The sequence below is a fragment of the Trachypithecus francoisi genome, unplaced genomic scaffold (genome assembly GCF_009764315.1).
Source record: "Trachypithecus francoisi isolate TF-2019V2 unplaced genomic scaffold, Tfra_2.0 Lachesis_group0, whole genome shotgun sequence".
Lineage (NCBI taxonomy): Eukaryota > Metazoa > Chordata > Mammalia > Primates > Cercopithecidae > Trachypithecus > Trachypithecus francoisi.
Genome location: NW_022681453.1, coordinates 93,898,676 through 94,042,854, shown reverse-complemented (window position 1 = coordinate 94,042,854; position 144,179 = coordinate 93,898,676).

Below are 144,179 nucleotides of genomic sequence, written 5' to 3'. Positions count from 1 at the left end.
ATAGGCTTCTGCAGATGTACCATCAGCCACTGTCATTTTGTTTGTTAAAAGTAGCTGGTGCGGTGGCTCACGCCTGTAATCCCAGCACTTTGGGAGGCCGAGGCGGGTGGATCACGAGGTCAGGAGATCGAGACCATCCTAACTAACACAGTGAAACCCCATCTCTACTAAAAATACAAAAAATTAGCCAGACGTGGTGGTGGGCGCCTGTAGTACCAGCTACTAGGGAGGCTGAGGCAGGAGAATGGCGTGAACCTGGGAGGTGTAGGTTGCAGTGAGCCGAGATTGTACCACTGCACTCCAGCTTGGGTGACAGAGCGAGACTCCATCTAAAAAAAAAAAAAGTTGGATAGATAGAAATGAACTCATTTTTTTTTTTTCCTCAGAGGCGAGTTCAAATTTCTGCTTCTTAGATTACTTCCCTGTAGAACAGATGTCAATTATAAACTTTTTTTTTCATTGGCCACTCTCAAAATTCAAATGTTAAACTGGTAGTGGGAACTTGAAAATTTCCAGGTATAAAAGTCCAAGTGCTTTTTCAACTGAGTCAAGGAGACCATAGAAAATGCAAATTGAAAAAAGGTTATAAATGTATGAAGCAAATCAAAAAACTTCCAAAGTTGTTAGGAGAATCTTGGGAAAGCTAATATTTGCCATCTATAAGCACTAAACTTGCAAAGATATTTTTAAAAAATTAAATAACTACCAGAAGGAAGAAGAAATAAAGATAAAATAAGTGTATCCCGCTTGGTTTCCATGATTAATTTTAAAATATTAATACTAATTTCGTGTTAGAAAAAGTATTGTCCATTTATTGAAAACCTATTATAAATTCTGGCAATTTAACCACAATTTTAAAGAGAATAAAAGGCAGATACAAAAGTCATCTTTTATTTTTTTTATTTTTATTTTTTTTTAGGTTCTTGCAAGCAATGTACAAAGGATTTGAAGAAGAGCTCTAATACATAAAACTATCAGAAATGCAGCTAGCATTATTTTCTCATAAAGTATACAAAGGTTAATGGCCAGCACAGTAAATTTAAACTCAATATGCATGTAGTCCTACTAGTAATATGCACCTTTCCCTTTTGATTTTTGATGAGATATTCTGCAAGGCTTTCAAAAAGCTAAGAAAACAATGTAAATAAAGCAGTATCAGTTTATAGATAGCATTAATGTAACAAAATGCAAGTTCAGCTTCTCACTGTTTGCAATGTTGAATAACAAGGATGAGGCTAGGTAGAAAGAAACTGACTTTATTTTCTAAAGCTAGTAATGGGGAAGTGGTTTAGGCTCTTTTCTTAATGGAACCACCTCAAATATGGGGCAGAAAGCAAAGGTTTAAAAAGGGAAGCTTGGCCTTAGGGGTACGCCTGGGGGATGAGGTGGTGCAAGTCTACATGACTTGTTCCTGTGAATAACTTGTGTTACTGCTACATCTGATGAATGGGCTGGCACCATCACAGGCACAACTGGGCTGTAAATTAATCACAGTCTTGACGTGTTCTGATGGTGGGGTAGCATTTCACAGACACCTGGATGGTTTCAAGACTCCATCTCTGGAAATTCTAAGAAAACATAGATAGTGCAAGGGGTGTCTGGTGAAAAACCGCAAAGATCATACTCACTTCCCTAAGGGATGAAGTAAGCAGTGAGCACACATGGAAAGCAGGAAAAGAAGGGAAATGGAAAAACCATTTTTAGGAAGAGAGGTACTCAGTCACATTAGTACCGTTTGACATTTTTGTTTAAATTTTGTTTTAATTGAGCTATAAGCTTTTAATGAAAAAACAGAAAAATATAAACAGAGTTTTTACCAGATATGTGTATACTTCTACAATAACCATAAGCAATAGATTCTAAGATAGTTGCATGGAATACAAAAAAAAATCTCAATTTTTAAAAAATAAACGTACAGGCTAGAAAACAAATATACACTTCTATGGGTACATTCTAAAAAATTCTTCTTTGCATTGTTAGTAGTACAAATGAAGTCACCTAAAAAACCACAAAATTCCACATAATTATTGCCAAGTATTATAACTAAAAATCTCAAAATACTTTTAATTTAAAATTATCTATGCTTTAATTGGGCATGTTCATATACTCAATATTTAGATAAAAGTGAAACCAGTATAATAAAATTATTTTCTGGTTAACACCTTTCATTACATGGTTCAACTATTACATGGTTACCCTTTCATTAACAATTGTCCCTTTCTTACAATATTAGCTTACAATTGTTTCACTGAAGTATATTTTGTGGAAACATTTGCACCTAATAAGAAACAAAATATCAACTATAAAATAAGGTTTCACTCATAAATTTCTTTCTTAGGAATAGACTTTAGTTAAAAAAATTGTATTTTTATTTATAATTTTAGAAGCATAATGTCATATGCCTTGCAATGTAAGGCAAGAATAAGTCTGTAAAAAATATAATCACTTAAAACAGTAATTAAAGTGACTCATATTTGTGAATAATTATGTATATAATAAGATTCACACCTACTTATTGAACATCATGTCTTTTTTTGGGCATAAGTTAGTTTTCTAAAGACTTCTGGTCTCCCACTGACAAAGGTGTAGAGGAAAGGCTAGCTTTTATATACAATAGAAACTATTCACCATGATCTGAAATGAGGATGAAAGAAGAAAGGGCAGAACTTTTTGGTTTTGCCTCAGATTTAATCCTCTATTAGTTTTTCTTTTCTTTTTTATTATTTTTTAAGTGTTATTATAAGTGTGATTAGATACTCAGACTGGTTCAGAAAAGCAATTTTAAATTAGTGTACAGTTGAAATAAAGTATGTCCACAAACCATGTTCTCAATCATTTTAGTATAATATACTAAATCAAATATCTGTAGGGAGGATGTCAGCAGGATCTAGTTAGTGTTGCAGCTCTTTCACTCACGTAGTTCAGGAAGTTCCGAACTCTTGTTCCACACCCAAGAAGAATGAGGTACATGGGCACTGGAGAGTGAATAAGGCAGAGTAAAATTTATTGAGTTACAAAAAAGCTTTTGGCAGTGAGAGGGGACCCAAAAGGGGGTTTCCAGTCACAAGACTGAGTTCAGGGGTTTTTATGCGCTTGGAATGGGGAAGTGCGTGCTGATTGGTTTGTGGGTGGATTTGGAAAATGTCCCATTCAGAAAGAGGCAAGATGGTGTATAGAGCTAATCAGTGGAGGGTAGGTATATGTAAAATAGGTGAAAGTAAAGGACCAATCAGGAGAATGCAAGGCAAATGGGAATAGGAGTTCTCACTCTGGTCCGTGGATTTTATCTGGAGCTGGTAACTTGGTTGTCCTTGGCTTGAAGGTTGAGTTTCACCATGAATCCATCCTTGTCTTCCCAGGAATTTGCCTGCCTCCTTTATCACTAGCTCATCTCATTTTACATCTATTAAATAATTTGTTTATATTTCAAAATTATAATCTTCCAATAAGAACTGTCCTATAGAAACATTTGAAGCTAGCTAGATAGCGATCAATATATTTTGTACTTTTAATAAGTTATATCTTTTATTCAGTATTTTTCATCACTCGTTGCATTTTTCAGACCCCATATAATGTGTCATGCACTCTACAAAGTGGGAACCAAGCAGTGTGATGAGCAGGCAAAACTTACTGTGCCGCAGTCACAGAAAAATTATAGTTAATGGGAGATATCCTGGGGCAGAGAACATGGAAATTCTTTGCACTTGTAGATAGAGAATATTACATATAGATACATGGAGAAATGGCAGGTCAATGTATACAAACATGGGACGTGGAAAGAATTCAGTATAGCTAACTCACCAGTTGCAGGTGGGATCACAATTGACAATAAACGAAGAAAGGGGAAAGAGTCCGGGAAATAAAGATCTGAAAATTAAGTTGAGGTGTTTGAGCATATGTGGAAAATAATGGGTGGAGTGGAGGGAGGTGGCTCTGGAAGGAAACATAGGTGAGATTTCACGTATGGCTTTAGAGGTCACGTTAAAGGTTTTGGTTAGTATCTGAAGACCAAAGCTAAGCAAGGAATATTTTCAGTGCAGTAGTGCAGGAAGGAGATCAGCTGCATTCTAAGAGATAATCTACCTACCATGGAGAGAATGACAAAAAGGAAAGCTAGACTAGAGTTTGCAATAGTAGTTCAAGTGAGAAATAATAGTTTAGAACAAGAAGGTGGCTACTGAGATAGAAAAGTATTTTAAAATTTGAAATATATTTAAGAGGGAGAAAATATAGTATATAGGGGAAGTGTGGCTGTCTGTAGGAGAGGAGTCAAATGGTAACTCATAGACTTCTGGATTGAACAACCAAATGGATAGTGACACACAGTTTGGAGATAGACTAATTGATAAGAAGAACAGAGTGAGTTTGAGTTCAAAACTCAGCAATTTAACATGTTGAGTTGTAGGGTGTGACAAAGATGAATTTTATCTGAGCCCTGTGCTCTTAGAAAACAGCGACAGTTAAGAAACCTACCCACAGTCTTGTTCCTGGACCAAACTGAAGGTTGAGATGCTTGTTCTCACAGTCCAATAATGAGATGTAGACAAACTGGAAAAGAAGAGAATTTATTTTTGTAACCGGGTACAGGGAGAAGGCCAGGAATAATTCACGAGACCAACTCCAAATTACAAAGCTTTTCAGTGCCTATCTACCTTCTGTGCTATATATCTATATATCTGTTAGTGTTCATTCATCTAAAGACACAAGTGACTGGTTCCCTCTAATATATAACTAAGGTCTGGGTCCTGGACACCTTCCTCCGGAACCTCCTTAAATTTGCTTATTCTAGATAGTTCCTGGTTCTGGAGGTGATTACCTTTATCTTGTCTCCAGCTGAGGTGGACAGTGTGAAGTGTTTCTTCTGACCTCCAATAAAACTTGTTTAATCCTAAACGGGTCCTGTTAAGAATTCCTTCATTATCTTGTCATGCTTCATGCTTCAAGGCCCAGTAAAGGCCTAGGCAAGACTCCTGGTGGGCTTTTGTGACATTCCAGCCTTTGTATAGGGACACTGGCTCTTTCCGTCTTTAATATTTAACCTAACCACTCAATCACTGCTGAAACCATTGTCATAGAGGCCTGCCTGTTCAGCTGTTTGTGAGACTTGGCCTGCCATAGTTTGTGTTTCAGAAAAGGGCTTACTGCAAGCAACCACTCTTCACTGTGTGATTTAGAAGACATATAGCTGCTCTGTTAATAAATCTTGACAGGGAGACTTTCCAAATTTCCCCTCCTTGCCTCATAAGTGAGTTGAACTGTTTTGTCTCCACTAATCAATTAGAACCAAATGCTTGTTAATCAAAGTTTGATTAGATTTTCCTTCTTCTTCCAAAGCCCTAAACTTTGGCTCTTAACTTAAGCCAGCACACAATTCCTCTTTTTTTTTTTTTTAATTTTTTTTATTATACTTTAAGTTCTAGGGTACATGTGCATAACGTGCAGGTTTGTTACATATGTATACTTGTGCCATGTTGGTGTGCTGCACCCATCAACTCGTCAGCATCCATCAATTCGTCATTTATATCGGGTATAACTCCCAATGCAATCCCTCCCCCCTCCCCCCTCGCCATGATAGGCTGTGATGTGTGATGTTCCCCTTCCCGAGTCCAAGTGATCTCATTGTTCAGTTCCCACCTATGAGTAAGAACATGCGGTGTTTGGTTTTCTGTTCTTGTGATAGTTTGCTAAGAATGATGGTTTCCAGCTGCATCCATGTCCCTACAAAGGACGCAAACTCATCCTTTTTTATGGCTGCATAATATTCCATGGTGTATATGTGGTTAATTCCTCTTTAATGACCCCTGCTGAGAATAGGCTGGGCCTCAGGTAAAAGCATTCATATCTACTGTCCCATCATGCCCCTTTACTCATCCCACTCCTCCATCCAGGGTTCTTTCTAGCCTTATTTACTCCTCACTGTAAAAGAAAAGTCTTTCTCTGCCTAACCAATAAGATGTTTGCAGATCTCATTGGTTGCTTGTTCTCCCTATTGTTATAGCTCGCTACATCTTTTTCTTTCATCATTTCCCTTCCCCCTTTCTCTCATATTCTCCTTCCCCATTTTTTAGTGATAAATAAATGTTAGGAGGTACAACTACAACACACTGAAGGATCAAGTACAACTCCTTGAAGAAAATTAGTACAGATAAGTATTATAGGCACTAGAGTAGCATGTTCAAAGAGGACACCCTGCCCTTGCGGGGGAGAATTGTAAACAGCTCCATGTGACACGAACATCAGGTGACAGTGGGAAAAATAAGACTGAAGAAGAAAACAGGCGAGATTATCTGTATGTCAATCTATATCGACATCTATGCCTTTATCTATATGTCGTCTATATTTGTGTCTATATCTCTAAATAACTATGAATATCAGGCTAAATGTTTAGATATTATCTCAAATGTGATCATTGTTAGAGTATTTTTAGCAGATAAATAATGTAATAAAATTTATGTCCTTTAAAAAAGGATACTCCTTTTAAAAGGTCACTCAGGATCAGCTAGTAATACATTTTTAAGGATGAGAGATTGCAAACAACAAGGCTATATGTTACCAAGAACAGCAGTGATTAATCTTGCGCTAAGATCATAAGTGACAGGCCATATCAAAAAGGATGGATAAAATTTAAGACATAGAAAGTCATGTTTTGTACTCTAATTTATATGGTTGGAAAATAATTTTATAATATATATATAACATATGTATATACATACACACACACACTGTTCATGCATAATACGTAGTAAAGCAATTTTCTAACGTGATTAAAAAATATGTTTTTCTGTGCCCCTGACTTGAAATTTAAGAGAGTATGATTTTGTGATATGTGTGTGTGTGTGTGTGTGTGTGTGTGTGTGTGTGTGTTCTCTTTTCCACGGTAATCCTTAGCCCAAGAAATTAATTCTGTCTATTTGCTTTTACAAAGCATTTTTCAAACACCTTTACTTTTTACAAAAGTTGATTATAATATTGAGGATAAAAGCCTGTAAAATGTATTATCTTTTTCAAAAGCAGTTTTAAAATTATTAAACTATAGTAGATTTCATGTAAATAGCAGGTTTAATATCAATGGTGGAAAATTTACCAGTATTAAAAGAATACATAACACATATATTAGAAAGTAATGCACATAATTGCCTTTATTTTTAAATAATCAGTTTCAGATTATACTTTTTGCTACAATTGCATATTGTGATTAATATATAATCATTGGATATATATCAAACATTTTGTTCTGGACATATTTTTTAATTTACCTAACAACTACAATAGAGTTTTTAAACTTCACTGCAATCAGAATAGGGTTTTACATTTATTTAGGTAGGCTGTTTATTTTTAATGATTTCAATAATGTAATTATTATTATTTTATTTATTTATTTTATTTTATTTTATTTTTGAGACAGAGTCTCGCTCTCTCACCCAGGCTGGAGTGTAGTGGCATTATCTGGACTCACTACAAGCTCCACCTCCCGAGTTCTCGCCATTTTCCTGCCTCAGCCTCTGGAGTAGCTGGGACTACAGGCACCCGGCTAATTTTTTTGTATTTTTAGCAGAGACAGGGTTTCACTGTGTTAGCCAGGATGGTCTCGATCTCCTGACCTCGGGATCCACCCACCTTGGCTTTCCAAAGTGCTGGGATTACAGGCGTGAGTCACATGTAATTATTAATTGGAATGTGTTGCAGTCTCAGAAACTATGTTTTTGTTCCTTACGGAAAATAAGGCTTACAACTGACTTCCATCAATTGCTATCTTACTTTCATACTATGTGTCAGCCTCTGTGTTTACTTGGTGTTCAGCTAAGTGTTAAATGGAATCAATTAAATAGAAGTTTCAACTACAAAGTTGATAAGTTTTATTGTTGAAATGTGCATTGCATAAATATTTATATATCTTTTTGCATTACACAGATTATGAACATACTTGGATCATTTCAACAACTAAATAACAGGCTTATTTGATCATGAGGGAAATTCAGCTTAAATACGACCTTCAAAAGAGCTATCTGGTAGATGCTCATGTATGGAATTTTGATAAATTGATATTATTGGTCAGCACAGCAATTTGGTGTTTATTTTTTCTTTTGTTTAATTAATTTATTATTTACAAGTTAATAAACTTATCTTCCCAACATCCTATTTTGAAAGAAAGTTTGACTTAAAATTTAATTACTCATATAAAAAGTTAATCAGTACCTACTTTTGGAAATAATGCCCAAAGCTATAGGAAATACAAAGAAACACAAATGGGTTGGGGCAAAAATGAGTTTATGAATAGCAGCACTATCATGTGGAATATAAGTTACACATATATTTCTTATTTCAAAGAGGAAGGCGTCATATTTTTGCTAGCTGTGTTGTTGTGAGGGGAATCCTGATGCATAGATGATGAAAGTAATTGGGATTTCCCTTGTGTCTATGACGAGGGATAGGTTTTTGATAGGTTAAAAAGATGACATAGTGAATAGCAAAGACATTGTGAGCAAAAGCACAAGTAAACATGTACAAGTTATGAAAAAACAATACTTCATTTTGGTTGTACAAAATTAATCACACTTTAGTGTGGTTATTGATATGGATGAAAAAATATTTTATAAGTTTCAGGATACAAAAATGAATGTTCAGGCTAGGCACTGTGGCTCACGTCTGTAATACCAGCACTTTGGGAGGTCAAGGCTAGTGGATTACCTGAGGTCAGGAGTTCGGGACCAGCCTAGCCAACATGGTGAAACCCCATCTTTACTAAAAATACCAAAATTAGCTGGGCATAGTGGTGAGCACCTATAGTACCAGCTACTCAGTAGGCTGAGGCAGGAGAATTGCTTGAATCCGGGAGGTGGAGGTTGCAATGAGCCAAGATTGGGTCACTGCACTCTCTCCTGGGCGACAAGAGCGAGACTCCATCATTAAAAAAAAAAAAAAAAAAAATCAATGTTCAAAAACTAGTAGTATTTCTATCCTTTCAAGCTGAGAGTCAAATCAAGAATTCAATCCCATTTACAATAGCCACACAAAAAATTAAAATACCAAGGAATACATCTAACCAAGAACGTGAAACATCTCCACAAGAACTACAAAACAATGCTGAAAGAAATCACAGATGACACAACCACATGCAAAAACATTCCATGCTCAGAGATTAGAAGAATCTATATCATTAAAATGGCCATACTGCCCAAAGTGATCTACACATTCAACGCTATTGCTATCAAACTACCAATGCCATTTTTTTTATAACTAGAAAAAACTATTCCAAATTTCACATGGAATCAAAAGGAGCCAAAATAGCCAAAACAAGCCTAAGCAAAAAGGATAAAATTTCATATAGAATTAAAAAGAGCCAAAACCCTAAGCAAAAAAGAATAAAGCCCTAGGCATCACATTAACCAACATCAAACTATACTATGATGTTACAGTAACTGAAACGGCACAGTACTGATACGATAACAGGCACATACACCAATGGAGCAGAATAGAGAGCCTAGTAATAAAACTGCACACCTATGGACATCTGATCTTCAACAAAGTCAACAAAACTAAGCAATGGGGAAGGGACTCCCTGTTCAATAAAAAGTGCTGGGACAGCTGGCTAGCCATATGCAGAAGAAACTGGACCCCTACCTTTCACTATATACAAAAATTACCTTGATATAGATTAAATATTTAAATGTGCAACCTCAAACTATAAGAATCTTAGACATAAACCTAGGAATGTCATTCTAGACATCAGCCTTGGGAAATAATTTATGACTTAGTTCTCAAAAGCAATTGCAACAAACCCAAAAATAGACAAGTAATATCTAATAAAACTAAGGAGCTTCTGTACAGCAAAAGAAACTGACAACAGAATAATCAGATAACTTACAAAATGGGTTAAAATATTTACAAACTGCTCTTTCAGCAAAGATCTAATATCCACAGTCTATAAGGAACTTAAACAATTGGACATGCAAAAAACAAAAACCCATTAAAATTGGGCAACAGACATCAACTGACACTTCTCAAAAGAGGACATACGAGTGACCAACAAACGTGAAAAAATGCTCTCCATCACTAATCATGAGAACAATGCAAATTTCAACCACAATAAAATACCATCTCACACCAGTCAGAATGGCTGTTATTAAAAAGTCAAAAACAACAGATGATGCAGAGACTGCAGAGAAAAAGGAATGCTTACATTCCCACACTGTTGGTGTGAATGTAAATTAGTTCAGCCCTGTGGAAAACACTATGAACATTACTCAAAGAACTTAAGATGAAACTACTACTCGACCCAGTAATCCCATTACCAGGTATGTATAAAACAAAATGTTCTACTAAAAATACATGTGCACTCATATGTGCATTGTGGCACTATTCACAGTAGTAAAGACATGGAATCAACCTGGATACTCATCAATGGTGGATTGAATAAATGTATGTATATTATGTATATAATATATATTATATATTTATATTTTATATTATATATAATATATATTATATATTTATATTTTATATTATATATATATGTATTATATATTTATATTTTATATATATATAATATATAATTATGTATTTTACATATATAAATACATTACATTTAAATATATTATATGTAATTCATATAAATGTAAATCATATATATTATGTATTATATTATAGCATTATAACATATAAATATAATATATTGTATATGTTTGTATAACACATTATATTTGTATTATATGTGTTTATATAATATATATTAAATTATATTATATAATTATATTATATATTATTTATAAAATATTAAATATTAAATATATAATATATGCTTTTATATATATGTAATGTAATACTACCCAACCATAAAAAAGAAACAAAAACGTGTTCTTTACAGCCTTTGCGATAACACAGATGCAGTTGGAGGCCATCATCCTAAGCAAATGAATGCAGGAACAGAAATCCAAATACAACATGTTCTCACTTAAAGTTGGGAACCAAATATTGGTACTCATGGACCTAAAGATGGCAACAGCTGACACTGGGACTGCTAGGGGGAGAAGAGAGTGCAGCAAGGTTTGAAAAACTCACTATTGGATACTATGCTCACTATCTGGGTGACAGGATCAATAGCACCCCAAACCTCACCCTCACACAATCTACTCAGTTAATTGTGTACATGTACACTCAAATCTAAAATAAAAGCTAGAATTATTTTTTAAACTATTTTATAATAAAATAGACAATAACTTGATTGACAGAGAAATGCAAATGTTATTTATTAGACTGTGGAGGGTAGATGGTGGGAAGTAGAAGGAGAAGGAGGAGGAGGAAGAGGAGGAAAAAGGGAAAAAGAAATAGAAGGAAGAGAAAGAGTATGGTGTACTTGTAAAGTTTAATCTGTTAGCAGTTAGAGGTTTTGATGAGAGATGAAGCGGGCTGATTGGAAGGCTATAGTAATGCCACAGAGTCCAGGTAACAAAGAGCATATAGTGATAGTGTAAAAGAAATGGTGGGTAAGATTCAAGCATATGGTACCAAAGGAACCTCATTTTTTAAAGTCATAAACTAATATTTTTTAGCACATCTTAGGTCCCAAGACATTGAGATTAGAACCAAAGGGCAAAGCATTTTTTTTTCCTCCCAAATAGATGATTAGCTAAACCCGCAAAAAAGACTTTTTGCTAAGATTGGACGGTAACTTTAGCAAATGTTGGGCAAAGAAAACTGAGAAGACAAAGGTTATTGTGAGACTCTGAAACTAAATATCTAAACTACCATTATTAGGAAAAGAATGGTAAGTAGGAAAAGCATATTTGGCCAGAAATAGTGACTTTTGCTTTAGACAAGTTGGTTTGCATATTTGGACTAGCTTTTAAAATTTCAATCTAGAATTTTAAAGAAAGTTGGAAAAAGGAATGACTTCTCTACTTGATCTTATCCTGAAATATTGAGGCCACTGAGGCCTTTTAGTCAATTTCCTTGTCTAGCTGTCTATACTGTGTGGATTACTTCTCTCATTTCTACATAACTTGGTGTTTAAGATCTGTTTATTATTTCTGTCATCTTCTGAACTCCTATGAGTATAATATCTGGTTACATCTATTTAGTAACTGCTATCCATCAGCTATCTGCTTTTTTACATAATTTATATAATCTTGGTACTTCTACAATCTCCCAAATTCCTTTATGTGTTTTATTTATAATTAGGTAGCAATATAAATTTTATTTTATCATGTTTTCCAGAGTACAAAAGAATAAGCTGCCACCACGGCCTTACCTAACAAACTGTCTAAGTTGGTGTGCTTTTAATAGGCCTCTCTCTCCCAGATAATGCCAACAGACACACTTCTCTATGATTATTGTTAATTATGCACATAATATAAGGATTACTGTGAGTAGGAGAACTCTAAATAACAGTAACTATTTGATGAAACAGTTTTTTCATGCTTACCTCTAGCACAAATCAAAGTACCATTCAAATATAAAAATTAAAGCAAAGATACTTGTTCTTAAGCTGGAAGAGCTTTCTTCATTTAAAAAATAATGTAAGTTAGGAAAATATTTTTTGCTTATGAAAACCTAAACAATCATTACTAATATGTAATGTTTTAAAATATTTTAAAGAAAATGAGATTATATTAAATTTTTATAATGCTTTATGGCCCCACTCCCTATTGCATGAAGAGACTGTGAAGTACTTTTCAAAAGCTCAAATAACCTTGATTTTAGAGAATCATCGAGTGTCATAACTGTCTCATTAGGCAAACTATTCACTCACTGGTTGATTGTCATTGCTTTAGGGAGATAGAAATTATTCTTTGTCTCTTTTGATTGCAATGTTCAATATAATTATCCTAAATTGAGAAACAAGTTAAAAAAAAAAGAAAAAAAAGAAGATGATGTAATTATCTCTGATGTTTCCTTTCCAAGTATAACAGTAAAGATACCTCTACGAATAATCTAACTTTAACTTTGCCTGGCTGATAAATGTGGAATCTAGACGGGAGATTATGAAAAACTCTGTTGTTTTTGACAAATAGCAGTGAATGGTTTGGATGCGTGTGACTTAACTAGAGGAAGAATGTATCTAGGTTTCTATATAATATGAATATTTTTTTTTGCTTTGTGTTTTTAAATCATTACATTCTAGAGAGAATGTAAGTAATCTCATTTATTAGATTCCATTCCACTTATCATATTTGAGCCAAATTTAATATATGTCAAAACTGGTAGTTCTGAAAAAAGTCAGTTTCAACATCTTCAAAATGTGATGCTCTGTTAGGTGCATATGCTTAAGGATTATATCATTTTGCAAACTGGGTTATGTAATACTTCTCTTTTTACCTGATAATTTTTCTTCTTCTTAAATTCACTTTGAAATTAATACAGCTACTCTAGCTTTCTGTTAAGTAGTGTTGACATACTCCATCCTTTCCTCTGAACTATTTGAGTCTTTATATTTAAAATTAGTTTCTGATAGAAAACATATAGTTGATATATATATATATATATATATAGTTTCTGGTTAAAAACATCTTTTTAAAATTTAGTTTAACAATCTCTGTATTTTAAGTGGTGTATTTAGACTATTCACATGTATAATGATTATTTATATAACTGAATTTATATCTGCTATACTTTCAATTGTCTCCTATTTGTTGGACTTGTTCTTTGTTTCTTTTTAAGCTCACTTTTTCTGCCGTTTCTTATTTGAGGATTTTATGTAATTTCATCTATCTATCTATCTATCTATCTTTTAGTAGTTGTCTATAGTTTACAATATTTATTTTTAAATAATCTTAGGCAACCCATAAATAACACTGTACCATTCATGTATAGTGCAAAAACCTTACAGTGAGAAATAAAATAAAGTTCTAAGCCCATCAAACCACACAACTGACTGAAACAGAACCTCTCTTGGCCAGCAGGACCCCAGAGAAATCTTAAAGACTGAGTTCCTGGCAATGACAGGATAAAAAGTTGGACATGCTTCATTATGTTCATTACTTATTAACCTTTAACCAGAATTCTTTCCTAAAGAGTAAGCAGAAACCAGCTCTGGAAAACAACAACAACAAAAAAATGAATGCCTCATTTCTTTATTACCTTTAGGCAATCATCTGAGGTTGCGACTAGACTCCCTCTCTGCAGTTCCAGTGTGATGGCTCATTAGTTTCACAGTGCGTTCCTTGCTATTAATAAAAACTGAGCATCACCTTGAGACTAGTTTTGACCAACTCAAAGAGGAAGATTTGCAGTGAGAGTTTATGTGTCCTGTGCTTCATCTTTGATATAGGAGGGCTGAAACTCCACCCTAAGATCATGCTATAGCTGCAGTTTGTTGACCATGTGACCCATAAAGAGGCATGAAACTCAAGTTGTGCATGTGCATGTCTCTTCTTTCATAAATATTCATGACTTCTCTCAGAGCTTATTAAATGCATATATTTGGCCATCCCACTCAGCATAAAATCCTGTTTTCTCTTTCCTGCAGTGGAAGTGCTTGCTCTGGACTTCTACTAGAGGCTACACTTCCCAGCTTGCAGAGTGGCTAGCTTGCAGGGTACAATTCTTTAAGAGAAATAAAGCTCTCCTTTCCAATTCTATAAACTTTGTGATTCCTCAATTGACAAAAGCATTCCCAAATATTCCCTCCTACTCCTTATTACATTGTTATTATTCATTTTACTTGTCCATATACTATAATCCAAATCTAACACATTTTTACTATTATTTCTCCTTCATTTTGAAGGATAATTTTCCTGTATGAAGCTCTCAAGGTTGACATTTTTCCTTTCAATACTTTAAATGTTTCACTCCATTCTATTTTGTTTGCACAGTTTCTGATAAGAAGTTGGCTATGATTCTTATTTTTGTTCTTCTATAGGTAATATGTTTCATCCTATCTGACTTTTTCAAGATTTTTATCTTTGTCTTATGTGTTCTAAAGGTCAAATATGATATGTCTAGGTATGATTTTTTAAAATGTATTCTGCTGAGGGTTTTCTAAGCTTCCTGGATCTGTGGTTTTGTGCCTGTCAATTTTTGAAAGTTCGTGACCATCGTTACTTTCTTTCATCGTATGAAATTTCACTTGTTCATGTGTTAATCATTTTATAGCATCCCAGGGTTCTTAGATGCTCTTGCTGACTTATTTTTCTCTTTGCATTTAAGTTTCAGAAGTTTCTATTGACTTTTCTTTAGGTTGTTTCTTCTGTCACTAGTGTAAAATCTACTGATGAGCCCATCAAAGCCAAAGAAAGCCAAAGTCAAACAAAGCCATTCTTTTTTTTTTTTTTTTTTTTTTTTTTGAGATGGAGTCTCGCTCTGTCGCCCAGGCTGGAATACAGTGGCACGATCTCAGCTCACTGCAAGCTCCGCTTCCTGGGTTCATGCCATTCTCCTGCCTCAGCCTCCCAAGCAGCTGGTACTACAGGCACCCGCCACCACGCCAGGCTAACTTTTTTGTATCTTTAGTAGACGGGGTTTCACTGTGTTAGCCAGGATGGTCTCCAACTCCTGACCTTGTGATCTGCCCACCTCAGCCTCTCAAAGTGCTGGGATTAGAGGCGTCAGCCACTGCGCCCGGCCAAAGCCATTCTTAATATCGTTTACAATTTTTTTTTTAATTTCTGAGATTACTTTTTAAATTCATTCTTAGAATTTTTATCCCTTTTCTTACACTATCCACCTGTTCTTTTGTATTTTCTGCTTTTTTTCTGATAGAGCCCTTAAAATAATGATAATAGTGATTTGAAATTCCCTGTTTTACGATTTCAAAAATTACATCATACCTGATTTTGGCTTTGATAATTACTTTGTCTCTTTAGGCTGTGTTTTCACTTCTGTTTTGACGTGGTTTGCAATATTTTGTTGAAAACTGGACACATTGTAGTGGGTGATAGAAACCAAGGTATGTCGATCACTAGTAGGAAGATTTATGTTAGTCAGACCAGGAATTGGACTGTGTTGCATATTTTCTGTAACTTATAAGCGTGAGACATTTTAAATTTCCCTAGTATCTTTGTTTTGTCTTCAGTCTTGACTTTGGGCTTTGCTTAAGACTTCTCAGAGAGAGTCTGCGTCTTGCAGCTATTTAGGTTGCAACCCTCTATTACACTAGAGCTCTGTTGGTGTGGTGGTACATTGCAGGGACGGGGAAATTCTATAATATTATAATTAAATCTGTCTTTTAATGGACCTCTTCTTTGGGGCTTTCTTTCACAAGTGTGTCTTCAAAGGTAGTGCTCTCCCCCTGCCAACTCCTTATTCCTTTCACAGGGTGCTGTGTCCCCAGTCTATTTCCTTAAAATTCAGACCGCCATGGACTGTTTTTATTTCTTTCCTCACCCCTGTAGGTTAGACAGTAAGACTGGAAGAGCTTGTAGTGGGTAAATGGCCTTATGGCAAAGTGCCTCTGCCTGGATGTTAAGACTGTGTTATGGAGGAGACTCAAGATGTGTTTCACAGTAATTGCTCTTCCTGTCCACCTGTCAGAACCATGAGGGGGCATTTATCAGATATTGTTTATGAGAACCAGTGGAGATTCCTGGAGTTAAACCCATGAAAGTATGAACCTGCTGCCAACATTACCTCTCCAGGAGTTTCTAGCTCTTACATGAGCCCACACTCTGCCCCAGTCATTCATCAAAATTATCATTTAAGTGTTTTTACCAGTTTATGTCTCCAACAACTTCTGCTCCAGGAAGCACGTTTAGAATGTGTCTGTCTGGGTTCACTTCACTCCAGATCCTAGGGTGGTGGTTTGTCTTGTGCCCTCAGTTCTCTGGTAGGTTCAAGAAAATTCTTTGAACTTCACATTTTATTTTTGTAAGGATGAGAATGATAAATTTCAAGTTCATTTCATGTTAGAACTGAAACTGGAAATATGTCATGCTTCCTGCAACTCTAGAGATTTTATATATGACATGTATATGAGCCAATTAACCTATAAAAAAGGATAACAGTCTCTTGAAAACTAACCAATATAAAAACAAAGAAAGTGATGAAGAACAACCTAGTTACGTGTGTTATTTATATAGAAAAAAAGTTTAGGAGCACTTGCTGTGTGATATCAACTTTATTCTGGACAATATATTTGATAATTTTATAACTAAGAGAAAGCATGAAATACTTATGCACATGGAATCTATAGTGATATATATTCCAAAGCTTTCCTTTATTATTTACATGATTTCAAGTTAAATTTGTTTTCCCACTTTACAGTTTTTGTTGTTTCACTCGATATTAAAAATTTAGTACCTGCAGAAAAGGTACAATATTTTGATGTGTGCAAATTTGTAAAAAGTGTTTATCACTGAATTACCATTTTTCAATTTTCTAAAATAAGTGTGCATTTTACATTTTTCATAACCACATAATTACATATTTAAAGTACATTTAAAATTGATGTTATAAACTATGCCAACTTTTTTGATATTTCTCATGTGTAGCCAAGCTAATGCTGGTGGTTTCATCTTCCAAACTTTACCCCCACTTACTTAACTGACATACAAATAGCACTTTTATAACAACAAATTCTTTTGGTACCCTCTATTGCAGATTATGATAACTTTCGGTATGGCTACTGCCATTGAAATGAAAATATAAGAGGAAATTCTGAAACTTTTTAGGGAAAGAATTATAATCATTTTCTTTGTACATCACAATTAATAGTGAAAATTAAAGGTGGGCTTTGTCTAAGATCCTACTTATGAATAATGGAAGTAATGATTATCAGCATAATTTTTTTAACATCTTAAAATGTTTTAGACATTATTCAAATCATGGTAGAAGTAACATTACCTCATTATGTCTCTACTATCTTGTTTTGAGTAAAGGTACATTTATAAACCCCATTTTGCATATGAGGAAATTGACACACAGGAAGACACATAGCTAGTGGTAGGCATCAGGTATAGAAAATACGTCTTGAGATTTTGCTCTATTAACCACTCTACTACACCACCTCTGGTGAGCACCAACAGGAAAAAAAAATGGGCAATACGTTATACCCACCTTTGAGAAGGGACTAAATTTGAAACTTTTAGATGTGAACATGGTAGAGTATGGAGTAAGGAAAACATAAATTCTAAAGAGTTAATTTTAGGAGACAAATAGAGTTTTGGAATCACAAAAACTGAAAATTATTCTTCTCTAAAGTCTTTGTGACAAACAAGATGTGAAAGATACAGAATTGAAGTGTTTTAGCTATCTAGTGCTGAATCATAAAGAATAACAAACTTAGTAGCTTGGACAAAGACAGCTCATTATTTTTCACAATTCTGAGGACTAACTTGGTTTCTCTACTTCATATATTATTGACTTGGGAGTAGCAGTGTCTGAATGGTCCAAAATGGACTGGCGTGCCATTTCTGACTGGCAGTTAGTGCTGGTTATCATCTGGGAGGTCAGGGAGCAATATTAGCCTGAGAGGCTTGTTTTTGTCTCCGCTTGGCCTTTCCAGGTGGCTTGGGATTTTTCCATTTTTGGCATGGTTTCTCATTTCAATGGCTAGGTTAAAAACAACCTCACACTGGCTTAAAACAACAGTCTTGGTAGTTGGCTTACAATTCTAAAATTTAGATAAAGACTAGTGGGAGAAATTCATCTTTGTTCCAGGTTGAACCTCCTAGGATTGTTAATTTGGAACTGGAGGATCCACTTCAAAAGAGCCTTACTCAGAAGTCTAGCAAATTAGCGCTATCACCTGGGGCTGAAACAAGAGCCTCAGTTCTCCTTCAAGGAGCCTCTCCATGTGGTGAGTTTGAACTTGGACATGCAGAACAGTGTTTCTGGGTAGTCGCCTATTTACACGGCAACTGACTTCCCCCGTCTTCAAAAGCAAAACTGCAAGACATCCTTCAAGTCTTTGACAAAATGTGTGTTCAATGTCCTTGTTCAATTGTGTTGGATTATCTTCTTATTTATGAGGAATAAATGTGTTTCACACAGATTAGTTTTCAAATCAATGTTTTAACAATATTCTTCCCAGTCTCTGGCTTGTGATTTATTGTCTTTTTCATTTTTTTTTTTTTCAATATTCTTGAATTATAATTAACATAATAAACTGCATAATTTAAATTGACATATGAATACACCTGTGAAATCATCATCACAATCAAGAATATGAACATATTCATCCCTTGTCCACTTTCTTCATCATGTCATTCCTGTGCTTCCCCTCCCAAGGCAATCACTGATCTTTCTCTGTCCCTATAGTTTCTGTTGCTTTTTCATGATCATGTTTTTTCTTTTTACTAATATGTTCAAATAAATTACTTTTTTAATTGCTAAATTAACCTTGCATTCCTGAGAAAAACACCACTGGGTCATGTTGTATTATATCTTCTTTTTTTAAATATGTTGCTGGATTTGAATTTTTAATGTTTAAAAAAAGTTCACACATATTCTTGAAGAACATACTGCATAGCATTTTCCTTTTATTTGCCTGTTTAAAATATTGAGGTAATTCAGCCTTTTAAGAAGTGTTCCCATCTCTTCTAATTTCTGAAAGAGTTTATGCAGAATTATTTTATATCTTCCACCAATGTTTAGTGGAATTTAGTATTAAAGGCTTCTGGGTGAAGAATTTACTTTGTGGGGATATGATTAGCTATGGGTATTTCAAATTGTGCATTTAGCTGAAGCTTTTGGAAAAACTTGAATAAAATAATTTATAATATTCTCTTATTATCATTTTAATATCTGTTGATTTTAAAGTGATAAATCTCCCTTATTTCTGATATTAGTAATTTATATATTTTTTCTAATCAATATGGATAGATCAATTTCATTATTCTTTAAAAATTGGAATATGAGTTTATCAATGTATGTGCTATTTCTAAATATTTTATTGATTACTAATATGATTACTAATATTTATTACTTTCATCTTTTTGTTTATTTAGAAGTTTAGTTCTTTTTTGTTCTTATGGTAGAAAATTTGAATATTAATTTGAAAACTTTTTTGTTTTGCAATATTAGCCTTAAATGTTTTGCCTTTTCCACTCAGCACTCATTAGGTGAATAAACAATATTCCCTATAGCTATAGAGTGGAATGCCACCCAGCATCCTCTCATATACAAAGAAAGAACAAATTGCTGATACACGCAGAAGTCCATCAGTCTCAAAAATCGTCATGGTAGGTAACTGGTAGAAATCAGACTTAAACGATTTCATGATTGAATTTATAGAAAATATCCCAAAGGTATGAAATTATAGAAAAAAAAAAAACAGATCTATGTTTAACTGGGATCAGGGTTGAAAGTGAAGAGGATTAGTTTTTGAGTTCTTTTTGTATACTCCTTTATGTATACTCCTTTATGCTACCATAAACACTCAAATACATATAATCATTCAAGTGCAAATAGAAATATTTATATTATATTATATAAATATTATATTTATATAATTATATTTATATATAAATATAATTATATTTATATATATTTAACTATATTTATATATAAAATATTATATTTATATAAGGCTATTATATACTAGGATGAACGTCTAAATACCAGAGTGTTTGTAGATACATTTTTACTTTAGAGTAGAAGCCTAGAAATGTAACTTGGGTCATATGTTAAGGATGTATTTAACTTTAGGAAAAACTCTCAAACTGTTTTCAATTTAACAGCACTATTTTACTTTCCCGTTGGTAATGCATCGAGTCTACATTGAAAACCCTATCCTTGTTTGTCTTTTCAAATAAAGCTATTTTATTGAGTGTGTACTGATATGCCAAGGTGGATTTAACTTGCAGTTTTCTAATAACAAATGACAGTTACATATTTTATGTGCTTATTAGTCACTTCTTCTGTGAAATTATTTTCAAATATTTCTGCTCTTTTTATTGGGCTGCTGACTTTCTTCTTAGAAATCCGTTAAGGGACTCTTTTTAGTACTGGATAAGATGCCTTTCTCAATGATAAATGATTTGCAAATGTATCTTCTAACATACGGCTTTCTCTTTCGTTTTCTTTATGGTGTCTCGTAAGGAAGATTGTAGTAGTGATGAAGCCCAGTTTACCAGTATTTACTTTTATAATTTTTGAATTCTTGTTCTAATAAACTCTTATATACCCAAAAGTACCAAAAACTTCTTATGTTTTCTTTTTTTTTAATTTTTTTTTTTAATTTTTTTGAGATGAAGTCTCACTCTACCACCCAGGCTGCTAGAGTGCAGTGGTGTGATCTCGGCTCACTGCAAACTCTGTCTCCCTACTTCAAGTGATTCTCCTGCCTCAGCCTCCCAAGGAGCTGGGATTACAGGCACGCACTACCACCCCCAGCTGCTTTTTGTATTTTTAGTAGAGATGGGGTTTCACCATGTTGGCCAGACTGGTCTGGAAGTCCTGACCCCAGGTGATCCTCCTGCCTTGGCCTCCCAAAGTGCTGGGATTAAAGATGTGAGCCACTGCGCCCAGCCTTCCTATGATTTATTCTAAAAGTTCTGCAATGTTTTACATTATCTATAGATTTGTTATCTAGATGTAAAATGTGCGGATAGTTGAAGAAAAGTCAAGGTAGATTTTTTTAAAATAAATATTCTTTAATTTTACCACTATTTCTGGAGAAACAATATCCTTTAGCAATGGTATTACTTCGTTACAAAATTTTTACCATTAAGTGTGGGTTTATCTCTAGATTCTCAATTCTGTTCTATTGCTTTACCAATGTCTATCTTTATGCAATTAAAATAATATCTTGGTTTCTATAAATTTTTGATAACTCTTAAAGTAGATAAAGTTAATCTTCCTACTATGTTATTTCTAAAACTGTCTTGGGTATTTCCCATTTTTCAAGTTCATATACATTTTACAACTACCTTTTCAAAGTCTACACCAAAAAAAAAAAACCTCCTAAGATTTTTATTGGAATTACACCGGATCTGCAAATGAATGTAAATGAAAATGCCATGATAATGATTTTTCTTCTCCAGTCCTTGTGCATGATATCTCTATATATTTCAGCTTTCTTTAATTTGTCAGCAATGTTTTATAGTTCTCAGTGATTACATTTTGAAAAAAATAAACATTTTGGCCGGGCGCGGTGGCTCAAGCCTGTAATCCCAGCACTTTGGGAGGCCGAGACGGGCGGATCACGAGGTCAGGAGATCGAGACCATCCTGGCTAATACGGTGAAACCCCATCTCTACTAAAAAAATACAAAAAACTAGCCGGGCGAGGTGGCAGGCGCCTGTAGTCCCAGCTACTCCGGAGGCTGAGGCAGGAGAATGGCGTGAACCGGGAGGCGGAGCTTGCAGTGAGCTGAGATCTGGCCACTGCACTCCAGCCTGGGTGGCAGAGCGAGACTCTGTCTCAAAAAAAAAAAAAAAAAAAAAAAAAAAAAAAGAAAAAAATAAACATTTTTAGATTCATCACAAATCGTTTTTAAATTGTTTGACATTATTGTTGATTATTTTTTTCAAGTTGCCTTTTTGGATTATGTAGTGTTAGTAGAAAGGAATGGTTTTGATTTTTTATATTGTTATTGTATTCTTAAAACTTTGCTAAATTCACTTATGTTTATTGGTAGCTACTTTTCAAGATTATGAAAGAGTTATCAGTGGTCAAAGATACAATAATTTGAACAACAAAATAGGTCAATTAGTATTGAATTATAACTCAAAGTACACAATAAACATTCATAAGTGCATAGTAACATAGCAAATGATTGAATACATTTTTTAAATGAAGGAAATTTGACAGGCTGCCAGAGAAAATATGCAGATGGCAAATAAGTATACAAAAAGATGCTTAATGTTATGTCATTAGAACATTGTAAATTAAAACAGATACTACTACACAGCTATTAAAATGGTTAAAATCAAAAACTTTAAAAGCACCAAATGCTGATGATGTGGAGCAACTAGAGCTTTCACCTGTTGCTGGAAGAAATACGAAGTGATACAGTTACTTTAGAAGAAAGTTCAGCAGTTTCTTACAAGGCTAAACATAGGCTTACAATATGATACAGCAATTATGCTCTTTGATATTTACTCAAAGGAGTTGAAAATTTATATCCACCCAAAAACCTGCATGCACAAGTTTTAGCAGCTTGATTCATAATTGGCAAAAAAGGAAGCAAACAAGGTGTCTTTCAATAGATGAATAGATCAATAAATGTGACATACCCATCCAATGGAGTATTATTCAGCTGTAAAAATGTACTTATCAAGCTATGAAAGAACATGGAGAAACTATAAATTCATATGACTAAAATGAAAGCAGCCAGTGTGAAAGCTATTGTGATTGTTAGTTTTACGTGTCAACATGACTCGGGCAAGAGGTGCCCGGATACTTGGATAACATTATTCTGGGAGTGCTTGGGAGGTGTTTCTAGATGAGATTAACATTTGATTTGGTAAAGTAGATTGCCCTCCTCATTGTAGGAGGACCTCATCCAAACTGTTTAAAGCCAAAATAGAATGAAAAGGCAAAGAGAAAATTATCTTTCTCTGCCTGACTGTCTTTGAGTGTGGACAATCGTTCTTCCGCTACTTTTAGACTCTGATTCGTGCTTGAACTAGAACTCACACTATTGGTTCTCCTGAGTTTTCAGCTTGTCAACTGCAGATCTTGGTACTTCTCAGCATATATAATTGCATGAGCTATTTTTTTAAAATAATCTCTATCTCTCTCTCGTGTGTGTGTGTGTGTGTGTGTATACATATATGCGTGTGTGTGTGTGTGTGTGTATATATATATATATATATAAATTGTTTTTTGTTTCTCTGGAGAACCCAGGCTAATAAGAGTCATCAGTGAACAACCAGTCCTGGATGTGTTATCAGGTGAGCTTTGGAGTTTAAGCAGAATGTTTAAAATTATTACTTAGTTAGATAGTTAGCCCACTCCCTTTTTGTGGTCAAAAGTCAAAACCAGACTTCCAGGGGCTTATATAAATAACTGAGCTTTCCAAGAATATGTAGATTTACCCTGCACATACTGTATGAGTCCATGTATAAAATTTCAAAAGTATGTTCGATTATACTATATATTATCTATGTACTCCACATGATGGATACATATGCGTGGTAAAAGTATAGGGAAAAACAATTAAATAATATACACAATATTCAGAATAGTTATTAGTTTTTCAAAGAAAGAAAGTGATTGGGATTTGGGGCAAGAACATGTGAGTTTGCCAAGATATAGGCTACAATTAATTTCTTAACCTGTGTGGTAGACACAGGTGTGTTTCTTTTATAATTTGTCAATACATTCTACAGATATTCTACAGACAGCCTAATGTTCTTGGACTTATTTTCCATGTTCTCTTCTAAGTGTTTTTTATATAACTCCTTACATCTATATAAAGACTGAAAGAAGTAGTTGCTTCTGTTACGCTCATGCTACCAGTGCAGAAGCTGCAGTGTAGTGAGGCTAAGTCAACTTCTTGGTATTACACCTCTACTAAGTGACTAAGGTTGTGTTCAAACCCATGTAATTTGGCTCCAGAGCCTCCACACCAAACTATTATATTATGTATAATATAAAGAATGACTACAAAATAAAGAAGACTCAAATAAACAAATGCCTAGGTTTATATTAATGTTGGAATCTATTTAAGTGCTACAAATATACATACAAGGTTTGTAGCAGCGGACTAAGGACCTCAGGGGTTTCTTCACAAGACAGTATTTCATGCAGTTTCCAATGGTTTATCTGGAGATAGTTCGCAATATGTGATTGAAAGAAAAAAAAAAAAGCTGTTCTTAACTTTCTGTGAGGTAACAGTAAAATAGCAGTTTTCAGATATCAGCATTCTGTTAGTGCACATTACAAACAAGCACAAAAGAACAATGGAAGATAGTTTCTTTCATGATATGTAGGTCCTATTCATTTTACACAATTCTGCTTACCACAGGAAAGTGAGACATAGTTCTATTGTCTATGTGGATGGAAATTGCTGCTTTATGTTCAGACTTTGTGTCATACATATATATTTCTATATCCTGTAAATGTATATATGTGTATACACAAACACGTGTGAATATACATACAATATACATGTAAATGTATGAACATGCATTTTGTTTTGTTAGCTCAAAAATGCAACTAATTTATTTAATTTATTTAGATAAAATGCTATTTCTTATTATTTTTTAGTGGTAGAAAGGCAGTAGGTCAGAGTAGAAAAAGAAAAATGTAGATGTGGCAAGTTAGTCTCTAGAATCAGAGAGAGTTTTTAAAATGCCAACATGTTTTGTGTTATCTTGAGTAACTCGTCTAAATTATCTACCATTTTTATCTCATGTGTAAAATAAACATTTAACTATTTTAGTGGTGGTGTAAGAATTAAAATACACAATAGACGTCTATTACCTAACAGTTTCTCTTTAACCTTCAATATAAGTTAATTCCATTCCCTGTATACTGATTCTACTGAATCCCTTTTCCTGAAAATATTTAAATGCTCTCGTATATATTTTTCTTTGCTCTGAATAACTTAAAACGTTCTAAATGATAATCACTTCCTATTATGCCACCTAGTATGTCAATGAAAATGATTAAATCCCAAGAAGGAAGCCATCTTCAGTTTGGAATTTCTATGGACTGATAACTTCTGAGTTTGTCTCACTAAATAGTGTACTTCACCTTTATAAAATGAAGTAGGTATTATATTTTACAGAATTTTATGGACAGAGTTTATAACTAATCCAATTAGATTAAAAAATACATATATAAACATTTCAAAAAACAATAAAATACCAGTGAGTCTAAATAATAAGCATTTTATATGTCAAACAAATAAGAAAAATAAAATTATAATTAATAATGTAGTAAACAGTATATTTTATCCATAAATATGTGATGGGTGTGGGGTACCCACGTATTTAGGAACAAAGGTGTTTCAATGTATCACTTGGAAAAACACATTTGCCACTCAACTCTAACACATGCTGAGGGAGGGAAAAATCATGTAGAGGATTTTTTTAGTTTCACTTATATTTGAGAACTTGATTGCAAGTAAATTTTACAGAAGGATAACTGCTAAAAACAACTGTGGAAAACTACCATGGGTTGTCATGTTTGGAGATGATTGTCATATCACTTAAGTCTTACAAGCTGTTTTTTTTACACATTTTATTAAGAGTGCTGGAGGAAGAAAAGGTATCATACCACTTCATCTGTAACTTCACCCATTTTTTATGATATTAACTTACACTGACAGGAAAAGTTTAGATTTATATATAAGTATACATATTTTGTCTGTTAATCAGTGCAATGATGACGACAACTTTGGAGCCACATAGCAGGGTTTTCTTTTTTAATTTGTATTTAAATGGCAATTTAAGTCATAGTTGATTTGTCTTGAACTAAAAGTATTGAGCTAAGCAATATAGTCACAAAAATACATGGACTGCTACATAAAACATTTTGTTTTGCCCACATGAATAATAATTTAATAACAAAAAGTCATTAGTTCTCACAAAGTACCCTTTACATAAAGCAACAGCCTGAAATATTTTGTTTAGTTAAATCAGGTTATAAATTGATATGGTCTAAAATTATCTCACTATAATTTACCATCTGGACAAAAATTCAAACTTCATCTGTAAGATCAGAAAGCAATTGGTACTTTTTATACACCACTTGTTAATGGAAAGGGGCATGCAGACAGCAATATCCCTACATTATAGGTATTCATTAGAGACAGTCGTACGAAAAAGGAGAAGTGCCTCTGGAAGAGATCTATTTTATAAATCCTAGCAAACAACTTATTTTAAAATGGTAAAATGGCATAAAAAATTTGGACTAATTCAATTATTTGAAATTATGCAAGACATAAAGCAGTAACATTAAGATTAAATTTTTCTCTAGTATTTCTAATGAGCACTTTTAAACTATTGGCATGCACAATGGGAAGCGCTTTATATGGCTGTATTCAGTCTTCATGACAACCGTAAGTGTTAAACGTTATAAATCGTAATTTACAAATAAAGAAGCATAGCCAAGAAAAAAAAAAGAAAAACAGAAGTCAGTAATGTTAAGGGAATTAATTACATTCTTGCTAACAGTAAGTGCATATGCACTATTCAAAGCTGTAACTGCTGAATTGCAAGAGCCTTGCTGACACATTTCATCTAGACGACCTGTTGGAGCAGTAGTGAAAGTAGAGGTGAGAGTACACCACAGAAGATTTCCTCAAGCTTCTTCAGGGTACGCAGAGTCCAAGTCACTCATTGTATGGTTGAATTCATCCCATTGATTGCCAGGGGGTAAAGGCTTATTTTGCACTTTTTTAATGTATAAAATTGTCATCACCACGTGATTAAAATATAAATTCCAAATTCCTACATAAACAATAGATATCAAAGCCCTTAAAGCTCTATCAACCAGCTTCCCTCACTTTTCCAGGATCCTACTGCACAAATTAATCCTAGGAATAAAGTGGAACAAGCTTCCCATTAACTTTCTCCATGTAAAATACTGCAGGATTTGTAATCTTAGGCTACACAATAAATGGTTTTTCAGGGTTTCTGTAACAGCACACCATGATAACTAAATTAGGTTGATCTCATTTTGAGGACTAATTTAAAACCAAATTCCTGCAAAAGCTGTTAATTATTCAAAATTATTGGCAGTTGTACTGAAGAGCATTTTTGTGGACATAATATTTGTGGATACAAGTCGCTCATAAGTTTTGATTCAACCATAATAATCAGTCTATGACAATATTGATTGATGCTAGGACTTTTCATATAAAAGAAAATTGTACACAATTTTTTTGTAAAAGTCAAGGAATCATAAAGTCTTTAATTTTACATTAAAGATAACTAATTTAAAGCCACTCACAGATTATAATTGTCTGAGCCAAAAATGTACATTTAAATAATGAATTATTCTTTTCTTTTTATAGACATTATACCAAAATTGAGACAATATATAAGGCATATTATACATATTAAATATAAAACTTACTAAAGATATTAAATTATTCCTTAATATACAATAATGCCTTGATATAATATATGAAATAGTGCATCATTTTACCTGGATATTGCTGTGGTTGAATCAATAATATCCGTTTAGAAAACACAATGATGAAAAAATCCTCTGGGCAACACAGGTAGTGTCTTACTTTATTTTGCAGTAATCTCAATGCTCCTTTTCATCTAACATGGTTGATTAAAAGTTACAACCTCAAAAAAAGCCAGTGGAATGCTCACTGGAATTTTCAGCTTCACAGCACTAGTCAATTAGCTATGTGTTGATCACTGTTTGAAAGCAAGTTGAAATGTGTCCTGGCAAATCATTGAACAAATGTTCCAAATGACTAAAGCATTCATCCTTTCCAAACTAGACTATGCAATCCTTTTATACTGAGGTTCGTATCAAGCGCTTAGCCTCTAGAAAATCACGTAAGCTCTCCTTGAAATGCCCTAAAATATAATTTTTATAAACGAAAGATCATAGACACTCAAGAGGAAAAGGCATGTTACATTATAATTAAAAAGGAATTTCAAATGCACAGAAAGAACCTTGATGAACTCATTAGTTGTAAAAGTTGAGAGAAAGTGCCATGCCTCTTAACTGTCGTAGTATAGGGTAAATATAAATTTTGCATGTGTTTTATTAAAAAGAAAAAGAGACATTCATGTTCTCCTTCCTGTCATGACCTAAATTTATAACTGAAAAAGCTGAACAGACATCTGATACACCCAATTTTTCTTGGCTTTCACTTTTCATGGTGTTTTTGCTTCTTTGCCATTTCACTTACCTCTAGTTTATTTTACTTGTTAATGGAGAGCACTGTGTTGTCGAGCTATTTTATTCACAGATAAGTGCCTCAAAAATGTGACTTCAACAAAGAAGTGAATCAAAATAAGTGCCACAATTTATAGTGCTTAAGTTAAAACTTCTTAGGATATAAACTTGTTTGCATTCTCATTGAGAATGATCGAGACTTTCCCCCCACTGCAATAAAGAAAGAGAAAACCTCAGGGAAAAAAATGAAAGGAAAGAGATCTAGCAAGACCCATATATTTTCTGATTTCTTTTGGGAATGGAAATAAAAGTGAAATGTTAAGCTTATCTCTGACCATGGGAACAGTTCAACCTTTCACAAGAAACATTTCCCAAGACCAGTAATTTCTTTCTAGTATTTATTAACTAATGGATACAGTATTAAAGATAGAGAAGTAAAATGAGAGTGAAATATATTTAAACTAGCTGACACTGTATATAACAATTAATTTTGACCATATTCTTCCTTTCTTCCTTAGAACTATTTGGTGGCATCTTTACAAAAACAGTCATGAGGCCAGATTTTTGAGCAGGCAAAACATGTTCTAAAAATCTGCGGAAGCCATTTCAAATATCCTCTCTTCTCAGTGTACGTGCGTGTCTTCTAACTAGAAATAATTTTTATTCTACAGATTGAAATTTTGATTTCTGTTAATATTCAGATATCTTTAGTGTGGTATACCATTAGGTTTTTATAATTAACTACGTACTTTAGAATAGTTTTGGATTTATAGAACGTTGACTATCACGATCATCTAGAGAATTTTCATATACCCCACATTAGCAAGGCTTATTTGCCACAATTAATGAACCAATGTTGATATAGGACAATTTGTTAAAGTTTATACTTTATTCAGATTTCTTCCATTTTCTCCAAAGAAGTTTAGTCTTTTCTGCCTTATCGATTTATTGAATAATTTATGTATATCAGTACAAATTCACTTTATTTATGTTATATTTTGTGTTTTAATTCAATACTACTTTTTATTATTTTTACTTAAGTTGTTTTAGCTTTGACCATTGGGAGCCCTTTCAGTTGGTCTCTGTGTCCCTTTGACAAATTCTCATTATTCTTGTGTTTTTGTTTAGCTTATTTGTTTTTAGCACTTTTCTACTTTCTGATTCTAAAAGATGATTCCGATTATCTTGCGTATTTTGGACATGCATATCCATGTTCCAGCAGGTAGTTAACCTCAGTATGAAATATGAGAATTAGTTCAAAATTAATTACATTATATATAGATAAGATACTTAAGAACCTTGGTGTACCTTAATTAAGAAAGCATATATAGGCCGGGCGCGGTGGCTCAAGCCTGTAATCCCAGCACTTTGGGAGGCCGAGACGGGCGGATCACGAGGTCAGGAGATCGAGACCATCCTGGCTAACACGGTGAAACCCCGTCTCTACTAAAAAATACAAAAAAATTAGCCGGGCGAGGTGGCGAGCGCCTGTAGTCCCAGCTACTCGGGAGGCTGAGGCAGGAGAATGGCGTGAACCCGGGAGGCGGAGCTTGCAGTGAGCTGAGATCTGGCCACAGCACTCCAGCCTGGGCGGCAGAGCGAGGCTCCGTCTCAAAAAAAAAAGAAAGCATATATATATATATATATATACACACACACACACACACATACACACACACATATATATAGGATGAAATGTGTTAAAAATGGAAAATGACCTATATAAAATAATAACAACCCTGGGATGGGTTAAATTGTCTCTAGCAGAAAGATAGTCTTAAACCTCATACATGTGAATGTGACCTTATTTGGATATTTTTGGAGATGTAATCAAGTTAAGATGAAGTTGTACCGAATTAGGATGGCCTCTAATAATAGCTGGTGTCCTTATAAGAGGGAGAAGCACAATTATTGTATTAGTAAGGGTTTTTCAGAGAAACAGAAGAAACAGGTACACATAGAGAGAGAGATAAAGATACAGATGTCTAAGAGGGGATTTATGAAGGAAAGTGATTCATGCGATTCTGAAAGATGAAAAGTCCCAGGACAGGCTGTCTGCAAGCTGGAGGCCCAAGGTTGCTGGTAGTGCGTTTCAGCCCAAGTCTGAAAGCGTTAGAACCTGGGAAGCTGATGTAAAAACTCTCAGTCTCAGGACAGAGTATTGAAAATTTCAGGGGCTAGGGGACGCTGGTGCAAGTCCAAAGGCCAGAGGTCCTAGAGTTCTGATGTCCAAGGGAATGAGAAATAAGGTGCCCCAGCTCCAAGATAGAGAGAGAGAAAGGGTTCACCTTTTCTCTGACTTTTCTTTCTATCCAGGAACTCAGATGTTTGAATGGTGCCAGCCCATATTGAGGGGAATCTTCCACACTGAATCCACTGATTCATATGCCATTCTCCTCTGGAACCCCCTCAGACACATCCAGAAATAATGCTCTACCAATTCTCTAAGTATTCCTTAATTCAGTCAGGGTGACACTTAAAATTAACCATCACCGACACATAGACACACAGAGAAAAGGCAGCCTTGTGAAGATGGAGTAAGAGATTAGAGTTACGCTGCCACAAACCAAGGAATACCTGGGGCTATCGGAGTTGGGAGAGGCAAAGGAGAATCCACTCCTACAGACCTCATGGGAGGCTCTGCCAACACCTTAATTTCAGACTTTTGTCCTTTAGACTGGTAAGAGAATAAATTTCTGTGGGTTTAAGCCACTCAGTTTGTAGTAGATTGTTATGGCAGCCCTAAAAATTAATGGAATTATTATAAATAAAATTTAGTGCAAAATTCAAAATACTACATTTAGTATCTCGTGGATAAACATATATTAAAATGACCATAACATCTTCTACTAAAATACATTGTTAGAAAACATTTATTTGGTTTGTACTCAGTGCTAGATTCTCTTCCAGGCATTTTGCATGGATTATTTTATAGTCATTCTGTGAGATGCAACAGTTAATATTCCCATTTTTCAGATTTACAAACTAAAACATAACACAGTTAACTGGCTAACGTAGGTAATAAGTATCAGAGTCAGAATTTGAAATTTGATTCTGGGATACTTGACACCTCATCACTCTCCTCTCAACCCCATCACCTTTATGTCTGTACCCAGGTTTACTCCTTGTCTCTGTCTCAGCTCCCTCATCAATCACTGTATCCTCTCCCTCTCTCTGCCTTATTCTCTCTTTCTTTCATTGTCTGTTTATGTCTTATCTCTGTTTTCTTTTCCTGTAAAATGCTCAATTTTATGCTTTAAAGATAACACACCTCTAGTATTTAAATATCCGTGGATTATTCACATAAAATGTTCATATGAAGCCAAAATGAAGCCCTCAAAAAAATGACTGAGGTTTCATATGTTGCCTTATCTGACTGCAGTGCAAGAAAACAATACTAAAAATAACTTTTATACTTTTGAGGCTTTAAAAAATTGTTTGCTTGTACAAAATAGTCATAAAGGACTGGTGAAGAGTAATAAATCAAACAAAATTTCAGACTATTTAGAAAAATCTTCAAGTACTAAACATCAAAACCTACGATAAATGCCAAGGGATATTTTCAGAGATAAAATCAGAGCTTTAAATGCTTTTGTTATTAAGAAACACAAATCATAAGAATAACTTAACTATGTTCAGCTTAATAAACTTGTTAAGGATTGGAGGAAAAGCCATCGTTTATCAGTGAAACAGATTAGAAAGCAGATCACACAGTCGATATTTATTACTTTGATGGGGGTTTATTGTTGCGTGTGGAGCTGTACCACACAAAGGATGTTGCATTAACCTCAGCCTTACAAACTGGCAAGCTGTGGTACCATCCTTGGCCCAAACTTGTAACAGGAGAGAGTGGTAGCAAAGAAAAATCATGTCAGAAAGATTTGTGTGGGTAAGCTATCCACAGCTATCCAATAGTTTCTACCTGGAGGGAGCTGAGGAAATATGAAGCTCAGCCTCACTCTCTTCCTTCTATAAAATCAAAACAAAACAAACAAAAAAATGTTTATTTTCTTCTGGATCTCCTACCCGAGATGCTTAGTGGCCCAACCTAACCTAGAATGAAAAATATGGAACCCACTGATGCACCCATTACAAGTGAGCCACTGGGAGAGGCCGGTGCCAAAAGATGGGGAATGGATTTGGAGGGGAAAGTGAATTGCTAGATATAATTGAATGAACAATGTCTCTAAATTCTGACTGGTATATGGCTAGTGGTCCTTTTGGCAGAGTTTAAAGGGTAAAACTTCTGGTAATTTCAGTGTTCATTATACAGCCTTTCACTTAATCTCACTATTTTTGGTACATTCCTCTAGCTCACAGCAAGCTTGAGTCCTGAGTTCACTGTCTCTGTTTCACCGTTGCAATAAATGAAATGGGAAATATTCTGCAAGAGCCAGAGCTGGTAAATACCGTGTAGTGGAAGAAGATACAGAGTACTCCGATCCCACTTTTCTAGCCAGCCCCACAATTGCCTTTCGATGAAGAGGCTAATGGCTATGCTTTTCTGAGGTTCTGAGATACAATCAGTCTGTTTCTATGCTCTCTGGAATGGCTGGAATTTCACTTTGGATCGTTCCTCAAAACTTAAATGTTTTTATCAGCTTTCCACTTCCAAAATGTAGTTGATTATTTTAAATGGATTTTTACTTCTTTTGTAGTTTGAAATCCTTTATCTCTTTACCATAATTTAGTGCAGCTTCAGGAGGATGAATATAAAAACGTATGTTCACACTTGCATTTTTAATCTTAGAGTATGTTTTAAAAAATATAATATTGCTTTCAGCAATTGATGGGTACTAATTACAGAAAAGTAAAAGCTTAAGCACCTATTATAATTTATATAAAGTTATTATATTTTAGAGTTGAAATTGATAATATGATAGTGATACTTTGTGACTAATACCTTTTTATAAACTTTGTGAGGAAAGGATTAAAAGACAAGTGATACCATATCTATTCTTTTCAAGACATGAGCTGAAATATAGATGATATCCCTGAGTTGGATAGGAATTTAATGATCTGATTCTGGAAAAACACAGAGATAACATAATGGGAGAGGAGGAATTTAAGCTTTGGCAAAATGAAATGTAGCCTAGATAAAGATTATGCATCTTTAAGAATAAATGTGTTTAAAATGATAAATAGATTATAGAGACAATTAATCTGAACTTAAATTTCAGTTGAAATGCAGGTGAAGTAGGTTAATAGCAAGCTTCTTTGGAATACCTCTGAATAAGATTAATAACATACATTTTTAATTGAATGTATTATACTAAAAACATTTATTTTCTTCTGGATTTTTAAAATTGAGTTATTCTCCAAGGATTTCATTGTCACATAAATTGAACTAGTGTCTCAAACGATCTTGTGGTAACAAGTCATACGGAAATCTACTTGCTTACACAAGCCTTCTGCAACATCTTGTAATAATGTCCATAAATTAAATTTAAAGCAATATGAAATGTGAAAATTGTGTGACTATACATAAAAATAGACACCAAATACTTATAATAGTTTCATAAATATATTCTCTTTAATGCTGTGCTGTTACCATTTCTTTCTTCTCATAAGAGTAAATACTGCAATTTTAACTTTGTCAAACAGTTTTATAATGCTGTGATTGTTTTTGTCTTCCATTCACTCTTTGTCTTTGTGTGTTTGCTTTGAATCTGTGGAAATAAAAATGTTCCTGGTTTTGGTCACTGTGAAAAAGGCTACTGCCAAATACTGTAAGTCTCATTGCAGACGTGTTCCATATCTTTTTATTTAGGCTTGCTAAGTGCCGTAAACAATGATGTCGGTTACATGAGAAGTATTTGATGCATGCTGATAGTTCTTCCTAAGACTGACATGCCCTACATAAGTTTCTCTCAGCGTTTACCTCCCAGCACGACTGCTCTGTGTTAAGGGATTAGCCACTTTCTTACAAGAGTATTTTGAAATGTGTTGTATAACAAACCTGATATAAAGGATACTATAGCTGGAAACCTAATGTTATCCTGTGAACAGATTGATACAAATGTGTTTCTTTCTCTTATAATTCATGATGAGATAAATGTTGTTCTTCTGTGTTTTTATTTAGAAACCTCTGGAAGAATTGAGCTGGTTGACTATGCAAACACTTGTCAAGAGCCTATAAAATATGCAGCATAAAATTTTTCCTTTGTAGTCAAACCTGATTATTCCTCTTAAATACTGGTAACAGAATTTCACAGTTGTCAGAGAATATACCTTTTGTATTTTCATATTAAATATGTACTCCTATTATTTGCAATTATAGTTTAACACCTTTTTTAGGTAAAATTCTAATTTTTCTTAGTCTGTTAAAAATTTCCGATTCCAACACGAAGATAATAAAGAGTACTAATTTTATCCATATTAACTTGAAGGAAGTAATGTTTATTTTTGTATTTCTGTACTTAAGTAAATCACAAATCTAGTTTTCTGTAGTTGTAGAATTAATATAAAATAAAGTAACATAGTATTCAATAAGATGGGATTTTTCTTTATTAAAAAGAGGTCGGGATTACAAACTAATTATCTATGTAAACTTGAACAATTTATTTAACTTTTTGAAGATATTTGAAACTTATTTCTAAAATGAAAAATACCTATCTTGAGGAACTTTTGTAAATATTAAATGAGATATAATATGTAAAGCAATTAACAAAATTCTAGGCATGGTATGGGTATTTAAATAAATAGAAAGTATTAAGTTTTACAGTAATAACAGTTTTATAAATTTTCTATGTATTTCTGATGATTAATGGTTACTGTAATGTCTTTTCTGCTGTATATGCTAGGGAGTATTTCGGAGTACCAAATTTAAATATTAGTAAAACATGAAAATTTGATTTAGTAATAAGTAGACAAAGCAGAAAAATGCACTAAATCTCATTTCTTATGCAAATTAGGACAATAAAATATGTGTGCAAGAAATAAGGCTGAAGTATGTATATAAGCAGAATAAAATAAATTACTGCAAAATGTAAATTATCCAGACTTGTGTTTCCTTAGCTGGAAGATCTACAGGAAAGAACTTTAATCTTCCAGAAGGCTAAACTCATAAAAGACAATGTTAGACCTTTAGATTCAGAAAATAAAACTCTGTGTTCTGCCTTTAAAGAATTAATAAAGCAAAAGGGTAGTTATATAGTTGATTAATATGGTTAATGTGTTCAGCAAAAGTGTGCAATTACATGTTTAATTTAAATAATCCCTTCATTTAATGGATATCAAATCAAATACATAATTAACATTTTTAAATTTTCTTTTTCTATGTATAATGCCAGATAACATAATTAAGATTGTTATTTTTTTCACAATATACATTTTATATTAGTTACTTTGAAGGAATTTGGCAAAATTTCCATAGTACTTGTGGCTACAATTTTATAACATGTTGGTGATAAATACAAGTAAATCATATATTGAAAGATATAAATATGGTGAGCAAGGAAAAATTATCAGTATTATGGTTTTAAAGTGAGCAGTAGTATTCTTAGCATTGATCTTAGAGGACTTCCAATGTAGTCCATGCCCCCAGAGAATTTCAACAGTAATGTTTTCAGAATAATATATTTTTAGGCTGGAATATACATAGAAAAACTGTTTTGCAGATGATTTCATTGTGATTTCAACAATACATCTCACCCACCTAAACTGAAGCTTTAATTCTCCTTATGCAATGCTCTACAACACAGATTCTTCCTTACTAAATAAATATCATATTGTAAAACATTTCATTAACCTTTTTATTTTTAATTGTCTAATTAAAGTCTATGGATCCATACGGTTAATACCACCTGTAGTCAGCATTCTGAAAAGGTCAGTTTAAATTTACTTTTAAAAATCTCTACTAATCTGTTACAATTGCATTCATGATTTTCTAATAGAGTTTAATGTGCCCCAAGGGAACATTATCTAAGTACTGCTTCACAGTTGCAAAGGAAACTGAGAAATTGTAATTTTTAAATTTGTACATTTTGTGATTCTTTTCATTTCCTCTGATTCTAATCTTATAGCAAGTAGATTAATCTGCAACTGTGAAAACATTGAAGGGATATAATGTGGGAAAGAGATATAGACTTATATGTAATACTTTTTATTTGCCAAAAAAAAAAGTATTGTGTTTCTCATTTGGTCTTCGTTTTTATCAGTATCTGTCTGTGATACACATTTACAGATGATGCTGACAATTTGTGATATACATGGATCTGGGGTCGTCAGAATGGCACTGGAGTTTTCTTTCTGCCACTAGTAAATTTAATGTTAGAAAAAGCAAGCAGGCTTATCAGCTCAAACCTACACCTACTTTGTAGTGAAGCTAGGGCACATAAAGAAAACACTCTAAAAAATAGAAGGCAAGCAAAATTAAAAGATCGTACACATAAAAATAATTGAAAGGGATGTTAGGAAAACCAAAACTATGAAACAAATTAGAGGAAAATATGTGAGTAATCCATTAAGACCTTGAGATTGGCAAACAATGTTTAGAAAGAAAGCAAACAGTACTAACCGTACATTAAAAAATATTATACATTTGAATCCATGCAAATCACAAGGAGTAAACAAAAAACACATGAAGATACGCACGCGCACGCGCGCACACACACACACACACAAACACCCCTAAGAAATTTCAAGAAGTCCACTGCCAAGAAACAAAATGTTAGAGTACTAGGCATATACTGTGTTTCTCAAAACACTAGATGACCTCTCTCTTTTGTTGGAAAACTGAAACTATAAAATAGTGAATTACATGTAGCTCACTGTGTTAAATTAAATTAAATTTGCCCTAAGGCTGCCTCCATATCAAGTCCATATATTGTGCCCTGCAACCTAACTTAAACATATATTTCCATAAGAAATAGATGAGTTTCAGTCAATCACAGGCTACCAACTATTCAGACCATGTCCGTATAAAGGAAATGCTTCATCATACCATGGCTAAATAAGGCAAATGTCAACCTGTCAACAATCACGCTGCTTCTGTACATCACTTCTTTTTTCTGTCTATAAATACTGCCTATCCACACTGTTGGGTGGAGCTTTAAAAACCTGTCCTGGTTTGGAGTGTTGCCCAATTCATGAATCATTTCTTGAGCAAATAAACTCCGCTAAATTTAATCCATCTAAAGTTTTCCTTTTAACATGTATAACTATGAAGTAACTACGCAGTTTACAAATCTAAACTTTACTATCCATCTGACATTAGAAATAGCACTTATGTTTCTCTGTTTAATTACTTTATTTATTTATAAAATGGGCTAAGCAATCTATTGGCACTTTAAAACATTTTGAAGATTATATAAAATATTCAGTGTAAAAATAATTTAACTCCTGCACACAGGAAAAATGTGAAATTCGCTGTATTATTCTGTTCCTATATTGCTATAAAGACATACATGAGACGAGGTGCTTTGTGAAGAAAACAGGTTTAACTGACTCACAGTTCTGCAGGCTGTACAAGAGGCATGACTGGGGAGTCCTCAGGAAACTTAAAATCATTGTGGAAGGTGAAAAATAAGCAGGCATGATCTTCACATAGCAGAGCAGGAGAAAAGGAGAACAAAGGGGGGAAGTGCTACACACTTTCAAACAACCAGATCTTGTGAGAATTCACTATCATGAGAAAAGAAAGGGATAAATGAACCCCTATGCTCTAATCACTTCCCACCAGGTCCTTTCTTAGCATTGGGGATTATAATTCAACATGAGATTTGGCTGGGGACACAGAGCCAAACCATATAATCCTGCCTCTGGCCCCTCTCAAATTGCGTATCCTTCACACATTTTAAAACATAGTCATGCCTTCCTAGCAGTTCCCAAAATCTTAACTCATTCCAGCATTAACTCAAAAGTCCAATTTTAAAATCTCATTTGAAACAAGACAAGTCCCTTCTGCCTATGAGCCTGTAAAACTAAAAACAAGTCAGCTACTTCCAACACGCAAGGCGAGTACAGGCATTAGGAAAATGCTCCCATTCTGAAAGGGAGACATTGAACAAAACAAAGGCACTACAGGCCCCATGCAAGTCTGAAACACAACAGAGCAGTCATTAAATCTTAAAGCTCCAAAATAATCTCCTTTGACTCCATGTCTCACACCCAGACCACACTGACGCAAGAGGTGGGATCTCAAGGCCTTGGGTAGCTCTGCGGGTTACGGCCCCTTCAGCTGCTTTCACAGGCTAGTTCTGAGTGTCTGTGGATTTTCCAGGAGCAAGGTACAAGCTGTCAGTGAATCTATCTTTCTAGGGTCTGGAGGATGGTGGCTGCCTTCTTACAGCTCTACTAGGCAGTGCTCCAGTAGGGATTCTGTGTGGGGGTTCCAACCCCACATTTTCCCTTGGCACTGCCCTAGTAGAGTTGCTCCATGAGGCTCTACTCTTGAAGCAGACTTCCACCTGGATATCCAGGTATTTTCATACATCCTCAGAAATCTAGATGGAGGCTGTCAAGCCTCAACTCTTGCCCTCTGTGCACTCGCAGGCCCAACACCATGTGGAAGACACCAAGGCTTCTGAAGTCCCTCTGAATCAATTATGTGAGATATACCATGGCCCCTTTTAGGCATGGCTGGAGTGGCCTTAATGTAGGGCACCATGTCTCAAGGCTACACAGAACAGCAGGGCCCTGGGCCTAGCCCATGAAGCCATTTTTCCCTCCTAGGCCTCCAGATCTGTGATGGAAGTCACTGCCACAAAGTTCTCTAAAATGTCTTGGAGGGATTTTCCCCATTGTCTTCACTATTAACATTTGGCTTCTCTTTACTTATGCAAATGTCTGCAGCTCCTGGAATTCCTTCACAGAAAATAGGATTTTATTTTCTACCACCTAATCAGGCTGCAAATTTTCCAAACGTTTATGCTCTTCTTCCCTTTTAAATGTAAGTTTCAACTTCAGACCATCTCTTTGTGAATGCATATGAGCATACACTTTTAGAAGCCTCCAGGTCACTTCTGAATGCTTTGATGCTTACTAATTTCTTCTGACAGATACCCTAAATCATCTCTCTCCAGTTCAAAGTTCCACAGATCTCTAATGCAGGGACACAATGCTGCTTTAGTATGGCAAGAGTGACCTTTGTTTCAGTTCCCAATAAGTTCCTATCTCCATCTGAGACCTCCTCAGCTTGGACTTCACTTTCCATACCACTATCAGTATTTTGGCCAAAATCATTCAACACATCTCTAGGAAGTTCCAAACTTTCTCTCATCTTCCTGTCATCTTCTTAGCCCTACAAACTGAACCAACCTCTGCCCATTACCCAGTTCCAAAGTTGCTTCCACATTTTCAAGAATCTTTGTAGCAATGGCCCACTTCTCTGGTACCAATTTTCTGCATTAGTCCATTCTCACACTGCTATTAAAACACACCTGAGACTCTGTAATTTATGGAGAAAAGAAGTGTAATTGACTCACAGTTCTGCAGACTGTAAAAGAGGCATGACTGAGGAGTCCTCAGGAAACTGAAAATCACGATGGAAGACAAAAGGGAAGCAGGCAGAATCTTCACGTAGTGGAGTAGGAGAGAGAGCGAGAAAGAGTGAAAGGGAAAGTGTTACACCCTTTCAAACAACTAGATCCTGTGAAAACTCACTATCATGAGAATAGCGAGGGAGAAATCCACCCTTATAACCCAATCACCTCACACAAGGTCCCTCGTCAAACACTAAGGATAAAAATTCAACACGAAATGTGGTTGGGGACACCGAGCCAAACTGTATCATCTGTCTAAAGAAAAGTACTTTTGGGTTTGACTGGTTAAAACAAAAAACACAAAACTTAATCTTGTTATTTTCCCAAATCTCTTTATGATATATTTAAAGATACCTAATTCTAGGTTTGAAAATTAGTACATAAATTAGGAACATTAGAGCATAATGGCATATTTATTGTTTGTAGATGATTATTAGGCCAGTTTTTACATTTAAGAGAGGGAAAACACTGTACTGTACTTGAGTATTAGGACTTTTTTGACCAATATATTCATGTTTCTCTACCATTGAAATTGAAGAAAAACTTTTTTGGGGGGGGATATATTTTTAATTCATACACTCACAAAGGACTTGCACCCAGAATACATAAAGAACTCTTAAAATTCAGTAACAAGATGCCAAATATTCCAGTTTTTTAAATGGGCAAATAATTTGAATAGATTTCACCAAATATGAGATACTGGTGACAAATAAGCACATGAAAAGATGCTCAAACATTAATCATTAGGAAAATGCAAATTAAAACCACAACAAGACACCCCTGCACACCTATTAGAGTGACTTTTTTTTAAAGAAACTGACAATACTAAGTGCTGACAAGGATGCAAAGCAACTGGAATTCTCATATAATGCTGGTAAGTGGAAAACAGTATGGCACTTTGGAAAACAGTATGGCACTTTCTCTCTTTTTTAAATTATGTTATTTTATTAATAAATTGGGAACTTTATTTTGAGATAGGGTCATGCTCTGTTGCCCAGGCTGGAGTGCAGAGTCAAGATCATGCCTCACTGCAACCTCCACCTCTGAGACTCAGATAATCCTCCAACCTCAGCCTCCCAAGTAGCTGGGACTACAGGCCTGAGCCACCACACCTAGCTAATTTTTGTATTTTTTGTAGAGATGGGATATTGCCATGTTGTCCAAGCTGGTCTCAAACCCCTATACTCAAGCCTGCCTTGGCCTCCCAAAGTGCTGGAATTACAGGCATGAGCACCTGTACCCAACTGGTAGTTCGTTTCTTTCTTTCTTTCTTTCTTTCTTTCTTTCTTTCTTTCTTTCTTTTTCTTTCTTTCTTTCTCTCTTTTTCTTTCTTTTGTTCTTTCTTTCTTTCTTCTTTCTTTCTTTTTTCTTTCTTTCTTTCTTCTTTCTTTCTTTCTTTCTTTCTTCTTTCTTTCTCTCTCTCTCTTTCTTTTCTTTTCCTTCCTTCCTTTCCTTCTTTCTTTTTCTTTCTTTCTTTCTTTTTTTTTATTATACTTTAATTTTTGAGATGCATGAGCAGAATGTGCAGGTTTGTTACATAGGTACACACTTGCCATGATGGTTTGCTGCACCCATCAACCTGTCATCTACATTAGGTATTTCTCCTAATGCTATCCTTCCCCTAGCCCCCCACCCCATGACAGGTCCTGATGTGTGATGTTCCTGTCCCTGTGCCCATGTATTCTCATTGTTCAACTCCCACTTATGAAGGAGAACATGAGGTGTTTGGTTTTCTCTTCCTGTGTTAGTTTGCTGAGAATGATGGTTTCCAGCTTCATCCATGTCCCTGCAAAGGATGTAAACTCATCCTTTTTTGTGGCTGCATAGTATTCCATGGTGTCTATGTGCCACATTTTCTTTATCCAGTCTATCATTGATGGGTGTTTGGGTTTGTTCCAAGTCTTTGCTATTGTGAATAGTGCTGCAATAAACATACGTGTGCATGTGTCTTTACAGAAGAATGATTTATAGTCCTTTGGGTATATACCTAGTAATGAGATTGCTGGGTCAAATGATATTTCTAGTTCTACATACTTGAGGAATCGCCACACTGTCTTCCACAATGGTCGAACTAATTTACACTCTCACCAACAGTGTAAAAGTGTTCCTATTTCTCCACATCCTCTCCAGCATCTGTTGTTTCTTGACTTATTAATAATCACCATTCTAACTGGCATGAGATGTTATCTCATTATGGTTTTGATTTGCATTTCTCTGATAACCAGTGATGATGAGCTTTTATTCATATGTTTGTTGGCCACATAAATGTCTTCTTTTGAGAAGTGTCTGTTCATATCTTTTGCTCACTTTTGGATGGGGTTGTTTTTTTCTTGTAAATTTGTTTAACTTCCTTGTAGATTCTGGATATAAGCCCTTTGTCAGATGGATAGATTGCAAAATTTTTTCCCCATTGTGTAGGTTACCTGTTTGCTCTGATGATAGTTTCTTTTGCTGTGCAGAAGCTCTTTAGTTTAATTAGATCTCATTTTTCAATTTTGGCTTTTATTGCCATTGTTTTTAAAGGTAAGACCTAAAACCATAAAAAGCCTAGAAGAAAACCTAAGCAATACCATGCAGGACATAGCCATGGGAAAAAAATGTTTATATTGACGTGTAAGTCTTCATATGTTAAGTAGTTTTCGTTTTCTAAAAAATGGTATCCACTAACAAGGATATGTTTGTATTCATTAGTATGATGTATAGACTAAATAAAAGATTGAATGATTAATTGATGTATTGGTTGTGTTATATATATATATGTGTTTGTGTTATGTATAATGTATATGTTATATATTTTATATATATACACACACACATATTTCTTCATTTTTGAGACAGGGTCTCGATCTGTTACCTATGTTGAAGTGCAGTGGCTTGATCATGGCTCACTGTAGCCTCAACCGTGCAGGTTCAAGCCAGACTCCCACATTAGCCTCTAAGTAGCTGGGAATACAGGTGTAACCCACCATATCCAGCTATTTTTTGTATTTTTGTAAAGACAGGGTTTAGCCATGTTGCTCAGGCTGGTCTTGAACTTCTGGGTTCCAGTGGTCCACCCCCTTGGCCTCTCAAAGTGCTGGTATTATAGGTATGAACTATCACACCTGGCCTTGCAGTGTGTGCTTAACAAATACTTTGTCCCTGGCATTGTGTGTTCCACATATTGGGAATAAAGCAGCAATCACATTGTCAAAAACACCTGCTTATTCTAATAGAGGGTGAGATAGACAAAATAAATAAATAAAATATATGCTGTGACATATTTTAGTTTCCTCAATAAATAAGAGAAAACACCAGAAACAATAGTAATTATAATCCCTAATGGAGTCTTCAAAATAAATAAGGTGATATCAGAAAAACTCTAATTGCTAATGTGAAAACTATGGAAACCTGTAGAAGCTATGCAAATTCTGGTACAAATAAACCAGGTGAGAGGAACAATCATGAGTACCGATTTCCAATATGCTGCAAGTGTTGCATTGAACAATATGCCAAACTGATTATCTCAGTTCTAACTAAAACCCTGATTACAACAAGCCAAGGCACCAAAAATGCAAGCCCTTTGAAGACATGTCTTATTTTCAGAGGACTCATTATCATCATTTTCCATTTATATTCAGTTTTACTTGTTGTGAAGTGAACTGATTATGAGATTTTTGGGGGAAAAGAATGTAAAAATAAGATTACCCATTATTGCCAATTATGCCTTTACCTTTGACTTTCATGTACCAAATGTAGAGGTCCAGTTTCTTGGTTTTTGGTATACAATGTGCTTACTTTCATTGAATCTTATGTCTGATCTAAAAGTAACTAACATATGCCACCGCCATTTAGAAATGTTAAAACCAATGATAATATTTCCAATATTTTTATCTTCCCATGGATCTAGTCTTGTTTTATAACTGTGTGCTCTTTTCCTTAATGTCCCTGGTAAGTTTTAATTGAATGCTAAAAATTTTGTATACAAGATCACAGATCACACCTACACACACATTATCTATCTATCTATCTATCTATCTATCTATCTATCTATCTATCTGAAGTAAATGTGGGCTGAGTGTGCTGGCACATAACTATAATCCCAACAATTTGGGAGGCTGAGGCAGGCAGATGACTTGAGTTCAGGAGTTTGAGACCAGCCTGACCAACATGGTGAAACTCTGTCTCTACTAAAAACAGAAAAATTATCCGGGCGTGGTGGCAGGCACTTGTTATCCCATCTACTTGGGAGGCTGAGGCAGGAGAAGTGCTTGAACCCAGGAGGCAGAGGTTGCAGTGAGCCAAGATGGTGCCACTGCACTGAAACCTGGGTGGCAGAGCTAGACAACATCTCAAAGATAATTAAAAGAAAATTTAAATAAATAAATAAAATATATGTGTACAGACAAAAATGTGTCTATGTATATGTGTTTTATATGTGTGTCTCTGTGTGTGTGTGTGTGTGTGTGTGTGTGTGTGTGTCTATGTTTTCTTACCCTATCCACTGCTGTCAGGCAGCTGCAGTAGTAAGGAATACCTTCCATACATTCAGGAATGGAGATGACTTGAGACTAAGTGCCAGACTTTATAAAGCTTGTTCTGACTGAATGTCAGACTTCAGAAGGAAACCTGTGCTTTCAGCCTGATCTTAGAGTATATATCTTAAGGGGTCTCAGTTGAGCATCTGTGAAATTTACAAGAGTCCATCCTCTGCTTGACCATTTTTTTCTACCATACTACAAGAAGGGCAAATTCTCCTCTCAGGTTTTCTGTCACTTTCTGTTGTTCTCTCATCATTAACAGCTTAGTAATCAAAAATGCTTGGAAAGAAAACTAGTGCACAGAATTGGCCTTAAATCTCTGGACCTTCTACTTTCTAGAATCTTGATGCTTTAAGTCTTGACTACATCCAAGCTCAGCTTCCTTGCTTCTTGCCTTGTCTCAAATGAGACTTTGGACTTGGACTTTTTTGTTAATGCTGGAATTAGTTAAGACATTGGAGGGACTGTTGGAAAGGCATGACTGTGTTTTAAAATGTGGGGACATGAGATTTTGGAGGACCAGGAGTAGAATGATATGGTTTGGCTGCGTCCCCACCCAAATCTTATCTTGAATTATAGTTCCCATAATCCCCATGTGTCGTGGGAGGGACCTACTGGGGGGTAATTGAATCACAGGGGCTGTTACCTGCATGCTGTTCTTGTGATAGTAAGTTCTCACAAGATCTGATGGTTTTATTGGGGGCTTTTCTCCTTTTGCTTGACTCTTCTCTCTCCTGCTGCCATGTGAAGAATAATGTTTTTGCTGCCCCTTCTGCCATGACTGTAAGTTTCCTGAAGCCTCCCCAGTCATACAGAACTGTGAGTCAATTAAACCTCTTCTTTTTATAAATTACCCAATATCAGGCAATATTTAAAGCAGTGTGAGAACGAACTAATACAGATGCCTTCAAAAATATTTTCCTATTTTATTCAGCTCCAGTGGATACAGGGCTCTAGATTGTCCTGGAAGTGCCAAGCGTGGAAGTCTACAGTGTTTATGAATTAAACATAGTAGCCCCAAAATCATCTCATCAGAAGAATGAAATGATAGATTTTTCATAAAATGCCTAAGAATTCTAATAATATAGATGATAGGAAGATATCTGACAGGAAATATGTAGAAAGAAATGTGTAATTAATTTCTTCTCCCAAAAGGTTTTACTTTCATTCTTTAATGTCAGATCATATGAACAAGAATTTTAACACTAAGCAAAGGAAATTTCATTTTCATTTTCCATACACTATTACTATTAGACTTTTGAAAAAGTTTCACACCATCATAAATTAGCATTTTAGCTTCTTTCCTCCTGTGAACATAATTAGAAGACTTGAGTAGCCAGGATAGCTTAGAGCCATAAGAACTAATACAGAAAAGAACAAAGAACTAGGCCAACAATGGCATTCTCTCCATTTTACCTAGAATTGCTGGACAGGATGAACTCTTTATTTTATAATTGAGTTGTTCTTACTCTACACCAGTTTTATAACAATTTCTTTAAACAACTTAGCATAAATACATACAGATTTATGTTCTTAATTGTTTCATTTGAGTATATGATATTCCTCCCATTTTTGAAAGCTTGTTATTGCTAAAGTCTGGACATTCACAGAGTGAAAGAACATTATTGCAAATCATATATTTGATCAAGTACATTTATCTAAAAATACATATAAATTGTAAGTGAGTATCCACTTACAATTTAATAATAAAAAGGGAAACATCCAAATTAAAAACAGGTCAATAATCTTAACAGATGTTTCTTCAAAGAGATGTAAAATTGGCTCCTATGCATATTATAAGATGCTCAACTTGATTAACCGTCAGGTACTGCTAGTCAAAACCACAATGACATACCATTTGCAACCCCAAGAATGGCTGAAATTATAAAGATAAATAAGAATTTTTGGTGAGTGTATGGGGAAATTTGCACCCTTTTATGCTATTGGTAGGAACAGAAAATGGTGGAGCTTGTTGACAAACAGTCTGGCAATTCTCCAAAAAGTTAAACCTAGAGTTACCATATGACCCCAAATCTCCACTCCTAGATGTATACTGTAAGGAATCAAAAATACATATTCACATAAAAATCTATAAACAAGTGATCATAAATGCTTTATTTACAATAGTCGAAAGCAGAACCAATCCAAATATCCAAAACTGATAAAAGAGCAAATGAAATGTGTTATATGTATTAGTTTTCTATTGATGTTGTAAAAATACTACAATTCAGTAGACATCTGAAATAGGTGTCAAAGGACTATAATAACTGTACTATCAGAGCTGTGTTTCTTCTGGAGGCTTTAGGGGAATAGATGTACCTTTACTCTTTCCAGTTCCTAGAGATTGCTTTTATTCTTTGACTTGAGGTCTTATCCTGTATCTTCAGAAAAGTATTTGCATCACTCTGACCTCTGCTTCCTTTATCACATCTTGTTCCTGACTGTAACTCTTTCACCTTCTTATTCCATCTTTTATGATCCTTTCTTATTGCATTTGGCCCACCTGGATACTATAGGATAATGTCCCCTAGATCCTTAACTCAATCACATCTCAAAATTCTTAATCACATCTGCACAGTTATTTTTGCCATGTAAGTTCATCTAGTCACAAATTCTGGGATTAGGATATCAACATCCTTACATGGTAATTATTCTGCTTACCACACCATACAATAAGATATTATTCATCAATAAATGACTCAACCTAGATGAACTTTGGAAACATTATGCTAAGAAAAAGAAGCCAACCACTAAATATCACGTATTGTATAATTCAATCTGTATGTAATGTCCAGAGTAGACAAATCTACAAAACATATAACATAGCACCATGGTTACCCAAGACTGGATAGGAAGGGAGAATGACTACTAGTAAATAAGGGGTTATTGTAAGAGGGGATCATTAGGTGATAAAAATATTGGAAAATTGATTATGCTGATGGCTGCATAGCTCTGTGAACCTATTTAAAATAATTGAGTTGCATAATATACATAGGTAAATTGTATAGTGTGTGAGTTATACATCAATAGAACTGTTATGAAAAATAAAGAAATTAGAACGTATTTTGAATTGAATTAAAATAAAAACAGAACAAAAATTTGTGGAATGTACATAAAGATATGGATAAAGTAGTACTTATGGAGAAATTTATAACATTAAATTCTTATAAAAGAAGAACAATCTAAAACAAATAAACAGCTTCTGTTTTAAAAACCTGAGAAATAATTTCAAATTAAACAGAAAGTAATTACAATAAAGGAAATAACAAAGTTATATGAGTGGAAATTAATATAATAGGAAACATAAAAATAACAAAATAAAGTTGGTCCTTTGAAAATATCAGTATAATTGATAACACTCTTGTCTGACTCATTTAGATAAAAAAGAACATAAAATTTGCCAGTTTCAGGAATGACAGACGACGAGAAATCATCATATATTTTCCAAATGTAAGAGGATAATAAAGGGATATTTTGCAAAATTCTAAGTCAATATATTAGAAACATAGATGAAAAACGTATTCTTTAAAAGACACAATTTACCAAAGCTCACGCAAAGTTATTGACAACATGCCTACCTCTATATCTTTTAGAGATCTTGAAAATATAGTTTAAAAACGTTGATGAAAAAATAAAACCATCAAGGTTCAGATGGCTTCTTTGGTAAATTTTGCAAATAATTCAAAAGAAAATTATTTCAAAATTGTCCTAGAAAATCGTAAAAAGAATAATAATTTTGTAATTCTATGAAGCAATATTATCCTAATACAAAAACTAGACCTAAAAATGAGACGAAAATTTTTCTAGAGATTAATATCCCTTATGTCTAAACATGCAATAATTCTCAACATTACTTTAGCTAAAATTGAAGGTTAGTATAAAATTTATAATCAATCATGTAACTTACCATATTAATAAACTTAGGGTAAAATATACACAGTCATCATAATAGATGCAGAATAAACATTTTATAGAATTCAACAATAATTCCTGGCAAAAACTCTCAGCAAATTAATAATATAATAGAATTTCCCCATATATAAAAAGCTGTAGCTAGTATCACACTGAATCATGAAAGCATGAAAGCTAGATTGCTTTCTGTCTAAAATCAAGGTTAAGAGAGGAAGTTGAATCTGCATTATACTGAAGGCTCTTTCTAATGCAATAAGATAAGAAAAAAATCATTCAGTTTGGAAAGAAAGAAGTAAACATGTTTTTATTCAAAGAAAACATGATCCATTATGTAGAAAATCTAATGACTATGACAAAAATCTAATCAGCATGTTTAAGAAATTTACTGAATAAAAAATTGATTTATATATTTGTAATGAACAGTTAGAAATTATAATTCATAAATAATTCCTTTTATGCAATTTTTCATTGCACTAACCCTTAAAATAAGAAATACTTAGTGATACATTGCACAAAAAAATGTGCAAGCCCAATGCACTGTAAACAATAAAATGTTGCTATGAGAAATTAAAATCTAAATTAATGGAGTGCTTTAAAGCATTCATGGGTCAGCAGATTCTATATAGTCTATTTTCTTCTCAAATTGATCTATAGATTCAATAAAATTCCAATTCCAATCTATGCAGGTTTTTATAAAAATTGACACCAATTCCAGGGTATTTTTGTGCGTATGTAAATCCAAAGAATCTAAATTAGGTAAAACTTATTTGATAAAGGATAAAGTTAGAAGACTTAACACTACCTAATTTAAAAACTTATTCTAAAACTGCAGTAACCATGAAGGTGGAGAAATGGCATAAAAACAGACAGATAGAAAATGGAGCAGAACAGAGTCCAGGAATACATGAAACACATAGATACATGAAAACTAATTGTGACAAACATGCAAAAGAAGCTAAGTAGAGAAAGTATAAACTTTTCAACAAATGGAGCTGGAAAGATGGGATATCAGTTTGTAAAAAAGGAACTTTGATATATAGCTAACATATACACAAAAATTAACTCAAAATACGTCACAGACCTAATATAACACTTAAAACTACAAAACTTCTATAAGTAATTTGTGACCTTTGGTTTGACAAATATTTCTGAGGTATGACTGACAAGACGTGGTGTTGTGAGTGTGAAAGAAAAATTTAGAATTGACCAAGATCAGAACCTAAAAGAGAACCTAAAAAAAAAAAAAAAAAAATCACAGAGCATGAAAACAATTTGCAAGGCATATATCTAATATAGGATTTGTATCTGGAATTTGTAAAGATTGTCAAACAATTATTTTTAAGAAGGACAACAGCTTTGTGCAGATAATTTACCAAAGAACATATATTAATAGCAAGTATTTATATAAATCAATGCTCACCATAATAGTCATTAAGACAATTCAAATTGACACCATGATAAGACGGTACCATGTACTTATTGGAATGGCTAAATTGAGGTATTCTGACTATATCGACTGTTTGCAAGAATGTGGGGAATCTGAAATAATCATATATTGCTGGTAGGAATGCAAAATGATAGAATCACTTAGGAAAACATCTTGGTGATTTCTTAAAATGTTAAAACACATTTACTATTCAACCGAGCCATTTTCACTCCTACATATTATCACAAAAGAATTAAAAACATATATTCTTTTAAAAATGTGTATTAAAGTTCATAGGAGCTTTATCTATAAGAGCTGAAACTAGAAATGACCAAAATGTCCAGTAATAGATGTATAAATAAACTGTGACATATCCATACAATAGAATACCACTTATCAGTAAAAATACATACATTATTGATACATAGTACATGAACAAATTTTGAAATAAATATGCAATGTAAAAGAAGCTAGATGAAAAATAAATATTATGATGTCAGTTATATAAAATTCTAGAAAACAAAAATTAATCTACTGTGAGAGATGATGTTATGAACTGAATTGTGTCCCATCAAAATACATATGTCAAAGCCCTAAACTGTAATTTGTATGTACTAGGAAACAGTATCTTCATACAGGCAATTAAGGTTAAATGAAGTTGTAAGGATGAAGTCCTAATTCAATATAACTAGCGTCCTTATAAAAAGAGAGCATGACATCAGGAAGAGAGGACTCTTTCTGAAAAGGGAGAAACCAAACCTGCAAGCACCTTAATATTGGACTTCCAGCCCCAAGAATTGTGAGAAGTAAATTTCTGCTGTTTAAGCCACCCAATCTGGTATTTTGTTATGGCTGTACTAGAAAACTAATACAAATCATAAATAATATCACTAAACCCATACCTTCATCCTCTGTTGAATGGATAAATATACTGTGGAAAACACATGCAGTGGAAGACAGCACAACAGAAAAGAAAGATTAAATGGTTGCCACATGTAACAGCAGGTTAAATATCACAGATATAACGTTGAGTGAAATAAGTCAGACACAACTCCTAATTCCATTTACACAATTCAAGAACAGGCAAATTAACCTATGCTCTTGAAGTCAGGTCAGTGGATACTTTAGAAAGGACTAAAGCTACTTGGATAAGTTTCATTAGGCCGGGCTGGGCATGGTGGCTCATGCCTATAATCCCAACACTTTGAGAGGCCAGGACAAGCGGAGCACCTGAAGTTGGGTGTTCGAGAACAGCCTGACCAACATGGAGAAAACCCATCTCTACTAAAAATACAAAGTTAGCTGGACGTGGTGATGCATGCCTATAAGCCCAGCTACTCAGGAGGCTGAGGCAGGAGAATCGCTTGAACCCGGGAGGCAGACGTTGCAGTGAACCAAGATTGCACCATTGCGCTCCAGCCTGGGCAACAAAGACGGAAACTCTGTCCCCCGACAAAAAAAGTTTCATCAGGCCACATGGGGGCCTTCGGAGTTTCTGAGTGCTGATAACATAGTATTTCTTCATCTGGGTTTGAGTACCAGGCAGGACAATCCAAGGGGCAACGATGCTAAGCTTTCATCAGGCTTTCAGTTTATATTCAGAGTGGGGTCAATTGGCTCCTTCAGTGCCCATTTTTATTAAATAGAACTTTTTGCTGAAGCACGATATACATACTAAAAAGCATACAGATTAAAAGGGCTTAGTTCTAATACTTTTTTCTAAAGTACACACATCGGACATAAATGGGCTGGATAAGCCTTCTGTACCATGAAGAGTTTTCCAAAGACTTTGGAAATCCAACCATCTGAAGGAATATTTCTGAGAAAGGGAGAAATACCCTTGGCAGCTGCTGCCTTTCTTCTGATTGGATTATGGGATATTAAAGAGGAGAGCCTTCTATTATTTAGGAGAAAACCTTTTATCTCAGTTCCCGTTGAAATGCAAAACCTGAAGTGCTGAGAAAAGTTGTAAAGAATTTTGAAGAATTTCTTTACTCTTAAGGAGGACAACCAAAAAAAAAAGGGTCTTTGTCCCAAACAACAGAAAAAGAAAACATATCGTCAGAAAATATATGCATATATGTGCATATAGATACATATACACACATATATATGCATGTATACATGTGCATATATTATATATATATATGTATATGAAGTGGGTGGTAAAAGTATGCTTTTGTAAGCAAGTGTTCTGCTATGATTTTGTTACTTGTGTGCTCATGTGTATAAAGTAACAACATTGTAACCAGCACTATAAAACGTATTCTTTAATTATGGTAATGACCCTGACCTTCCAATAAATATCTAGGGTTTGCTTTTCCTACTGGAAAAGAAAGGCTTCGTGCCAGGCTTGCAGTTGCTCTGCTTCCTGGCTACCATGAGATATTCAAGGACTGCCAGCACTGAGGGTTCTGGAGAAACATGTCCTCCCAGAGTTACCAGGTGTAACCTTCAGCAAATGCTCTCTATTGTTACTCCCTTACTGGGTTCCAACAAGCAGTTAATCTAGGCCTTGGTGAAGGTATTATTTTTAATTCAAACTCCATAAAAATATGTGTCCAACTACACATAAACAGAGGCACTACCAAATATGGAACACTAAAGAGTTAGGAAAATGCCAAAATGAAGTTTTATTTTGAAAAAAAAAATAGCCTAGGAAACTATACTGCAAAGTCCATTTGCAAATGTAGAATAAACATTTCATTCGAATTTTATACATAATTCCAGTTCCACAGATGAATATGTGTATGTGTGTGGGGAAAAGAGAGGCGAGGGGAAGGAGACTGAAGGGTTGAGAGGTTGATTGCTGCTTTTTATTTCTTTTCACTTTTCAAATGCATAAAACTATTTTACTTTATTACTCTACTAGGAAAACCAATACATATACTTAATGAAAAATAACCAAACGTTAAAAGGCAAATTTGTCTGCAGAACTGCTTTTGTATACTCAACTCTTGGGATGTCAGAGTAAAAAGCAAAGTTTTATTCCATCTTTTCATGCCCTTTAAATTCCATTTTACTGTCTACTCATATGAATTTCTGGGAATCTGAAAAGTGTAGCTTCAATTGTATTAGATATCTTGTTAAATTATTCTCCCTGATCCCTTAGGATTATGTCTCATAAAATCACATAGAAAAAGAATGTTCATGAAATCCACATATATCACTAGTTTTTTTTTTTAAGTATGTATACATATATACTTCCTTATTGCTCATAAGGAATATATATATATAGTTATATATATATTGTTCATAAGGAATATATATATTTTTATATTCATAAGGAATATATATACTTTTAGGAGGTAGGCCTCATTCTTACAGTCATTTCATCAAAATGTAGCAGGCATCCTAGTTTTTATTACAGATCAGCTATTCAAATAAAGACATCTTAACCCTACCTTCTACCGTTTCTTTTCTCCCTCTTCATCCCTCCCATCCACTCTCCTTTCTTTTCTTCTTTTCTGATTTCCTGCCTTCCTTCTTTCCTTCCCTGCAAATGAATCCTATATCCCATTAAATATATAGCTTAGGTATTTTTGTCTGATATCTTCTTCTGTCTGTTACATTTTAAAACTACTTTCAAGAACTTACTTCAACATTCACAAGGATTAACTGTGTAATATGTTCATAAATTTAACTTTTCTTAAATTGCTATATAATGGAGTAATTACCTGAAGTCATCTTCATGTATTTATGCTAATCGTTTGTATCTCCCGTAGCATAACTGTTTCTCCTTTAACACGCACACCTTCGCAATGTATGTCATTGCCCACAAAGAATCAAGACAATTACTCGGGAGATTTAGGTTTAAAAGAACTCTTTCTTCCCGCTTTTTATTTTGTTTTGTTTTGTTTTGTTTTGTTTTGTTTTTTCTGAGACGGAGTCTTGTTCTGTCACCCAGGCTGGGGTGTAGTGGGCTATCTCAGCTCACTGCAACTTGCACCTCCCCATTCTTGCAACTTTTTAAAATGTTTTATTTAAAAGCGTTTTTCTTTTTTTGCCTGAACTCATCAGATACTTTCCATAATTCCCTTATATGTTTATCAATTTATATTCTTTAGGTTGTATTGGGAATCCCAAACTGAGCCAGTAGAAGCATAAACTGTAGTTTCATACATAGAAGGAAAGGGTCTGAAAGACTGCAAACATGATTGCCATTTTTGCAGTATCTCCATTTTTGCTTTGGGGACACTATTCCTAGTTTCAATAATTTACACGGGATAATGTTGACAAAGTAGTTTTGTCGGTTTCAATGAACTTGGCTTTACATTCAGAAAATCAACGATTTTCTTCTTAATGGTTGAGATTTGCTGATATCTCTGCTCATTACAAATGTTTTGTAAGACATTAAAATTTTTGATAAAATTTTATAATGTAAATTCCTTTGGGCTTTTCCACAGGAGGCCTACATGCTTACCACCAGTGCTGCCGTCATGTCTCCAGTGATTCCTGAGATGTTCCAGCATATTTTGTGAGTACTCAACACCAATAACAATGTGGGGGCGGGGCGTGGAAAACAGTCTCTGCCATCACTGTCTTTAAGGATGTAGGTCAAAGGTATGCTCAGGTGGTGTTGAGGAAAGCAGACATTGACCTCACCAAGAGGACAGGAGAATTCACTGAGGAAGCGGTGGAACATGTTGTCACCATTATGCAGTATCTACACTAGCATGGGATCCCAGACTGGTTTGTGAACAGACAGAGGATGTCAAAGGATGGAACATATACCCACATCCTGGCCACAGGTTTGGACAAGGAGCTGCACGAAGATCTGGAGCAACTAAAGAAGATTCCAGCCTGTAGAGGTCTGAGCCACTTCTGGGGCCTTCAGCTCCAACGCCAGCACAGTGAAACTACTGGCTGCTTAGTCATATCGTGGCTGTATTCAAGAATAAATAAGTCTGTAGGCTTTGTCTGCTCTAATAAATCACTCTGGTAGGAAAACTGCTATTTCAAATGTAATATGTTTTATCTTTCAAGGAAAGTGAAATCTTCCCATGAAAAAAATAAATCAAGTCAGCTGTATTGTAGCAGTTGGTTTGACTTCCATGCTGATTTGTATTATCTGATAGCAGATGAAATATATTTAATTCACTTGTTGACCTGATGCTATAAGTAGCCAAAGAAACAGTGGGCTAAATAACTTCAGAGACCTTCTGTATCAGTTGAATGATTTGTCTTTGTTGGTTCAATGCCCTGAAATTCTGGGCATTCTCTCAAACCAAGAATTTCAGGTGGTTATGATAATGTTGCCACCTCTTCACTATAATCACACTTAATTAGTTGCAGCAGGTGGTAGTAGCTGGCACAGTTGAACAGCTCTCCTCACTTCACCAACAATTGGCTATTTGTTCAGCAAATAAAAAGGACTCCGTATGAGAAATCAAGAGAAAAATGACTGTGCAGTAGCTGGGATTCTACCAATTCTTTTATTCTCTTGTTTCTTTTCCACTATAGAATTTGTCTCTTTTTTTTTTAACAGAGAAAATGGCGTGTTACCTTTTCCAGGGAAATAAATTATATGTATTCAGTAAGTATCCTTTAAAAGGTATGAACTGAATTTAGAGATCTGAAACAGAGTATTGTTGGAGGTTTTTTTGGCTAGCAAAAGTCATCTTTTTAAATGCCATTGTCAATGTTAATTTGCCCCGTTAAGCCATTCTACAAATCTATACGTGGTTCAAAATAACATGCTTCACACAATAAGTATGTAAAATTTAATTTGTTATTTAAAAAATTGAAAATAAATAAATAAATGCATGGGAAAAATAATTTTATATAAATTTTCAAAGAGAATGAGCCCTTGTTAGGTAACGTCATTTTCTAGCATAATGACCTGATATGGATTTCTTTAAAATTCCATTGATATACTTTATTGTATATCATGCTTGCACATGTACACAAACACACTAAAACTTACTAATAGTTTATATAAGTAGAGAGAATCAGGACTGATATTTTGAGTGTGAAATAAAGTTTCTTTCCATTAAAAAACAATGGCAATTTGTCTTTTAGTGTGTTATTATCTCAAAATGGTTATTTTTTTATCCTTTGTGTTTTTAAAATAATAATTATCTTTATTAATATAACAAGACATTTAATTATTAAGATAATTCCTTACTATATTTTTCTTTTGTTTCAATTGGTTTTTCAAGGAGCTTAAGCTTTGTTTTATCTCTTTGGATTTTCTTATATATATGTATTCTATAATTATCATTTTATAAAACACATATCTAGTTTAGGGAAATATAATATGTTTTTAATACCCAGCATGTTTAAATAAAAACATGGAAAAAATAACCTACTATGATGAGTGGTTTGAAGGTCATACGTTGGCATCTTACTTAGGCTAAAAGAAAACCTAATATTTGTACTGTTAACAAATAACAGTATCATGAAAAAAATTAATTAGTGCTTGAACCTGTGCATTGAGTTTGATGACTATTTTCTTCTGGAATTGCTCTAGCGGCAATTTTTCTTTATTCCTAGAACAATCAATGTTTTTCAGAAAAAAGTGCAGATAAAGAAAACATAATTCTTAATGTTTTAAGAAAGTAGAAAAATGATGTGACTTGTTTGTGCATCTCTGCATTCAAATGGGCTATTTTTGTAAACAACACATAATTTACTCGTATATAATACGTCAGAACCATTTGTGTTGTTAAAATGTGTGCTGATGCTACATATAAAATTTTTCCCTGGAGTAAGTTAAATTTATGCACTAACAGCAGAGTGGTACAGTTTAGATTTTGAATATTTAAATTAAATACTTTCAATCTTTCAAATTTTATAATGTAGTGGTTCACACATTAGAATGCATATAAGATGTATGTGAAAGTTCTGAAGAATAAAAATAAACTCCCACGCACCAACTTGAATACCAGAACATTAGCAATGCCCATGATTATCACATGTGTGACTTCCCAATTCTCCCTTTGTTATGTAGGGGTAACAAATGTCTTGAATTTTGTATTTATCACTGCCTTAATTTTAAAAGAATATATTTATCATTGTGCCAGATTATCTCTTTTCAACTCAGCATCAGCTTCACCCTCTTTTATATTTTGCCTGTCTCATAGGAGTGAAGCCTACAGCTGTATTTCTTTGACACAACTGCCAACAGCATTTTGGGTTAGATTTCCAAATTAAGAAGCGTGTGGCCGGGCGCGGTGGCTCAAGCCTGTAATCCCAGCACTTTGGGAGGCCGAGACGGGCGGATCACGAGGTCAGGAGATCGAGACCGTCCTGGCTAACATGGTGAAACCCCGTCTCTACTAAAAAATACAAAAAACTAGCCGGGCAAGGTGGCGGGCGCCTGTAGTCCCAGCTACTCGGGAGGCTGAGGCAGGAGAATGGCGTGAACCCGGGAGGCGGAGCTTGCAATGAGCTGAGATCCGGCCACTGCACTCCAGCCCGGGAGACAGAGCGAGACTCCGTCTCAAAAAAAAAAAAAAAAAAAAAAAAAAAAAAAAAAAAAAAGCGTGTAATACTTGGAAGGCAGAAGAGAAGGAAATACCATCAGCCTCCATAGAGAACAGAATGATTTTGATCAGCGTGTAGACATTTTGAAGCACATAATCTATTTGATGCTACTACTAGCCAATGAGATCACGAGGTTATTTTCTGATATTTCTGCATCATCCTGTCATCCTGATATTTAGAAGTCAGTACAATGTTCTCCTCTTTTGGCTTCCCCATTCTTCAGTGGATTCTGTAAGCCTTGAATTCCCTATTAATTACTATTTCTGCCTCCTGTGCATAGAAAAATATCTGTGTTCTTGTCTGAACCTCAAGAACAATGCATGCATGAATTCCCAAATATACTTGTTGCTGTTGTTGTTGTTGTTTTGAGCTTCAAAAAGGATATTAAATTCAAAATTGTCCTATGTGACTTGCTTTTTCACCAACACTGTATGCCTATTATTTATGTATGGTATTTTACATAGATGTGGACATTATTGTTTAGTGTTGCAAAATATCCCATTTTATGACTACAATACAATTTTTTAAATAATATTCTCTGCCCTTGGCTTACCCATCTTTCAAGGGATTCTGTAAACCTTTAATTCCCTATTATTTAATTGCGCTGATAAACATTTGGTTTGCTGTTATTTTTATTTTCCTTTTTTTCTTGTTTTGTTTTCTCTTTGGCATTTCGCGACAATAAGCAAGATGGCCAGGTGCATTCTTTAGAAAGTCTTTTTAATGTACATTTACAAGCGTTTTCCTACCTTATTGATAAAGTACTTTTACTTGGCAGGACTTCAGTTGAGTTCCTGAACCTTCTCCTAGGCCTCTCTGTGCACTTTCTTATAAATCCAGTTTTAGCAAAGAACCCAGCTCAATCAGTTTAGCACGAATCTACCACACTTCATATCTGATGACTTTCAATATCCAATCCAATTCTTCATCTGCCACTGCTTCATAGGTGATACTGGCTCACACTGGCATATATTCGGAAAGAATCTGTTAAGTCTGTTCATCTAGAATGCCTCTTACCTTTGCATCCAGTGACCTCCATCCTACTCTTTGGGTATGAATTTCTACTTGCTCATGCTATATTTGAAGTTCAGCCCAATCTCTATCCCCCCTGCAAGACCCCATTGCGGTGGTTCCTATGTTTACTGCAATAGCTTTGAATGAAATGCTTTAATACATACCATTGAATAATCTTTTATTTAATAGTGCATTCATTAAATATACAATTACTTAGGAGTATCTGCATTTTCTACTTTAAGCAATGGAGCTAAATTTTTTTTAGAATTGATTATACTAATTCCAATTGCAAGCGTATTAAAAATACCCATTTCTCGTGTATTTGCCTGGTTGTGGCATTGTGTAGATTTAGTGATGTGCCAATTTAATAGACTTAAATTGGTATCTTATTATTGTTTTGGTGTGTAACCTCCTAACTATTAATAAGATTAAATAATTTGCCTGTTTTAACTTCTTACTTATTTTATATTTTGTGAAATACTTGTTAAAATGACTGTCAAATTTTCCAGTTATGTTTTCATTACTTTTTGCAGTTTATTAAATTCTCAAGATATAATACCATTGAAATACATTTATTTCAAATGATTTTTCTCATTATGTGGTTTGTCTTTTCATTTTCTTTTTGATGTCCTTTGAAGAGAATTTTCACAGTTAGCTTTATGTGTCTTAAGCAAATCTTCTCTAACCCTGTGGTCATAAAGATACCCTTATTTTTATAAAAGCTTTAGATTTTGATTTTCACATTTGTTTGATGTATTCTGGACCTTCTCTTCTCCCCTCCCTGTCTTTTGACCTCTCTTTAGTGTATTCTACCTCTTTATCTCTCTATGGTGCATTATAGATAATGTGTGATTCTCTCATCAGCTGGTGTACTCTTATTTTAAACCCACCAATTACAATTGTACTTTTCTTGTCTACATTATTCATTTCTAAATGTATTATGTTGTTATTCAAATCATTCTTATTTTTAATGATCTATTATACTCCTTTAATTACATGTCTTCTTTTATTTTAACATATAGTACACATACTTATTTCATGTTATTAATTCAAACCTCAAATATATAAAATCCTTAATCTAAATATTCTCTGTATTTTTTTCCTACTCTCTTTCATAGTGGCTTGTTTTTCTGTCTATTTTGTTGAATCTTTTTTTTTTTTTTTGAGACGGAGTCTCACTGTCGCCCAGGCTGGAGTGCAGTGGCCGGATCTCAGCTCACTGCAAGCTCCGCCTCCCGGTTTCCTGCCATTCTCCTGCCTCAGCCTCCCGAGTAGCTGGGACTACAGGCGCCGCCACCACGCCCGGCTAGTTTTTTTTGTATTTTTTTAGTAGAGACGGGGTTTCACAGTGTTAGCCAGGATGGTCTCGATCTCCTGACCTCGTGATCCGCCCGTCTCGGCCTCCCAAAGTGCTGGGATTACAGGCTTGAGCCACCGCACCGGGCCTATTTTGTTGAATCTTATCTGTGAGCATTCTAACGGTCTAAACTGTGAAATCTTTACTCCAAATAGGTTTGAAACATATTTTAAATAGCACCCAAGTTGTCTTAATCGACTGAGACAACACTAGTTGTCTTCTGGGTTCTTGACTTAATATATGAAATTTAGATTTAGGTCTTCTCACTTGTGGGTTTTAACAAACACTGGTTAAAAATTGAATGTGGGGAGAAACTGGTTAACAGCTGGTCCAGCTGTCTTGCAACCACAAAGATGATATCTAAGGAATAGATCCTCTTTGAAACAGTAACTCAAGAAATTATTAAGAATTTGTGTATACTAAATCCAATATCATTAATAACCTGGCCAAGAGTTGTACATTAGACCAAACACCTATGTCTCCTGGAGAATCAGGGATGATGAACTGGTATTTACTGAGATGCACTGGAAAATGAGATCTAGTATCATACTGCAAAGGGGTTGCATGTCTGGCTAGATGCATACACCTGAGGTGACAGCTGAAGTCAACCCCAGTGCTAACTGCTTCTGAAGATGTTTCACAACTCAGCATCATATGTAGTGACCATGAAGTCAGTACAGAATAACTCCCAAAGCTAAGAGAACTTGGTGCTGGGTGAAACTGAATGCAGACTGTGAGACTGTTGTTAATGAAAATCATGGTCACTTCTGCTAATACAGGAGACTGGGCATCAGACATGCATGAGCTAACTTAAATGATAAAGAAACCTAATGAGATTATAACCTTTATTCATTGAAGTTTTGTATGAAGACATGAAAAACAAATAAACAAAAAAACACCCCAGAGATTAATTCCTTTGAGTGAAGTGCCAGAATATAGCAAGTTAGCATTTAAAAGAAGTTTCTTTATCACTTACCCAAAACTTATAATAATTATAATACAAGCTATTTTAGGATACCTATTCTTCTGTTGTGACAGGTAAAATAAAATGGTAAAAATAAACTGTAAAATATTTCACACACTTTGCCCTAAAGCAAAATCAAATACTTTATATAAATGGATATCATAGAAGCCATGAACTTTAAGTACGAAATAATTTAAAAGAAAATAAATAAGAAGAAATAAATAAAACTAAAGTGAACTAAAATTTCTATCAGGTTAAGTACTGATAACAGATATTAGAACTTTAAACACAGCTGTAGTAATTAAGACAGTGACAAAAAATAGATAAATAGAAAAATTCAGGAAGTGTATATTAAACTATGAAACAGATCCGTATAAGAAAAATCATTATAGCAGAGCATGAATTACAACCTGAATAAAGAGAAATTTTTCATTTAACTATCACAAAGTAATTGGAAAAAGTGGGAAAATACTAGGCTTAAATTGTACCATACGTAAAAATAAATCCAGGATGAATGGAAGATTAAATGTAAGGGGAAAAAGATGAAGCATGTAGAAAGATAGAAAAAATACATTTTAAAAAATCTTTTATCATTACAGTATATAAAGCATTTTTTTAATGAAAATTTCACTAACCATAGGGAATTTCTGCTGAATTCAACTATATTTAATATATTTAACTAGTTGTATGTGTTCATCTTATGACATTATGAAGAAAGTGAAAGAGAAATAAGATATTAGGAAATTTATTTACAAAATATATAATTGATTAGAAGCTATTAATAGTATCCTAAGTACTTAAAAACCTCCTAAAAATGAAAAACAAAGAGAAAATGTAAAACAATCCAATATATGTGCCTAAATACATAAAGTGCATTTTACAAGAAAGAAAACATAAGCATCAAATAAGCATAAATACAGGCTCAGCCTCCTTAATAAAGAATGTGACACAAATTGAAACCACAATGAAGTAATAGTTAGACTTATCAGTGTAGCAATAAAAACTCCCCAATAGTAAGTAATCATAATTCTTATTTTTTAATGACATAGCAAATTTGTACACATATTACAAAATATAGTACAGTTGAAGATGCTCCAAACTTACAATCCAGCCAAGCTACTCTTAGACCTTATCAGTGATAATTAAATTGTTGGACTGTTGACTCAAAGAAAGAGAAATAAATATATGTCTCAGATGATACACACACACATACACACACACAAAACATACATGCATCCATACACATGATTAAAATAGTTTAATTAAAAGAAAGTAAACATTACAACTGAAATTTCATTCTCATATTTTCTTTTTTTATTATACTTTAAGTTCTGGGATACTTGTGCAGAATGTGCAGGTTTGTTACATAGGTATACATGTGACATGGTGGTTTGCTGCACCCATCAACCCATCATCTACATTAGGTATTTCTCCTAACATTATCCCTCACCCAGCCCCCTATCCCCCAGCAGGTCCCAGTATGTGATGTTCCCCTCCCTGTGCCCACATGTTCTCATTGTTCAGCTCCCAGTTGTGAGTGAGAACATGTGGTGTTTGGTTTTCTGTTCTTGCATTAGTTTGATAAGAATGATGGTTTCTAACTTTATCCATGTCCCTGCAGAGGACATAAACTAATTTTTTTTAATGCTGCATGGTATTCCATGTGCCACATTTTCTTTATCCAGTCTATCATTGATGGGCATTTGGGTTGGTTCCAACTCTTTTCTATTGTGAATAGTGGTGCAATAATCATACGTGTTCATGTGTCTTTATAGTAGAATGATTTATAATCCTTTGAGTATATACCCAGGGATTGCTGGGTCAAATGGTATTTCTAGTTCTAGATCCTTGAGGAATCGCCACATTGTCTTCTGCAATGGTTGAACTAATTTACACTCCCACCAACAGTGTAAAAGCAATCCTATTTCTCCACATCCTCTCCAGCATCTGTAGTTTCTTGACATTTTAATGATTGACATTCTAACGGGCATGAGATGGTATCTCATTGTGGTTTTGATTTGCATTTCTCTAATGATCAGTGATGTTGAGTTTTTTTTTCTTTTCTTTTCTTTTCATTTGTTTGTTGGGCACATAAGTGTCTTCTTTTGAGAAGTATCTGTTCATATCCTTCAACCACTTTTTGATGGGGTGGTTTTTTTTGTTTTTTTGTTTTTTTTGTTTTTTTTTTTTCCTGTAAATTTGCTTAAGTTCCTTGTAGATTCTGGATATCAGCCCTTTGTCAGATGGATAGATTGCAAAATTTTTCTCCCATTCTGTTGGTTGCTTGTTCACTCTGATGAGAGTTTCCTTTGCTGGGCAGAAGCTCTTTAATTTAATTAGATCCTGTTTGTTAATTCTGGCTTTTGCTGCCATTGCTTTTGGAGTTTTTGTCATGAAGTCTTTGCCCATGCCTATGACCTGAATGGTATTGCCTAGGTTTTCTTCTAGGGTTTTTACGGTTAGGGGTTTTACATTTAAGTCTTTAATCCATCTTGAATTAATTTTTGTATAAGGGATAAGGAAGGGGTCCAGTTTCAGTTTTCTACATATGGCTAGCCAGTTCTACCATTTATTAAGTAGGGAATCTTTTCCCCATTGCTTGTTTTTGTCAGGTTTGTCAAAGACCATATGGTTGTAGATGTGTGGTGTTATTTCTGAGGCCTCTGCTCTGTTCCATTGGTCTATATATCTGTTTTGGTACCAGTACCATGGTGTTTTGGTTATTGCAGTCTTGTAGTATAGTTTCAAGTCATGTAGCATGATGCTTCCAGTTTTGTACTTTTTGCTGAGGATTATCTTGCATATATGGGCTCTTTTTGGTTCCATATGAAATTTTAAAGTAGATTTTTCTAATTCTGTGGAGAAAGTCAATGGTAGCTTGGTGGGGATAGCATTGAATCTATAAATTACTTTGGGCAGTATGAGCATTTTCACAATATTGGTTTTTCATATCCATTAGCATGGAATGTTTTTCCGCTTGTTTGTGTCCTATTTCCTTGAGCAGTGTTTTGTCATTCTCCTTAAAGATGTCCTTCACTTTCCTTGCAAATTGTATTCCTAGGTATTTTATTCTCTTATAGCCATTGTGAATGGGAGTTCACTCATGATTTTGCTCTGTTTATTATTGGTATATAGGAATGCCTGTAATTTTTACACATTGACTTTGTATCCTGAAACTTTGCTGAAGTTGCTTATCAGCTTAAGGAGATTTACAGCTGAGATGATGGGTTTTTCTAAATATACAATCATGTCATCTGCAATCAGAGACAATTTGACTCCCCTCTTCCCATTTGAATACTCTTTATTTCTTTCTCTTGCCTGATTGCACTGGCCAGAACTTTCAATACTATGTTGAATGGGAGTGGTGAGAGAGGGTATCATTGTCTTGTGCTCGTTTTCAAAAGGAATGCTTCCAGTTTTTGCCCATTCAGTATGATATTGGCTGTGGGTTTGTCATAAATAGTTCTTACTATTTTGAGGTACTTTCATCAATATCTAGTTTATTGAACATTTTTAGCATGAAGCGGTGTTGAATTTTATCAAAGGCCTTTTCTGCATCTATTGAGATCATCATCTGGTTTTTGTCATTGGTCCTGTTTATATGATGGATTACATTTATTGATTTGAATATGTTGAACCAATCTTGCATCCCAGAGATGAAGCCGATTTGATCATGGTGGATAAGCTTTTTGATGTGCTGCTGGATTCGGTTTGCCAGTATTTTACTGAGGATTTTCACATGACGTTCATCAGGAATATTGGCCTGAAATTATTGTTTTTGTTGTGTCTCTGCAAGGTTTTGGATGATGCTGGCCTCATAAAATGAGTTATGGAGGAGTCGCTCTTTTTCTATTTAGAATAGTTTCAGAAGGAATGGTACCAGCTCCTTTTTATGCCTTTGGTAGAATTTGGTTGTGGAATCCATCTGGTCCTGGGCTTTTTTTGATTGGTAAACTATTCATTACTGCCTCAATTTCAGAATTTGTTATTGATCTATTCAGGTATTCGACTTTTTCCTGGCTTAGTCTTGGGAGCGTGTACGTGTCAAGGAATTTATCAATTTCTTCTAGATTTTCTAGTTTATTTGTATAGAAGTGTTTATAGTATTCTCTGATGGTAGTTTGTATTTCTGTGGGGTCAGTGGTGATCTCCCCTTTATCCTTGTTTATCGTGTCTATTTGATTCTTCTATCTTTTGTTTTTTATTAGTCTGGCTCGCAGTCTATTTATTTTGTCTGAGAGACTGGTTGTTATGATTTCTGTTCTTTTGCATTTGCTGCGCGCGTTTTACTTCCAATTATGTGGTTGATTTCAGAATAAGTGTTATGTGGTGCTGAGAAGAATGTATATGCTGTTGATTTGGGGTGGAGAGTTTTATAGATGTCTATTATGTCCACTTTGTCCAGAGCTAAGTTCAAGTCCTGAATATCCTTGTTAATTTTCTGCTCATTGATCTGTCTAATATTGACAGTGGGGTGTTAAAGTTTCCCACTATTATTGTGTGGAGTCTAAGTCTCTTTGTAGGTCTCTAAGAACTTGCTTTATAAATCTGGGTACTCCTGTACTGGTTGCATATATATTTATGATAGCTCTTCTTTTTGCATTAATTCCTTTACCATTATGTAATGCCCGTCTTTGTCTTTTTTATCTTTGTCAGCTTAAAGTCTGTTTGTTTGTTTGTTTGTTTGTTTGGAGACAGAATCTCACTCTGTATCCTAGGCTGGAGTGCAGTGGCGCAATCGGGCTCATGGCAACCTCCAATTCCAAAGTCCCGGTTCAAGCAATTCTCTTGCCTCAGCATCCCAAGAATCCGGGATTACAGGAACATGCCCCCATGCCCAGCTAGTTTTTGGATTTTTAGTAGAGACAGGGTTTCATCATGTGGCCAGGCCCAGAGACTAGAATTGCAACCCTCTACTTTTTTTCTTTTTTTTTTTTTTTTGCTTTCCATTGGCTTGGTAAATCTTCCTCCATCCCTTTATTTTGAGCTATGTGTGTCTTTGCATGTGAGATGGGTCTCCTGAATACAGCTCACACATGGGTCCTGACTCTTTATCCAATTTGCCAGTCTGTGCCTTATAATTGGGACATTTAGCCCATTTAAATAATATTGTTATGTGTGGATTTGATCCTATCATTATGATGCTAGCTGTTTTTTTTGCCCAGTAGTTGTTGCAGTTTTTTCATAGCATCGATGGTCTTTACATTTGGGTTTGTTTTTGCAGTGGCTGGTACAGGTTTTTCCTTTCCATATTTAGTGCTTCCTTCAGGAACTCTTGTAAGTCAGGCCTAGTGGTGACAAAATCTCTCAGCATTTGCTTGTCTGTAAAAAAAAAAAAAAAAAATTATTTCTCCTTTGCTTATGAAGCTTAGTTTGGCTGGATATGAAATTCTGGGTTGAAATTTCTTTTCTTTAAGAAGGTTGAATATTGGCCCTCGCTCTCTTCTGGTTTGTAGGGTTTCTGCAGAGAGATCCACTTTTATTCTGATGGGCTTCCCTTTATAGGTGACCTGGCCTTTCTTTCTGGCTGCGCTTAACATTTTTTCCTTCATTTCAACCTTGGTGAATCTGATGATAATGTGTCTTGGGCTTGCTCTTCTCGAGGAGTATCTTTGTGGTGTTCTCTGTATTTCCTGAATTTGAATGTTAGCCTGTCTTTCTAGATTGGTGAAGTTCTTCTGGATAATATCCTGAAATGTGTTTTCCAACTTGGTTCCATTCTCTCTGTCACTTTCAGGTACACCAATCAAACGTCAGTTTGGTCTTTTCACATAGTCCCACATTTCTTGGAGGCTTTGCTCGTTCCTTTTCATTCTTTTTTCTCTAATCTTGTCTTCACACTTTATTTCATTAAGTTGATCTTCAATCTCTAATAATCCTTTCTTCTGCATAATTGATTTGGCTATTGATACTTGTGTATGCTTCATGAAGTTCTCATGCTTTATTTTTCAGCTCCATCAGGTCATTTATGTTCTTCTCTAAACTGATTATTCTAGTTAGCAATTCCTCTAACCTTTTATCAAGGTACTTAGCTTCCTTGCATTGAGCTAGAACATGCTCCTTTAGTTCAGAGGAGTTTGTTATTACCCACTTTCTGAAGTCTGCTTCTGTCAGTTAGTCAAACTCATTCTCCATCCAGTATTGTTCCCTTGCTGGCGAGGAGTTGTGATCCTTTGGAGGAGAAGAGTCATTCTGGTTTTTGGAATTTTCAGTCTTTTTTGCTCTGGTTGTTCCTCATCTTCATGGATTTATCTCTCTTTGGTCTTTGCTGTTAGTGACTTTAGGATGAAGGTTTTCCGTTGTCATCTTTTTTGTTTATGTTAATGATACTCCTTTCTGTTTGTTAGTTTTCCTTCTAACAGTCAGGCCTCTCTTCTGCAGGTCTTCTGGAGTTTGCTGGGGGTCCACTCTAGACGCTGTTTTCCTGGGTATCACCAGCAGAGGCTACAAAACAGCAAAGATTGCAGTCTGATTCTTCCTCTAGAAGCTTCCTTCCAGAGGGGCACCCACCAGATACCAGCCAGAGCTCTGTTGTATGAGGTGTCTGTCCACCCCACTGCTGGGTGGAGTCTCCCTATCAGGAGGCATGGAGGTCAGGGACCCATTTGAGGAGACAGCCTGTCTCTTAGCAGAGCTCAAGCACTGTGCTGGGAGATCTGCTGCTCTCTTCAGAGTCGGCAGCCAGGAGCGTTTAATTCTGCTGAAGCTGTACCCACAGCTCAGGTGCTCTGTCCCAGGGAGATGGGGGTTTTATCTATAAGCCCCTGACTGCCGCTGCTGCTTTTCTTTCAGAGATGCCCTGCCCAGAGAGGAGGAATCTAGAGAGGCAGTCTGGCCACAGCAGCTTTGCGGAGCTGTGGTGGGCTCCACCCAATTTGAACTTTCCGGTGGCTTTGTTTACACTGTAAGGGTAAAACTACCTACTCAAGCCTCAGTAATGGTGGAGGCCCCTCCCTTCACCAAGCTCCAGCATCCCAGGTCAACTTCAGACTGCTCTGCTGGCAGGGGGAGGTTCAAGCCAGTGGATCGTAGCTTGCTGAACTCCGTAGGGGTGGGATCCACTGAGCAAGACCACTTAGCTCTCTGGCTTCAGCCCCCTTTCCAGGAGAGTGAATAGTTCTGTCATGCTGGCATTCCAGGTGCCACTAAGGTATGAAAAAGAAACCCTTGCAGCTAGCTTGGTGTCTGCCCAAACGGCCGCCCAGTTTTCTACATGAAACACAGGGCCCTGGTTGTGTAGACACCCAAGGGAATCTCCTAGTCTGTAGGTGTGAAGACCATGGGAAAAGCAGAGTATCTGGGCTGGATAGCACTGTCCCTCACGGCAGGTCCCTCACCCCTTCCCTTGATTAAAGGAGGGAGTCCCCTGATCCCTTGCGCTTCCCGGGTGACGCGATGCCCCACCCTGCTTCAGCTCGCCCTCTGTGGGTTGCACCCACTGTCTAACCAGTCTCAATGAGATGAGCCAGGTACCTCAGTTGGAAATGCAGAAATCACCCGCCTTCTGTTTTGGTCTCACTGGGAGCTGCAGACCGGAGCTATTCCTATTCAGCCATCTTGCCCAGGAATACTCATATTTTGTTAATATGCTTCATTTCCTCTCTCTATGTTATTCTTTTAAATGATTCTTATGACCATTAAACTGACTTAATAACCCACAAATTGATGACAACATAAATCTTAAAAAAAATTTCTTGAGAGATTATTGCATCTGTGAAAACTCATAGCAGCAATGTTCTGATAGCTGTGTGCTAGAAGCAGCTATTGTCCAATAATAGGTTAATGCATATGAAATGGTGCTTTTTATTCTTACAACAAAAAAGTATATAACAATAAAAAAGTTGGTGAATTGCAACTACATACATTCACATAAATGTATTCCAAGATTCTAAAAATTGAATAGAATACAAACGTGCCATTTATTAAAAGATTCAATATTCAACACATAAAAATCTGCATTTTAAATAAATAAATTTGTTGTAAAACTAATGAAAAACCAATAAAATGACAAATACAATATCAAGTTTGTAGTTTTGTGGGTGACAGGAAGTTCAACGAGGACAGAAAGTGCTGCAGCTGCTGAAGGAACAAGGGATATTAAAGAGACTGCAAAATTCAGTCATTAAGCTGCGTGGTGAGAACATGAATATTTAATTCTAATTGTCAGTAATTACACATACTTAATTATTTTGTATCTGTTTCACGTATAACAAACATTTTCAAAGATAACATGTAAACAATATAAATAATTTTAGGCTAATTAGAACACATAGATTAAATAAGAAGATGTAAAAAATATATAACCCTTGTATTGGATCATTCAACCACCATTTAATATTTGTGCCATTTCAAGAGATTGGAAAAATAAAAAATATTTTTTACAAAATGTGTTTCCGGTTTCTCTTGAAGCTCAGTTCCTAGATGGAATTTTTGATCTGCAATTCAAATGAAGTTGTAAAACACAGTAGAAGGGCAAATGACAAATTTTGGTGGCAATGCAATTGGTTAAGTGGGTTCCCAAAAATGAGGTGTTGGCAACAGCTGCACTCCATATTTTGCTGTGCAGACAGGCTTACTGAGTGTGGAGCAGCTGCGGAGGAGGCAGCAATTACTTCTGCCAGGAATCTAGAACATAGTAGCTCAAGGTCCATTTTTAATGTATTGCTTCATTTATAGTGAAGCACAATAATGGTAGACTCAGAAACCTTCATTAAGACTGTTCAGTGTTCATGAGTTCTCCAGGTCTCTGGTTGCATTATATTTTATTAATTTTTTTTTTTGGAGATGGAGTCTTGCTGTGTTGTCCAGGCTGGCATGCAGAGACCATTCACAGTTATGATCATAGAGCGTACAGCAATGCCGCTTTGAACTCCTGCCCTAAGGTAACCCTCCTGCCTCAGCCTCTGCAATAGCTGAGATTACAGGTATAACACCAGACCGAGTACCAGCCTCATTCTTAAAGCAGCTGCCTAGTTTCAAGATAATGTTTTTGTTGTCTGTTTCTTCATACAACAGACAACATATTATTTCAACGTGTTTTTGAAATAATAACTCTGTGTGTGTAGCAGACTCCAGGGCTACGTTTACACTATTCTATATTTTCTATATTATTAATGGATTTAACACTTTATATACTTTTTGTTCTTTTTTATCCCCCATTCTTAACCATAAAAATCTTTTTAAGACTCAACGGATTTTTGAAAGCACATATTATATTTAAGTATTCAGTTTTTTTTTAAGGCTATCAGACTACCTTAACCATCATATTCCCAGGAAACTGTATTTTTCTTCATGTAATACTATACCAGCACATTTTCCAATAGAACTAAACAGCATTCAAAACATGACTTTAATTGTAGACTACTATTTTGTTAAAAGGAGGTACTCTGCTTTATAGTTTTGTTTTTGTTTTTTGTTTTTTGTTTTTTTTTTGGTCGGGGAGACGCATCGGATGCCTTTAATTTTTATTTTTATAAATAGAATTGTAATATACTTTGTTATTCATAAGTCTTCATGCACAGTTTTTATTTCCTAAAGTTACATTTCTCAAAATATGCTTATTAAAAAGGCTCTGAACATGTTTAAAGACTCTTAATATATAATGCCAAAACGTCCTTCCTTCAGAAACATTTGTGCTATAATACTGCTTGCTTCTTTCGATAGAAGTTATACTTTACGGGACAAAATACTGAAAATGAGATACTAGCACAGAAGAGAAAGCTGCGCACATGGGGAAAGCACCTCACAAATATGACTCTTGAGACTTTAGTACTGATTAGTGAATTCACATAAGAATACTACCAGAGGCAGGGAAAGAGTCACTAGACAGGAATGGGCGGAAAAATCCTTCAGAATTCACCAGGACTGTCCGGGCGCGGGGCTCACGCCTGTAATCCCAGCACTTTGGGAGGCTGAGGCGGGCGGATCACGAGGTCAGGAGATCGAGACCATCCTGGCTAACACAGTGAAACCCCGTCTCTACTAAAAAAAAAAAAAAAATACAAAAAACTAGCCGGACGTGGTGGCGGGTGCCTGTAGTCCCAGCTACTCGGGAGGCTGAGGCAGGAGAATGGTGTAAACCCGGGAGGCGGAGCTTGCAGTGAGCTGAGATCCGGCCACTGCCCTCCAGCCTGGGCGACAGAGCGAGACTCCGTCTCAAAAAAACAAAGAAAAAGAATTCACCAGAACTGCTGATAGATTTGCTCCTACCAGTGAAACAGCATGATAATATATAAGACATGAGTTAGAGTGCTCAGAAGGGCATTGTCTGAGTAGTGGGTGCAAAATAGTGTTAGATTTAAAGGCTTCTATTGTCTGACCTAATAAAGCACAAAAAGAAGCCTCAAAAGCATCAGACTTTTCGCAGGAAGCTCAACTATTTCACAGAAAAAAAATCTTAGGAATATTTTTTAAAACAGAAAAATGCTGTCCAGCAACCAATAAACTAAAATCACAATGTTTAACGTTGAAGAAAAAAATTACCAGCATACAAAGAAACAGAAAAATACAACTAAATGTAAGGAGAAATCAATGTTTGGTAATCTTGATCCTAGAGGTCTTTCAAATTTTTCCAAAAATGTATTCTTTAATATTTGAGTTTAATGTTGTTATAATTTTTAAAAATTCATATAGTCAAATTTTCAATGACATATATAAGTACAATTGATGTTGTATGTTGACCGTCTATTCATGTTACAAAATTTAACAATTTTTAATAAGTATCTGTAGATTTCTTTAGATTTTCTTATATAAACAGTCATCTATACACAAAAGACAATTTATCTCTTCCCTTTAAAAATGTGTCTGTGTTTTATATTTCTGCATTTGCTACAAGCTATAACAAATGTTGAGAATACTGCTATTTGATTGTTGATATTTTTCAACTTAGGATACAAAGTCTATCATTCAGTAGCATATTAGCTTAAAATATTTTTGTAAGCACCTCAACCTGAGGAAATTTCTTTCTAGGCTTAATTACTTGTGTTTATTTTTGATGATTGGTTTATAAATGTTATCAATTGTGGTTTATCATTTGTTGAGATTATCTTTTTTCATTGTTAAATATTCAAATGTCTTAATAAATAACATTTTTATTTATAGCTCTATTTTATTTGTTAATATTATTCAGGATTTTTGCATGGATTTTCCTTAGGAATATTGGTCTGTAATTTTCTTCATTTGAAAGTTTTTTTTAGATTTGGTTCTTCAAGTCCTAGGGTCATAAATGTGTTGGAAAATGTTCGCTCTGTCTCTATATTCTGAAAGGGTGTAACTAAATTGTATATTATGTTTTATTTAAATATTTGGAAGAATTGATGATTGAGGTCATTTTTGAGTAGGTTGTAAGGTATAGAAAAATTCAGGTTTTCTATCTTTTGTCAATTTCTGTATGTGTGTTTGTCAAGAAAATTGTTATTTTTATGTAAATTGTCATAATTTATTGGCATTTTTGATACGCTTTTTTGTTGTATTTGTTTTAACACTTTCTTTTCATTTAATCTATTTATAATCATGATTGTAAATCCTTAAATTAATTTTTAAAGTTTTGCATATAAGACATTTTTGCACATACTCCAACTTATTTTACAGAAATGTAAAAATATGTTGAATAATATATATTCAATAAAGTTTGAATAAAATGCATTTCTTTAACAGAGTTTATGTATTTCTTTAGTATATATGTAAATATATATGTATATAGTTGTGGAAAAACATAAATAGGACAGCATATACATAAGAACTTAGCATGCTTCGCTGAATAATATGCACAGTAAAACACATAAGATACTATGCCAACTTAGATTAGTTTAAGTATTTGGTAGCCTAATTAAAGTTACTTTTTATTTAAAATGTCATTCTTTCATTTTAACTTGAGTATTTCATTTTAAATCTTATCATTTTAATAAGCATTCTCTCTCTACTCCCACATACTTGGTATATTTCATTTAGTCATCATTGAACCAATGTGCTGTGTTACATTGGGAAAAAAAAAGAAATATATTCTCTACCTATTTAAAAAGTTTTACCTGATAAATACATAAAGCAATTTATTATATAGATGTTAGCATTCACATAGTTACTAAGCTAGATGTTGAAGCTCAGTGAAATCTCACCATTGTTAAGAAAACACTCAAAGTTAGATATTTGAAATTAACTCCTGAACCTTTGTGCATTGCACAATACATGTCTCCATGTTTTGTCACTTGGTTTGTCTGTTATTATGTATATACACGTAGGCTGTTCTCATAAGGAACACTAAAAAGTAGTCAATCATTTTACAGACTATCCAAATACCAGAGCATAAATCCATAAAATTTGGGGTATGGGATTGGGATAATATGATTTATTACTTAGACTATGTGGGTTATAAAATCACTTTAGGCACCTTTGGGTAAATTTCAAAGAGATGGAAAATCATCTATCACAAAAGCAGAAAATTGTGTATGGTGAGAGATCCATATGATGCTTCATTGGGAAACACGTCAGACATATTAAAATGAAATCGGAAATCAAAGTATTGGCTTCCAATTATGAGCATGCCACAGGTTAGAGAGCACTAGTAATTTATTAATTTAGCAATGAAGAGTTATTTATTTAACAATACTGGCCATTAACATGGTCACTTGTAAATAAAATCTCAATGCCTCCTAGAAACTTTTTTTTTTTTTTTTTTGGCAAAACATGAAAATGTTTCTAAATTCCTTCTGGAAAAAACAGCAATATTATTACTACTCACAATACTTTGGAGAAGACAGAAAAAACAAATTATTAAAGAAAAGGGAAGCCAGGTGCAGTGGCTCACACCTGTAATCCTTGCACTTTCGTAGGCCACAGTAGGTGGATCACGAGGTCAGGAGTTCAAGATCAGTGTGACCAACATCAGGAAATCCCATCTCTATTAAAAATACAAAAATTAGCCAGGTGTGGTGGTGCATGCCTGTAATCCCAGTTACTCAGGAGGCCGAGGCAGGAGTATCGCTTGAACCCGGGAGGCAGAGGTTGTAATGAGCCAAGATAGTGCCACTGCACTCCAGCCTAGGCCACAGAAAGAAGCTCCATCTCAAAAAGAAAAAGAAAAAAAAAAAAAGTGAAGGGGATATGCATCTATTAGATTATGTATCTATCAAATATTAAATATATTATAAAATTGCAATAATTCAATGCATGGTTTTATGGAATATAAAAGGAGGTTAAAATGATGATGCAAAAAGAAAACTAATATATATACATATTAGAGAAAGAGCCAGGTTTTCTGTTCATAACGAAGTACAATTGTATCTGATTGTTAACTCATATATCAGAAACTCTTTTTTTTTTTTTTTTTTTTTTTTGAGACGGAGTCTCGCTCTGTCGCCCGGCCTGGAGTGCAGTGGCCGGATCTCAGCTCACTGCAAGCTCCACCTCCCGGTTTACCGCCATTCTCCTGCCTCAGCCTCCGAGTAGCTGGGACTACAGGCGCCCGCCACCTCGCCCGGCTATTTTTTTCTATTTTTTAGTAGAGACGGGGTTTCACTGTGTTAGCCAGGATGGTCTCGATCTCCTGACCTCGTGATCCGCCCGTCTCGGCCTCCCAAAGTGCTGGGATTACAGGCTTGAGCCACCGCGCCCGGCCCAGAAACTCTTGATTATTCTAAAGGCATATCAGATTTTTTACAAACTTGTGGACCTTCCAGGAAAAGGCAGTTGCTATATGTTTTGCCCATCTTCTCCATATGTTGATCTGCTTGACGGAATAATTTAGTGTTTTCTGCAAAAGTCACAATTTTGGTTTTGGCATAAAGGCTGTCTTTCATTTCTGATGGTATATGAAAAAGTTTTAGATAATTTCCAGGTCATAAATACATTAAAGAGATTTCTAATCAGTTATGAAAATAGAATATAAAGTAAATTTCAAGGTGAGAGCAAGTTATTTAACTAAATAAACAAGAGAGAATAACAACTTAGACCCAGCACTGTTCAATACCACTTAAGATTGAAATTGGACTTGTTGTGAGGCCATTCTCTAATCCAACATCTGGAAATTCATGCTTTCGTTTCTGGAAATTCATTTCTTTCATGCTTCCAACAGCCGTTAGTCATTTTTCTGCTTTATATATCTGAAAGTCTTCCACATTAAAGTCTTTTTAGTTGGAACTACTTATCACATAAAAGTATAACACCTTAGAAATTCATATGGTAAACTTACCTTCAATTTATAACATTTTTAATTTTTGTATATAAAACTGATGTTATTGTGGCTTTTTAGTTATTTAACTTTAAAATATAAAATATATTATTTTCTCTAAAATGTCAGGTTTCTTTTTTGTCTTGTTGCTTATTTATGTGGTATTTTTCTTTCTCAGACAAAAAAAACATTGATTATTTTTAATAGTAATAGTAATTAGACACCCCATTTAACTTAATTTCTTATATATACATATACGCAATGCCAACTTTTGTTTTGTTTTTTTTTTTGTTTTTTTTTTTGTTTGTTTGTTTGTTTGTTTTTTTGAGACGGAGTCTCGCTGTGTCGCCCAGGCTGGAGTGCAGTGGCGCGATCTTGGCTCACTGCAAGCTCCGCCTCCCGGGTTCACGCCATTCTCCCGCCTCAGCCTCCGAGTAGCTGGGACTACAGGCGCCCGCCACCGCGCCCGGCTAGTTTTTTGTATTTTTAGTAGAGACGGGGTTTCACCGTGTTAGCCAGGAGGGTCTCGATCTCCTGACCTCGTGATCCACCCGCCTCGGCCTCCCAAAGTGCTGGGATTACAGGCTTGAGCCACCGCGCCCGGCCAATGCCAACTTTTGATATGACTTCAGATATGACTTCAGATATGACTATGTAAAAAGGATTAAACTATGTCAGGAAACCAAAAGCAAATTTCAGGGTATAATGTAGGTTAAAAACAATTAAAAAGGAATTCTCATTATGTGCACCCAGAATCTGAAATGAGATTTAATCATTGCTTTGAAAATTATGAAAGATAGATATAATGTTAATTGTTTATTACTAAATTTATAAAAGACAAAAATTTGAAATGATTTTAATAAAAAATACTTTGAAAACAAGGCTTACATTTATATTGAAGTTTGCAAAGAAGTGTATTGGACTGTAAAACATAACTGTAGACACATCCCATGTGAAAAATACAATATATACAATGCTGATTATTTATGAAGTTAAGAAATATACAAAAGTATTTAACAATTTAAGGACTAAAGGTCATTTTCATTATTTTACTACTCTCATAAAAATCTAATTACAAATGAATGCAGTAATTCTGATATAAGTGGACAGAATTACTGGTTTATGTTACACTTACTTTTAAGATACAGACAAAAATAGATATATGTGCTAAACAGATTTACAAATGTATGTGTAAATCTGCCACTTGTGATTCTGGAAGATAGTAATCATTTAAACTTGAATATAATAATAATTGAAGAGAAATATATTGTGTATCAAAATTAATAGTCTTTCTAATTAGGGAGATATAAATTAAAAGAAATACTTTGAGGCAACAACTTTGCTAATTTAGCCATGAATTCATCCAATTTATTGAGCACCTATTACTGCCAGGCATTTTTATAGTCACTTGGGATGTATTAGTGAATAAAACACATAGATATTCAATGGTAGGCTAGAGTTGGGACACCACAACTTACTAGAACAGATTGTTAAATATTTAGGATGCTTTGATTCGGTTTTGAAACACTGCCATTGTTAGCTTAAAATCAGCCATGATGGGAATATTTTACAACATGAAAATTGTGCAAACAATACAAGGCATGGCTTTCTTTTTCAGCCAATTTGCCAGCACACCATTTCAAATATCCCTTTTCTAGCACAGAAGGATGCAACAAACAATATGAAGAATAAGCAAGTATATCATATTGTATGTTAGAAGGCAGTAAGAGTTATGGGGAACAAAAAAGAGAGGGAGAATAGTGGTGATTTTGTGAGTGTGATAGGAGAGCAGTTTGCAGCATTAAATAGGTTACGCATCATCAAACAAAAACAGTAAAATTTGTGAGGTAGTTAGCCATGCATATAAGGAACAGGTAAGCTGCTGTGACAGGAGCAGAGTGAGCTGTGAAGCAGGGTAGTAGGGGATAAGATCAGAGAGGCAATGGGGTCAGATAAGGTCATCTTCTGGAGGCTAGAGAAGGATTCTGATTTTTTCATCTTGAATGGAATGGAGAGAACCTGCAGGGTTCAAAAGAGTGATAAGATCTAACATATTTTAAAAGAATAACTCTAGCTTCTATGTTGAATGTGGGGTCAATGCATAGGAGGCATACAGACAAAGTTTGAATAAGAGAAGCCTTTAGGATATATTACATTATTGCACAAGAAAAGACAGCAGCTTACAAGAGGTTAGGGACAAATGAACACAATGAGAAGTCCTTGGATTCTGAACATATCTCAAGAGATATAGCCATAAAGGATTTGGTGGTGGTAACTGCAAACAAGTTTATCACTACCAACGAATCACTTGGAAAGCTAAATTTCCATCATGACTAGTGAGTTACCTTTGGTGCCCAAAATTATAATGCATAATTTGTTATTATCCTCTGAGCTAGGCTGGCCACTTTTACCACAGTTTTATTTTATAATTTTTTAATCCTTCAAAATTAGAATAGTTTTCTTTTCGTAATTGTTGTTTCAACATTTTAAGGAGTTAACAACATCAGTTGGACTTTTAAATATTTATGTAATTGACAGTTTGATTATGTTTTTGTTTTCACTTGTCGTGAGATAGTCTTGGTAGTCAAGAGTCACTAGTACCACAATTAATATAATTGACACCAACATGAGGCCATTGAGATGCATTTCGCTTCACATTGGAAATCTTTGTCCTCTTCATCCTAGAAGCCACCTTATTATTATTATTATTATCTTGCTAATGACTTGAAGTGGTATGGGATTTCTAAATTACTTAAAACTAAGATCGGTTTTCTTTCAGGTCCCTGGCTGGACTAATAGAAATATACTTCAGGGCACATTTCAAGGTACATTAGACACCATCAACTTTATTCACATAATGCTTTTATTATTGAAATAGTAAATGATCCCCTCCTCATCCAAAACACAGTGTTTAGTCTCTAGCAATTAGCAGTTAGCAGAAATCTTTCCTATAGATGCAATGAATGAACTGTGTCTGAATTATATAATCATTATTTTATACATGTAATGTGAGTTTATCTTTCATAGGAACTTCATGTTCAGGTAGTAACTTGCTCTACATGCTGGACGAAAGAAGAATTCTATAAAAATAACTGACTATATAATCTGAAAGAGTCACCTACAGCATCTTTATTCTTCCATGTTTCTGTATGATGATCTATATAATATTTGCCATAATTCTCTTGAAGAAACTTTGATGACATATTATAATAATAACACAGGAGTGCTACTACTGGGTTTTATTTAAGAAGTTTTACATGTTATAAAACTTAAACTTAAAACAAAGTCAAGTTTATAAAGATAGATAAGTTTATAAAGATATCTATCTTTATAAACTTGACTTTGTTTGGGCTGCTACAACATAATATCTTAGACTAGGCAATTTATAAACAACAGAAATGCTTTTCTCAACTTTCTGGAGCCTGGAAAGTCCAAGATTAAGGTACCAGTAGATTCAGTGTCTGGTGAGGGCTTCAAAGATGGTGCCTTGTTGCTGTTTTCCTCAGATCACAGAAGGGCAAGGGAGTTCACTTCAACCTCTTTTGCAATGGCACTAATCGCATTAATAAAGGCAGAGCCCTCACAATGTAATTCTTTCCTAAGCAGCCCTATTGCTTAATACCACCATAATGGGGATTAGATTCCAACATTAATTTTGGGGTTTCACATTCATAATAGCAATGTTGAAAACCATGCATTTACATTTGTACCTCTCATCCTAATCCAGTATCACAGGATTCATTCTAGACTTTATCCCTAATTGTACTATCTTTCTCTAATAGTTAAAAACAACTACACAGACACATGCATACACACACACACACAGACACACACATACACAGACACACACCCTCTCATTATTCTCACTAAATATACTTGCTTGACAAATTGTGTGTATGTAACCAATTTCTTGTTGCTTATGACACCCTCTTTTCCAGCCTTTTCCCACTGTGGACATATGTCTCACATTCCTTGATGCCTAGCCCTTCATTTTAGATTGAATGTCCGCCCGCTTCCCTCACAAATGCCTGTTTCCCCAGCTCAGGCTCTGATGTCTTTCAGCAGTTTAGTGCTACTTCCGGACACCAGTATGGATGCCTACTTCATCCTTCTCGTGCTCCAACATGCTGTAAGGTTTTAGGACTCTACACCTCTCCCTTTCCCTGTAAACAAGTGTTCTCTCTGTGAAGGCTCTGATACTTTGTGCCACCATCCCATATTTTCAATAACCAACTCCAAATGTACTTGGAAAAAAAAAAAACTTTGTATACTAATCTTTTCCTCAGACTAGTCTCCTTTCCAGTATTTTTCCTCCAGTGTTAATATGTTATTATTCACTCAGAGTCAACATCTAAATTTTATCAAACTTTTCTTCTATATTTCTTCTTCCTATTCACATATTCTACATTCTCAAACTTTTTCCTCCAAATGTTTTTCTTCCCCTCCATTGCCACTGTCCTGTTGTTCAACACTTTTGTAAATCCATGCCTATATTACTACAAATGATATATCAATGCTTATAACAATTATAATTGTTTTCCCCACTAAAATCATATATATTGACACAAGATTGAGATTCAGGACAATACTCTTATTTCATTTCTCTCTGGCTTAACTCATTTTTCTCTTGCATTCTGGTTCACCTTTCCAGGTGTATTTATTTTCAATAATAATTCTGCATTTCTTAAACACTTCAGAAGAATTTACTCATTTGTTATTACTTGTATTTTTCACCCACCACTTTCATTCATTTCTTGGATTCATTTTATGTCCAAGAAATTGATATAAAATTAAATACATGGGTACATCAAATCTTGCCCACTAAGTTTTACATTTCTGTTCTCAATTCTAGATATTCTTGCTTTGTCATATTTTTTGGTGAGTGTATGACTGAGTTTTGTTTCTCCAACCACATAAGGAAAATACAGCTCACCTTTCAGTTATTTTAGCTGCAGCATCTTGCACGGGGTCATGTACAGAATGGACAATAAATGATTGCATAGTAAAACTAAATAGAAAAACACTAAGCTATTCCAACAGAATATACAACGAAGTGATCAATTATAGCTGATGAGAGTCAAGGGTGCTTATGCTGTTTCATTTGTTTCTTTAAAATATTTTAAATTCTACTTGCCTAAAAAGTGACCAAATTGAAGGTTATATTCCATTTATGTGACCGATTTTGTATTTTAAAATACTCCCCTAAATTGTGTTAAGCAGTTTCTATTTGTATTCAATGTCACCTCTGTATGGAGTCAAGAACAGAAAGTAAATAGTAATAAATGTAGTAAATGAAGTAGTTACCTTGGGAACAATGCATCTGACCATTTTAGTTGTAAAGAGTCACTTAGAATACAACAACCAAATAGAATCACAATACATAGTGAAAAATGTATTCTTATTCTTGTATGACTGTCCTATTTATTTATGTTTTTAATTTCCTGGCAGCTTGTATTTTATTCCTATTTTCAATTCATTTCAATTTTATATTTACAGATAAATTAGATCTAAAATTCTTCTTCAAACCTGAAACATCTGGATACTTAAAGGACAATATTATTTATATTGAGAAACCAATGGACTTAATAAGTATTTACTATTGTCTCTCATAACCAATGCTTGACATTTTCTATTAAACATTTATTAATATTAAATTTGTAAACATGTTGTACTGTAATTTTAATCAGCATTTCTCTTTCACTAGTGAATTTTAGCATTTTTTTCTTTGTATTTGTTGGCCAATTACATTTTTCTCTGCATAACCTTACTTTTCATATTCTTGTCACAAGTTTTAATATTGAAACTCAAGTTTTTATGTTATTATTAGTTTGTAGTAATATCATGACATTCCGGAAATTAATCCTATGTCCATTTTAAATGTCAAAAGTATCATCTCCCAGTTTTTCATGTCATAGTTTTCTATGGTTTCCAAATGAAATTCTTAATTTTTATGTATTAAAATGTATCAATATTTTCGCCTACAGTTTGAAGTGTTTGAGTTTTGTTTAACAAGCTTTATCTATGTTATGGTCATGAGACTCCTACATTTTCTCCTATTAGCTTTAATATTCATATTTTAGTTTATAATCTACCTGAAATGTATATATGGTATGTGGCAGTTATCCAACTTGATTTTTCTACATATCATTAGAGGGTTTTCCTCTCTAAATTCAGTAGACGGTCCATCTGTCTCATTTATAATAGCGACTTCATCAAATGGCACTTTTCCACCTCTCCAGAGACTGGACCTTGAGCTATATGTCTTCTGTTTATTTGCAAGTACTACCTTGTTTTCTTTCTTTTTAAAACTTGGCATATCCCATTTTTTAAATCCAAGTGTGTAGTTTAAAGTACTTAGCAAAATATTTTGTCTAATTCAAACAAAATTTAATAAATCTTTAGAAATTCTTAGAAAAATGACATTCCTAATGCAGATACTTGATCCCCTATTATTATGGGATTGCACATAATTTGAATGTAAAGTAAAAATATGTAGTTTTTGATATAATTCACATCTAGTATTCTATAAATGGCATTTAAATTGTCCTCTAATTAAATTTTCATATGTTTAAATAAAGTATAATATCTTTAAGAGTTTAAATGATATCTATATAATAATACCTAAAATAAAAATATTTAAAATAAAAAGTATATCTAAAGAGCTACCAATAATAATAATAATGTAATAATTCAATAATGCATAATTAAATAAATATGGTTCTCTTTTCTAAATGTAAATAAAATATTTGATAGTGGCATTTTTAAAATCAAGACTTTCATTTTCAACAGAATAAATATTCCCTTCCAAAAGCAGAAGGCCAAAGATGAATAAAAAAAAAAATCAGTAGTTCCTTCTGGAATCTGCAAGGACCAGGTTAGTTTTTTTAACAAGTGACCACTTTGCAAGATTCTTTTTTTAAAATTTATTTATTTTACTTCAAGTTCCAGGATACAAGTGCTGAATGTGTAGGCTGGTTACTTAGGTAGGCATGTGCCATGGTGGTTTGCTGCACTTATCAATCCGTCATCTAGGCTTTAGGCCCCACATGCTTTAGCTATTTGTCCTAATGCTCTCCCTCCCCTAGCTCTCCATGACCTGACTTGACCTGGTGTGTGTTGTTCTCCTCGCTGTGGCCATGTGTTCTCACTGTTTCATTCCCACATACGAATGAGAAGATGTGGTGTTTGGCTTTCTGTTCCTGTGTTAGTTTGCTGAGGATGATGGCTTCCAGCTTCATCCATGTCACTGTAAATAACAAGAACTCATTCCATTTTATGGCGTATAGTACTCCATGGTGTGTATGTATCACATTTTCTTTATCCAGTTTATCACTGATGAGCATTTGGGTTGGTTCCTTGTCTTTGCTGTTGTAAATTGTGCTGCAATAAACATACGTGTGCATGTGTCTTTATAGTTAAATGATCTATATTCCTTTGGGTATATACCCAGTAATAAGATTGCTGGGTCAAATGGTATTTCCAGTTCTAGATCCTTGAGGAATCACCACATCCTCTTCCACAGTGGTTGAACTAATTTACATTCGCATCAACAGTGTCAAACCGGTCCTATTTCTCCACAGCCTTGCCAGCATCTACTGTTTCTTGACTTTTTAATGATTGCCATTCTAACTGGTATGAGATGGTATCTCATTGTAGTTTTGATTTGCATTTCTCTAATGATCAGTGATGATGAGGGTTTTTTTTTTTCATATGTTTGTTGACCACATAAATGTCTTCTTTTGGAAGTGTCTGTTTGTATCCTTTGCCCACTTTTTGATAGTTTTTTTTTTTTTTTTAATTCATTTAAGTTTCTTGTAGATTCTGGATAATAGACCTTTGTCAGATGGATAGATTGCAAAAATTTCCCCCCATTCTGTAGGTTGCCTGTTCACTCTGATGATAGTTCCTTTTGCTGTGCAGAAGCTCTTTAGTTTAATCAGATCCCATTTGTCAATTCTGGCTTTTGTTGAAATTGCTTTTGGCGTTTTTGTCACAAAGTGTTAGCCCATGTCTATGTCCTGAATGGTATTGCCTAGGTTTTCTTCTGGGATTTTTATGTGTTTGGGTTTTACTTTTAAGTCTTTAATCCAACTTGAGTTAATTTTTGTATAAGATTTAAGGAAGGAGTCCAGTTTCAGTTTTCTGCATATGCCTAGGCAGTTTTCCCAGCACTGTGTATTACATAGGTCATCTTTTCCTTTTCATTTGCTTGGTAAATATTCCTCTATCCTTTTATTTTGAGCCTATGTGTATTTTTGCATGTGAGACCTATCAGGTACAGCACACTGATGAGTCTTGACTCTATCCAATTTTCCAGTCTGTGTCTTTTAATTGGATCATTTAGCTCATTTACATTTAAGATTAATATTTTTGTGTGTGAATTTGATCCTGTCATCATGATGTTACCTGGTTATTTTGCACACTACTTGGTGCAGTTTCTTCATCGTGTCATTAGTCTTTATATTTTGGCGTGTTTTTGCAGTGGCTGGTACCAGCTTTTTCTTTCCATACTTAGTGCTTCCTTCAGGGGCCCTTGTAAGACAGGCCTGGTAGTGATGAAATCCCTCAGCATTTGCTTGTCTGGAAAGGATTTTATTTTCTCTTTTGCTTATGAAGCTTAGTTTGGTTGGATATGAAATTCTGGGTTGAAAATTCTTTTCTTCAAGGATGTTGAATGTTAGCCCCTAACTCTTCTCTGGCTTGTAGGGTTAGTCTGATGGGCTTCCCTTCGTAGGTGACCTGGCCTTTCTCTCTGGCTGCCCTTAACAGTTTTTCCTTCATGTCAACCTTGGAGAATTTGATGATTCTGTGTTTCGGGGTTGATCTTCTCATGCAGTATCTTAGTGATGTTTTCCATATTTACTGAATTTGTATGTTGGGTTGCCTTGCTAGGTTGGGGAAGTTCTCCTGGATAATATCCTGAAGTTTGTTTTCCTACTTGGTTCCATTCTCTCCATCTCTTTCAGGTACTCTAACCAATAGTAGGTTCAGTCTTTTTACATAGTCCCATATTTCTCGTAGGCTTTGTTTGTTCCTTTTTATTCTTTTGTCTCTAATCTTGTCTGCATGCCTTAACTCAGCAATGTGGTCTTTAATCTCTGAAATCCTTTCCTCTGCTTGGTCGATTTGGCTATTGGTACTTGTGTGTGGTTCACAAAGTTTTTGTGCTGTGTTTTTCATATCCATCGGGTCATTTATGTTCCCCTCTAAACTGGTTATTCTATTTAGCAGCTCCTGTAACCGTCCATCAGGGTTCTTAGCTGTTTTGCATTGGGTTAGAACATGCTCCTTTAGCTCAGCAGCGTTTGTTGTTATCCACCTTCTGAAGCCTACTTCTGTCAATTCGTCCATCTCATCTTCTGTACAGTTCTGTGCACTTGCTGAAGAGGCGTTGTGATCATTTGCAGGAGAAGAGGCACTCTGGTCTTTTGGGTTTTCAGCGTTTTTTCGTCGATTCTTTCTCATCTTCATGAGTTTGTCTAGTAATGATCCTTGAGGTGCTGACTCTTGGATGGGGTTTTTGTGGGGAATATTTTGTTGTTGATGCTGTTGTTGTTGTTGTTTGCTGTTATTTGTTTTTCTAGGAATGGTCAGGTCGCTCTTCTGTAGGGGTGCTGTGGTTTTTCTGGGGTTCACTTCAGGCCCTATTCATCTGGTTCACTCCTGTGCCTGGAGATGTCACATGAGGAGGCTGCAGAACAGAAAAGATGGGTGCCTATTCCTTCCTCTGGGATCTCTGACCTCGAGAGGCACCCACCTGATGCCACTAGGGTTGCTCCTGTATAGCGTGCCTGACAACTCCTGTTGTAGGGTCTCACCCAGTTGGGTGGCACGGAGGATAAGCGTCATTTAATGAAGTACTTTGACTGTTCCTTGGTGGAGGGGGTATGCTTTGCTGGGGGAAAAACTCACTCTTCTGTGCTGCCTGGATTCCTCAGAACTACCAGGAGGAATGATTAAGTCTGCTGGTCTGCAGAGACTGTGGCCACCCCCTGCCCCTAGGGGCTCAGGCCCAAGGAGATCGGAGTTCTGTCCCTGAGCCCCTGGCTGGAGTTGTTGGAGTTCCTGTAGGGAGGCTCCACCCATGAGAAGGGATGGGTCACCGTCAGGCGTGAAGAGGCGCTCTGTCTGCAGTCTGCCACAGCTGGTGTGTTGGGCTGTGACTGAGATACCTCCTGGGACCAAGCAGTCCAGCCTCCCTGGGTCCAGCCGGCGAAAAGCACAACCTGGAGCTATAAAGATGGATGCTGCCCTTCTCTTGCCCTGGGAGCGTAGTGCTTTAGGCAGCTATCAGTCCCAGTGTTGGCTGCCGTCCCTTCTGCAAGGAACTCAAAGAGCTTAGACAGCAGGCAGTGGCAGCTGTGGTGCCGGTTACCCCTCCCCCCGGGAGCTCCACAGGCTTAAGCAGATTCTAGCTTAATGGCTGTTGAGAATCTGCGCAGCTCCGTAGTTGGGACCTTAGACCTCGGTGGCATGGGCTCACAAGCGGAATCTTTTGATCCATGGGTTGCACAGTTCTGTGGAAAAAGCACATTTTCCCAGGCGGGGAAGCATGCTCACTCACTGCCTTCCTTGGCTGCGGCCGGTGGGTCTCCCCTGCCCAGGGTGTCTCTCAGGTGGGCCACCACACCACACTGGCCTTCCTTCCTCTCCTTGGGTCACACCAGCCATCTAGTCAGTTCTTATGAGAGCCTTGTGGCCACCTAGATACCTCGGTTGGCATTGCAGGATTTGCACACTATTACGGTTCTTTTCGATGGGAGCCTCTGCCCACCACTGCTTCCAGTGGGCCATCTTGGCCCCGCCCGCAATACCGGCATTTGATACCTCTTGTACAGTTCATTCAAGTTTATTTCCCTAACATGTTGTTACATTCAATGTTTTGATTATCTTTATCAGAAAAAGGGATCACAGTGAACGTTTTTGATGATCATGACAACAGAGAATCACTGTGCCAATAGCTTTCACGTGTACTGGTCAAGTATTTTGTAAAATGTCCCTCATCTAGAATTTTTCTGATGTTTTTCTGTGATTAGACGAAGGTTGTCAGTTTGAAGAGAAAGATCAAAGGAATAAACGGACATTTTCATTATACCATATAAAAAGCACGTATATCAACATCATAGTTACTGTTAATTTAGCTATATTGCCCAGCTGAGGTAGTCTTTGTTAGGTGTCTTCACTGTGAAGTTTTAGTCTGTCATCGTTTTATTCTGTAATCACGGGAGGGTATCACTATGCATAGCCCGCAGTTAAGGAATGGGAAGTTAGGGTTCATCTTAAGGGCCAAGTGTCTACACAAATAATTTGAAATTCATCACTGGCGGTTTTTTTTTAAATTTATTTTCTCCTATTTTGCAATTATTAACAATCATTTATTTATGTAAGTGTTAACTTGTGGGTATTTGTGGTATTCTTTGAGTTTTAATACAATACTAAGTTATTCATTTTGTTGCTCAAATCACTTCAGCTTTGGCTGTTGGAAGTTCTTTAGCTCTTGTGTCACTTGGACCTATCCTTTTCATTTTGTGTGTGTGTGTTTGTGTGTGTGCATGTGCATGTGCATGTGCATGCATATTTGTTCAGTATTTTCCTACCTTCTGATACTGTGAGATGCTTCAGTCTCATCTTATGTATTCCCTACACCAGTGCTAAAATCAAGCATTTCTCTAAGACACCTTGATCCGTTTGATTGAAGAATGGTGTTGAAAACCAAGATCTAAGGGCTCTATGTGCTATTCCATAGTGAAGTGTTTCTGCTACTAGGCCAATTCAGCTGACAGATGCGAAAAGAATATGTGTATGCTAATCCATGTAAATATATAGATATCTGTATTATACTGTATATTCATCTGTGTCTAAATTAGGCTAAATATGAGTTCATTTTTATGTCTCCACCTCTAATTTAGTACCATATCTATCATTCTTGCATTCTTTCCTTGGGTGTATGTCACCTCAAACTCCAACAGTAATAAATCTGCCTCCCAACATTAGCAAACTATTTACTAAATATCCAATTACTATGTTATTAATTTAATTACGTATAGTGATTTCAAAATTGGTAATTCCTTTCTTTGTGGGAAACAACATTTTCCACTTAAAGACAGGACATATGGTGCCTTTAGACCTACAGTTTCCACTAACATCCAAAGCACCATTTATCCAACTCCCTTTAGCACAGTTGTTTCATACATTTGTAATAGCATCAGATTGACTTTTCATATTCTGTATTCTATTCTTGGATTCTTTTAGTTCCTAAAGTGATTATTTTTAATTTGCATGCAATAAGTTCACACTTTGTGTTGTAAAGTTCTATGGGTTTTGACAAATGCATAGTTTTATATCTCCACCACAACACGATTAGAATAATGTCATCAGTTTAAAAAATCCCATGTGCTTGACATCTTCAACTTTCCTCCTCCCAATCCCTGACAATCACTCATCTTTTACCATCTCTATAACTTTGTTATTCTAGAATGCTATATAAAAGGAATTATATAGTATTGCACAGTAGACTTTCAGATTGACTTCTACCTATCAATATATATTAAAATGTAATGTTTTCTGTAACTTACTAGGTCATTCCTTTATATTGCTGAATATTATTTTATTTTATGTATGTAGTGCAATGTATCAGCTCACCTACTGAAATACATCATAGTTGTTTCCAGTTTTTCGCTATTGTGAATAAAGTATTATAGCCTTAACATGCAAATTTTTGAGAGAACATACATTTTAAATCAAAGAACTTCAGAATGTGATTGTTGGCTCTTACGGTAAGACTTCATTTATTGCTTAAGATACTGAAAAACTGCTTTCCAAAATTACTATACTAATTTGTATTCATACAAGCAATAATTGAAAGTTTCTGTTGTTTCACATTCTTTCAAAAATTGGAGTTTTCAGCTATGTATATTTTCAAAAGTGATGTCTTATTATTTCAATACACATTTTCATAATGAAAAATAATAATGAACGTATTTTTATATGCTTGGTTGCCACCTACATTTCTTTTTTGGTATGGTGTATGTTGAGATCTTTTGTTAATCAAATTGGATTTATTATTTCCTTATTGTTGATATTTAAGAAGTCTTTGTATATTTTGGATTCAAGTAATATCTCAGATATATAAATTGCAAAAATTTTCTCCTATCTTATGACTTGTCCATATTTTTAACTGTGTTTTGTAGAGCAAAAGTTTTAATATTAATAAATCCAGTACTATATATATATATATATTCTTTTTTGTGGATTATACTCTTGGTGTTTTATCTTAAAATATCATTAAGTCTAGGGTCATATAGACTTTATCCTAGTTTTTACTGTAGATGGTCTGTATTTTTGACTTTAACATGATGTCTTCAATCTATCTGAAATAACTTTTATTTAAGGTCTAAGGTCTAAGGTCTGTTTCTATGTTCTTTTTTTTTTTTTTTTTTCTGAGAAATGTCCAACTGTACTGACACTGCTTTTGAAAGACTATCTTTTCTTCATTGCATTGTTTTTTCTCTTTTGTCAAATATCAGTTGGCCATATTTGTCTGGGTCTGGTTTTGGACTCTCCATTCTATCCCAATGATCTGTATCCAAATTTGGTATATACTTTCACTGACATTATGTTGTTGTTATTATTGTAGTTTTATATTAAGTGTTATAATAAGTCTCGAACTTAGGTACTATGAGTTCTCAACTTTTGTTCTTCTTCAGTATTGTGCTAACTATTCTTAGTGTTTTATGTTTTGACATTAATTTTAAAATCAGTTTTTGAGTGTCTACAAAGTAGTTCAATGGATATTGTTTGGGGATGCAATAGATTATATAGATCAGGTTGAGAAATGATACCTCAACAATATTGTATTTTCCAATATATGGAAAATAAATAATGCTTATTCCAAACCATGGACAATGAATAATGGTTATAATGGTTCATTTCTTTAAATCTTTTATTTGTTTCTTCAGTGCATTTTATTTTTCTACAAAAAAAAAACAAAAAACTGTGACATTTTGTTAATCTTACCTATGTCTCTTTTTTTTTCAGTGACATTGTAAATGGTACTATTAAAATTTTTCAAATCTATTTTTTATTCCTGGCATATAAAAAAGGAATGAGTTTTTGTATATTGACTTTAGAAATCAACAAACTTGTAGTTTCAATATAGGTTGACATAAAGTTAAAATATTTCTTAATAATACTATTAAATTTTGTGTACTTTTGACTTTTGAAAGTACTCTTCATTTTTAGGACATTTGGATAAATAGTTCATTAAAATTCCATGAGTTACTGTTTAGTACAGACTCTTGCACAATACTTTAAAACTTTTGTCACTAAGTGTATTTCTTTGTTGAAGGGCTCAAAATACACATTAATGGGTGATGCAAATTTACATTTAAATTATTGACATTAAGTTCACCAAATATGATTCAGGTCAGCCTCCAACATTTTTAGAGCAAGTCACAGGCTCCTGTATATTAACTTTATGTCTAGTGACCTTGTAAATTCATTAGTTAGCCCTCTTTTTTTTTTTTTTTTGTCTGTTGTTTCTTTTTTAGATTATTTGGGGTTTCTCCATAAGAGATCTTGTCATCAATGAATAGTTCTGACTATGGTCTTGTTTATCAAATACTGACTTTTGTCTTACTGTATTAGCCAAGACTTTTTATATTATGATTAAAAGTAGTGTAGAAAGAAGAAATCCTTGCTTTGTTCCCTATTTTTAAAAGATAAGTGTTTATTTCTCAACATTTACTATAAAGTAAGCTTGGATTTTGTTTTGTTTTTTATATATTCCCTTTATTAGGTTGAGAAACTTTCCTGTTAGTCCTAGTTTTGGAGTTTTTTCATAAAAATGTGTTGTAACTTGTTAAATAATTTTTGTGCATCTGTGGATAGTACATACTTTTTCTTCATCAGTCTGATAATACGATGTTCACAATGACTACTCACAAATGTTGACCCAGTGTTGCATTTGTGGAATAAACTCAATTTGGTTTTGATATAATATTATTCTTTTTATGTATTGCTAATATTTATTAATATCTTATTGAAGATTTTCACATCTATGTTCATGAGAAAGAATGGGCTGTTGTTTTCTTGTTATGACGTATTTTATGGTGATAGTATTATAACGCTGGCCCCATAAAATGAGTAAAAAGTGTTACTTTTTCTTTTTGTTTTTTCTTTTTTTGAAGAGATGGAGGAGAACTGCAATTATTTTTTCTTCAAATGTTTGGTAGATTGCACATGTAAAGCCTTTGATCCTGGTAAGGTTTTGTGTTGTTTTTTGTCTTTGGAAAAGTTGATATTATATTAAAATTATATTACAAATACATTAGCTATTTCCCTTTTTTTTTTTTTTTTTTTTTTTGAGACAGACTCTGGCTCTGTTGCCCAGGCTGGAGTGCAGTGGCCGGATCTCAGCTCACTGCCAAGCTCCGCCTCCCGGGTTTACGCCATTCTCCTGCCTCAGCCTTCCGGGTAGCTGGGACTACAGGTGCCCGCCACCTCGCCAGGCTAGTTTTTTGTATTTTTTTTTAGTAGAGATGGGGTTTCACCATGTTAGCCAGGATGGTCTTGATCTCCTGACCTCGTGATCCACCCATCTCGGCCTCCCAAAGTGCTGGGATTACAGGCTTGAGCCACCGCGCCCGGCCAACTATTTCTCTTAATGCAAATTTTAATAGTTTGTGTGTTCCAAGGAACTCATCAATTTTATCTTTGCTATTAATTTTTTAAGCATAGTTACTTATAGTATTAACTTTTTAAAATGCCTATGAAATTATTAGAAATGACATTCATTTTTTATATTGGTGGCTTATGCTTCCTCTTTTATTTTCTTATTCTGTTTTTTAGTTTATTAATTTTCTTAGTCTTTTTAAAGAATCACATTTTGGTTTTCATGACTCATTTTTTTTTTATTCACAGGTTATTTGGTATGTTATTTGGTATAATTTCAAAATTCTTGGGAATTTTTTTAGTTTTCCTTGTGTTACTGATTTGTAGTTTAATTTTACTGCACTCTGAGGTTTCTATTCTTTCAAATATGAGTGGTGTCTTTTATGCCACAGAATGTGTTCCATCCTGGTGAATGCTGTATGCAAAATGGAGTTGAATGTGTATTCTACTGCTGTTGATGGAGTATTCTAAAAATGTCAATTAAGTCAACTGATTAATGGTACTGTTTAGGTCCTTTGTATACTTATTTAATCACTGCCTCCTTGATTTATTATTGACTGTACTGGTGGACTTATACCTCCTTTCAGTTCTCAGTTTTTGCCTCAGGTATGTTGATGTTCAATTGTTACAGTCTCACACTTTTGGGAGTGCTTTGTCTTAAGGTAGTATCCTTGACATAGTTATTTCAGTTTTCACTTGTTTTGTTTTAGTGTTATTGTACTGTCTTCATCCCTTTATTTTTAACCTTTCTGAGTCTTTTAATTTAAATTGGCTTTTTAAAATAAAACATATAGTTGGGTCTTTTTTGTTGTTGTTGTTGTTTCAACACTAACCCTCTCTGTTTTGATTGGTATGTTGTTTTCGTGTGTTTAGACCATTCATATTGAGAGTTGTCGTGACAATTAGATTAATGTCTAACATGTTTGTAGCTACTTTCTGATTTGGGCACTTTTTGTTTCTTTTCCTCCTCTATTTCTGCATTGTTTTAATTTAATGTTTTATGTGATTTTTTAAAAGCTTTTACTATAGTTCATCATTTATTTTTTGTTTTATGCTAGACATGTTTTAACCAGTATAGGAATTATATTGAATAGGCCTTTCAAAATGAGGTTTTATATTAATCTGTCTAGTGTTTGGACTGGGTTTAATGTTTGTGGTAGTTAAATATACCAGAGGCTTCAAGTTCCTCTAATTTCCCTGTTTTTGTCTCGTCTCTTAACTTCGAGACTTCCTTATGTGCTTCTTCTCAAAAAGAATCTGCTACCTGAAACTCTTTCAGTTGAATCTGTTGTAATTATGATGTCATTATAATGATATAAAATTATATTGGTTTAGTGGTCATGTATTGGAAGGGTATGCTCCGTAATCTTTTTATGTTTCTGTGTCTTAGTAGGTCTCCTTCTCAAAACAGTATGGAAATATGTTATTTACTCTATATAATCATTTGTTTCTACTTTTTTATCCTGTCATAGGTCTCAGACTAGCCTTCCTGCCTGGGAGTTCTCCTTGCCTACTTCTGAAGTTGGTCACTGGAATGTGTTCCAAGAATGTTGAATTATTTCTGAACTTGCCATGTTTTTCTCTGTGATTAGGCCATCTGTGTTTGCTAATTTGTGCTCATTAAATTAGGCTCCTACCCTCCCACATGGGCTGAGAGATAGAGGCCCTATCTTCCATGATGGTTACATTTATTCAAATGAATGACTTCAAGGTCCTTGAGAAAGACAATATTGGGCTGTAAAACTGGCAAGAGAGTTTTGAAACAGTACATGGAAATAATGTACAATTATAAGTTTTCTAAAGTAAATTCTCTAAGAAAAAGGAAGGTCAGGAGCCAAGACAGGGAAGACCTGTCTAAAATTCAATCATGGCGAGGGGAACATAAGACTATCTTAGGGACAGGAGCACTTTGGAAGGCTGAGGGGGGCAGATCACGAGGTCAAGAGATCCAGACCATCCTGGCCAACATGGTGAAACTCCATCTCTACTAAAAATACAAAAAGTAGCTGGATGTGGTGGCATGTGCCTGTAATCCAGCTACTCAGGAGGCTGAGGCAGGAGAATTGCTTGAACCCAGGAGGCGGAGATTGCAGTTTGCAGTGAGCCAAGATCATGCCACTGCACTCCAGCCTGGCAACAGAGCAAGACTGTGTCAAACAAACAAACAAAAACTGTTTTAGTCATTTGTAAAGACAAATTGAATTAAGAACACTCTTGTACTGGACACTTAAAAATACACACACACACAACTATTTATTCAGAGTATAAAACTAAGGGATTGAAATGTCATGACTTGTATAGTTCTGATGATTCAGCTCTTGTTCCAGGCCAGGAGGCTGTCATAGCTGTGAAAGGAAAGTATCTTGGGTCCCTTCAACCTGGGAACCACTCAGGGCAAATCTGCTTCCCATTCTATTCAAAGTCATCCCTCTGCTCACAGGGATAGATACATATTCTGATTGCCTTCTTTGTAAAGACCTATCAGAAACTCAACAGAATGCAACCATCTCTCTTACCTACCTGTGACCCGGAAGCCCCCTTGCTTTGAGTTGTGTCCACTTTTCTGGACAGAACTGATGTACCTCTTACCTATATTGATTGATGTCTCATGTCTCCTAAAACATATAAAACCAAACTGTACCCAGACCACCTTGGGTAGGTGTCATCAGGACTTCCTCAGGCTCTGTCATGGTCCTCAACCTAGGCAAAATAAGCTTTCTGAATAAACTGAGAGCTGTCTGGTATTTTCCAGGTTCACTTTTTGGTAATCACCAAATGATTCTTGAGTGGAAATGCCTTTGACTTTTGACAAATCTCTAGGTGCTTGTACCAGCATGAGCTAACTTTATGACTCAAACTGTTGTATTCGAGCGAGTTAGAGAGAAACGCCACACTTTGAGACGAATTCAGGAGTCCTTTGTTAGCCGCCGACCCAGAGACGGCTAGTGCTCGAAATTCTCTCAGCCCCAAAGAAGGGGCTTGATTTTCTTCTATACTTTAGAAAGAGGAGGGTGAGGGGACTAGTTAAAACAATCTTACGGAAGTTACCCCGGCAAAATGTTAAAAGGATAAATGGTTACAGGAACGCAAACAGTTCCAGGTGCAGGGGCTTAAAATCTATCACAAGGTGATAGACGCAGGGCTTTGGACGTTATCAACCGAACACAAACGCGGGGATTCTGGGTGCTACTAACCAGGTGAATTCCTGGGAACTGCGATATAGCTTGCCACAGTATCTTACCAGTTAATTGAATTCTTGGATGTGCTGGGAGTCAGCTTGCCCAAGTTAAATCCTTGAGGAAGGAGGGTGGGTAAGGGGCTGCAAGAGAAAGAGCCAAAATGGAGTCTGTCTGGCTCTCTTAGCTAAGGGAGAGTCAATTCAGGAGGGAGAGTCAATTCAGGAGGGAGAGTCAATTCAGGTTAATACAAGTTAGGGTATCACAAAACTAATAGGACAATTTGCTGAGGCCTGAGAGCATCCCCTCCAGAGAATCCCTAAGCTCCCAAAATTTGGTCAAGATCCAAAGTTTATTTTGCTGAACAACTCCTTATTTTTTTTTTTGGAGTTTTACTTGCTTTCAACAGGAAGGCAAGTTTTCCTGCTTCCATGATTTCCGTGATGATGGAAGGCAAGTAACTCCTTTACGGAGTTTGAGTTGCTTCCAACAGGGAAGATGAATTTTTTTTTTCCTTTTTTCCTTGCTTCTAAAAATGGTAGAAAGCAGTCTACAAGCTGAGACCTGAGACCCAATACTAGGTAAGAAACTGGTTGGGATTCTGTCTTGCAAATTCTTTTTAAATGACTAAAGTTAGCATTTAACAACCAGCTGCTGTTAATTTGTCTTCACACTTAGAGCACTCAAATATCATACAATCTGTGTGATCACAGTTCATTTTGCTTAATAGTTTCATTGTTTTTTTCTGTCTTGGTCAAATCCTAAAGGAAACCCTAACTCATGGGGAACAATATCTCTGAAGTGAGAGGAAAATGGCCAGCAAGAGGAAAATAAAATTTTTAATTGTAACTACTAAAGGGGCTTTATTTACATAATTATCGGGAGAACCCACTCCCAATGTTTAAAATGAGTTCTTTTCTATTTCCCAAGCGTCTCGGCTGGGTTGAGAAATAAAGGGAAAGAGCACAAGAGAGAGAAATTTAAAGCTGGGTGTCCGGGGGAGACATCACATGCAGGCAGGATCCGTAATGTTCCCTGAGCCATAAAACCAGCAAGTTTTTATTAGTTATTTTCAAAAGGGGAGGGAATGCACAAATAGAGTGTGGGTCACAGAGATCATATACTTCACAAGGTAATAAAATATCACGAAGCAAATGGAGGCAGGGCGAGATCACAGGACCACTAGATAAGGAGAAATTAAAATTGCTAATGAATCTTCCTCCCGCATTGTCATTGATAACATCTTATCAGGAAACAGGGTTTGAGAGCAGGTAACCTGTCTGACCACAATTTATTAGGCAGGAATTTTCCCATCCTAATAAGCCTGGGAGCGCTATAGGAGACCCGGGCTTATTTCATCCCATCGGCTTCGACCATAAAAGACCGGACACCTTAAAAAGGGGCGGGCTATAGGCCTACCTTCAGGGCACATTCTCTTTCTCACGGATGTTCCTTGCTGAGAAAAAGAATTCAGCGATATTTCTCCTATTTGCTTATGAAAGAGGAGGAATATAGCTCTGTTCCTTCCCGCTCACCGGCGGCCAGTTCAAAGTTACCTCTCTTGTTCCCTGAACATCGCTGTTATCCTGTTCTTTTTTAGAGATGCCCAGATTTCATATTTAAACACACGTGCTCTACAAGCAATTTGTGCAGCTGACACAATCACTGGGTCCTGAGGTGACATTCATCCTCCTCAGCTTACAAAGAAGATGACGGGATTAAGAGATTAAAGACAGGTGTAGGAAATCACAAGGATATTCATGGGGGAAGTGATAAGTGTCCGTGAAATCTTCACAATTTATGTTCAGAGATTGCAGTAAAGACAGGTGTAAGAAATTATAAAAGTATTAATTTGGGGAACTAATAAATGTCTATGAAATCTTCACAATTTAATGTTCTTCTGCCGAGGCTTCAGTCGGTCCCTCCGTTCGGGGTTCCTGACTTCCCGCAACACATAATAAGGCCACTTTTTGCTAACCACACCAAACTGAAAGAGCAATGACTGAACTTCTGAAACAGCAGCATTTTGTCCCAGCTGAAATACAATAATGATATGTAAAGTTTTTTTTTTTTTTTTTTTTAAGAGCTCAATGGTTAAAAGCCAGCTTAATTAAAAGGTTCACATCCGAGGTGTGTGTGTATATGTATATGTTTGTATTAAAAAAGCTTTCATGTTTTGGTGGGGGTTGTTTTTTGTTCCTAAGACCTTGTCTTTTTTTTTGAGCAAATTTCTTTTTCTCAGTTGACTAAGTCTTTCACCCGATTTTTGGACTCAAATAATTATTGCAACAAAGTCTACATTTAGGGTTTTAAAGAAGAACGTAGTTTAGTCACTCAGAAATGTCTTTGTTTAAAATGTTTTAAGTGGACTGTAAAAATGTCTCTCTCTAATACCACCAGACTTTTTCTCTCTGTACCTTATGATGTAAATTTTGCTATTTGATTTTCACCTAAGTTGTTTCCTTTAATGTGCAAATTTAAGGCTATTTAGCTGACAACCTCTTAGGGTTGTGAAACAGGTTATCAAGAATCTGAAAGTCTAAGATAGGAAAAAACAACAAAAAAAGGGAAGGGTCTTTATTTGTTACTTTCTTTTATTTTATTTTGAGACGAAGTTTTGCTCTTGTTGCCCAGGCTGAAGTGCAATGGCGTAATTTCAGCTCAATACAACCTCCACCTCCCAGGTGCAAGCGATTCTGCTGCCTCAGCCTCCTGAGTAGCTGTGATTATAGCCACCCACCACCATGCCCGGTTAATTTTTTCTATTTTTAGTAGACGTGGGGTTTCACCATGTTGGCCAGGCTGGTCTTGAACTCCTAACCTCAGGTGATCTGCCCACCTTGACCTCCCAAAGTGCTGGGATTACAGGGGTGAACCACTGCTCTTGGCCAGGGGGGTCTTTATTAATCTATAAAATGTAGTTCCATTGGCATGCCTAAAATGTCTTTATATGTATTTATATGTTCTGTACAAAATATGTCACTACTAAAAACACATTAAAAAGCTCTAAAGCTCTAATTAATTGGCTTTAAAAAGTGCTTAAGTCAGATACTGAAAAAAAAAGACTAGTCCAATGCTTTTTCAATTTTACGTAACTTAAGTAAAATCTTGAGTAAATAAACTGATTTTTAAGTTTTTGGTGAAGTAATATTAGAAATGCCTTAAAAATTGGCTGCATACATCTTTGTTTGCATTTATTAATCAAGCAAATTTCATACTTATCCCTGCCAAATATTATAAAGTGTCAAAATGTGACATAGGGTATAGAAAACTATAACCCAGCCCAAAACAGAATGATATTTACTTTTGTAATTTTTAATAAATAAGACACTGATATAGGTTTAATAAAAATAACTGCATCTTGAAATTAGTAAGATTACCAGAACTTCTAATCCTGTGGCTTTAGGCGGTCTGGTTCACAGATAATAAGGAGGTTTTTTGGGAAAGGACTGTTACAGTTTTTGATTCAGAACTAAACTATAAACTAAGTTCCTCCCAAAATTAGTTCAGCCTAAGCCCAGGAATGAACAAGGACAGCTTGGAGTTTCACAGCAAGATGGAGTCAGTGAGGTCAAATCGTTTTTTACTGTCTCAGTTATAATTCTGCAATGGTGGTTTCATAACTTTAAATCATAACTATCACAGTTTCCATAAATAATCTAGGTAAACAATTAAAATTAAATAATGAGGCAAATGTAATGAGATAAATACTTGTAGACAAACTGGTCATAATTTAGAATGTAAAGCTATATTAAATTAAATGATAGATATTTTATTATTTGGGTATTTTTCAACAAATGTATATTGTAGAAAAACATTCTTGTTGCTAAAAAAAGTGTGTCCTTTCTTTAAAAAAAAAGTGATCAAGTTTTGTCTAATTCAAAGCTTATTTAAAGTTTACATATAAAATAAGGTAAAAGGAAGCAGGACTAAAACAAGATGTAAATCAAGGTGTAAAAATAAGGTTTTTTGAGTTAAAAAAGCTTAAAGAAAAATAATTTTATATAAGAAAGAATCTTTTATGGTAAAATTTAGTCCTAAAATTAAATAACTGCTTGTTTAAAAAGGAGGGATGTTCAGGACAAACCAGAAAGTCATATTATTATTAAGTTTTGGTTTACTTAGAAAAAAACTGAGATAATTTTTTTTTAACTAAGGTTATTACATCCAAGTGTTTTCCTGTATGTGTGTTTAAAGTCCTTATAACATTGAGTTAGAGGGCTTTAACTCCTGTATCTAAAAAGGACACCAAGTCCTGCTAAATCTTAAACCCTGAAAGCAATTAGAGCATCATCTTCAGGCCCATAGAAGATGCCAATCAAAACAAACTTCATTCCTGAGACACAGGGCAATAAATTAAAGCTGTTCAACTCCTCAAGGCCCAGGGACTATCACTGAAGAGCTGGGCTCGTCAGATTCAAAGGGCTGATTTTGAAAGACTATTAGACCTAGTTCAGTTTCTCTATAAATTAATCATTAATGCCAAAGGCACACTAATGCAAAACCAGTATATGGACCCCTGTGTCAGAATAACAAGGTTTTCTTGAAGCATTAACCAGCTCTTTAATAAAGGTTATAAAAGGCTTATGGAAGTTATATTTTATAATTAATTTAAATCTTATAGATTGAAAATTTTGAAAAACAAATGTAATTGACCTCATTTCTTTTTTTTTTTTTACGGCTTCTTGTTTAGAAAATTAAATCTCCTCTCTCAAAGGATGAAGGTTTTTGCTTTTTCTTTTTTGAAATAAATCCTTGAATTATCACTTTGGTTAAATAAATGACTTTATAATGACCTGTAATCCTATTTTGTAATATTAAGTGTTTTAAACCTTTTATATTTGACAAACTTTCCAAAATCAAATTATAAGTTATGTATTTTCCTAAGCTAATTAATACTTTAATATATTCAGTTCCCCTAAAGTCCAAAAATGACATAATTTGGCTTATTTGGTATAAAAATTACACAGGAAGCATTGTCAAATATGAAATGGTGTTTGGTTTTCTTTGGGATGTATTTATATAAATATGTTACTGGCATATGTTCCAAAATTATGGGAAACTCCTGTAATTCTAATATAACTTAGTGTACATTATCAGTAAAAATCAAAATTGTTATGTTAAAATTATTGAGTGCCACAGAGGTAACAAATTTCCTTGTCAATTGTCTTTTGACTATGGCTGCCTTAAAACTGTTTTTTCATCAATGGACAATTGTTGTCTTGTTTGGTCCTCTTCAGAAGGTGGCTTTATAATCAGCTATAAAACTCAAACAGGTGCTCTTAAATTCAGGTTTCTGATAACTTTGGAGATTGTGATACCACAATAGAGGATAAACTTTCAGGACTCATGGAGAGCTAAAATATTTATGAGTATCAAGCAGAACAGAAATTACCTCCATGGACTGAACCAATCTTCTTAACTTTCTACTTAAAATGTTTGCTGATCCTTTGTTTTGTTTTTCAGTTATAAAACTTTTGTGCTATTGACAACTTTTTGAAATTTGGTGTACTCCTATGAACAAAATTTAGAGCATATTTGTTTCTGTCAACCTGATTTCTCCAGAATTTAGAAGCTATTTGTGGGTATTCTTAACTTATGGCAATACAGTTTTTTGCATAATGAAACAAGAAGCTGTTTGCATTTGTAACAGGACACAATTGGAGAAATTGATTATTTTACCAAGGCTTTGACTGGAATGGTGTGCCTTCCCTTAAGGAATCAAAATTAACTTACGAAGCCAATAAAGCCTTTGGAAAACCTGGCCTCATGATTTGTCTTTAGTGAAAAGGGAAACTGGAGAGAGAAAAATATGTTTCAAAATGATAGTACACCCATTGTTAGATTCTAGTATTGCCAATTTTTTTTTCCATTTTTATTATCCTCCACAGTTAGGGCTAAATTCTACTTTTTTTCTTGGCTACAGGTCTTCAAAATAATGTTTTTAATTATTTTTTCTTTTTCTTCTTTTTTTCCATTTTTTTCCTAATTGGGAGTCATTGAAAACTAAGCTGTATTTTCTTAAAGCCCTGCAAACTGAAACTAGACAACTTAAACTTCAGAAGAATGTAACAGTAACCTATTTACATACATAAGCCACTTTCATACCTGCTGGTGTGGATTTCAGAGTAATACATGGACTGTAGAGTAATGTGGCCTATATCAGTTTTTTTCAGGATTGCTCTTTCGTTTGTTGTTGTTTTTCCTCCCTTCCTCCCCCTTATTTTCCCTTCACAGGACATGAGACTTCACAACCTGTTAAAAAATGAGCTTTCAGGACATACCTATCTAGAAATAAACCATCCTAACCATGAGAGATCATATGAAACCTGAGACCAGAGACTCATTTTCTTGTAAAGTGGTTTCTCCAAAAGATTTTTAAAAAGAAAAGGGGGGAAATGTAAAAAGAAAATATCTTGGGCCCCTTGAAGCTGAAAACCCCTCAGGGCAAATCTGCTTCCCATTCTATTCAAAGTCATCCCTCTGCTCACAGAGACAGAGGCATATTCTGACTTCCTCCTTTGGAAAGACTTACCAGAAGTTCAAAAGAATGCAACCGTCTGTCTCTCACCTCCCTGTGACCTGGAAGCCCCTGGTTGGGGGGTGGTAAGTGGTTTGCTTTTACTTTTCTCTGCCTTTCTAAATGGAACTAATGTACTTCTCACATATATTGATTGTTGTCTCATGTCTTCCTAAAATGTATAAAACCAAGCTGTGCCCTGACCACCTTCGGCACATGTCATCAGGACTTCCTCAGACTGTGTCACGGCCTTGGCAAAATAAACTTTCTAAATTAACTGAGATGTGCCTCAGATTTTCTGGGTTCACACAGGGTTAGTATATTTTTTGAGGATATATCTGGAGGATATAATATAAAGGGTTCTTCTGAGAGCAGCTTTTAAGCTAACTGGGTCCCCTGTATCCTGGTTTATAAAAATCCAGAGGAGGACAGGTGGCATTATATCATATCTGCCTCAATCTGTGTTCAGAGATCTTAAATTTTAAAGCACGTATCCCCACAATATTTCAATCAACATTCATCCCTTGTTGAAAATTATATTTTTTCTGAGACTCAGGACTGCAGTTCTACACATACTTGGGCTTTTTTTTCTGGCTTGTGCCTTAAAAATTAGAGATTCACTCAGAATATTATGACCTTTTAAATTACCAAATTTCTTGGCATCTTGATTCTATGTATTTATATTGTAAACTTCAATCATATCTTCCAAGTTGGCAGAACACTTTATACTTGGACCTTCCTCTAAAATGAGGTTTACACTTTTAAATCATGAGGCAGGTTTACCTTCTACCTGGAGACAGTTTGACAAATGTTTGTTTTATTGATTTCTAATGTGTTTCTCTCTCTCTCACACATACTTTCTGTCTCTGTCTCGCACACACACACACACACACACACACACACGTATCTCTAGCTAAGGTTTTTTCTTAGGTTTAGTATTCATTATATTTATTAAGAGGGATAGTAACATTGTTGACCCTGTTCAACTATTAAAAGGTAGATTTAAATGATTGGTTGACCTAATTTTAAATGATTTTTCTAATATAACTTGGTAAAACAATTTAGAATATCAGGCAATTGGAAAAACAAGACCACACATTATTTCTCTTGCTTTTCTCTCTTGAAAAAAATTCCTTATTTATACATGCATGCACAGAACAGATTTCTGCAAAGCAAATTTTTGCGTGAAAAAATAAAATAAAATTTGACAATAATGCCAACAGCTTGTAATGCATCAAAAAAATGAAAAAAGTAGTTTAATATTCATTTCTTGATGTTTGTGTTAAAAATACCTAAGAGGACAAAGAAAATATTGTCTGCTTATGTTTGATTTAACATGTCAAATGTTTCTACATTATAAGCAATAAAAGATTGAAACTCTTTATTTGCAAGTCAAACTAAACAATTATTATTGTATGCACTTTTTCTAGGAAATGTATTTTCTTTCAAAAAAATTTGAAGCCTTCTAACTCAGATCCCATCAGTAAACCATATGGCAGTTTTTTCATCCACCATTTCACAGGGAAATAGCTCATCGATTATTTATGTTTCCTTTTGGAGATTTTCCTTTGTTAATATACATAAATAAATTTCCTTTTATTTTACAGAAAAGCAAATTAAATAGGGGCTACGGACAGGTGAGAAGACATAACATTACTAACGTAGTTCTACAAAGTTGTTTGTTTCTAAGCACTTTAGAAACTTACCCTCTGGTTATAATTTTTCAATTTTTGAAATTATACTGAATATTTAAAAAGCACCTTACATGCTAAAGTAAAGCCGTTTATTTAAATGAGAAGCCAGTTTGTAGTGCCGTGATCAACTAAAGATATTGTAATTGGAAGAAAGAAATTATGTATCATTCCTGTACTAATAGTCTGACTCTTAAGGCAATATTGTGCTCTTGTAAGGTATAGAAAGGTTTAGAAAACTTCCAAGTGATTTTAGTCACATGCTGCCCTCTTTTAATCTAAAATGTATATGAATTTTTTGTGATAATGAATAAAATAACCATCTGCAGTTAATTAAAATACAGTTTTCACAATCAGCTTTGGTTCACTAATAATTATGGAAATGGAAACTGATTTAATGTAAAACTGAATTGGTCAATTTATCCAGATAGCAGCTTATTTATATTTTGTACTAAGACAGCTACACAGCTTTTACTTTAAATACTCAGGAAGGTTCAGCCATGTCATCTAAAATTTCAGCAGAACTGTAGTTGAGCATTTTTGCACCTGGTTTGGCTGCAGGTTCACTTCATTCTCTTTGCTTCAAGCCATGCACACTGTGAAGTGGACTTTTACTTCCAAAGACAGCTAGGAAAATTAATATTAATATAAGAGGGATGTAATCATGATGAAATAAAATAAATCATTGATAGAAAAGAGTTTAAATATTTATTTACTTTCAAGAATGTGTTATAAAAGTAAAAATTTGGCAAAGTGTTACCAAATAGAAATGATAATTAACCACTGTAATTTCCTTAGTCACTTTTTCCTGGTGCATAAATTTGTTTCTAAAGATAGTTATGATACATTTTTGGTGGCAGATGTTTAAGCTGTTAATTTTCTTGCCCAATAATTATGTTTACACATTTAATTTCTAATTACTAGTAATTTATTAGTAATTGGTAATTATAAATAATTTGTAATTTGTTACTTTAATCTATGGAACAAATCACTGGCAGTTTAAACCATGCTTCTCCTTGCCTAAATGGATGAGCATACATTCCCAGAGGAATTCTGTTTCCTATGTTTATAGAAAGGTCATTTCTTTAGACTATATGTATCTGGTGTCTTTCATAAGGATACCAATATCTTGTACAATTTTTTATAACTAATTGAAAATAAATGAACCTGTCATGCCCATTTTAAGTAAGTGTAATAAGATAGTAATTATAATTACATCAGTAACCTAGCATTTAAACATATGCTGCTATTCTCAAACAATTGTGAAATGAGGTCTTGCAAGCATCGCTCTGACTAATCTTATTAAATTCTACCATACTTCATTATGCTCTTTACTTCCTAAACCTTTGACATCTCATATTCAGATTTGAATTCTAAATTATCATTAATTAAAAGCAAATACTTAGGTCATGGTTCAGATATTAATAAATTAATGCAATTTTGCTTTCTAAAATCCCATATATACTGTACATGTTAGATATAGCCCTGGAATAATTTTGTCTTTTATGTATGTATGTATGTATGTATGTATGTTTATTTATTTAATTTTAAGTTCTGTGGTACATGTGAAGGATAGGCAGTTTTGTTACATAGGTAAATGTGTACCATGGTGCTCTGCTGCGCCTATCAACCCTTCACCTAGGTATTATGCCCAGCACGCATTAGCTATTTTTTCCTGATACTCTCCCGCCCCTTGCCGTCCCTGATAGGCCCCAGTGTGTGTAGTTTCCCTGGCCCTTCCTGTGTCCATGTGTTCTCATTGTTCAGCTCCCACTTATGATTGATAACATGTGGTGTTTGGTTTATGTTCCTGTGTTAGTTTGCTGATAATAATGGCTTCCAGCTCCATCCATGTCCCCGCAAAAGACACGATTATATTCTTTTTTATGGCTACATATAATTCCATGCTAAATATGTACCACATTTTCTTTATTCATTCTGTCATTGATGGTTATTTGGGTTGATTCCATGACTTTGCTATTTTAAATAGTGCTGCAATGAACATACAAGTCCATTTATCTTTATAATGGAATCCTTTATATTCCTTTGGGTATATACCCAGTAATGGCATTGCTGGGTCAAATAGCATTTCTGGTTTTAGGTGTTTGAGGTGTCACCACACTGATGTCCACAATGGTTGAACTAATTTACATTACCATCAACAGTATAAAAGCATTTCTATCTCTTCGCAGCCTTGCTGGTATCTGTTGTCTTTTTAATAATCACCATTCTGACTGGGGTGAGATGGTATCTCTTTGTGGTTTTGATTTGCATTACTCTAATGATTAGTGATGTTGAGCTTTTTTATATGTTTTTTGACCCCATAAATGTCTCCTTTTGAGAAATGTCTGTTCATGTCCTTTGTCCACTTTTTAACGGGGTTGTTTGCTTTTTTCTTGTAAATGTGTTTAAGTTCCTTGTAGTCTCTGGATATTAAACTTCTGTCAGATGGGTAGGGTGCAAAAATTGTATTCCGTTCTGTAGGTTGTCTGTTCACTCTGATGACAGTTTCTTTTGCTGTGAAGAACCTTTTTAGTTTAATTAGGTCCCATTTGTCAATTTTTGCTTTTGTTTTTGCAATTGCTTTTGACATTTTTGTCAAGAAATCTTTGCCCATGTCTTTTTGCTAAGTGGTATTACCTAGATTTTCTTCTAGGGTTTTTATAGTTTGGGGTTTTACATTTAAGTTTTTAATCTATCTTGAGTTAAATTGTGTATAAGGTGTAAAGAAGAGGTCCAGTTTCAGTTTTCTGCATATGGCTAGCCAGTTTTCTCAGTGCCATTTATGGAATTCTTTCCCCATTGCTTGTTTTTGTTTGGTTTGTCAAAGATCAGATGTTTGTAGATTACTATCTTATTTCTGGGTTCTCTTGTCTGATCCATTGGCCTCGGTAATTGTTTTTGGACCAGTACCATGCTGTTTTGGTTACTATTGCTTTTTAGTATAGTTCAAAGTCATGTAGTGTGATGCTTCCAGGTTTGTTCTTTTTGCTTAGGATCATCTTGTCTATAAGGGCTCTTTTTTTTGTTTCATATACATTTTAAAATAGTTTTTTTCCTAACTTTGTTAAGAATGTAAATGGTAGTTTGATGGAAATAGCATTAAATGTATAAATTACTTTGGGCAGCATGGCCATTTTCACAATATTGATTCTTACTAATCATGAGCATGCAATGTTTTCCCATTTGTTTGTGTCCTCTCTAATTTCGTTGAGCAGTGGTTTGTAGTTCTTCTTGAAGAAGCCCTTCACTTCCCTTGTTAGTTGTATTCCAAGGTATTTTGTTCCCATTGTAGCAATTGTGAATGAGAGTTCATTTGTGATTTGGCTCTCTGCTTGTCTGTTGTTGGTGTATAGGAATGCTTCTGTTTTTGCACATTGATTTTGCATCCTGAGACTTTGCTGAAGTTGCTTATCAGCTTAATAAGCTTTTGGGCTGAGACGATGAGGTTTTCTAGATATAGAATAATGTCATCTGCAAACAAAGACAATTTGACTTCCTCACTTCTTGTCTTCTACTGGCTTTTAGGTTTATTTGGTCTTGGTTCTCTAATTCTTTTAGATGTGATGTTAGGATGTCAATTTTAGGTCTTTCTAGCTTTTTGATGTGAGCATTTTTTGCTATAAATTTCCGTCTTAACACTGTTTTAACTGTATCCCAGAGGTTCTGACACATTGTCTCTTTGTTCTTGTTAGTTTCAAAGAACTCGTTTTCTGCTTTAATTTCATTATTTACTCAGGAGTCATTCAGGAGCAGGTGTTTCAATATCCATGTAGTTGTGTGGTTTTGAGTGAGTTTCTTAATCTTTAGTTCTAATTTAATTGTGCTGTGGTCTGATAGACAATTATTATTTCAGTTTCTTTGCAGTTGATGAGGAGTGTTTTACTTCCAATTATGTGATCAATTTTAGAGTAACTGCCATGTGGCACTGTGAAGAAAGTATACGCTGTTGTTTTTTGGTGAAGAGTCTTGCAGATATCTATTGGGCTCACTTGATCCAGAGATAAGTTCAAGTCCTGATTATCTTTGTTAATTTTCTGTCTCAGTGATCCATCTAATATTGACAGTGGGGTATTAAAATTTTCCCAGTATTATAGTGTGGGATTCTAAGCCTCTTTGTAGGTCTCTAAGAACTTGTCTTATGAATCTGGGTACTCCTGTATGGGTACATTTATATTTAGGATAGTTATGTCTTATTGAAGTTAACTTTTACCATTATGTAATGTCCTTTGGTTTTTGTTTCTTTGTTTGTTTGTTTTTAATTTTTGTTGATTTAAAGTCTGTTTTATTCAAAACTAGGATTCCAACCCCTGCTTTTTTCTGCTTTCCACTTGCGTTGTAAATCTTCCTCCATTCCTTTATTTTGAGCGTATGAGTGTCTCTGAATGTGAGATGGGTCTCTTAAACACAGCACACCGATGGGTCTTTATGGTTTATTCAGCTTACCATTTTGTGTTTTTTAATTGGGGCATTTTGCCCATTTACATTTAAGGTTAATATTGTTTTGTGTGAATTTAATCCTGTCATCATGATCCTGGCTGGTTATTTTGCAAACTTGTTAATGTAGTTGCTTCATAAAGTCATTTATCTTTGTATTTTAGTGTGTTTTTGTAGTGGCTGGTAATGGTTTTTCCTTTCCACATTTAGTGCTTCCTTCAGGAGCTGTTGCAAGGCAGGCCTGGTGATGACGAATTCCCTCAGCATTTGCTTGTCTGGAAAGGATTTGATTTCTCTTTAGCTTATGAAGCTTAGTTTGGCCAGATATAAAATTCTGGATTGGAAAATATTTTTTGTTGTTGTTGAATATTGGCCCCCAATCTCTTCTGGCTTATAGAGGCTTTCTGCTGAGAGGGCCTCTGTTAGTCTAATGGGCTTCATTTTGTAGATGACCTGGACTTTCTCTTTGGCTTCCTTAACATTTTTTTCTTCACTTCAATCTTGGAAAATCTTATGATTATGTGTTTTGGAGTTGATCTTCTTATGGAATGTTTTACTGGGATTGTCTGGATTTCCTCAATTTGAATGTCGGCCTGTCTTGTTAGGTGTGGGAAGTTCTCCTGGATGATCTCCTGAAGTATGTTTTCTAGGGTGGTTCCATTCTTCCTGTCTCTTTCAGGTACCCCAGTTAGCCATAGGTTTGGTCTTTTTATATAATCCCATAGTTTACAGAGGTTTGTTTGCTCGTTTTCCTTCTTCTTTTTTTCTAATCTTGTCTGCCTATCTTATTTCAGCAAGATAGTCTTCAGGCTCTGGGATTCTCTCCTCTACTTCATCTATTTGGCTATTGATACTTGTGGTTGCATTGTAAAGTTCTTGTGTTGTGTTTTTCAGCTCCATCAGGTCATTTATGTTCCTTTCTAAAGTGGTTATTCTGGTTAACAGCTCCTGTAATGTTTTATCGTGGTTCTTGGCCTATTTGTATTGGGTTAAAACATACTCCTTTAGCCCAGCAAAGTTCATTATTACCCATCTTCTGAAGGCTACTTCTGTCAATTCATCTATCTCAGCCTCCACCGAGTTCTGTGCCTTCTCTGGAGAGGTGTTGCAAATATTTGGAGGAGAAGAGGCACTCTAGATTTTTGAATTTTCACTCTTTTTGCATTAATTTTTTTTTCTCATCTTTGTGGTTTATCTATCTTCAATTTTTGAGTCTGCTGACCTTTGGATAGGTATTTTTATGCGGTCTTTTTTTATTAATGTTGTTGTTGTTGTTGTTGTTGTTTTCTATCATTTCTTTTACTTTTAACAGGCCTCTTTTCTGCAAGTTGCTGTAGTTCGCTAGGAGTCCACTCTAGACCCTGTTTACCTGTCCCCCTACCCCTTACACCTGGGAGTATCACCAGTGGAGGCTGCATAACAGCATAGATGACTGCCTGCTCCTTCCTCTGGGAGCTCTGTCCCAGAGGGGCACTGACCTGATCCTCTCCCACCTGAGGCACTGGCCAGAGCTCTCCCACCTGAGGTGTCTGGTGACTTCTGTTGGGATGTCCCACCTAGGCAGGAGGCATGGGACAGAGACCTGCTTGAAGAAGCGTCTGACTGCCCTATGGCATACCAGGTTCACTGTACTGGGGGAAATCTCTCTTCTCTGGACTTCCCAGCAGCCCTGGCATTGTTTATGAGAATGTATTACATTATTAATGACACAAATCTTACGGACACATATTCTTTTGTCTCTTTAATAGTTTCTTTAATTCTGATCACTTTTTTTTCCAATTTTTCTGCCCTAAATTGTAAAAAGTTGATGTGATTTGATCGGTTGCTGCCCTAACCATTTTGTGGAATACAGTTTACAAGTGGACAAATTTATGTGTGCTATCATTTAAAACTCACTCCTATATTTTAAGCTTACCAAAGCAAGTTTTGCTTCTTTGCATCTGTAGCTAATTGTGCTGGATATTTTTCATTTCGCTTCCAAATCCACTACTTGCCATTCTCCTGCAGTTTTCTACTCCAGGGATTGACCACTAAGACTATGTTAACAAGTTTTCTTGACTTTTCCTCATTGGGTTGCATTTTGGCCAACCAACATTAAAAGATGGGAAATAAGATATCAGTGTGTTTATTCCTTCATCATACTCTTTGTTCAAATATCGAAGGTTGTTGTGTTCCTCTAGCAAAAGCCACAACCCCTATCAGGTGACTCTCTGTACTTGCTGAGTTATCTTGATGCTTCCCTCCTTTTGCCCTTCAGTCTAGATTTTAATGACACCATTTCTTGCCAGTGTTTCAAAATTCCTCTATAAATATTTAATGTTCAAAAATTACTTCCAGTTATGCAGACTGAGTGAACGACTTGTTCCTAGAGACCCTGATTAATACAACTGTTCATTGAATCTTCTTCAGATGGAACATTTCTAAGAAAATGGATGTAATGGGGATATTTGCACAGTGATTATTTTTGGCACAGCTTTAGCATTTAAAGTCTAATCTCATACAGAGTTTGATTAGAAAAGCTTTAGAGTTGGTAAATGAAATGACATTTTGCTAGTGAAATTTCAATTGTTTAGTATTTTGTTTTTTTCTAGTTAAAACTAAAAAGTTAACACAAATGTATACACACAAGCACACACACAACTGAATTCCACATGGGCTGCAGATTAAATATGTTTAAGAAATTTGGTAATTGTATTTTTACCCATTAGCAAAGGCAATTGAAATTAAATAAATATTTTTCTTTACCCTGTTTTGATTTCAATCCATTGTTTAAAAAAGGAGTACAACAGGAGCGTCACTTACCAGAGATCTGAAGTTAACTTCCAATAAATCACCAAATTCAGTCATCTTTAGATTTCCTGCAGATAATCTCTAATCATGCTTTCAATTGTATATACTCAGGATATAAAATGAGGAAGCAGATTTGTACTGTTATATGAAAAACATATCTAGGAAATATATGGGGTTAAGTCTCAAAAGGGAGAGTCTTAATTGGACTGTGTTATTTAACTCATCCTCTCGCTATGAAAACATTTCTATTTTCTGTTTTATATTTTCATATAACCTAACATTATCTTGAATTATTTTATTCGTGCACTTTTTTCTTCCTCCAATAGAATAAAAATTTAAAAAGTCTAGGAACCTTAGTCACATTGTTGACTATTTATTCCAAATTTTTAGGAAGTTTTTATACCATTGTATGTACCCATTATAGCTAATAGATGAAAATCATATTTCTAATATATTTATGTAGAATACAGTAAATTCTTCTTCAAAGTTTAGCCTGTTAGCTTCCTTTAAAATTCAAGAGGGAGAAAAATTGTTAAGCACAATGAGTTTTGAGTTCCTCTTCAAAGAACAAATATGTCAGTATCTTCAACTTCCATGTTCTTTGTTTTCCATTTTGAAGTTTAACTTCCTCATTCTCTATGCCCCCTTGCACCTAGTTTCAGTAAACAACCACCTCCAAACCTCTATCACCTATTCTGTCCTTAGTCATCCTTAGTCACCTGTTCGGGCCTTAGTCATCCTTGATCACCTGATCTGTAAACCGTCCTTCCTGCTGAAACTACTCACCTCGCAACTCCAGCTCATACCCTTGCTCTCTTTAAAATAGCCAATTAGAATTAGCTTAGACTTGTGGTCCGGCCCCAGCCAACAGGGGAAAGACACAGCAGTAGGAACTAGCTGCCTTGGGAATAAGACCCCCTTCCCCTCCTTTGCCCGGTGTGCTCTCACCATTTTTCCATCCACCAGATGTACCCTTCTATAGAAGTAGATTGCCTTGCTGAGAAAACTTTTGCCTGAGTGTTATTTTCACTTGGTAGCCCCAAGCATTTACTTCCAACATTTAGAAAGAACAAACTAAGAACTGTTGCCCTCAAAAATTAGAAAAAAATTATTGAAGCAAAATCCTATATATTCTTCCAAAATAGCTGTCAGATTGATTCGAGATGTAAATATAAAGATAAAATTATAAATGAGTTTGAAAAAAAGCTAAAAATAAATGAACATAAATGAAATAAATGAAGTTGTGGGCTTCACTTCCTTGATGGCTAGCAAAATAATTCAAACAACCCCATGACATCCTCTCCTGTGAGAATGAGAAGTCACCTCACCTCATTTTACTACAAATGAACATATCATTATTGCATGCATAGTCTTTTTAAAATAAGAAAAAAGAAATATAAAAGATACACTCTCTTTTGGGCAGGTAGACATTTTATAAAAAGTTTTGGTAAAATAAAAGCGATTTAATAAATTAAGTATTTTCTTAATTTGTTACCTAAAAAGAACACATTTCTCAAAAGATTTTATGACACATTCAATAGTGTAATATTTAACATGTGTAACAGTTACTATGATTCAAATAAAACATCACTTTTCTAAGGACTTCTGTATCATGCCCTTAAATACACGGTTGCAAAAAGAGTTGATACCTTATATGTCTTCATTAAAGAAAAAATCAGAGAAAAGATGATTATTTAAGTTAAAAAAATAGAATTAAGTGTTATCAGTATGTATGTTTCAATTAATTAAAATAATTTAAAATTATCAAAAATATTTGTATATTAATTAAAAGTTACTATGATTTAATTATATTAAATTACTGTGATTTAATTAAAGTATTTGTATGGTAATTAAATTTTTTTCATTTGAATTTAATACAAGTATAAAAATAAACTTTGAAAGAGAAAAATCAGCAGTGGAAAAACCTAAGTAAATTCTACAAAAAAAAATTGGTTTCAATCAAAAGTCTATTATTTTCTGACACATTAAATATTAGTAATTCTTTATTCATTGCTTCATACAACTGATAATAAACTTTTATATTTAAAGCAAAGAGTTCTTTGATTACGGGCATAATGTGGTACAAGGCCTGAAATCAAGGTCAATTAGTACATGTACCTTTCATCTGGAGAAAACTAGGAGCCCCTTAAATGCAAGTTTCTCTTCACATCTGGCTCTTTCAGATAAGGTTCCCTAGCTAAAAATCCTCTTTATCACAGTGATCAGACACAATACCTGCTTATCTTTGAGTTGTGGGCTTCACTTCCTTGATGGCTAGCAGAACTATTCAAACAACTCCATGACATCCTCTCCTGTGAGAATGAGAAGTCACCTCACCTCATTTTACTATAAAAATTAAAAGTAGATTGAAAAATTTAATATGTTTTTCTTTAATGAAATATAATAACATATTTAAAATATGTTTGTGCAATGGACAAGGTGCAATTTTAAGTGAATAGCCTCGTATTGCATACCAAATTCAATGAACAGGATTGTGAGCTCTGAAACTTCTTGGATAATGCAGCCACTTGCCTCTCTCCCACTGAGGTGATAATAGGCAGTGCACATAAAAACATGATATTTTGTATTCATGTTGCTTTGTCTGTACTATCTATTTGCCATCACTGTTTGGGAGGAATTTCAGCATTCAAAATGAGTAGAGTTTATTTAACTATTGGAGGATGTTTTAGGTTGCACATTATTGAGGTGTTATGCTGCTAGCATTGATTTTTATAGCCTCCTAGTAATGAAGTGAAACATACCTAAAATGCTGAACAAAGGTTTTAAATGTTCTGTATTTGTCATTTTAATAGAAAATTTTAAAGGAATATATATTTTAAAATATGGATAGCATTTCTATTCTCTAAATCACTCTAGACAAGGGACAATTCTATAGGGCCACATGGAGTACAATATTAAGTTTATAATGTAAAATAACATATATGCAATGACAGCATTATTGGATTCTAATCAGTTCTTGAAACATATTAGATAGTAATAGTAAATTTTCAGAGACTAGAAACTTGTATTCCATTATATTAAGTCGTAAAATAATAACAAATCTCTAGTTCATTTAAAGGCTTAAATCAGTTTCTCCCCAAAGCATTAAAACCATCTTAAATTTCTGTATAACTTACCACATAGCATTCCTAGAATACATTGTTTAATTAATTAACTCTTGATTAGCATCTGTGTTTATGTGTGCATGTATTACTTTATCGATATGATATTAAAAATTGTTTTATCCAACTTCGCAAATATGATCAGATGATAATTAGCAATGGAATGATACAGTACAGTTACAAAATAAAATAACACATACAGAAAACAGAAAGGAGATTAAAAATGGCTTCTGTTATCAATTTGAGAATTGAGAAAATGAATAAGGTTTGGTGTTCAAGAGAGGAAGCAGAAAGCTGTAGTAACTTACTGTTAGGCAATGGTTTGAATTGAGAGAGCTCCTAAAGGTGGGAAGGGAAATGATACAAAAATATCTGTTGAAACAATAGATGCATGAGACAACATCTTATTAGGAGAATGGATAGACTGTAAGTGTAATGCAAGTCATTTTCTCTCCTATTAAGTTGTAATTATGTAAACATTTTCACTAGTGCATGCACAGGATTAGTTATAGCAAGTTTCTATTTAGTGAATTTTGGACAAATATTTTGATCTGCTTTATTAAAACAGAAAAATAAGAGTTTATGAGAGTAAGAAATATATATATACATACACATCAATTTGTTTTTTGCTATCTGTCTATATATTTATCTTTCTGTATATTTTTATATATAAACTTTAATGTATTGAATAAGAGATAGAACAACTCCAAATTTCTTAACGTTTTTATTGCCAAAGCCAAAAGCGTCTAACAAACTAAATCCATTATCTGGAGGCAGTGACTTAGGCAATGTCAGAGAAATCATTGTTCAAAGCTAAAACTTTGATTGATAAAATCAAAGAATATGTATGAAAATCACCTCAATTATTGTTAGTGAATATTCTCGTGATTCCACATTTTTACTAATTCCTTTTTTTTTTTTTTTTTTTTCTAATGAGCCCCACAACAGTCCGTTCAGGTCAGTCTGCCCATGTACCATTTAATACCTGATCTTGTGTACTCTGATCTTACAAGTCAGAGTAACGTCCTGGCCATTCATGTAGCTCCTCTGTTAAAATATATCAATATGACCCTTCAGATGTAAAATAAGTGTAGAACAAAAAGTTTTAGATGTATCTAACTTATACATTACTAGATTTTGCTGGACTCTTCTGATACATCCTCAGTATTTTTCTTAGTATATTAGAACTTCCAAGCTGTTAATGGATTCTCACATGTGGCGGGTTGTGTCATATTTCTGTTCCAAGAACCCAGATCCTATCACACATTGTATGACACAGATGTGTTAGTACTAGGCAACTGAAGGTACTGAACAATGTTGCCAAATTGAGGAAGAACTGCATAGAGAAAAGAATGTTCTGAAGAAGGACCAAATAAATAGAAGATTTTTTTGTGTGACTTTGAAATATAGTGCAAAAAAAAAAAAAAAAAAGAGTATTTTGGAAAGTCCATTTCCCAATGTTAACTTCTAAATAAATCTTAATTAATTGAAACATTTTTGCATGGTGCCTGTGAAATGTGGGGACTTTGGGGGCATTATTTCAGTCTAGAATCAGTAATAAAATTAAATGATAACAAATAATATATCTGGAATAGGCAGGTTTAAAAAATAATAGTTTATTTACAAGGGTGTATTCATTTTAATTTGTCCTTTTCTCATTGTACTAATTCTCTTGAAGTTTTATTATATCATGAAAATCACACAAGAGAGGAAATGCTTTGGATTAATATTTCTGCAAAATAAATTGGAACTACTTCAGTCTGTTGTACGATTGTCAACTTAAAAATATATGGACTTTTCCTGAAAACCAGGTAAAACAAACAAACAAAACAAAAAACAGACTATAGATGCTTTCTGCTGCTTTCTTTCCTGAGGAATTAGCTAACCGCATCCTGTGTTCAATTTAGACTTTGGAGTCATCATTTTTCCAGTAGGCTACCTGCTTGGTTTTTCTATCCCCTGAGGTAAATGTAATGTTTATGGAGCATGTATAGTTCTCAGTGCTTTCTAGTTAAAATCACAAAACTTTACCTTCCTTTCTCTCCTGCTGCAAAATTTTTAGAGTGTGGCGCTTCTTTTGAGTTCCAAGTAATGACTCAGTCAATGCTTGTGGTTTGTTCCTTTGGGCTATCGATTGGTGTTTCCAGATTATTAACTTTCTCTGCTAATTTGTCCAATTTAGATTTCAAACCTTCATGCCCTCTTTGCATACTATCTGTCTTTTTGCCACTTTCCATTAGTAGGGCATGAGTGCAAAGCCACTAACGACAGTTCTATTGGTTCATTTGATTGCTGTACTACCCACAGAATGCTGCACGTACTGACTGAAAAAAATAACTCAGTGTATTGTTCGTATTGACAATTTTCCTGGCTCACTTGATCCAATTCTAACCACTCTAAAGGCTTCTCAGTCAAAGCACATAAATCACATATGTTTCCTGCAGACCAACCATCTTGAATCTTGAGGACCGAGCATCTGGATCTGGTCTGTCTATATGTCATTTGCTTGTGTGATGGCTGGTTTACTTCATTTGAAGTAAAGAACATTATAATGAGTTTTTGAAGATTTTCTGGATGGATCAAGTTAATTGATTATTCAATTTTTAATGCCAGACTTCAACGTAATGACAGATGTATTTTAAGATATTGGTAGAAAATGTATAATTTAGCATCAAAATTACTGTATTAATCAATTAATTGAAATAGGAATAACTTTTAGTTATGAAACTTTTGTATTGAGAACTATGCTCATATGTCACAATTATGATAGTTTATGCTTTTTTATACACTCGTAAACTATAGTTTTGTTTATAATTCTTTTCACGTGCATTTTTTGTTTACTTAACAATGTTTAAGTTACTCATGCTATGAATAACTGTGCAACAGGTATCAAACATGTGAATCAAAGTAAAAAGCTTCACTTACAAAATTATTATTTTATGTCACTAAAGGCCATTGTAGGGAATGATATCTGTGATCAGTTGATCATACTGCTTTTATCACAATAAAGCACACATTTCTGAAGACAAAAAATGCAAACCACATCACTATGCATAAATGAAATTCAATATAAATGAAATGTGTGTCTTTATCATGTTAAACCTAAGACATTATGAAAGTATTTGAATTTTCTTAAATTACTACTCAGTGTTATATTGTCCTAAGTTAACTTTTAGGGCTGTTTTTTCATTCTGAATAGGACACTTAGACTAGATTAGAACTTAGTGAGAGAATGTTAGTCATTAAGACTTAATAGCATCACTTTTACTCTGCCGTGTTCTTCTTGCATTGCTATTCTAAAATATTCATATATTTTGTACAAGGTGTCAGCAGGTGGGGGTCTCAAGTATTAGGTTAAAGAAACTCACAGAAAATCAATGCAAATTAAAGCTGTTTCCTTGGAATCAAAAATTAACTTCTTTGAACTTTGTAGACAGAACTTTGTTTTTATAAAGTAACACAGTTCAAATATTAGAAAAAAATAAAAAATGTATATTTATCCATGTTTTTCTATAATAAAGCATAACCATTATGTTTTTGTATGAAATCGATCAATCAAATAACACACGTACTTCTGTCTTTGTTAACTTTTTTGAAATGATATTATCTTAAGAAAAATAAGAAGACAAAAGGCCTAAGAATGCTAGACAACTAAATGTTTGTGTGTCTAAACAGTGCTATGATTTAGACTAGTTTCAAAACTTTTCCATGTGCCAAATCCCAAGACTAGTACATAGTCACTGAACTATTTGAGCACTAACACTAAAAAGTGGAACTAATATGAATACTTCTTGTATCCATGAGTTAAGTTACATGATTTCATAAGTATAGAAAATTAACAAAATTTCAGCACATAGTTACTTCTTACAACTAAAATATATTGATTGTTATATATAAAATCCCAACTAAGAATCAATATTATTATAGCATAAAAAGCTAAGGTTTAAATCTCAAGACAGACTATATACAGATATATCAACTTAAATAAATATTACAATAATAAATATTCCCATACTAACAAAAGCAGAATAATAAAGTTTACAACAAATAAAAGTAAAGTTTTAGTACAATATCTACTTGGAAATGCCATTCCAAAATACTCTAGTATTAAATTAAAATGATTATAAATAATTTTCCACCAACATGAAAATATGTCAAGACTCAAGATATCATGAAATGACACACGAGGTCTAGAGCAAAAGACATTTTTATAATAGCGGGTGATCAGTTATTAGTATAATTTACACTAAATGCTCAATTTTCTTCTCTTCCTTCCCCTCTCCTCCTCCTCTACTGTTTTATGTAAAGAGGATGCCCGATAGTGAAAATCAATTTGTATAGCTTCAATAAAAGGCAATAAGCTAATTTAAGTAAAAACTTGGGTATAATGCAGTTTTAAAAATATATTAGAATATTTAAAAATTAACGAATCAATCATATCCACTGAAGACATTACAAGGTATCTGATTTTCTGATCTCAGATGTTTGGGGGAAAAAGCTGAATTATCTTTTTAGACGACTTCAAATGAACACTGATAGAAAATAATCTTTTATGAATGTTTGGAAAGTTTGCAAGTTTATAAGATAATTCAATTTTCAGTGACTGATACTGCAATAAAAATATTTGTATATCTAACTATGATGTAGGGGATATAAATAACTGCTCTTAAAACCATCAGCATTGACTCAAGGGAGACAACTTTGTTCTCTGCCTCCTCATGAGTCAAATGGAGACAATCACGCCTCTGCCTGCTTTTTTCACAGGAACAGAGGTGTCCTCACACTCTTGTCAAGTATGCACCAGCAGGATGGGATGTAAGTCAAACTTACGAAAAATATATTTTTGTTTAAGATTCTGCTAAGATCCTGCTTCTACATTATTCTAACTTCTATAGCTAAGAGCCATTTGCTTCCCTTTTGTAATACTAATGTGACACTGATCCTATCTCAGAACTAAAAGAATGCAGGAGTTTCTAGTTGAACACTCAGCAAATTAGAATTGTCATTTTTATATTCAGTAATATTCTGACCTTTTCCCTCCAGTTTGAATTCCTACTACTCTTCTAATTGTGAGAAACTAGCATCACTGCCTCTGAAAACTGTCAGAGACAAGTCCTCTGATTGTCCTCCGCTGGTTTTAGAGATGGTAACTTAAATAAAAATCAGTGAGTGTTGAAGCAAGTAGTATATTTCAGGAGGATGAAGTTAATAGGAATGAAATACCAGGAAGGCTTATGCAATGTTGTGTCTGGAAAGCAAGAAAATTACTCTAAGTTTGGAACTATAGGATGAACTACAAACAAGGTCTTAAGATGGAACTGAGTAGCAAAAACATGTCTAAAGACGAGAATCAAGTCTGTGTTAGTGTACAAAATCAGAATCTGATTAAGTATAGATGTTGGCAGATCCTGATGCTCCAGCAGCGGCAATGATCAAGATATTCTTTTGACCTAGATAATACAAACTTTTGACAGTTGTCCCACAGTTTGGAGAATTAGGAACATTGGATGGGGGTTATTTCCAAGTCACAAATAACCTTAGTCTATCAAAGAATATAGTAGTCAATCAAGTAAGTATCTGCATTCTTATCCTTTCAAATCTTAAAATATGGCTGTGAAAGGCAGCAGAGATATTAAAAAATGAAGGTGGGAGAGTAAAAGGAAGTTTTGGGTTTTGACATATGGAATTTTTTCCTACTTGACTCTAGTGTCTAAAACAAGGCAATAGGCTCAATATTTCATAAAGATTCGTTAGTGGAAGAGTTGATCAAAATGTGTGACAACAGAACAGAAAGCCAGGAGACCCCAAAAGTGATATAAAAATAAACCATTCTGAATTGGGAGTAAAGTTAGCTTTCCCTTTGAAACAATGAATGTATAGCTATCCAAGTTTATGTGCTTGTCAAGTTACAAACTAGAAAATGTGCTCATGGGGAAATTGGTATGTGGGTGTGGGAGTTTCATTTACACACACACATGCATAAGAAAGAAGACAATAGAAGTATACATAAAAAAACTGAGTTCTAGAACTCAGAACATATCAAGAGATGGGAAAATATATATGCAGAAGATAGCCAGAAAATGCAGAGCAATGTCTAGAGGCTCCTATGCAGGTATCTTGAAAAGGGTTTTGTTTTGGTAAGAACACATGAGATCTACCTTCTTAAACAATTTGAAAGTGTCCGGTACTGTTAACTATGAGCAGAACACTGAACAACAGAACTCTAGAAGTGACTAGCTTCCATAACTGAAACTTTATACAGGTTGAAGAGCAACTTCCTGTCTTCCCCACCCTCCAGCCCCCGAAAACCAACATTACAGTTTCCTCTTCTAAGAGTTTGACTATTTAGATACTGCACATAAGTGTCATTATGCAGTATTTGTCTTTCTGTGGCTTTTTTCATTTAGCATAATGTAATCAAGTTTCATCTATGTTGTCACATATTGTAGAATCTTCTTCTTCTTTTTAGCGGCAAAATATTCCATAGTATGTATATATACCACATTTTAAAAATTAATTCATTCATCTATGGACATTTAGTTTGCCTCTGCATCTTATCTTTTGTGAATAATGCTGCAGTAAACACGGTAGTGCAAACACCTCTTTGAGATTATAATTTCAGTTCTTTTGGATAAATATTGAGAAATTTGATTGCTGGAGCCTATGGTAGTTCTGTTTTTAATTTGTGAGGAATCCCCAGATTGTTTTTCACATTATGCATCTTTTTACATTTCCACCAACAATATATAAGAATTATCTTTCCTCCACATCCTTGCCAACACTTTTTATGGTTTCCTTTGTTTAATAATGATCATACTAACAGGTATGAAGTTATATCTCATTGTGGTTTTAATTTGCACCACCCTCATGATTAGTGATGTTGAATATCTTTAATACATTTGTTAGACATTTGTATTTATTCTTTAAAAAATGTCTGTTCAAGTCCTTTGCCATTATTTTAAAATTGGGCCATTTGTTTTATTTTGCAATTGATTTGTAAGAGATTCTTTGCATATTAACTCCTTCTCAGATATATGGTTTGCACATATTTTTCTCCCATTCTATAGACTGGCTTTTCACTCTGTTGATTGTTTTTTCTTGCAGTGCAAACACTTTTCAGTGTGAGAGAGTACCACTTGCCTATTTCTGCTTCTGCTACCTGTGTTTTTGGTATCATATCCAAGAAAGCATTGCCAAAACCAATGTCATGAAACTTTCTGCTTATTTTAATGTAGCGGAAAATGTAGTTTTCTGTAGTACTAAAAAAAAAGTGGAAATAATATTTCGAGTGTTCACCTTTCACAAATGGGCCTGTTGGAAACTAAGGATAGGGAAAATCTCTGGAAGATGAAACTAATAAAATGTATTCTTCTGGAGTATTATGGAACTCAAGAATGTCTCTGAATAGTCAAACTTAAAATAACTACTTTCTTAAAGACACACCAAGTAGACAGTTAAGATTTTTTCCCTTCTTCAATACTGATTTTGTGACTTTACAGCAAATCCAAATTTCATATTTGATATATACACAAGGTGTTCCTTCCTGGAAGAGGGTCTACAGAATAGCTGTAAAACATCTGTCTTTTTATTCTATCAATCACCAAGAGGTAAATTATAAAGAAACAAAATAACCGTTATGTCCTTGATCATATGGTTTTATATGCATGCAGGGCACTTTAAATTTGATTCTGAATTTAAATTTGAATTTCTTTTTTAATCAGTGGATTCTCAACACTGCCTCAATTACACCCATGATCCATTGAGTTTTATTCCTCGGATTTTGCATATGCTTCGACAGCTCTGTATCATCTTTCTGGGATGCTTAATCTATCTCCCCTCCCTTCTTTTTTTATTCTTCACCTGGAAAACTTGTAGATTTCAATAACTACTTGGAATTACATTTCTTGACTTGCCTATTTAGGATACATTGTTCACTTGGATTCCCCATAAACTTGTGAATACTTATTTGTAGCACTTAAAAATATGCTACAGTTATCTGTTTATTTTTTTTTTTATTATTTTTTTTTGAGACGGAGTCTTGCTCTGCCGCCCAGGCTGGAGTGCAGTGGCCGGATCTCTGCTCACTGCAAGCTCCGCCTCCCGGGTTCACGCCATTCTCCTGCCTCAGCCTCCCGAGTAGCTGGGACTACAGGCGCCCGCCACCTCGCCCGGCTAGTTTTTTTGTATTTTTTAGTAGAGACGGGGTTTCACTGTGTTAGCCAGGATGGTCTTGATCTCCTGACCTCGTGATCCGCCCGTCTCGGCCTCCCAAAGTGCTGGGATTACAGGCTTGAGCCACCGCGCCCGGCCAGTTATCTGTTTATTTTTTTTTTTATTTATTTATTTTTTTTTGAGACGGAGTCTTGCTCTGCCGCCCAGGCTGGAGTGCAGTGGCCGGATCTCTGCTCACTGCAAGCTCCGCCTCCCGGTTCACGCCATTCTCCTGCCTCAGCCTCCCGAGTAGCTGGGACTACAGGCGCCCGCCACCTCGCCCGGCTAGTTTTTTTGTATTTTTTAGTAGAGACGGGGTTTCACTGTGTTAGCCAGGATGGTCTTGATCTCCTGACCTCGTGATCCGCCCGTCTCGGCCTCCCAAAGTGCTGGGATTACAGGCTTGAGCCACCGCGCCCGGCCAGTTATCTGCTTATTTAACTAGACTGCAAGCTATTTGAAGGTAGGGAGCATGCATTATTTCCTAATTTTTGTATCACAAGTAACTTGCTCAATATTTGACACAAAGAAAATGAATATTAAGCACTTAAATATTTGCATTACTTGTTTGGCATGGAATTTTTATTTTCCATATTGAGATAATATATATTACAAACAACAATTTTAAAATCAGTTTTGTCCCTTTTAGAAATGATCCTTGTAATTAAAAAAAGATTACCAGAATGAATTTCCCTCTCATTCCTTTATTTATAGGCTACCTGTCACCTTTCTTTTGTAGGGAGCTTGTTTTGCTAACTTTTTGCAGATAGCTGAAGGGTATCTTTTGAATACAATAATTTGTACCTGAGAAAAAAATCAGGAATTTAAATGCAAGACTGGAAATATTGCAAAAGGTAAAGTTGGCTGGATAAAAAAGAGATACCTCTAAGCGATATTAGTAAAGAATTGACAGTTCAAGGAAAATCATGGAAAAAAGGATCAAAGAAGATAGCTGGATCAACAAGTAATTCTGTAAATTCAACTCTGTATATTTAGAAAATGAAGGTGTGATAATAATATACTGAAATCCCAACATATTTTTTCTCTTTGATTTTGTTCAGATTATTATATATTAACTCTATTCAATCATCAATATATTCTAAGCACCTATTGCAGGCAAGGCACTTTTGTGGCCACTAGATATCCGGCAGTGAACAAAAATTTTGTTTCTTAGTAAACTTACCCTGTAATACAACTTAACAGTACTTATAAGTAGATCTAAATTTTAGGCAATTTATATTCTTAACAAATTTTACAAGAATAATTTTATTGTGACTTATTTAACAGAAAGAATATATATGAGTGTACACATTCAACAAAAATAATATCAATGAACAGTCATATACACACAATTGGCTTAAAGGTAAAACATTACCAATTAAATGGGAAAGTTCCCTGACTCCCCTTGCAGGATTTGTGACAGGGATGTGCCTCTTTTGCTCTGTCACTTCACCCTCAAACCCCTAACAGGAGGGTGAGCATGCAGACAGGCAGGTGCAGGAGCTGGAGTGAGCGCTTTTGGGCTCTGGCCCCATGGTAGCATCTAGGGGTGTGTTACAATTAATACTCTTATAGCAGTTGCTATCTGTGGATGACCAAGTGTTAGACCAGCTCAGGGGAAAGTCACAGTGGCAGCCATATATACTCTGTCCACTTGGTACCTGGGTCCCTGTCCAGCATCTGGGAAGAATAAGGTCCCATGGACTTGAAGGATTGTGAACGTGGGGATTTTATTGAGTGATAAAGGTGGCTCTCAGCTGTTTGGATGGAGAGCTAGAAAGGAGATGGCGTAGGAAGGTAATCTTCCCCTGGAGTTCGCTTGCCCCATGGCTGATCTCCTCACTGACCCTCCCCAGCCAAAGTCCTCTCGATGTTATCCTTCTCTTCTCTCCTTCTCTGCTGCACCACTCTGCTGTGCTGCTGCTCTTCTGTTCGTGGAGTCTGGGATTTGGAGTTTAGATGGGGTACAGGGTAGGCGAATGTGGCATGGCAAAAGGCAACATTTGGGCATGAAAACAGGAATGCCTGTTTCCACTTAGGACTGTGGTTTTTCAGGCTTGAGGGTGGTGCATTTGCCAGGGAACCACTTCTTCTACCCAGTATTTCCCTGCCTCCTGTCCATATCACCATCTTGGAAACTTTTGTGTTTTCTTGCTTAAAGGGAATTAAGCAACACAGTTGCAAACTTTCTCTCTCTCTCTCTCTTTTTTAATATTATTATTAGTAGTAGTATTAGTATTATTATTATTATTATTTGAAATGGAGTCTTGCTCTGTCACCAGGTTGGAGTGCAGAGGTGCAATCTCAGCTCACTGCTACGTCTGCCTCTGGGGTTCAAGCAATTATCCTGCCTCAGCCTCCTAGGCATCTGGGACTGCAGGCGCCCACCACCATGCCCAGCTACTTTTTGTATTTTAGTAGAGACAGGGTTTCACCCTGTTGGCCAGGATGGTCTTGATCTCTTGACCTCATGATCCACCTCCCTTGGCCTCCCAAAGTGCTGGAACTACAGGCGTGAGCCACTGTGCCCGGCCAAATCCTCTCATTTTTATTAAGAAGAAGAGACTATGATCCCGGGCTTTGAGAAGAGTGACACAGAATTCACAGTTATGCCACGTCATTCATTTGCTTGTGATTCTGCTTTCTTTCTTACTGTTATGGGGTTACATTCAGCTCATAGAGGCCAGCAGTTCCATGCCTGGGGGCTCTTGTCATAGGCACAGTCATGTCATGAGACCTCGGCACAGTAACTTTGCAAAATGATAAATTACGGTACACAAAAGTCAAAGCAAATTGCAGGAAGCTTTGAGACTGTGTATTTACAGCCTGATCAAACTAGAAATGGTAATTTCATTCCTGTATCAATTGAAAAGTCAACGTTTACAATTTTTGTCTATGAATAAGTAAGAATTTTTCTTTTTATTTTTTTCTGAGACAGTCTCACTGTGTAGCCCAAGACGAGGTGCAGTGGCTGAAGGATCATGGCTCACTGCGTGCTAAACCTCCCAGGCCAACCTATCCTCCCATGTCAGCCTCCTGATTAGGTGGGAATTTTGTATTTTCTCTAGAGATAGGGTTTCACCATGTTGCCCGTGTTGGTCTCAAGCAATCTGCCTGCGTCGGCCTCCCAAAGTTCTGGGAGCCACCATGCCCAGCCTGAATTTTTCAAATTCAGTAAAGGAAAATGGCTTCCAAAGAAGAAAAATACATTATATTCCTTAAAATTTGTCAAGTCCTCAGCATTAGGACAATGCTAAAGATAATGAACTTTTATAATCATGATACTTTACCTTGCTACATTTTAATGGTATAGCCTTTTTTTTAATGAGTCATAGACAGAGGCAATTGAAGGATTTAAAATGAGCTTAGAAAAAGATAATCTATGTCTTTCATTTTAACAAAGCAATCAAAAATAAATAAATAAATACTAAAATTATAACCTTTGGTTACGTTGAGTCTTCAGTAATGCCACATTTTCCTTGTGTTGAAAATTCTTCAGTGTGCTCATGGTAAGTTTTATTTTGCATAAGATTAAGGTTTTTTACTGAACAAAAATTTATTTTCCATCTCCTGCATTTTTAGTTTATCTGTCATCACATATTTGTATAAGATATCAAAGCATAAAATTTCAGAGCAAGGTATAAAAATGTGTTTTTTGCTGATATTCATGTCAGTTATCTTTCTACATAAAGATGAATTCCTATTCTGTCATTTGTAAATTAGAATAAAAATTTCTTACCTGTGTATATTGCAAGTCAGTAGCAAATGGAATATCTGAACTTCTTTTTACCCTTCAAATGAAATTGATATTTTGCATTGGTGCTTTATGATTTGTTGACTAATGCTATAGCATTCATATTTGATTTTTCCAAAAGTGTAACATTTCTCTAGAATAAAAGGGAAGACCAGCATGTATTACTCAGTTATATGATGGTCTTTCTATAATACAAGTTATAGTTTTTATACCTTTACTCTATAGAAGTGCTAGTCTAAATCATAAACACAAAATATACTGTCTAAAATAACAAACAGTAACAACCGCAATAATGTGAATATTTCACAAAAAGAAATATCATAGAGAAAATGATGAAGCAAATAATTATGAATTTCTGGATTATTGGTTTACAACAATATAGAATGAAGCACATGAAATATTACTAAATATTACTTGAAAGCTTGAAATGGGAAACAGAGAGTATAAGTTCAGCTAAAATAACTCCCAAGAAGCAAAAATGCTCATTACTGTGAAAATACAAGAAAGAAGTCTTGGAGAGCGAAGAGATATAGAAAAATTATTTTAAAATGTGGGAGCTTTAGGCAATCTTTGAAACTCATTACTAGTGGAGAAAATAAGAGAGTAAGACATTTTGGAGACTAAATAGTGAATAAAATAATAATGATAAGAGGAATATTGGAGAACCTTTAAGACAAAAGAGAGCTAAATATCAAAAGATGTAGGAAATACTCTTACCAAAAATAAAAAAAAATTGAACATGGAAAGAAAGAGATGAACAAAAGAAAAGAAACCATAGATAAAACTGCCAAACTTCTTTTCCAGACAAACAAAAGAAGATGCACATGAATCCTGTTCATAAGTAGGCAAAAGATTTAATCATTTATGCAAAGCATGCAAAGCAACTATAACAAAGCAAAAAATGAAAATTAATATGCCAAATGATAACATTTTTCTTAAAAAAAAAACCCCACAAAACTGAAACAGCTACAAAGTAGCACACTCTAAAAGGAAATATATATTTGTGAGCACACTTCTAGGGATATTATTTAAAAACAAAATATGAAAGATAAATTCAAAAACTAATAGTGGATTTTTACAGAATAGAAGAAATGAAACAAGAATTAATTGAAATAAGAAACATAAATGGAAGAGAAACAAAATGTTCTCGGAAAAGAAGACAAAATTATGATATACCAAAGAGGACATAAAGTATTATGAAAACTTACCTTCACAAGAAGGAATACTTTTTTTTTTTTTTTTTGCTCTCAAAATATATTTTGGAAATGAACAAATGGATGTCAGAAGATCTAGAACTAGGTCCTTTTCTTACCACACTATCACTTTTAATGATAGACAACTCTTTCAAATGTTCCAAGCCTCATTTTCCTTTTCTGAAAATAGTAATCATTTTCTTGTATTTATTAAAGGCTATTATATTTTCTAAGTTGTTTTGTAGCTCTTTTATCATTTAAGTTCAATCACTATATAAAAATTATTATTGTTGCTTGTCTGTTTTCCCCAGCCATTAGTTTTGATTTATCCATATGCTTAATTCATTGTACCCCTTTCTACATTTTGTTCCTATGTTTCCTTCAAGAATAAAATTCAAGTCTCTGCTCTGTTGCTAACTTCAGCATAAAACTGTGAGGCATTAAATCAATGGTACTTGAGAACCAGAATAGTTTTGATATAGGTGATGCTCAGTAAAACAAGGTCAGGCTAGTCACATATCACCTGATTATTTTATTTATGGGGAAAATAAAGCTGAACAGAAGCTTATGTCCACTTGACTATGGAAATCAAATGACATAATCCTAGAACGAATGTGGGGAGACATCAAAGATATTAATCTGTGGAAGGAGGAAAGACACAGACAATTAGACTACTTTTTACAGTGACGGAGTGAATGTCAATTGAGTGAATTGTGTCTGACATTCACTCAGTTACTGGAGCTTTTGACAAGGAATTTCGGGGTATTTCTTCCTATGTTCATGTACCTTTATCAAGAAACTGTTTTCAATAGTTTCAGTATTACATAGAGAAAATTTTAACAGTGGCTATTTTATTTCTTGATTAGACTTTTGAAAATGCAAGTTTGTTCAAAATTTCTTTGTGGTTTAATGGATCTTATTGTTCTGTATGACTTCGATATTTGTTTTCAAGTTAATAATACACACAGCTCTTAAAATAAAAATGTAATACAAGATACATTTTCCCATCATAATTTTTTGTGTGTGCAAGTTAGTATAAATATGTACTCTCTTTCAGTAAAATTTAAAGTCAATTGCTTCAGAAATAATAAACTATAACCAAAATTATTGAATAACTATCAGTTATGTGATACAGATCAAACTTTTTTACAATCTCATTTGACTTAGTTATAACTGTCTTCACTAAAATTACTTATAAGCACATTGACGTTCAGTTCTGAACTGTGAATGTGGCTTACTGAAAATGTCCCTCCTACTCGTTCATAGTTCAGTGAAAATGTCACACACAACTCCGTAGTATTTAATTTTGTGGCAAATATGCACAGTTGGTTTCGTTTATGCCATCTCTTTCTTATTTATAAAATGAAATAATCAGCTATGGTAAAAAGCGCTGGAGATATATAGTTTTGCAAAGACAACAAAAAAATTAGAAGAACACATTGAAATATGGTAATATAATTACTTTCTCCAAGGAAGGTAAGCTAAGTTAGAAAGAAGGTCACTGAAGATGTGCTATGTGTGAAAATGCTTTCTTGGTGTTTACCCTTAATGACCATTACAATACTTAAAGAAACAATTTTACACAAATACCTCTGGGTAAATTTTATCTTAAAAAATCTAATTTTTGTCATTGTGTTAATGGATTTAAATTCCTTTGAGGCATAGTTTTAATAAAGTAAGCTTCTAGTTGATTAAAGTAGAATAATCTTTCCCCTCCTTTTAAAATCAGTAATAGCTAAATGTACCTATTGAAATTAATAATTAAATCCTTTTGGAATCCTGATCACTGTCTTTGTGTATGTCTTTGGTTCTTTTTGGCTCTCTCTGCATCTCTCTTTGTGTAAAACTGTGTGTCCCTTTCTTTCTCTGTTTCTTTGTCTCTCCTGCTCTGTTTCCTCCCCCTTATTTGTCTTTCATCTTCTCTTTCTTTTCTCTATCATTTTTTCAGGGTGGGAAGTTGCACTCAGAAAGATCAGAATAGTTTCCCATTTAGTATGGTCTTTGGTTTCAAGTCAAAATGTGATGAACCTGGTCATGTTTCATCGAGCAACTGGGAAATGCTAATGTGTGGAGTACTGTAAAAAGGTCAGAAAACAGAGTAATTTAAAATCACTTTCCTCTTACTGTCATACATGAACAAAGTAAAATAAATCATTAGTGAAGCATATGTGTGAATAAATTTAAACTAGTTATTTTGAAAACCCATAAAATTCATAAAAGCTTAATGAAACGAAGAAAGTCTATTAACCCAAAATACCACCAGAATTCATTAGAGATGATTAAACCTCTCAGACAACAGATAAATGAACCAGTCTCAGTATGAAAAGCTAAATGTGTGGGAGAGGATCTTAGTTCCCTCTCCCAACACTGTCTTCACTCTTATTTCATGTTTTTGAATAGAGCAGCAGACTGAATATAAAAGGAATGTTAATTGAAATATTATTGCTTTATTCTACATATTAGAGCTTTTGGAAAACAAATGAGAAATATCTAAGGCATACAATTTACTTCCTTTAAAAGATATAATAGTTTAGGCCGGGCGCAGTGGCTCAAGCCTGTAATCCCAGCACTTTGGGAGGCCGAGATGGGCGGATCACGAGGTCAGGAGATCGAGACCATCCTGGCTAACACGGTGAAACCTTCAAAAAAAAAATAACTAGCCGGGCGAGGTGGCGGGCGCCTGTAGTCCCAGCTACTCGGGAGGCTGAGGCAGGAGAATGGCGTGAACCCGGGAGGCGGAGCTTGCAGTGAGCTGAGATCCGGCCACTGCACTCCAGCCCGGGGAACAGAGCGAGACTCCGCCTCAAAAAAAAAAAAAAAAAAAGATATAATAGTTTAGAGTTAAGTTAAATTCAATTAGTGAGGTGATAATCTTTTATATATTATTTATTAGGTAAATTTTATATTATTTAGATCGATATTGCTTTTTAAATTACGTTAGTATTTGATATCGTTTGGCTCTGTGTCCCCACCCAAATCTCATCGTGTATCTCCCGTAATTCCCACATGCTGTAAGAGGGACCCAGTGTAGCTCCCATAATTCCCACGTGTTGTGGAAGGGACCCATGGGGACCAGTCTTTCCCGTGCTGTTCTCGTGATAGTGAGTGGGTGTCACAAGATAGGACGGTTTAAAAATGGGAGTTTCTCTGCATAAGCTCTCTCTTTGCCTGCTGCCACCCACCTAAGATGTGACTTGCTCCTCCTTGCCTTCCACCATGATTGTGAGGCCTCCCCAGCCATGTGGAACTGTAAGTCCAATAAACCTCTTTCTTTTGTAAATTGCCCAGTCTCGGTATGCCTTTATCAGCAGCATGAAGATGGACTAATGCAGTGTTGAATAATATCACATACATTCTCAAATAATAAATTTAACTGAAACTTTATTTAAATATAAAAATACAATGTATTGTTGTAATTTCCAAATTTCAAAAAAGGGCATGACTAAGAATTAAGCTATTTTTGAAGTTTATTTTGTCACTACCACATGTTGAATACTCTCAGAATTAAAAAGATATAGAGAATGAGAGAGGAGAGAGATGAAATATTTATGAAGTCATTTCAATTAGTTTCACTTCATATAAATACTACTTAACAAGTGATGTTACATATATTACTTAGAGCATACTAGTTTAATTAATGTGAAAATTGCATTTTAATAACAATAGCATAATTACATACAATTTTCAGCATCTACATTAAGATGTAATCCATGTACCATAAAATGCCATAAAATGCAAGAATTTAAAGTGTACAATTCAATGCTTTTAGTATATCCTAAAACACTTGTAAAACAATTATGAAATTATAAATTTAAAATATTTTCATCATCTTTCCAGGAAAAAAAAAATCTTCCCATTATCAACCATTCTTTACTCCCCTCCCTTACTTATACAAATGCTAATCTTTATTTCATCCCTACACAATTGTGTTTGTTGCATTTTCATAATGATGACATCATATACTAGGTGATCTTTTGTGACTGGTTCTTTTCATCATAATGATTTCAGGTTTCACACATGTTGTTGCATGTACCAGTATTTTGTTTTGTATTAATGTTGACTAACATTCCATTGTATGAATATGTCATGACTTATCCATTTTTTAGTTGATGGACGTTTGTGTTGTTTCCACTTTTTGGCTATTATAAATAATGCTGTTTTGAACATTATGAACAAGTTTTGTGTGGATATGTTTTTGTTTCTCTAGAATATAAATGTAGGAGCAGATTTCCCGGGTCATAAGGTAACTCAGTATTTAACCTTCTGAGGAACAGTTTTCCAAAAGCCAGCACTATTTGACATCCCCATCAGTGAATAGAAGGGTTACAGTTGTTCTACATGGTTGGCAACAGTTGCTGTTTACGTTTCTGAAGATAGTCTTCCTAGTGAGTCCAAAGTGGTATCTCACTGTCATGTTAATTTGTATTATTTTGGTGACAAACAATGTTGAAAATATATACTTTTTACCCATTTGTGTATTATCTTTGAGAAAATCTCCATGCAAATACTATGCCATTATTTTATCATTTTTATTTTTAATACCTGTTGCTAACTTGAAATGAAACTCCAGTGTCATTATTAATTGGGTTTCCTGTCTTTTTTATGATTCAGTTGTAAATATTCTTATGTATTTTTGATATTTACTTGTCAGTAAGTATATGATGGTTAGATTTGCAAATACGTCTGTGATTGCCTTTCACTTTCTTAATGGTATTATTTGCGGTACAATGTGTTTAATTTTGAGATACTCCAACATAATAATTTCCCTTTCAACATGTGTATTTTGGTGTCATATCTAAAATATAATTGCCTAAACCGAGATGACAAAAATTTATTGTATGTATCCTTTTGAAGTTTCTATAGTTTTAGCTTTTACATTGACATCTATGGTCCAGAGTTCATATCTCCATATGGTGTAAATAAGGACCCAACTAGTTTTTTTGCATATAAATTATATTTTTCCCAGTACCATTTTTTGAAGAGTCTATTCTTTCTCCATTCTTACTGGTAACTATGTCAAAAATCAATTGATTGTAAGTGTCAGTTTTTTGTTGTCATATGTTTGTTTTTCCTGGACTCACAATTCTATTCAATTTCTCTAAATGCCTATTCTTTTGCCAATACCACACGGTCATGTTACTTTCGTTTTGCAGTACATTTTGAAATTAGGAAGTGTGTGTCGTCCAACATCATTCTTTGTTTCCAGTATTATTTTGGGTATTCTGCATCTCTCTCATTTCCATTTGAATCTTAGCATCAGCATGTCAATTCTGCAAAAAGGGAAACTGTGATGTTGTCAGTGATTGCACTGAATGTGTAAATTTGAGGAGTATAGCCAACTCAACAATGAAGAGTCAGTCTTCTGGCCCACTAATGTGAAATGTTTTTCCAATTGCTTAAGTTTTCTTTAACTTCTTGTTTGTTGTTGTTGTGATAATTCTGCAATTTTAATGATTATATAACATTTAATATTACAGCGATTCCATAATCAATTTATAAATGACCCTATTTTTGAGCAATTTATTTATAATTTTTAGCATTGTTAATCAAATTGTAAATGGCTTCTATAGAAATACATATGTGCATTTTAGATCTTTCCTTTATTTATTTAACAAACATTTGCATAACACGTATTATATGCCAGGCAATATATTACATTCTTCTTTTTTATTTATTATACATTAAGTTCTAGGGTACATGTGCACAATGTGCAGATTTGTTACATATGTATAAACGTGACATGATGGTGTGCCTTCTTTAACTTCTTTCAAAAATGATTTGTAGTTTATAGTATGGATGTCTTATACTTCTTTGCTACATTTATTCTAGTGTTTTATTATTTGGTTGATCCTACAAGTAGATTGTTTCCTTAATTTTGTTTTAGGATTGTTCATTGATAGTGTATGAAAATTAAAAGGGTTTTGTATGTTGATTTTATATTGTGTAATCTTGTTAAACTTGTTTATTAGTCCTAATATCTTCCCCCTCTCTATGGAAATTTTAGAATATATAAAATTATGTTATCTGCAAATACAGAAAGTTTTATATCCTCCTTTTCAATCTGATTGTCTTTGGTTTATTTTTCTTGCTTAATTTCCCCAGATAGACTTTTCAATACAATGTTGAGTGGAAGTAGTAAGAGCGAAAGAAAGGGTATTCTTACTGTCCTTCTGATTTTAGTAAGAAAGCATTCAGTTTTCATCATTAAGCATGTTAGCTGTACCTTTTTTGTGAATGTTCTTTATCAGCTTTAGGAATTCTCTTCTATTGCCAGTTAGTCCAGTGCTTTTATCAAAAAAGGGTGTTGGATTTTGCCAAGTGTTATTTTATTTTACTGATGTAGTTCCATGGCTATTGTCCTTTATTCTATGGAAATGGTATATTACATTCATTTATTTTCATGCTAAACCAATCTTGTATTCCTTGGATGAAACTCACTGGATCATGGCGTATGATTCCTTTTATGTGTTGCAGTATTTTTAAATTTAATAATCTATTGTTGAGGAGTTTTGAATCAATATTCAGAAGAGATATTGATCTATAGTTTTTTTCTTGTGGTATATTTTCCTAGTTTTAGCATTAGAACAACACTGATGCTAGAAAATATGAGAAATATTCCATTTACTATTTTTGGAAGAGTTTTTGAGAATTTATGTTAATTCTTCTTTAAATGGTTAGTTTAATTCTCCAGTGAAGTCAGTCCAGTCCTATGCTTTGCTTTGTGGGAACTTTAAGATTAACTAGTTGAATAGTTTTACTTGCTAGAATTCTATTCAAAATTTTATTTATTCTTTAATTATTTTGATAGTTTACTTTTTACTGGTAATGTTTTCATTTTTAAAAATTATCCACTCTTTTAGCATAAAATTGTTCAAAATATTCCTTTTTAATGTAATTTTTATTATTATCAGTGAGTAATATCACCTTACTCATTTCTGATTTTAGTAACAATTCTTTATTTTATTGACTTCCATGGCTAAAGGTTTGTCAGTTTTGTTGATGTTCAGGGTCAACTTCTGCTTTTGTTGGCTTTGTGTATTAAAAGTAATATATATTATAATAAACTTCTTATTTCTACTTTATTATCATTTCTTTCTTCTAAATGTTTAGGAATTAATTTCCTGTACATTTTTAAATCTCTTAAGGTAGATGTTAGGTTTTTGATTTGAGATCTTGTTTGTTAATGTAGACATTAAAGTGTACACTTCACTCTCATAACTGTTGGCTGTGTACCTTATGTTTTACATGTAATTTTTTCCGATTTTAATTTTCTTTGTGACTTCTGCATTGATCCATTGGTAATTCAGAAATATGTTAATTTTCATATATTTGTAAAATTTCTAAATTTCCTTCTAACTTTTAATTTCTTTCCATTGAAGGAAATTGAATTAATTTTTAATTTCATTCAAAAATCATCAAACAACATACTTTGTATGATCTCCATCCCTTCATATTTACTAAGGCTTGCTTTATGGCCTTTGTCATCATACAATATCTCTCTATCTCTGGTAATATGTCTTTTTAGAGGTCTGATTTGGCTTATTTTTTTATAGCCACTCCAGTTGTCTTAAATTTGATATTTGCATGGTAAGTACATCTTCCATCATTTTACTTTCAAACTTTCACTTCTTTGAATCTAAAGTGTGTCTCCTACAGTCAACATTTAATTGTGTTTTTTAAAAAATAATAAGACTACTATCTGCATATTGTCATTATCAACATGGTAGAATTGATATCTAGATTCCTGCCATGTTGTATTTTGCTATGTGTCTTGTGTCTGTTTTGTTCTCTTATCCCCCTGTTTTAAAATTTGTTTTATTAAATGGGTATTTGTTAGTGTAACATATTAATTCCTTTATTTCTTTTAATAATATTCTTAGAATTATGTTATCACAGGTTGCTTAGGAACTTATTTTAATACCTTAACTTATCAAATACCTTTAGATATAAGCAAACAATTCTAGAAATAAAGAAACTTAGTCTTTTATATTTTTTATCCCTCCTCTTTGTGCTATTGTTTTTACATATGTATAAACCCAATAATAGTCAGAATTATTACTTATGTACTTTTACTTTTGGCACTTTGAATGTGTATTTCCAATAGCCTTCTAGCCCCTACTTTTCCTTATGAAAAATCCGCAGTAGTTAATTTTATTGCAGTTCTCTCATATGTCATGTTTTGTTATTGTCGTTGTTTTCGGCCATCAACGTTTTGACGCTGATGTGTCTGAGAGTGTTTATCCTATTTGGAAGTTTTCAGCTTCTTGGATGTGGACTGTGAACTCAAAGTATCTGAGACAGGTCTCAATCAACTTAGAAAGTTTATTTTTCCAAGGTTAAGGACTTGCCCACGCACAGCCTGAGGAGGTCCTGATATGTGCCCAAGGTGGTTGGGGTACACCTTGCTTTTATACATTTTGGGGAGGCATGAGACCACAGCTAGTAGGTGTAAGATGCACATGCTTTGGTTCAGTTCAGAAAGACAGGACAACTGGAAGGAGGGGACAGGTGGCTTCTAGGTCATAGATAGATAAGAGAAAAATGGTTGCATTCTTTTGAGTCTTTGATCAGCCTTTCACTGAATACACAATTTATGTGTGAGAGCAGGATAGAGGAATAGGGATTTATGCCTTAGTCTGGGCTCAGTGACTCTGCATTTTTACTTAAATAATAAGGCAGAGGAAGCAAGGAGATAGGCATTTTTCTCAGGTGAGCAGAGGAATGACTTCCTGTCCTGCACCTGTGAAGACAAGCTATCAATTTACATTGCCAGGATGAAATTCAACAGAACTGTTTTAGGGTATAACATCTTGATATCCATATTTCCTTGTGGGCAAATTGTAAGGGGGCTGTGTAGCTTTTAAAAAATCTTTTTTAACTATCTTATTTGAAGTTATCCCATATTTCTTTGAGTCTCTTAATTTTTCTTTGTCCTCTTTGTTCTCTGTTTACATAATCTTAGCTTAAATAATCTTCATCTGTCATCAAGTTTGCTGACTTTTCTTACAGCTCAAGTCTACTTTGAAGTTCTCATGTGAATTTTTTATTTCATTATTATGCTTTTCAATTCCAGAATTGTCATTTTGTTTGCTTTATAATTTCTATCTCTTAACTAGTATACACTATTTTCCAAGACATTTTCATTGTATCTTCTTTATATCCTTTAGATGATGTTTCCTAGTTTTTTTTTTTTTTTTTTAACATGTTTAAAAGAGCTACTCTGAACTCTTTGTTAACCAATTCTAACATTGGGTCTCCTTTAAGAACAGATTTATTATCTTACTTTTTTTCCTATATATTTGAATATATATTTTTTGTTGAAAATTGGACTTTTTTTTTTTTTTTTTTTTTTTTTTGAGACGGAGTCTCGCTCTGTCGCCCAGGCTGGAGTACAGTGGCCGGATCTCAGCTCACTGCAAGCTCCGCCTCCCGGGTTCACGCCATTCTCCTGCCTCAGCCTCCCAAGTAGCTGGGACTACAGGTGCCCGCCACCTCACCCGGCTAGTTTTTTGTATTTTTTAGTAGAGACGGGGTTTCACCGTGTTAGCCAGGATGGTCTCGATCTCCTGACCTCGTGATCCGCCCGTCTCGGCCTCCCAAAGTGCTGGGATTACAGGCTTGAGCCACCGCGCCCGGCCGAAAATTGGACATTTTTGATGATATATATATATATATATAGAGAGAGAGAGAGAGAGAGAGAGAGAGAGAGAGAGAGAGAGAGAGATTCCGGATGTTCAACCTCTTAACAACTCAATCTTGGAAATTATGTTTTATTTATTTATTTTTTTAGTCATTTGTTTGCTTGTTTAATGACTTGACTGAACTGATTATATGCAGTTCATTTTCTTTTTTTTTGTTTGTTTTTTGTTTTTGTTTTTTTTTCTTGAGTCAGAGTCACACTCTGTTGCCAGGTTGGAGTGCGGTGGTAGGATCTCGGCTCAGTGCAATCTCTGCCTCCCGGGTTCAAGGGATTCCCCTGCCTCAGCCTCCTGACTAGCTGGGACTACAAGTGCGCACCACCACATCTGGCTAATTTTTTGTATTTTAGTAAAGATGGGGTTTCACCATGTTGGCCAGGATGGTCTTGATCTCCTGACCCCATGATCCTCCAGCCTCAGCCTCCCAAAGTGCTGGGATTACAGGTGTGAGCCACCATGCCTGTCCATGCAGTTCGTTTTTATGCAGTATGCATCCTCTACTGTTTCTTCTCAGATTTTTTAAAAAAATCAATAGACATTGCTATTTTAGATCAGCATCAGTTAAATTTGTCAAAGGTTATGTTGAAGCCTACTGGTAAGATTTTACTCTTTCCATTTTAGCAATTGTGTTGTAGGCTTCTATTAGAGTTTAAAGAGTTATTTTTTCTTACTGTCACACAAGGACCAGAAGCTTAGATTGTTTTTCTTCTCTCTGATTCCTCCTGAGAGTATAAATCCTTTGACTTGAACATACTCTTTCAGATTGCCAGGAATGTGTGAAATTATATTTTATGACTGTCTTCCTAGGACTTACCCCTGCATCACAGTAGCTTATTGTTCAGCCTATAGCTGGCAGAGGTTTTGAGTAAGCCCCTACTGCTATTAAAACTGCTACCCTTTGTTTTCTGAAAATGCTTTTGAGTTGTTCCCACTCCCTACTCCAATTGCTCTTAAATGAAGATAGCTTAACACTTCCGACAACTTTCTCATCACCAATCTAGTCTTAAGCATTCTCTGAAGACTGAAAAAAGTTAAAGACAAGATATTATTTAAACAGCATTGTTATTATATGGAATGTTATACAACATTGGCTACCCAAGTTAAATATATGTATATATTTCATTTTAATAGATATTATATTTGAAAGTTTATGCCACATGTTTCCCAGTTTCCCATATATATTTCTTGCAATAATGTAAATATTGATTGAGAAAGTTAAAAGTTAATCTCCAATAGTGTCTCCTTTAGAGTAAATGTTGTCAACATTGTAGTACTTCTTATTTTCTAATATCAATATCGTAATACAAACTCAGACTTTGCATACAAATAGACATAATATAGAATTGTGCCCCAAAGCTGTCTTTTAATGCAAAAATTGTAAAATTTTAGAAACTCTCTTGTGTATATTTTTTAAGTCATTGCCACAGATATTATCTCATAGCAATGTCTTAAAGGTTAATTATATAACTCCATAAATCAGGATTACTATTATCCTTGTCATTGTTATAAATGTGACTGATTTTTAAAATAGATGTTTCATTATATTGTATATAAATATTTTTCCTTTAGTCATCTACAAACATAAGTGACTATTTTATATGAATGAAGTCATAAACACTTTAATAATTGCATTTTATGAGTGTGCAGTGAATTCCTAGGTATTATGTTACATAGGTCTTCATTATGTCACCTAACTTTTTTTAAACCACATTTCTTCTCCTATATAATCTAAAATTTCATTTTTTCTTTACTTTCAGTGATTTGAGGGCATGTCTTATTCTACTAGTAATTGTCTTTAATATAATAATTATTTTTGTATTGTTTTCTTTCTTATTGTCAAGGTTAAACTAAAATATACTCAGTTAGACTTTACGAGTTAAAAGTTTGGCACATTTTTACTTCTTCACCTTGGCGTTTTATCGAAACATTTAAGGCGTTGGTGGTGGTGGTGGTGATGGTGATTCTGATGGTGATGATGATAGTGACAGTTAACCATGTTTAAACTGGCTACATTATACATCGCTTTTCAAAATATTTCATGATAAAAACTGATAGGAGAAAAACTTCAGCTGAATTAAATTTAAAGGCATGCAATTGAGCAATGAACAATTCACGAGTCAGGCAGCATTCCCAGCCAGAGGAGGTTTGGAGATTCCAGCGCAGCCACATGGTGGAAGATTTATAGACAGAAAAAGGAAAGTGAGGCATAGAAAATGGAAATGAGGTACAGAAACAGCTGGATTGCCTATAGCTCCACCTTTGCCTTATTTGAACGTGGTTGGAATAAGTGACTACATTTGATTGGCCAAAACTCTGTGATTGGCACAGGTGTAGGCTAATGTCTGGTCTGTTTACACCTTCACTTGATACAGTACACAATGTGCAGAAAAATCTTTAAGCTGAACTTCAAATACATAAGGAGGAAGCTTTAGGCGAAAATTGATTTAACGAAATCTTCTACGATACTTTTTGTGTGTTTTGTTTCTGTTTTGTTTTGTTTTGTTTTGCTTTATATCTAGGCCACAGGACTGAAACTTTTTAACTTTCATTCAGAAAGAGTTTTTTGTTTGTTTGTTTGTTTTTTGTTTGTTTGCTTGGGTTTCCAATACTCTAAAAATGACTTGGCAGTGGCTGTTAGATTTTTATAGCTACATGAACAGTTACATTATTATAAGATAATATTTTAATTGTGGCATACTATGTTGTAACAATTGTACTGTCAGAGTGATATTTTACTCATTTTCTGTTGTGTACATTTTTCTTGCCTGGAGATTTGGGAAATTTTAATTTATAATTTTTTAAGTAAAAACACTGTACTATATATAGGTATCAAAATATTTTTATCAATTATTTCCTGACACTCAAAAGTTATTTTTTTTTTTTTTTTGGCATGTGAAGTCTGTATTGTTTTGTTTTTCATTAGTCCTAGGATTGATTTATTCAATTTAAGTCTATACAAAATGAGATCTTCTATATCTGTTTGTAAGGTTTTTTTTTTTGTTAATGTTTTTATTTGCTTTATCTTGTATCTTTCTCATATTAATTCTTGGAGAGTGCCTGAAGTTTTTCATTGTCTTTGTACTCTTAATCATTTTTCTGTATATTCAGTATCCTGTTCCATTATAATTTGTTATAGATAGTTGTCAGATTCGTCTTAAATAAGTAAAGTCAAATAATTTCCCTTTAATTTTTCTTTCTCTAGTTTTATAGATACAATATCCCCTCAGCTATTTTTAAAAACCTGTGTTAGATATTGAACAAATTTTTCCACATTCTTGCAATATTTGTTTTTCAGAAGCATTTCTTGTCCTCCAGCATATTTCCACAGATTAGATGAATTTTCTTTTTCCTCATCTTATTTTTGAGAATATTTTACAATTACTCTTGCCTTGCTTTATCTATCTTTAGAAAATATGCCCAGCTACCCTGACATTTTCTTTGAAATGTTTGATTATTTGAGAATGTCCTCTCACCCCTGTGATTTAGGAGTAACAGGTGAGGGTCCATGAGTTTTTTCTTCACCTATTTTATAATACTCTCTAATGAAATACTCTCATTATTATAAATAACACTCTCTAATAAGAAAAGTCATTGATGGGCTAGGCACGGTGGCTCACACCTGTAACTCCAGCACTTTGGGAGGCTGAGGTGGGCGGATCACAAGTTTAGGAAATCGAGACCATCCTGGCTAACATGGTGAAACCCCGTATCTACTAAAAATACAAAAAAATTAGCTGGGCGTTGTGGCAGGTGCCTGTAGTCCCAGCTACTCGGGAGGCTGGGGCAGGAGAATGGCTTGGACCTGGGAGGCAGAGCTTGCAGTGAGCTAAGATGGCTCTACTGCACTCTAGCCTGGGCCACAGAGTGACACTGTGAAAGGAAAGGAAAGGAAAAAGGAAAGAAAAAAGGAAAGGAAGGGAAAGGAAAGGAAAGGAAAGGAAAGGAAGGGAAAAGAAGGGAAAGGAAGGGAAAGGAAGGGAAAGGAAGGGAAAAGAAGGGAAAGGGAGAAAGAAAGGGAGAAAGAAAGGGAAAAGCAGTCGTTGACATCATTGGCTTTATCACTGTTATCCTGTTGTGCTAGTCAGCTCAAGATGCCATAACAAAACATTATACAACAGGCTGGATCGTTTAAACACCACACATTATTTCTCACAATTCTGTAGGCTATCAGTACCAGATCCAGCTGCCAGCAGATTCAGTTCTTGGGGGCTCTATCTTGGCTTGCAGATAGCTGCCTTCTCTCTTTCTTCTTTCTTCTGTGCATGCATGAAGAGAAACAGAGGTCTCTTGTGTCTCTCCTCATTGTCATGAGGCCAGCAGTCCTATGAAACTAGGCTTCACCCTTATGACCTTCATTACCTCCTTATAGGCCTTATGTCCAAAGACAATCACATCACAGCTTAAGGCTGCAATATATCAACGATGGGGAAACATAATTCAATCAATAGCACTCATCTACACTAAATTTAGAGGAAATTTCTTCTCTTTAAAATACTTAGCACCCTTCTTTTACCACCAAGATTAATGGAGAAAAGATTTACCTTTTCATGATTCTCATAATTACAAGTTTTGTATACATGTTTCTCTAATCCAGAAAATTAATTTTATTGAAACTCGTTATTATACCTTCTAGTGATGTAATATCACTATCACTTTGTGTGTGTGGTGAGAAAATTTAGGATCTACCCTCTTACGAATCTTTAATTATATATTGTGTTACTATTATTAATAGCCTGTGCCTGTGCTGTGCCGTAGATCTCCAGAAACTTTTCTCCTTTCTAATTGAAACTTTGTACCCTTCGGCCAACATCTTCTGCTACCAGTGGGCTGGGGGAGGTCTCCAAATGCCAGTGGAATCTCAGCCGCAACTGGTGTCCAGACTCTTGACACCATCATGAGAAGGAAGTCAGGATGAGTCAGAAAATGGTGAAATTATGGAGATTTATTGCAGTGAAAAGCTCACACTCAAGAAAGGGAGTACAAACCTACTTAAAACAATTATGGCCAAGGGATTTTGGGGTCTTTATGGATTTCTTTAACCGAGGAGTGAAATATTCATGAAAATTTCTGGAAAAAGGTGGTTTATCGGAACTGTGGTGCCACCCATTTTTACACCAAATATGAGTGTTTCTGGAACTGTCATGGTGCTGGTAGGTGTGTGATTTAATATGCTAATGAGCATATGATAAGGTCCTAGGCGAAACCTAGGTCAAATCCAGCACCAAAGGTGTTAAGCCAGCTTGGAAACTGCCTTTGCAAAAACCCGTAACTGAGAAAATTATGACAGTGACAGAGATCTGACCTAACTGACTCCATCTTGCTTGTAACACCTCCGTGCTGTCCTTGTCTCTTCCTAGGTGTAAGTCAAACTAACTTCAGGAAGAACTTAGTTTATATTAATAGTTTATAGTTTGAAACAAAGACAGTAACAGAGGTTTCCCAGAACAAGCCCCTTTCTTGCCTGAGGACTAGACTTCCTTTGCAGGACTAACAAATTAGCCAAAAGATGAGAAATTATGGTTTCGGAGTCATACAGCTGGAGGCTACAAGATTCTGATCCTCCCCAGATTGCTCCTGGGGATAACATCACTATTGTAAAACCGAAGGTCACTGCTTGAGATATTTTGTAGACCCTGCACTTGATAACCAGCCGGCAACACCCAGATCCATAAACTGGCTCATCTAATCTCCTGGTCCCCACCCCAAAACTGATTCAGTACAAGAGGACAGCTTCGACTCCCTATGATTTCATCTCTGAACCAACTAATCAGTATTCTCAACTCAATGCCCACCTCCCCCCCTCCCCCCACCAAATTATCCTTAAAAACTCCGATCCCTGAATTCATGGGGAGATTGATTTGAATAATAATAAAAACTCCTGTCTCCTGCACACACAGCCAGATCTGTGTGCATTACTCTTTCTCTTTTGCAATCGCCCGCTCTTGAAAAATCGGCACTGTCTAGGCAGCGGGCAAGGTGAACCCACTGGGCAGTTACAACTTGGTCCACATCTTTTCAGGTTCTTATCAACGCATAGCCTCTGCAACTATTTCAATAGTTTCCTTTTGCTAGTCATGTGAAATTGCTGCCTGGAATTTTCTATTCTCCTGAAATCACCCTCTATTATTCAGGTCTCACTCCCTTCCCCCAACTTCAGACCCTGAAAACCACCATTCTACTCTATGATTCTATTTGTTACACTTTTAGATTCTATGTATTAGTGAGGTCATCCAGTATTTGTCTTTCTCTGCATGGCTTATTTCACTTAATGTAATGTCCTCCAGATTCATTCATGTGGTGACAAATGACAGGATTTCTTTCTCTTTTTTTTAAGGCTGGATAGTATTCTAGCAAATATGTGCACTCCTTATTTTCCTTTGGATATATACCCAGAAGTGAGTTTGCTAGATTCTAAGGTAATTCTATTTTTAATTTTGGAGGAGCATCTAGTCAGCAAGATGATTGTGAGAAGTTGTCATTTTTTTCAGCTTCCATCTAACTTTCTGTTTTCTATAGCTGGAGACAGAATGGTTTTCCATAATGGCTGTACTTCCATTCCCACAGGCAGTGCACAAGAGTTCCCTTTTCTCCATATCATTACCAACACTTGTTATCTCTTGTCCTTTGGTAACAGACATTCTAACAGGTGTGAGGTGATAGCTCATTGCTGTTTTAATTTTCATTTCCTTCAAATACCAGCTTAGCCTCTTAAGAGTTGTGTTACCTTAGGCAGATAACTCAGTCTTTCTAAATGTCAGTATCTTCAACACAGAAATAGGGATAAAAATGTCTAACTTTTATTTTTGCTGTAATAAGTATTTTCTCATGTATCTGAGTTTATGTGATTTCATGTATTTATGTGTGTGTATGTGCGTGCTTGTAATACCAGTCCTAGCAGAATGGCTGACACATAGACCTATGCCAGGTGCTCAGTAATGCAAACCATTATTGTTGCTAAATAGTTAATGACTTGGATCTTGAAATAAAATAGAATATATTTTTTCTTAATTGACTCCAAATATGTTCAGCATTTATGTTGACTCATATACTCTCAACAAAAATATTAAAGTATCCTTTTATTAAACAGATTCAAATCTATATTATCTGTGGTTTTGTGTTTAATGCTCAGCCTCAAAATTTAGCAGGTTCTCTGGTAACCTCAGGACATCTGGAGTAAGATAACAAATACACTACCAAACAATATATATGAGAAAATTTGAAATAATTGTGAGTTTAACACAGAAGTTAAAAATTCTCAGGTTTCTACTGAGATACATTTATAATTCCCTTTTTTTTTCCTCATAGAAACCATCACTTTGGGGTGCTATATTTTTAAAAATTGCATTGTTTTCCCAACAATTGCACTCTCCTTGAGAGTAGATTACTTTCATCTTGTATTTCTAATGCTTGCAGCTGTTTCTGGCTCAGTATCAGGCTTGGATTGTTTGAGTGAATACAAATAAAAATAAATATATTAATCTTCAATTGGAAGTTCAAGTACAGCTGAAAAACAAATTTAGAATCACATTCCGTTGCTATAATTTTTTGGAATAAATGATGATTTGTAAACATTCATAGTCTGTAGTAAATTGAATTTCTAGTGTATTTGCTTAATAAACAACATCTATTTTAATCTAGCACAACTCTTTTCTTTTCCTTTTTTGTTTTTTGTTTTTTTTTTTTTTGAGATGGAGTCTCACACTGTTTGCCCAGGCTGGAGCTCAGTGGTGCAATCTCGGCTCACTGCAAGCTCCGCTCCCGGGTTCACGCCATTCTCCTGCCTCCGCCTCCTGAGTAGCTGGGACTACAGGCACCCGCCTCCTGAGTAGCTGGGACTACAGGCACCCGCCACCACGCCCGGTTAATTTTTTTATGTTTTTAGTACAGACAGAGTTTCACCGTGTTAACCGGGATGGTCTCGATCTCCTGACCTCGTGATCCGCCCGCCTCAGCCTCCCAAAGTGCTGGGATTACAGGTGTGAGCCACCGTGCCCGGTCAATACTTTTCTTAAGAAAAGTGAATGATGAACTTTGAATTATACTTTTAATAGTTATTTTCTTGTACTTCTACTTGGTTTATTTAGTACTTCGACCTATATCAGGTATTCTAAATTTGTAAACACAATTTAGTTGGAATATGCCACTTTATATAATAAAAAAGAAATATGAGTAAATATTTTAGGGTGTCAGGTGCTGCTAATCTAAATGGCTTGTTTCATTTTTAGGTGCAAAAGTTTTGCTTTTGTAATTCTATAGCAAATTTTTTGTAATGACATAGAGTGACAACAGTGATCCTGTCATATTTTCTCTATATATTTGGCATATTTTATTTCAGGAGCATGAAATTGATATAATTTATTTATTGATATGTAGTGTTCTCAACATATATAAACAGAGTTTATGCCAATAAAAAAACCAAGAAAACAAAATAAATTCTAACAGTGCCTTTCCTTCATTTGCACAAAGCTTGGCATGATGCAAACATTTGCACTTGGAAATTGGACAGATACTAGTTTCAATCCCAATCTGCACTAATAAGTTAAGAGGGGTGAAGTGGGTAGTACAAATACCTTGGGGAAACTTTCAGGGAATTATATAAAATATGTAAAATGACTGTCAGAAGTTGGTATTTTCTTTACGTTTCATCTAACTTTCTTCTCTAGCTGGAGACAGAATGGCTAAAACCAATAGGCTAACAAGATCATGATACTCATTGCCTATATTAAAGGTGGAATTTTCTGTCAAATTTTAAAAATCATGAGGGCATTGTATGATCAAAAGCCATCAGTATGTGTTCTTGACAAATTACATTTTGAAAGCTTTTAACACTTTTCTAATGACTAAATCCCTTAAGATGAACAGCTTGAAAGAGCCAAAGGTAACTCACAATCAGGA